Source organism: Lepisma saccharinum, chromosome 18, assembly GCF_977018435.1.
Source record: "Lepisma saccharinum chromosome 18, izLepSacc3.1, whole genome shotgun sequence".
Classification (NCBI taxonomy): Eukaryota; Metazoa; Arthropoda; class Insecta; order Zygentoma; family Lepismatidae; genus Lepisma; species Lepisma saccharinum.
The window spans coordinates 57,426,788-57,570,966 of NC_139246.1; the positions used below are offsets into that span (position 1 = coordinate 57,426,788).

General features: G+C 38.4%; 1 protein-coding gene across 1 annotated transcript; it reads right to left on the reverse strand.

Annotated features, from left to right (window-relative positions):
• Window positions 1-1,089: 1,089 nt before the first annotated feature.
• LOC146002120 (high-affinity choline transporter 1-like) lies at window positions 1,090-113,579 on the reverse strand. Its single transcript, XM_083139838.1, has 10 exons — window positions 113,310-113,579; window positions 71,265-71,463; window positions 70,295-70,402; window positions 66,840-66,995; window positions 63,947-64,095; window positions 58,097-58,252; window positions 51,261-51,390; window positions 13,594-13,805; window positions 3,435-3,538; window positions 1,090-2,299 (listed from the first exon to the last, which is right to left on the reverse strand). The coding sequence occupies exons 2-10, from the start codon at window positions 71,434-71,436 to the stop codon at window positions 1,819-1,821; spliced, it is 1,668 nt and encodes a 555-aa protein (XP_082995964.1). The 5' UTR covers window positions 71,437-71,463; window positions 113,310-113,579; the 3' UTR covers window positions 1,090-1,818.
• Between the last annotated feature and the right edge of the window lie 30,600 nt (window positions 113,580-144,179).

Genomic DNA, 144,179 nt, shown 5'->3' on the forward strand with positions numbered 1-144,179 from the left:
AGCGGTACCGCCTCCCCGGGTGTCTCGGTCGTTTCTAAAGAGATGGAAATTTGGAATGCTGTACAGAGGGTCAGGAATAGATGATTGCAGCCATGTTTCGCTCAATGCGATAACATCGAATTTTTTTATTTCGGATGCGGAGAATTCCGTGAATTTGTTGTCGAGGGACTGAACGTTCAGGTGGCAGACGTGAATGTGGCCTTCCCCCTCCGCGAGCTGGACGTCCGGCAGGGTAGGATACAACCTCAAAAGCACTTGCTTTAAATCTGTCGGCCCCTTGAAATGTGGGTCAGCGGTCGGGGAGGGGGTGTCTTCGAGGCTAGCTACTTGGGGTGGAAGATCAGCCATTTCTTGCGGACGCGAATGACCTCGGTGTGACTGCAAGTGTTGCAAACTCGGTATCAGCTATGGCGCAATTCGTAAACTGTCTTCGCGTTGTTTGTTCAGTGCTAGTATTGGGCTTATGTAGACCCTGTTAATATTGGGCAATTTTTACGTGTTGATTGTTGTTTTTGAAATACATGATATTTGTGCAATGCAATACGTTGTCGATGATTGAATGTACCAAATAGTAAATTTTATCTTACTAGAAAACTATCGTGCGCCAACAGATGTAAACGCGCATGGGATACGCATCACGAGGCAACCTTAGACTGGTACAAAAGGTACTATTGAGTAATATTGTATTTACGTGAGTGCAAGACCAAAAGATAAGATTGGATTATATATAGTAATTGAGATTGTGAATGAATTCAACGGAGAAGGCACAGAGTGCTATTCGTTGACGGACCCTCTAATTTTGTGTGTGCGTTATATACATATATATATATATATATATATATATATATATATATATATATATATATATATATATAGGGTGTACATTTATTACAGGGCTTTGTCTCGCGCTTCTCGTCGACGCTGCTTGTAGACTCCTGCTTTGTCGCGCGAGAAGGGCGACACAAAAAGGTATTTGTGATATATAGTGGGTTTTTGTTCTATTCTTGAAGTTACGATCATCGCACAGCCGCTTCCTCTTAAACATCTCGCGCGATCGTGGCTTAACCCCACTATACCATTACAATAGTCGAGAGTGGAAGAATTTAACACTTGAAGTATCATGTTACTTGCTAATTCGATGTGTGAGGTCCCGAATGCACAGCTCCAGGAAGGGTAGAATTTTAAAAGAATATATTTTTCTGATCTTGATTTTCAATTGTTGGAGAATAAAAGACAATGTATTGGTTCATATATCACGGCATATTACCCTGCAATTGCAGTTTGGAGACGCCAATCAACATAGAAGTTAGAATGTACAAATGAAACTGCTATCCTCTAAATGTGCACTAGTTCATAGATCTGAACAGAGGATCACGTTTTGAAACGAAAGGAGTCTTGATTTTATCCTTTACATCAGGGCAGATGACCGAAAATCAATGTTTTGTGCTCAGGCAGAATTTCCTGTTTACGCAAACCAGAGGTAGCTGGAAATGGCCAACAAATTGACGATTTGGATGGTTTTGTGTCATGCAGACATGGACTTCGTAGCCCTATGGGTTATCCATATCGAGTATTTGTGGTTCCCAAAGCATCTCCTACCGTTCATCAAAAGAAATAAGCAGAAAGGTCAAAGGCCACAAAAATGAAATGATGTTTCAAGTGTGGCAATTGCCTATATGCTCGGAACCTGCAGTGGTTATGTCTTATGCACAACAAAACACACAGATTTAGGTTAAATACAAGGTTCCATAGCAGAATACCATGGTCTTATATGATTATACGGCACATGTCTGGACATGGCTGTAGAATGAGTTGCACCTATTGCCTATTTTGTTCTTCAGGAACAGATGTCTCATCCACGACAGATAATTTTCGTCCTGATTTTAATTCTCCGTTCGACTTCACCTGACCAGTGTCCAAAGACCTAATGATATCAGTTCCTCCAGGATCCTTAATCTTCATAGACTTTAGGACCACCGGTTCCTTCAAGTTCCTCCGAAAGCAACTGCAGAAGTCTTGGTCGTCCTTGACAATCCCTGCAGCGAAGACGTACCTCGCCAGATTGGAAACGACGATGATGACGACGATCGTTATTGTAGCCGCAATGGTTCTCACCGGAAGGTTGGTTGTTGGTAAAACGGGAGGTATGTTCAGTGTCTTCTCGCCAAACATTCCTCTAAGCACGAGACCGCATATGTAGCCTACGCAGCTACCGTAGCTGTTGCAAAGTCCTGGACACCAAATGGACATGACGAAGTGAGGAAACAGAATAACGTACGACAGGTCTGATGCAATGAACCTAGAAATAAATTATAATTTTCAGCTTAGCTATGTATGTATGTATTATTTACAATACTGTCAAATTAAATCCGTGGCAGAAAGGTATAGGTATAACAATTCATACCAAGCTTACATTTCAAGTCCATATGCGGAATATTTGCATGAATCTAGAACTATCGTAAGTCTATTGTTTTGTGTGATTTTTCGTTATTTTAGATGTATAGGTTGTTTGCTGTAAGACTGGTAACATTTTATAAAATTTGAAACATATCTGTACAAAGTATTTGTTTAAAATATAGTCTGTTTGGAACCAAAACCTATATGAACAAAGTAGAAGCAGTACAAAACCTATTAGTTAAACTTTTCTGTCATCAATTTCATTTCCCTACATGGAACACGATTGTGATTTTTTAGATGCCTTATTTTCGACCCTATTCACAGTTTTTACATGCATAAACTATATAAAACACAAATAATTATAGTGTAGTATATGTTTCTTGTAAAAATAAGCTAAAATTAACAACCTAAAGGATGTTAGGGCAGTTAATAAATAGATTATTGGAAGTGTTTCTTAAGACCTTGCTGTGTATCACATACAAGAAAGCTTTGTTTAAATATGTATGATTAATTTGTTGTTTTGTATATATTTGTATCGGTTCTGCCTTGCATACGTAAGTTATAGAGGTTATAAAGGTTGTATTAGGCTCTGCCTAGCACTATAATCTAAACTCCTGTTATTATAATAGCACCAAAGCACCCAGTGGAAAGATTCCGCTGGGAACTTTCCTCCCAAACGTTTTCTTTCCCAACTGTTATATTTTCAAATACGGTGTCCAACTATTGCAAAAGAAAACGTTCCCTCTCTTTGAGAATATATGTTGCATCAGATCAAAATGGTATAACTCATCCTAGTGCTAGAAAGAAAGCTACTAGCTTGTATACTAGGTACTATATGAACAAACGTAGTTAAAGCCCTTCTTGATTAGGCTCTTCTATTGAAAAACAAGAAAATATGATAGCTTTCTTAGTAAATTGTTTAGGCTTTTGAATGGAATTTGTTACTTTTATTTCTAATTTGTAAGTTAATCACGTGTTGTAAAATACTGATGTGCAATGTTGCAAAGAATTTAAATATTTCAAATTAACTAACTTACCATATGCCATACACGCTCTTTACACTGAAGGCAATAGCTGCTCCTGCCGCACCAACCAGTAGTATTCCTAGCCTTGTTACCCAAATTATTTCTCGTTCCGACGCCTGAAAAAATAGAATGGATAGTAAGAATGTGTAACATTAATGATATTTTTCGTAGAAATGTTTTACATTATATTAAACAAATAATGTTGTCAATTATATTATTCGCCCATAGATTGAAAGTAGAATTAATTAACTTTTTGATTGGTATTCGTTTCAATTTCAAAAATATATCTGGTGAATATCGTAAAACTGTCATGTTTGTAGAGTTTATGTTCATAATGTGGATTGATTGATTTGTTATATTTACTTTGTATTTGACTTGGCTTTTCTGCTACTTTTGGCTAATCGCGGAGATGAGAATGAATGGAGATTATATTAAATGGATAAAAGGACAATGACAAACACATAAGGACACATCACGAGCCTCACGGAGGATTATGCCGGCCGTGAGTCAAGACGCCAGAGCCTCGTTAGTCTGCAAAATGCAGTCCAGGGTGTACTACGTGGAAGGGAGGTTTGACATTTAGGTGTCCAAAGAAAGGGTCACCCTTTACGCCTCGCTATCCGTTCATAATGAAGAGTATGTTATCACGCTTGACAAAATAGTCATACATGCGCTTGTTATCCTGGTGCCTGAAATTTATACCAAAACGTCATATTCGTTGACTTTCGATTTCCCCGTCTTACTTTTCCTCTTTATTTTTTTTTTTATTTTCAAATGAACATTACATGTGCATCGTTGTTCGGAGTTCCAGTTACAATTGATATAATTAATACAATTAGACTTTCAGAATTTTTCATGGAGAATGAAACATTCTGGAAGAGGTATAAAGATTTTTCATCTTTCTTTTTCCAAATATGTAAATTACTCGTTGTAGTGTGGAAACGAGTTAGAGTAAGAGAGTTAGTATAGTTAATGTTTAATAGTAGTCAGGGACGGCTTCAGCCCTCCCAAAACATGTCTCAGCCTCCCCCCCCCCTATAGCCCCCAGACTTTTGTAGTACGGTAGATCATTTTGATTGCCATTGTAAAACTTCCATTGGGGCAAGTACAATGCTCAAGTACATTTTCTAGTTCGGATAGGTTGCTTTATTACGATGCGTCCTACAATCAAGGAGTGGGACAGCTGCAAATATGTCTGGATAACAGTGGCCACTGAGCCACTGGTCATTTGATACTAAGCAATTTGTCAATCATGAGTCGCCAAACTTGCTACAAAATCTGTTGCCTGTGTGGTACGTGGACGTATCCAGTGGCTGTGAGACTGATCCTTAATTGGTGGCATATACAGCTAAATGTGTGCAATTAATAGTCTCTAAAAATTGTATCGCTATATTTTGGAATAGGTCAAACTTAAGTGGCAAAATTATTTTTTATAAGTAGGATGATGTTCAAGAAATAAAAGAAGCGTTATGTTTATTTTCTGTTTGTTAGTTCCTCATTCGAGTACCGACAATCGCGCGAGTGTTAGCAATGTTCTCTCATTGGTCTCATTGTACTCGTATCTATCCTTATCGTTGCAAATATTCGAGAGGGAGATAATAAGATGTTGAAGAATGAGAGAGTACACAAACTACGTAATTCTTAAATGCTAAGAATTGGACAGTTTAAAATTGTGATTCCAGCTCCAAAAATCTAGCGATAAAACAGCTGCCTTGATATCAATGGGTCCCAGGTTCGATACCCCAGTGAAGGTAACATTTCATTAAGTGGTTCGGATTACATTAAAAGCTGTAGCCTCGTCCATATTAGCCTCTGTGCATATAGTGGACCTTAATACAAATCCATCAACTAATCATTGCAATACGGTGAGAAAATTGCTTGGGCAATTTTATTGCTTGCAGTCCTAGTTCTAAACGTTAATTAATTATCATTTGTGAGGTTAGAAAATAATTTCTGCAGTACCGTCACAGTGGCCAAATTTGATTCCGTGCAGGAGAATCAATCTTTGAAGCACATCTAAAACTATTCATACAATTCTGATAAGTATTTATGCATAACTTATTCTGAAATAAAATTATAATTTTCAGCAGTTATTTTCTCTAATCAAAATGCCCTGTTTAAGAGTTGCAACTATATTCATTGATTTATGTCAGTGTATTTGTCTCCTAGTTCAGGTGAATTTGTAGTGAAAATATCTTTGTTCCTTGAGCGTGACACCTCATATCTCGCATCTTCACCACTTTTAGCCCTAAATTCAGAATTCCAGTCGTTGAACAAGAAAACCTAAGATATTTCATCATGGCAGAGACAATGGTAACATTAACACACTTTCTATTCAAAAATGGCATTGTTTATTTCAGGTTTACTTTATTAAGTTAGTGCCGGTTTTCTGAAGCATGAAAAAGTACAATCTCCGACGCTCCCTATGTTGTGATTGGACAGTTTAGAGTTATGGCAGACTATGAGGCAGAAGGGAACTCAAAATAAAGACGCTTCAGCAACTGCTTGCACTGGTTGAAACATTCAAAATTGAATTCTACAAACTTTATTACCTTTGTGCTATTGAAATGTGCATACCCTCTTCAACAGCTGCTTGCGGAAAATCAAGTGCTAATTTTGTAATCGAACTGGTTCAGTCCGTTGAAGAGCTTGCAAAATTTTTGGATTTAAACAAGGTTATACCTGCTCATAAAAACAGACGTATCTTATAGTAGTTTCTTGCTGTGGCTCATTTTCTAATTTTAGCAATTAAAGTACTGACACTCTTTACATAGAAATAGTATTACGTGTATATCCAGCGAGTTGATAATGAGTGTAGTTTTATGGTGTATTTTGTACTTTTCATCTGAATAGAAAGTCTGTGATATTATTCCACTCAATAATGGCTTAGGAACAGAAAGCAATACAATTATTCCATTGTATTGGACATAAAAGATTCGTGCCTAAAAGATATTTTGTATATTATGGGACAAAATGCAACATCTTGGTTCTGACTTGTTATGACTAAAATATGTCACTGGTAAAATTATACAGTAGTAAACTGTTAAGTACATACCTTTTAGCCGGTATAAGTTAATTTGACTTCGAATTCTTTAGCCCCCTTACTCATTTCAAGCTGGCGCCGTCACTGATAGTAGTTAGGGTAAAGTACTAAAAAATATGTTGTACATAAACATGGTTGTAGGTCAATAACCGTGAATACGGTAACACCATTCCATATTACTTCGTAGCACATATAAGATAAATTAATATCAAAATTAATTAATTTAAATGTATATGTATTCATTATTCAACGTGCTTGGAATAAATAAAGATTATGTTTCTATGTTAGTAAGTGAAGATATCTACAGAATATCATGCGGCTAACCAGCATGATAATTGGGTACTGATAATCCTTCAGTACTGAATAGCTTCAGGAGGTATGGTTCCCATGGGAACGTGACGAAATTTGCTATATTGAAAAGAAAAACACACACACACACAAAAATATACATACATACATACATACATACATACATACATACATACATACATATATATATATATATATATATATATATATATATATATATATATATATATTTATAGGGTGTGTCATAAGTAATAGCGCAAACTGACACAGGTGAAAGAACACGATAATAGAAGCAAAAAAGTGTCAGTAAACATGGATCTGCAAACGAGCCGTTTTCACGATAATCGCGAATGTGTGATTACAAGCCACCACTGACTTCATTGTTTGTAAACGTCGTCCTAGTTGGCAAAATGCTAATAATGTGTTCGGATGTGTCGGATGTGTGCTTACAAGCCGTCATTGATTGCATTTTGTAAACACCGAGTGCTTTACTCCTTGCGCTGTACGAGGTTTGCTCTTTGTTTACAAAACAACATTTATGTATATATATAAATTCATATATATATATTTTTAGTGTATAGATTAGAATATTAGTTTAATTTTAGTTAGTACAAAATCTAGAGTTAATTTTAGATATGTTTAAACTCTGGGCCGAATCCTCCAAATAAATGTCTCATGAAATTGATGGTAGGATACTAACAAAGAACACCAATGCTTAACGTGTTAATTATTTAAATTTTATTTACAGCTGGCAAACAACTTGGATTATGTTGTCCACCCGGTTCCAGGTTGAAGTGAGTGTAGTTAGTGGAACATGAATTTATCCCGAGGTGGAATTCCCCATGGTCCATGATATACAATTTTATATTATTGTAATAAACAGTACGAATGTCCCCGAACCTAACGTACTGAATTGATTGATTGATTTGGTGTTTTAAGTCCACTTTATGCATAGTAAGGCTAATCAGGACGGGATCTACAGTTTAAAGTGGGATAAGAACCGCTATGTGCCTCCCGGGACCCCTTGATTACAAGGCGATGACGCTACTACTGCGCCATCGGCTTACCTGCTGAAGTATAGATTTCCAAAGACAAACAAAGCAAAGGTTAAAATGAATTCGGTGAATATATAATAAATATTGATCTCGCATGGGGGGACTAGGGTATTTTTCCTTGGTCCAAAGCATAGCAAATGTTATTATTTAAATATTAGAAAAGTCAAATGAAAACCTTAATAGTCCAATAAAATGTGTAGGTCAGACTTTATACAGCTCAAATTTACATGAAGTATCAACTGTTATTTACAAAACGACCTCAAGGCTGCAACACGAATCAAGTGAGGGCCTCCCCGATGGCGCAGTGTAATCAAGGGGTCCGGGTTCGATACCCGGTGGAGGCACATAGTGGTTCGGATCCCACTTTAAACTGTAGGTCCAGTTCCGATTAGCCTTACTGTGCATAAAGTGGACTTAAAACACCAAATAAACCAACCAACCAACTAATCAAGTGAACTTCAAAACTCCATTTTTGATATTTTAAAGATGGCGCATACTATTGACACTTGCACCAGTGAAGACGAGTGGATTCTTGGCATCTGTCAGCCTAAAACTTACAGAAATTTCTCGGCAAATTAAAATTCAATATCTGTGTGCATGCTTAACACACCAGCAAGTTTACTAATGGAGAAGAAAGTTCGACAATGGCCTCAGTTCGCAGGCAGATGGGTGGAAAGGCCTTCGCAGTGGCTCATAAGTGATAGTAAAGGGTCAACGAAGTTAGTAAAATGTTGTGTTTTATACAGCGTATATTGATACACTTGTAGGTTGCATTGTACCTTCTGCAAATATGCTGTATAAAGAAACAAACTGCCGGAGTACTAAGTGAGGTGAGTATAGGTGGACATCAAAGACTTATTTTTCTTAAGATATAAAGGCACTAACTCAAAGTTGAAAATATATGTAGACTCGCGTACTTTCGACGTGGCCTTTGGCCACGTCTTGTACGCTCGCATGCGTGACCTTCGCCACGTTGTGGTCGCAATCATGTTATAGATGGGGTTCTTCATAGATCTTAATGACTTTGAAAATGTATACATGTTGTATTGGATGATGGGGAACATATGTATAAGTTTGAAAAGTTTAGAAAGTAACTTTATGTGTGTATGGGCTCTAATAAGGTACAAATATTCAAACTATTATTGTCTATTTTCTTAATAATGAACTGAGTAAGTAATAACCGTTTCAAGATAATTAGTTGGATATTTTTCATTTACGAATTAAGTTGCGACACTAAATTGAAAATGTTATATTTACTTCTTTTTGTCATTTTCACATTTTTTAACGTAATTGGATAATAACTGTTTTCCGTCATTCCCCTCTTTTGCCTACCTTTCCTCTGTAATAAATTCTGATGCTCGCATTTTGAAATTCGAAGAGTCTAGCATAATTCCCTTACAGTAGTTTTCGGGGTGAAAATAAACATTATTTAAGTTCCCTAGCAACGTCCGTTTCCATGGACAACAACAGGCACGGCAAGCGCTAAGGAATTGCATGTCATTATACCCCCTAAACATTTAGTTAAAACAAGCACGATGTAGATATTTACGCATTGAGTATAACAATATAGCCTATACGGAATTGTATCTGGGCTGAAACTCCTTAATATGTAGATGTCACCCTTGTTTCAGACACCTTTTCAAAGTCATGAGTTGATTCATCTGTGTGTTACTTATCTGTGAGAAATATAATGTAGCTGGACAATTAAGAATTGAAGGAAACAATGTGTGCAAAAGAAATGCCCGTGGCAACGGTTGCTAAGGACGTGAGAAAAGGGCATTTTCACCCTTAAGGAAGGGCCGATTGAGAGATTTTTGAATTTTCTCGGCCTTTTGGGACGATTTCATGGGGGGTCGTAATCGGGCGTTTTTCGCCTCCGGGGCTTCCTTCATGGAGAACATTTATGTCAGTGAGTGAGTGAGTGGTGGGATTGGGGCAATATATATATTGGACTCGCGTACTTTCGACGTGGCCAAGGCCACGTCTTGTACGCTCGCATGCGTGACCTTCGGCCACTTTGTGGGCGTAATCATATTATAGATGGGGTAAAATGTCTGCATGTTGTATTGGATGAAGGGAACAAGTGTATAAGTTCACTAATTTGAAAAGTTTAGAAAGTAACTTTATGTGTGTATGGGCTCTAATAAGGCACAAATATTCAAAGTATTATTGTTTATTTTCTTAATAATAAACTGAGTAAGTAATAACCGTTTCAAGATAGTTAGTTAGATTTCTTGTTTAAACGAATTCAAGAGCGACATTAAATTGAGAAAACAATATTTACGTCTTTTGACATTTTCACATTTGTAAACGTAATAGAAAAATAATTGTTTTCCGTCGTTCCCATCAAATTCCTACCTCTCCTCCGTAATACATTCTGACGCTCATGTTTTGAAATACGAAAAGTCTAGCATAATTCCCTTACAGTAGTTTTGGGGGTGAAAATAAACGTTCTTTAAGTTCCCTAGCAACGTCCGTTTCCATGGACAACAACAAGCATGGCAAAAACTCTAAATAATTGTTTGTTATTATACCTCTAAACATTTAGTTAAAAGAACCACGATGTAGATAACATTTTCGCATTGAGTTTTCCAATATATACGTAAGTAATTGATTTCGGGCTGAAACTCCTTATGTAGATGTCACCCTTGTTTAAGGCACCTTTTTGAACCAGGTGTTGATTCATCTGTGTGTAATCTGTGAGAAATATAATGTAGCTAGACAATTAAGAATTGAAGGAAACAATGTGTGCTGCACAAAATTTCCGTGGCAACGGTTGCTAAGGACGTGAGAAAAGGGCATTTTCACCCTTAAGGAAGGGCCGATTGAGCGATTTTTGAATTTTCTCGGCCTTTTGGGACAATTTCATGCGGGGTCGTAATCGGGCGTTTTTCGCCTCCGGGGCTTCCTTCATGGAGAACATTTATGTCAGTGAGTGAGTGAGTGAGTGGTGGGATTGGGGCTATATATATATTGGACTCGCGCACTTTCGACGTGGCCTGTGGCCACGTCTCGTGCGCTCGCCGACGTGGTTCGCTTATTTGGAAAGTTTTGAACGTAAATTTATGTGTGTATGCGCTGTAATATGTACAAATAATCAAAATATTATTGGTTTCTTTCTTAATAATAAGCTGGGTAAGTAATAACAGTTTCAGGATAGTTAGTTAGATGTTTTATGTAAACGAATTCAATAGCGACACTAAATTGGAAAAGTAACATTTTACTTCTGTAGTCAGTTTTACATTTTTAAACATAATTGAAATAAAGAAATGTTTTCCTTCATTCTTCGCAAATTTCTATCTCTCCTCTGCAATGAATTCTGATGCTCACATTTTAAAATTCGAAAACTCTAATACTGTGCACAAAGTGGACCTAAAACACCAAATCAATCAATCAATCAATCAATCGAAAACTCTAGCATAATTCCCTTACAGTAGCATTCGGGGTGAAAATAAACTTTCTTTAAGTTCCCTAGCAACGTCCGTTTCCATGGTGAACAACAAGCACGGCAAGCTCTAAGGAATTGCATGTCATTATACCCCCTAAACATTTAGTTGAAACAAGCACGATGCAGATATTTACGCATTGAGTATAACAATATATACGTAATTGTATCTGGGCTGAAACTCCTTATTATGTAGATGTCACCCTTGTTTCAGGCACCTTTTCAAAACCAGGAGTTGATTCATCTGTGTGTTACTTATCTGTGAGAAATATAATGTAGCTGGACAATTAAGAATTGAAGGAAACAATGTGTGCAAAAGAAATGCCCGTGGCAACGGTTGCTAAGGACGTGAGAAAAGGGCATTTTCACCCTTAAGGAAGGGCCGATTGAGAGATTTTTTAATTTTCTCGGCCTTTTGGGACGATTTCATGGGGGGTCGTAATCGGGCGTTTTTCGCCTCCGGGGCTTCCTTCATGGAGAACATTTATGTCAGTGAGTGAGTGAGTGAGTGGTGGGATTGGGGCTATATATATATTGGATGAGCAATAAGTCTGTGCTAAAATGGAGCTGTTTGCCTTGTTGTGTGTGTGATTCCTTATCTATACTTGCACAAGACATACAAAATACCTAGGTTCAAATTGTAAGAACATAACTTTAATGCCTGGAAGCCATTCACGTACATCTTACACATTGTTACTATGACATACAATCAATAACATGCTGCAAAATACAAATTCTTCTTCTTATTCTTATCATGCATCTATCAGCAGCAAACGTGTGGAACCCTACATACAGAAATCTACTAGAACAACTTTTATTGCATTTCCTAGATAGTATGGGTTAAAAAGATACTACAATATCAAATTAACCATTAGGAGAATCTCGACGTCTGTCATTGAAGAGAACAGATAAACACAAGCAACACACACACACGATGGTCAAAAGTAGAGAAACTTACATGAGCTGAAGGGCAAAGAATGCAAGAGAACAGCATAATAGAACTACACAAAGAACCAAATTGGAAACTGAGAAAAATCAACGAAGTATCCTTCATAGAAATAGACTAAACCGCTATTAACCAACCTAGTGTAGAATAAAGCAACCGAAGTCGTCGGGAAGTAGTTGGTTAGTGCACCGGATTTGTAGTTAAATCACAACATCATAGGTTCGATCCACACGCACAAAAAAAAATATATATATATTATACATGTTGACCTGAAGAGAAGAGGAGTGGTGCTGTCTCAAAATGTGGTGTTTAATTTAATTTAATTTATTTTAATATCTACCGTTGACCTTTGATTGAAAGGGCATGCAAAACATCAATATACAAAATTAAAATTAGTTCAGTGAATATAATCTGCCGTTGGAGGACTAGAGTAATTTTCCTTGGTCCAAAATATAGTCATAGAGATGCAAAAACTAAATTGGAAGACCTTGTTGTACAAGCTAAAAGAATTGGACTGATGTTAAATAAATCAAAGACCAAAACCACGCGATTAAATTCAAGGACCCAAGATCTACTTAATTAGAAAACGAAACCTTAGAAGATGTAGATAATTTTACCTATTTAGGATGTGTAGTTGCAACAAACTGAGGGGCAGAAGATGTTGTAAAACAACTCATCACAAAAGCTAATGGGGGTGTTTGTGCAACTTTACCCAATATAGAAAAGTACGATTGCAAGTAAAGGAACAAAGGTAAACATTTTTAAGAGCAACGTCAAATCAGTGTTGCTATATGGAGCAGAATCTTGTAAAGTCACAAACCAAATTACAAATAGATTACAAGTTTACATTAACAGATGTCTCAGGAGAATATTAAATGTGCATTGGCCAGAAGTAATAAAAAATCAAGAACTTTGAACACGAGCAGAATAACAGTGTTAGAATAGGCATACTTACAGCATGCTAAGAATCTTAGTGTCGATTTAATTAATGGTATAACCTTATTAAGAGAAATGATGTAATTACTTTAAAGCCAAAAAGATGGAATGTACATATACTGTACTATGACAATAAAACTGAGTGCTTCCCCGATGGCACAGGGAAGCGTCGTCGATTTGTAATCAAGGGGTCCTGGGTTCGATACCCGGTGGAGGCACATAGTGGTTCGGATCCCACTTTAAACTGTAGGTCCAGTCTCGATTAGCCATTCTGTGCATAAAAGTGGACTTAAAAGAACAATTCAATGGCAATAAAACTGAACACATTTACTTCAACGATCGTTATGGAGTATATCCATTTTTGAAATCTATAGATTAATACATAGCCTACATACGACTATATAAATTATATTAATATGTTAAAGGTAATTAATTACCTTCGGTTTTAGCAATTGCTGGTAGACGTTCCTTGCAATGCAGGAGGCTGCCCCCAACATGGCGCTGTCAATGCTGGACATGACAGCTGCACTAACCGCTCCCAGGCCAAAGAAGGCGATCAGCTGGGGAACCAGATACTGGAGGGAAAGAGGAAGAACCATTGGTGCTTGCTCCACGTACAGCGTCTGCCCGTAGCCAGTTTGATTCCAATCTAAAGGAAAGGTTGCCACATTGAAAGTCTTGAGAAAATACACAAAACCAATAACGTTAATGTTCAATCTAAAGCTTTAGTAAATGTGCACATTCCCCTATTTATGTGACAATATATATATACCTAGGTATATACAGGGTGTTTCTAAAGGTCGTTTACAACGCTTGGGAGGTGATTCCTCACACGAAAACAAGCAAAAAGTCTAAGTTCCATTTTTACGACTGAGGCTTCGTTTCCGAGATAGGAGCCTCGCAAAAGGTGACAAAGTGAACGTCACACCTGACTGGGACGAATACTATAACAGATAGAGAGGCGGTTCCAAGGGAATCATAAAGGAATCGTATGTGCTCAGTCCGGAAGTCACTATGAAAAGTTCACTGCACGCATGCGCAATGGAGTCCTCAAAGGAATTGGAGATTTCCAGCAAGAACAATACATGGAAAGGGTATGTAACGCAGCAAGAAGGACCGTGACAATGAGAAATACGTTCAAGACAACACATCCCGACCTCAAACATCAAAACATGAGCACCGAACACAAAATCCGAAAAGTTGAGCAAGGTTGCATACCCCAGTTACACGCAAGGAATGAACGAATCATGTCATGTGGCATACGAGTGACACATTACTCCACCAGGAGGAGGGAAAGAAAAACACAATATCAGATGATTGCGACAACGTGTATTTTTACACGCGACAACTACGTAATATCCCCCCCCACACACACACACAACAAACAACAAATGCTACAATATCTTATACACAGACAGTGCGTGTCACTCTACACCAACTGAAGATGTCACTTTCACCACACAAAGGGGGTGGGGAGCAATACCAAAAGTGTTCGCACGCGATCATTGTGACGTAAAAGAGACCAGTTTTGGAAGCGCTGCACAGGCAAGTCTGGCTCTCGTAGTCTACGTTTGACCTTCATGACTGCTGTTCCCGCGAGAGGAGCTCGAAGGGTTGGTTCTCTCCGGCAGTCGTTCCAGTCGTGTTGCAGGTGCTGGGATATGATCAGCAGTTCGCTCTAGGTTGTCATACGCTTTGAAGAGTACTAGTATGTTGTATTGAAAGAAGTTGACGTGGTGGAGTGGACAAGTCAAGTATCGCAACAATTGGTCTGTGGTGTTCGTACGGTGATACGGCCAATTTGTGAAGTGTGCCAGTGTTAAACAAAAACAATACTTTGCAGTTCCAGCTCCCTATTACACAGATGGCTGCGTATACGACCCAGCAGCTAGCACACATGCATCTCATGTATGGAGAGGCACGTGGTAATAGCCGTGAGGCAAGGCGTCCATATGGAGAACGCTTTCCACATAGACGTTTACCGTCTCACACCTTCTTTCAGGTAGTGGACAGTCGACTGCGTGAAACAGGGTCAGTTTTACCACCGCGGCAAGAAGTTGGAAGACCCCGAAGTGTACGCACACATCAGTTTGCAGAAGATGTGTTAACAGCGGTCGCAGAACATCCTGGCACCAGTACGCGAGTGCTCGCTCGGGCACGAAACACGTCTCATGTGAATGTTTGGCGTGTGTTGTCAGAGGAAGGAATGCACCCTTTTAAGCTGCAGAAAGTACAAGAACTGTTACCTCGTGACTTTCGCCCTCGTATGGAGTTTTGCCAATGGTTGTTGCATCAGCTGGAGACAAACCCTCACTTCGGGGCAAACGTATTGTGGACAGATGAAGCCATTTTCACCAGGATGGATGTCTTCAATAGTATAAACAGTCATGTATGCGACTTTGACAACCCAGATGCACTTTTTGTGGCCCATGACCAGCACAGGTTTTCAGTGAATGTGATGTGCGGGATAGTACATGATCATTTAATTGGACCATACATTCTCCCTGTTCGCCTGAATGGTCGCACGTATCATGCATTTCTTAGTGAGGTTTTGCCTGAACTGTTGGAGGCCGTACCTTTGGCACTGCGGCAAGAAATGTGGTACCAACACGATGGTGCACCAGCTCATTTCGATTGTAATGTACGACATTTCCTGCATGACGTGTTTCGCAATAGGTTCATTGGTAGGGATGAGCCTGTGCCTTGGCCACCGAGGTTGCCAGATCTCAACCCTCTTAATTTTTCTTCTGGGGAGAAATGAAAACCCTCGTATACGACACACCTGTCACATCAGCTGAAGACCTCGTTGCTCGCATCAACGTCGCCGCCGCGACGGTAGCAGATACACCTGGCTTGTTTGCTCGTACTCGACATCCTTGATTCGTTGCTGTCATCTCTGCGTAGAATTAAACGGCAGACATTTTGAAAACCGTCTGTGATTATTGCCCTCGGCAAATCTCAGTGAGAACACTCTTGGTATTGCTCCCCACCCCCTTTGTGTGGTGAAAGTGACATCTTCAGTTGGTGTACAGTGACACGCACTGTCTGTGCGTAAGATATTGTAGCATTTGTTGTTTGTTGTGTGTGTGGGGGGGGATATTACGTAGTTGTCGCGTGTAAAAATACACGTTGTCGCAATCATCTGATATTGTGTTTTTCTTTCCCTCCTCCTGGTGGAGTAATGTGTAACTCGTATGCCACATGACATGATTCGTTCATTCCTTGCGTGTAACTGGGAGTATGCAACCTTGCTCAACTTTTCGGATTTTGTGTTCGGTGCTCATGTTTTGATGTTTGAGGTCGGGATGTGTTGTCTTGAACGTATTTCTCATTGTCACGGTCCTTCTTGCTGCGTTACATACCCTTTCCATGTATTGTTCTTGCTGGAAATCTCCAATTCCTTTGAGGACTCCATTGCGCATGCGTGCAGTGAACTTTTCATAGTGACTTCCGGACTGAGCACATACGATTCCTTTATGATTCCCTTGGAAACGCCTCTCTATCTGTTATAGTATTCGTCCCAGTCAGGTGTGACGTTCACTTTGTCACCTTTTGCGAGGCTCCTATCTCAGAAACGAAGCCTCAGTCGTAAAAATGGAACTTAGACTTTTTGCTTGTTTTCGTGTGAGGAATCACCTCCCAAGCGTTGTAAACGACCTTTAGAAACACCCTGTATATTTATTTCAAGCAGTGTTTATAGTGTGATATACAGAAAATGCTAAAGTACAGCACTTTTATACAATGTTGTTGAAGGTCCATGAACCCATAAATTCTAATGGCTTCTATTGGGTTCCGAAACAGGACCGGAACCTTTTTCTCGCACAATTTAAACTCGGTCCAAGTTCCCTATTATTTCATTTCAATACGTAACTTGGACCGGATTTAAATTGATCCGGAAAAAAGGTTCATGGACCGTATTTAAAAGTATGCACCAGTGAAACAGAAAGTAAAATTCGTGTGGGTATTAATGTGTCTGACAAATTTACAATTCATGATGGGTTAAAACAAGGAGATGCATTATCTCCATTGTTCTTTAATTTTGCCTCAGAATATGCTCTTAGGAAGGTAAAAGAAACTAAAGAAGGACTAAAATTAAATGGTGTGACTCAGTTGTTAGCATATGCAGATGATGTAGACTAATTAGGGGATAATATAAATACATTAAGAATAATGCTAAAATATTTTTCAAAACTGGTAAAGAGATAGGTTTGGATGTTAACAAAGAGAAAACTAAATATATGCTTACAGGCCGAAACCAAGTGTTAGGTAATAATCAAAATCTAATTATTGATAACAACTCGTTTGAACCAGTTTCCAAATTCAAATACTTAGGAGTAATATTAACAAATGAAAATTATATTAAAGAGGAAATAAAAAGTAGGCTTAATTCAGGAAATGCATGTTACTTCTCTCTTCATAAACTTTTGTCTTCTCGTTTAATATCTAAGAAACTAAAAGTTAAAATATACAAAACAGTAATTTTGCCTGTAGTATTATATGGGTGTGAAACTTGGTCCCTTACATTGAAAGAGGAACATAAATTGACAGTATTTGAAAATAAGATCGTTAGGAAAATATTTGGACCTGAAAGGGATGAGGAGACAGGTGAGTGGAGAAGGTTACATAATTTAGAACTACATAATTTGTATTCATGTCCAGATATTATTAGAATAATTAAATCAAGAAGACTTAGGTGGGCAGACCATGTTGCACGAATGGGAGAGGAAAGAGGAGTTCACAGGATTCTTGTTGGGAAACCTGATGGTAAGAGACCTGTAGGAAGGCCAAGACGAAGATGGAGGGACAACGTTGAGATGGACCTAAAGGAAATCGGTAGGAATGGAAAAGAGTATATAGATCTTGCTCAAGATAGGGACAGATGGAAGGCCCGTATTGCTGCAGCCATGAACCTTCGGGTTTAAGAAGGCTAGAGAGTTAGTTAGTTAGTTGGACCGTATTTAAATTAATCCTGAAAAAATGTTCCTGGACCGTATTTAAATTTAACCGGAAAAAAGGTTCCTGGACCGAATTGAAATACTATAAACATAAAAAGGATCTTTACGGTCCAGAACTCATTTACTCTTGCTGATTTTCTCTCCTGGACTGGAATTGAATTTATTTTAAATTTCTGAACCTTTAACAACATTGCTTTTACACATGCACTCATAATCAAATATCACATAGTAAAGGAGAAAACATAAGATTAAAGTTCAAAATGTTTAACAAGGATAAGAAAGTTATAAAAGTCTAAACAGTAACGTATAAACAAGAGTTAGTTTATCTATCAGGATCCTAGATAGGCTATGTGAAAGCCTGATTGATATTCGAGGTTAATTGGCTGCGAGAGGTGTATCGTAAGAGGGGGTATAGTTCTGAAGAGCAATGTCAACACTTAACCACGCAAGGCGGCTAGCCCCGTGAAATAAGAACAACACTCACGATTAAATTTATACACTTCAATTGACTGGTGTGGCAGGGGTGTGAGAGAATGATTTAGGAACGTTCGTTACCTGTAGATCTCAAAGTGACGATCGACTCTCTGGTTTGTAGATGAAACTCTGATGAACTCTCCAGTAGTGCAATCAGGTATGTTCTGCGCCATACTTGGTACGAGGCCTATTATTTTTATTAATTTAAGCATAATAGAAAACCTATTTTTATGATGTTTTTGTCGATTTTATACTATTGCAACTCTGTGATTTTTCACCTCGTACTTGGTACGAGTGGTACGAGGCCTATTATTTTTATTAATTTAACCACAATAGAAAACCTATTTTGATGATGTTTTTGTTGATTTTATACTATTGTAAATCTGTGTTTTTTCATCTCGTACTTCGTACGAATGTCATAATTTCTTACGAGTTAAAGTACGTAACACCTACACCCATGCACACCTACACCTTCACCCACACCCACCCACGCACACCTACACCTACACCCACATTCACCCACGCACAACCATGCACACCCATGCACACCCATGCAAATTTATTTTCGGTCTACTTCGGGTCTACTTCTATTGCATCATGTTGCGCAACAAGTTATTACGCTACATTGCGATGGCTCGTAAGGGTAAACTATTGCGTCATGTTACGCAACAAGTTATTACGCAATCTTATGATGACCTTGTATCTGACGTGTTGTTTTCTCATTGGTTGGTTATGACGTAATGCGATGATTTGTTGTTTTCTGATTGGTTGGATTATGACGTAATGCGATGCCGTGTTGTTTTCTGATTGGCTCACTGTTTCTGATGTTTTCAACGCGGTCCGCGCTGAGGTTATTTAAATGCGAAAGCATTACAGGTCAGTCAGTATCGTGAGAGTGTTTGAAGAGTGCGGATGTGTTGTTGCAGTGCTGCTCATATTTTTTTTTGTTAAAAGTTAAGTATTCAATTTATTTTAAAAGCTATATAGCTCATAGTAATTTCGATCAGATTGAGATTTGATGTGATCAGATGTTACTTGTTGTCTCCGAAAATTCTGTATAAATAACATAACTGAAAATTTTATCGTAATAGCTACAATTATTTTATCTTGAAGGTAGTTCAATTTATTTTTCACACAGATTGAATTTTGACTTGATTGTGTGTTTTGTATTTTTCCCCTGAGAAAATTAGTAGTCAGAGAGGGGGTACGAGCAAACACCCCCCCCCCAAAACTAACAATTTCATAGTGAGCTCTCTTAGTGTAATTTAACTGAAAATCATGATTTAGCTGATTTTCCAAGTATAAAAACTGAAATTTTTTTTACGCAAGAGCTTAAATTCCAATTTTATTGTATAAAAATTATTTTATAGTTGCAGAAGTTCCAAGAACACAGTTCTACTGCACTTGACTGGCGCTGGGATGCACCTGCACTCCAACATATGTCTAAAAGTGTAGTGAACTAGACGGGGCTAATAATTTCTTAATTGCAATTATTTTTCCAAAGAAACTTCTGCAACACAGAAATGTTGGCAAGAATTCTCATGTAACCTAGTTGTTTTTACTCAGACAAAATCAATAGTTTTGCATTCCAAACATTCCCCGAGTGTGCGTGTGTGTGTGTGTGTGTGTGTGTGTAGATGTGACGTCGACCTGTTAAGAATGTCACGTCAATAATACTAGCTTGGGAATATCACGACCTTCTCTTTTCTCTATAAAAAAAAGAGAGGATCATGTAACTCGCATGGCTAAGGGGAATTTCCTGAGAATTCTTTCCATTCTAAACATTCCTGTGTGTATGTGTGTGTGTGTGTGAGTGTATGTGTGTAGAGATTGATGCGCTTATGTATGTGTGTTAACATTAAGGCATTGACCTGTTAAGAATGTTACATCGATAATACTGTCTTGGGAATGTTATACCCTTCTCTTTTCTTTATAAAAAAGAGAGAGGGTCATGTTATTTGAGCCGAATGGTTGTCTAAGGGGCAATTTCCCGATTACTTGTTTTGTCACGAGAATTCTTTGCATTCCAAACATTCCTAAGTGTCTGCGTAGAGATTGATGCACTTACAGCTATGTGTGGGCATTAACCTGTTAAGAATGTCACATCAATAATACTAGCTCAGGAATGTCATGCCCCAACCCCCTTTCTTTATAGGAGGTTATGTGAATGTGCCGATTGATTGACTAAGGGGAATTCCCCGATTAGTAAATTGAGGTAATAAATGTAAAGGTTTTGCTAATGTGGAATGCAAAAGCTCAGTACTTGGCTCCCTCAGGGATTCGAATCCTGTTAGGTTAAACAGCATAAAAATTTTACAGCAAGAATTCTCATATTTACTGACGATTTTTTTTAACAGACCTAATAATGAGTTATAACCTGTGTTGTGATGCCACTATAAACTGTATACAAAATATGCAGTCCATAGAATGAGATGGATGAGGCTTATGAACCTCGACCTATACAGGTGTTCAATCTGGCAAATAATGGATGTTTCTTTTTATTAAGCACAGCAGTGTGGTTTTGCTTATTTTAATATCAGGCAACAATGTTAGAAAGTGTGTGCATGACCCCAAGAATATAATTTAAAATCACTAATGTGATATGAACCCTCTTTACTTGTGTGTATTTGAATATGAAAGTGAGGTACTTTGAATAAATGAGGAGAACAATCACAAATAAGCTTGCAACGGTATTGGGAGGGGTCACGAGTTCAAACTTCAGACGATTTCTGTTAATCTGCTAAGGCCCAGGGTGTACGGATATCAGTACGCGAATTTGTAAAAAAAGGAAGAGTCAGTTTTGGCTAATGGCAACGATGGGGATGAATAATGATAATTATGATGAAATTGATGTGTGGCACTTAGAAAACAAAACTTCTAAGTGTATTGCACCAACAGCTAAAATTGTCCCCCCTCCCCCCACACAAGGTAGTTAACAGAGGTGTACTTTTGTTGGTTTATGACTCTGAGGGCTTAAGTTACTATGTTCACCTATAGCTATACATATTAAAAAAGAAATGACCTGAGCAATAAAATATAACAATACCGATCCTGGCCTTTGTCGGATGACGTGATGGTAACGTTGTTGCAATCCCACCCCCGATGGTGTATAAACTTAAATGTTTTGCATAACATGAAATACTGTTAATGGAAATGTGTTGTTTCTAATATTCTATATAGAAAGCAGATGACAAGAAAAACAAGAAAAGAAATGTTTCGGTCAGATACGAAGCTTCAACCCAAATACATATATGATCAGACAGGATGTCAACGGTGCGTTTATAACTAACATGTGATTATTCAAAATTCAAATAGTGCAGTGGAAAACAACTAACTAACTAACTCTCTAGACTTCTTAAACCCGAAGAGAGCTAATACAAGCACAAGTGTAAATAGTTAAATAAGTTACAAGGGGCTGAGACATGGTTCGAATCTTTTGATCTAGGTATGGATGCAGACAGACACTAAGTTTTTGTGTGTGGACACAATTGATAATGGAAAAACCCTCTTCAACACAATAACATAGTGGTAATGTTGATCTTGTTTTGTTCCCGTCGATAACATAGTGGTTACACGAAAGAAAGAAAAAACTAAAAAAATAAAACCACTGTCTCCTATTAAGAAATACTTCTCGAAATTATTCAACTACTTTTTTCTCTTCCTATCTTCGTAACTAAAAAAATGTTTTGTCAAACGTTTGGATGACTATGAAAATATTGAAACATATGATGTAATAATAAAACGTTGTTGCATTGTAATAAAATGAATTCGTTGAATAAAACAAAATTTCAGTTTTTATACTTGGAAAATCAGCTAAAATCATGATTTTCAGTTAAATTACACTAAGAGAGCTCACTATGAAATTGTTAGTTTGGGGGGGGGTGTTTGCTCGTACCCCCTCTCTGACTACTAATTTTCTCAGCGGAAAAATACAAAACACACAATCAAGTCAAAATTCAATCTGTGTGAAAAACAACTTGAACCACCTTCAAGATAAAATAATTGTAGCTCTTACGATAAAATTTTCAGCTATGTTATTTATACAGAATTTTCGGAGACAACAAGTAACATCTGATCACATCAAATCTCAAGCTGATCGAAATTACTATGAGCTATATAGCTATTTTTAGGGGTAAAAAGAGAGTTCTGGGTCAGAAAGTGATGCGTTTTTTGCAACCTTAACGGAAAACATCATAAGGCAAACGCGAAAGTGATGCGCTCGTGTACTTTTCTTAGTCTAACTTAACCTAAAGCAAAAAGCTGGCAACCTTGCTTTAGGTTTGCCTTATGTAGTTCCAGTGCCTACTGGGCTCTTGCGATAGCCTTTTACGATGGGGGTTTCTAGAAAAAAAATTGGGAGTTGGCCCACCCACTTAGGACCACCAAACTTGGTATAAATCGACAAAGGTAGCAATATCTTTTACTATTTTTTATTTATCTCTAACTTCTCGAGATATGGTCCACTGACGAAATTTCGGGGGTGGGCCATATTAATCGTAGCGCGCTCAACCTTGGTATGGGTATTCTCTACTATCATAAAATGCTTCCTTGAAGTCAAAATCGCCGGTCTGTTTTGCTCTATCTCTTACCGTTTTCGAGATATGGTCCATTAAGTGAAATTTTGGGGGTGGGCCAACATGGTTCCCAGACAACAACTATTGAAAACATAATACACAGGTACCTTATAGCGTGTGCTTTTGGTTAAGCTTTTGGATTTTTTAATCGTTTTTGCTTTATCTCTAACCGTTCTCGAGATATGGCCCACCCCCTGAAATTTCGGGGGTGGGCCATATTAATCGTAGCGCGCTCAAACTTGGTATGGGTATTCTCTACTATCGTGAAATGTTTCTCTGAAGTCAAAATCGCGGTCTGTTTTGCTCTATCTCTTACCGTTTTCGAGATATTTAAGTTTTTTTTTATTGAGGAAACCTAGAAGGGGTAAATTTGGTTCTATGACGACCTATACCAATTTTGGTACAGGAAGACAGAGGACACCGAGACGATGTTAACGCAAGAAACCCCACGTCCATCCGTTCGAAAGTTACGAAGTTTAGAAATTTTTGGAAGTTGGCCCACCCCTTGACTTAGGACCACCAAACTTGGCATACGTAATCTACATTACCTAAATCAACAAGGGGTACCTAGCAATATCCTATAGGGTATTGCCATTTTTGCTCTATCTCTTACCGTTTTCGAGATATTTAGCATTTTAAGTTTTTTTATTGAAAATTTTCGGAGGAGGACAGTGGGCGCCATCTGTTAGTAAACAAAGGAACTATCTCGAGCTGGGTGGCGCTGTCAGCACCATCTATGAGGAAACAAAAAAACTAGGTGTTTTGGTGGGTATAAAAGGACAAATAGGATCTTACCTGGTATGTTGATTGTGTGTTAGGAAATATTGTAAGTGGTATTGTCTAATTGCCGTAATTAACATAAAATATCCCGCCCCTTGTTTCTTCTAGCTTGTGCAATGAGAGTTTGGGTAGGATCATCATAGGGCGAAATGTGATTCTCCTATGATAATATCTGGCTGACTATAGCATATGCGATTACGGAGGACATGGCTGTGCAAGTGACTTCTAGGATCAAGCCTATGAAGTTGGGGTCCTAGTAAGTTGAAACAAATGGCAGGGATATTTTGCAAAAATTTTCCTTAACATTTTTTATTTCAGATTGATTTTTACAAATAAAAAAAAATAGGTTAGGAAAATTGTGGCTCCTACAGCTCGACAAGCAGGTGTGCTTTCGCATAAGCTCTTATTAGCTTGTAAGTTGTAATATATCAGCAACAAGCGACCTGTGCTAGAGGTAGATGCTCTTGACATTGTGTTCATGAAAATAAATATCATAGAAGAAATTGACCAAAGTCGGAGCCCAACCCTTTGTAGGACCCCACCTGTTCTGATAATATCCACACCTGCAACCTAACAGCGCCACGGGCGATGTTTTTTATATATAGCTGATGACCCTATGTCGGACCCCATCGTGTGTCCAATATAGGACCCCTCAAAATAATAACACAATCTATGTACTTGTATATATCGGTTATTACACACTAATCTGAGGGGTTGCAAGTTGTAAATATATAAGCAGTAATTTGCCTGCGCTAGAGGCGAATGCTTTTGATATTGTGTTTTCTGATTAGTTAAAAAATACGTAATGTGATGACTCATATCTTCTGATTGCGCAAGTTATTACGTAATGTGATGGCTCATATCTTCTGATTGCGCAACAAATTATGACGTAATATGATGACTCATATCTAACGTGGTCTCTTCTGATTGGTGGAAAAATACGTCATACTTAACGTGGCCTCTTCTGATTGGAGGAAAAATACGTCATAAATAAACCGAGGTTATATAAGGGGGCCAGAGCAGTCAGTCACAGTCTGCGAGAGCAGCTTGAAGAGTACGGACGTCCTGTCGCAGTGTTCCTCGTAGATTTGCCTTACATGGTGAGTAGCAATTATTTTCTGTTTGATTTTTAAAAATTGTATACACAGTGCAGTGTAGTTGAGTTTTTGTGAGACTGATTGAAGAGTAGTTATTTTTTCTTGTAGTGCTTTTTTTGGGGCATCTATTTGTGCAACACTCAGTACGTAATTGTACAATACTCTGTACCTAATTGTACTGCACTTTATACCTAATTGTACAACATTTTGTACCTAATTGTACAACAGTACGTGTGGATTCAACATCTAAAAAATCATACATCAGCATATCTACATATATAAATAAACACCCCCCAAAAAAATGCGTCCTACGAAGATTTGTATTACATGTAAAAAAAATATTTCCAGTGCTACTTATGCACGACATATTGCATATACCTGTGTGCCTAGCAAGCATTTAACAGCAACCGAATTGTGTCCTAAGTGTAACAAACACTTTACAATTGCATATGTCAAAAAGCATATGCCTAATTGCAAGTGTTCTGGAGACCCTGTGCTGCAACCATCGACCTCGGTCAAAAGGAAGGCTGAAGCAGATTTGTTTAACATATTACCATCTGCCAAACGCGTCAAGTCGGCAACAAAAGCAAGCCGGTTTGCTTTTGATCATATATTAGAGGATTTTGATTTTACCTCAGATAGCTTATGCGATGTACGTAGCTTCCTAGAGAGTGTGCGACCCAAGATAATTTCTATCTTAAGTGATGTACTGGCTTTAAACTCTACTAAATTTTATGCATCGCTGGGATGCCAATACAAAAAACCATCTGATGAGAAATACAGCTTTCACCATAAAAGCAAGGCAAAAATATTGCACTTGGCAGATGTTGCCAAACTCGAGAGTATCTACGACAAATTCTTGGAGGAGCTGGTTGCCAAACAGGAAGAACATCAGGCTGAAGGCTCGGGTGGTTCGTTGTGTGGTACTCCGCATAAACTTAAATTAAGTCTTAACAAGTTTGTTCCACTGTCTGGGTCTAGTTATGTTCCACTGCCGGCAATAATTGCAGTCAAGAAGGCTGTTCTAAACATCCAGAATAGCGATTCAAAATGTTTTCTTTGGTCAGTGCTGGCAGCGCTGCATCGTATCCACCGGAAAGATAATCCGCGTCGTGTTACCCACTAAATACCCTACGAATCAAAATTAGAAAATGCGATGGGTGGGATTACCTACCCAGTTCAGTTGTCGGACATAAACAAATTCGAGACCCGTGTACACAACTTACTAAACCTGCAACTAGCTATCAATGTTTACGGCCTTACTAAGAACACGAATATTGTATACCCTATTCGAGTGAGCAAAATGGAAGGTGAAGCTGTACAAGAAATCAATTTGCTACTTATCAAGAACGAGACTTGCCATCATTACACGCTTATTCGCTCTCTCTCACGGTTAGTCTCAGATAAAAAAAGCAAGCATAATGGTTGTATAGAAATCTGTCGCAGGTGCTTGTCCACGTTCGATAATCAAAAACCACAAGATTACCAACACATTCAAGGTCTCGATATTGCTGCCCAGAAGCTTGCGCACCACATGCGCTATTGTAACGACAACAGGCCTGGGGTTGCAGTCTTACCCGAGCCTGGTACTGTGGAGCAATTTCGGGCGCATAGTGCTATGGGAGAGCACCCTGCTATTATTATTGCAGATTTAGAGGCCTTCCTTGAACCACTGTCCACCTGTAAACCCAACCCAGAAGTTTCTTCTACCACGCCTTGTAAAATTCACAAGGTCTCCAGTTTTGCCTATGTTGTGGTGCTACGAAATCAAATAATTACCCCTGAGCCATATGTATATCGCGGTCCCAATCAGCCAAACATTTTCTGGAGAGGATGATTGTAGAAGTGAACGAGATACGAGAAGTATTGTTAGATCCTATAGCTATGCGAGACTTAACTCCCGAAGAAAAGCGTAAACACGAAGAGGCTACACACTGTCCAGTTTGTAACGAAAAATTTATTGATAGTAGGAAAAAAAAGAAAGTTCGACACCACGATCACTTCACCGGAAGCTATATTGATTCTTGGTGTAACGGGTGCAACCTGAAGGCTAAGGACCCGCGCTTCGTCCCCGTATTCTTCCATAACGTCACCGGGTACGATTCTCACCACCTTATCAGGCATCTCGGATACGACGATGCACGCATTAATATTATTGCACAAAATAAGGAGCACTATATTGCCATCTCTAAATGGGTGCAAGGCATAGAACTTCGGTTTCTCGATTCCCTGAGGTTTCTCCAGGCAGGCCTCGATGCTCTTGCTGGGATGCTCAACAACAATCAACTAATTATTACCTCAGCCAATTTCCCGAACTTGGATGCTAGTCTCTTCAGGTGTAAGGGGGTCTACCACTACGAGTATGTCAGCGACCCTTCCATATTCGAGGAGGAGTCGTTGCCTCCCCAGGCTAAGTTTCACAGCCGGCTGCGAGGTTCGGGCATCAGCGATGAAGAATATCAGCATGCTCAGTCCATGTGGCTCAAGCTGGGTTGTCGAAATTTTGGAGAATACCACGATGCCTACTTAAAACTGGATGTAACACTCCTCACAGACGTCTTTCAAGCGTTTCGTGCAAATGCAATGCAAATCTACAAGCTGGACCCTGCATACTTCTACGGTCTCCCCGGGCTGGCATGGTCGGCCATGCTTCTTCTAACAAAAGTCAAGCTCGAGCTCGAGAGTATCGCATCCAGAGTGTTAAACATATACTTACAACAAACACCGTCAGGAAAATTGTTCTGGATGCACGAGACGATAAGAGATGTGTTCTCGAATGTGGGATGCATAGCTTGCCGTGGGGTCACTATCGCCTGAAAACAGGTAAAACTTGCTCTGTGTGCCCAAAATAAAAAAAAAGAAATTTGATTTACTAGTGTTTTTTTGCCCTCGAATGCGAAACGAGGGGGTGGAGGTGGGATATTTTTTTCAAAATATTAATTTCACAGTTTTTTTTGTAATACATACTATATATTCAATCAACAGAATTTTTTGTTGACCTACACAAAAGAATACAAAAAATTAACAATGTCTGCAAATATATAGTATGTATATATTTTTTTAACGGAACTAACTCCCGCCGTGTCCTACGGGGCGAAAATTTGGGGCATGTGCAGGGCCAAAGGGGAAGTTCCTTTGCGCGCTCAAGCATGGCTTTTTTTATTTCTTGTTATTTCCCATGCATATTTAAAACTGCTCTGTCACTCGCTCGTTCCTGACATCATACACAAAAGTTTTCTCTGCAATAAGAATGACGCTGCACAGTGTGTCCGCAGGCAGAGCATCGTGGAACTGGCACACAATCTTGATGTTGGTGCGATCGTTAACAACTACCTGCTTTCTTTTAGATGTGTTGATGACGAACATGGGTCTGCGGGCTATAAACACATCCACGTTACCCGAAGTCACTCGTTTGTAAGCTGTGTACGCCTCGTACAGTTTCAGGTAGTCCTCTTCTGCGATGTTTAGGTTGTAGTTCTCACGTGGGAAAACTTCGTTCCTACCATTTTTGAGGTAAATATTCTTAATCTTACAGTTGTCGAACTGGCTGGAATCTTTTTCTTGGTTATTGTCCCTTCCTGTCTGGAAGAGTACGGCTGCAAACTCGGGCATGTCGTACCGAATGTTGTTGAATTGCGTGGTTACGTCAAATTCGAAATGATTGCCGGAAGCAGGTTTTTCACACACTGGTAGCCGTAAAACTGAATGGACACTTGAGGATTCTTCAGGATGTCGGCTTTGTACTTGAGAGCATAGTTTGATTCGTATTCTACCACTGGCACGCGCAGCTCCATGGACCTTACAAGACACTTGGCAGCGTCGGGTAGTGTGTTGGGAAGCGAGGTAGTCCCGTCCGGGCCCAAAGTGCTGTAGCGCATCAGTGCGTCGTTGTCGTTGGCAGCTCTGCGAAAAGTGACGCGCAAACCACCCTTCCACATGATCTCTGTGTAGTCGGAGAAGAAGCCAGGAAGCAGGCGCATGGGAAACAGTACTCTGTGACTGTGAGTTTTGATTTTTGTACCTGCTTTGAATCCCCCTGCCTGGTAGTATGCTCCATCGGTCTTGGAGAGTTTCAGTGTTCCCACAGCTGTAGAGGTAATCCCGGGGTAGTCAACCCTATCGATGACGGTGCCATGCTTTCTAACTTCCACCTGCGAGAATAGGTACGGCACAAAATTATCTACAAGTCTTAAATTTGCATTGGCAAGAAACGCTTCGCCGTTGTCTCTCTTCACTACATCAAACTTGACGTACAAATCAGCTCTGTGAGGGTGAATGAACCCATCCCCGACGTCCATATCAAACTCAATCTCTCGGTTCGGTTCGTTGAGGTTGGCAAACGTGCGACGATTGGGAGGGAAGGACTGTAATTCGTAACTGTCGATTTGTTACATGATGGTTATTTATATGTTAATCTCCACGACAGCAGTGGTCGTGGCTCCGGCAAAATTTACCACCTCACCCTTCTCGTTTGTCACTGCTAATTCTATGTTGTCTATGCGATTACGAGATACAGGAAAATATATCGGTGAGGAGGGTGTGTAGATGATTGGCTCCATGAACTCCGACCTTGGTTTGAACGTGGCAATGATCCCAGTCTGCTTGTGGCTACCCGGGATGCCGTCCGAAGATTTGGTGATCATGCCTTCCGCTACGTTGCAGTGGACGTTCAGAGTCTCGATGGCTAGAAATTTAGGAATGTTGGCACCGATGTGCCTGATGCCAGGTTCGAACTTGGCATCGTTTTCGAATCCCAGGAGCTCTCCGTCGGTACCCAGGTTCACGGTTTCCGTTGCAGACACAATTTCAACTCTGTGAGTGACTGTATTTTGAGAAAGTAGCACACCTCTCGGCAAGTGAGCCTGCAAGGTAGACAGGTTGTACTGACCAGGGGTGATGCTGATTTTGTCGTTGCCGACTTTGATTGCGTTGTTATGCACCGTCACATTGGGTATCAGATACATGCTGTAGAATGCACGAAGAGCAATTGATTTAGGATAGATAATGTCGTCGTGCAACACGAGTTTTAAGACCGAAGTCTCGCTCGTGAGATGGAATACTCCCATAGTGCTTCAGGTGCCACAATGCTTTTTGAAAATCCTCGATCGTAGGGTTATTTATTTGAGACAGAAACACAAGCATTGATATGCAGAGATGACCGCAGTTCACTTCGTCGAAACCTTGCATGCGTTCGTCGTTGTAGTAGAGACTCGAAGCACCGAGGTACTTTACCAACCCAACAGGTGGCACACCGCCGAATGAATCGAAAACAAATGCTTTGTTGCTGCTGGTTTTCAAGTAGCAAATCCAATGTGTACCTGGATTTTCGTAACTGTCCAGGTTAACCACACCACACTCTTTTTTCTTCACAACAGAGGGCAGAGAATCGGACATGAAAACACCCCTGAAGTGCTTGATTCCCAACGGCTCGATCAGAGCATCAATGTCGTGGTTGGACAGCGGCTCTTCTTTTTTTAAATTTGTTCAAAGCTTTGAGCTTCCTGCCCACGCCTTTCCCCTTCTTTTCCATTGCCAGGTTGTGCCGTTTTTGCTCTTCCAACTCGGCCTTGTTCTTCTTTGCATCGATGACGGTTTTGGCGATAGCGGCACTTCCGCCGGCCAAGCTACCCACAGCACCCAGAGCAGCCAGGATGGCCGGGATGGTGAATATGAAACCTCCGGTCTTTTTTTCTTGCTTTCGCGAATGTTGCAACCTCTTTAACTGAGGGATGCTGAGCAGCAATTTCATTCCGTGTCCTTTGACCAAGCAAGAATGTTTCTTCTCGCGCTGTTTCTTGGTGAGTAACCCATCGAGGGCACCCAGAGTTTTCAGATTCGAATAAGGTATTTGGTATACTACACCCTTGGGCTTCATTTTAACGATATGTTATTTATATATTTTGTGAGCTTGAATATTTTTACAGAGCAGTTCGGCTAGGTTGTTATTTATAGACCCCACCCCAATTTTTGTTTTGTGTTCATGGCGATGGTCGTACCTAATGCAGCGACCCGTTCACCCAGCGAGGCGTCTCTGCTGACGAATCTCCCGATAGCTGCGTGCTCTAACTTTCTGTCAGCATCATGACGTACATCGAGATCGGTATTAGTATTGTAGGCAAAATCGTGATCCTTGCATGCATCATCCAGGGGATTCACAACCTTGTCGCCTCTCTCCAGTCGCTGATTAAGTTTGGTTCCGGGGCCGCAGTACTGGTAACCTCGTAGATGCATTTCGAAGGGCAGCTTGTTGATGATGTCGTTCACGAGGCCTCGACCCTCGGGCACGTTCCAAAATTTCGGAGGTAAGGTGTTGATGATCTTGATGAGGTACCCTATGCCTTTGTTGTCGTTCACGATGAAGGTGGCAAGCTTGGAGCTAATCATGTCCACGATGCCCACCTTCTCGTAAAAATTACGGTTGCCGGCATTCTCTTCGCCTGCAATGACCAGCAAACGGTCCACGAGCTTTCTCACGTCGTCCACCCACACAAACTCCTTCGGCAGGGTGTTGTAGAGTATGACGCCGCTGCCTGTTTTGACCTGGTTCCATATCGGCTTGATGAGATTCCTGTATTTTTCACCGCTGCTGGAATTGACGCGATTCTGCGTAGCGTCGTTGTTTTGGTACAAGGCATCCGTCATGATCAAAATTTCCTTGTAACTTTGGTAATCCTCGTCTGTGTAATCTCTTAGCTGCTTTTTGGTGATGAGTTCCCACAGTCCAACCGTGCCAGGATACCTGTTCCAGCTGTCCTTCTCTCCCAAATTGACTTTCACGTCGTCACCCTCGAACGTGACTTTCGATTTTCCGATCTTCCAAACCACGCCCTCGTTGGGTTCCATGGTCGGGTACAATCCGAAAACCTCGTCTTTCTCGAATTTCCCGGTGCTTAGATAATCCCTCGCCAACGGTCCCAGCTCGACTACATTTTCCGAAGAGGTGCTGCCTAGAGCCTGATGTTTCGGTGGCGGCGCAAATTCGTACGGGGTAGTGTGAATGCTGGATATCGGTGTTGGTATGGTATAATTTCGAGCAGTGAGTGGCACGAGCTCGTTGATCAGCTCTTTGTTTTGCTGGGTGACATTTTTGATTTCCTTACCGAGTCCGCTGATTGCATCGATGATAGGTTGGTCCTGTTGCTTTTTCTGTTCGTAAATTCCACGATTCTCGGATTTCCACCCTTTGAAACGTTTCGTCAGGAAGTCGCGCAGCTTCAAGTTGTCGTCAGCAAGTTTACGTTTCATTTTTTATGTATGTAGTTATTTATAATCAAGACGTTTCTTGTAACGTTGCAACGTTTAGAAAATTATTAATTTTGTTTCTGTATTTTCCATCATTGGGTTTCCTCGTCATGTCAATTGTGACAAAACCAAAATCATCTTGATTCCAGCATGAAGAGCAAGATTTCGAAAAATCGTTGTAGCTCAAATCTCCACCCACATAGTCATCGTGAACGTGCTTGAGGTTGGTGGCATCCTGACGAAACAAACAAATAAAATTAGCATTGTCCCGAAAGAGCTGCTTGGGGATCTTGGAGAAAGTCTGTGCAAAGTAGAAGCAGTCCGTGCGATCCAGCGATATAACTTCAAAAGCAAAAGTAGCAATGCCCAGGCCGTCTTACAGTTTCGTCAGCTGACGGTATTTTGGTTGCTCCAAACTTTTGGAGAAAACATACAGATGAGTAGTATGATTTGTGATATAACCATTTCGAGAAAGTATGAACCCCCCTCAGGCAGATTTGGCTACACTTAAAACTAGCTCAACCTGGCCATATGAGTTTTTTGCTCAAGTGTGGCACCCTGTCTAATCCAAGATTTTTGTAAAAATGCCCTCGGGAATTTCCCGTGAAAGTATGACCCCCTCAGATTGATTTGCCTACACTTATAAAAGGCACTTCTGTGAGATTGTTGTCCATAAATTTGTTAAAAATATGCCCCTCTTGATATTTTTTTGGATACACTTAAAACTAAGCCAAGATGCTCATAAGAGCTACCCACATACACCCACACACACAAACACCCACACACACACATATTTACTTCCGGTTCACTTCCGGTCCACTTCCGGTTCACTTCCGGTCCACTTCCGGTTCACTTCCGGTCCATTTCCGGTTCACTTCCGGTCCACTTCCGGTCCACTTCCGGTTTGCCTACTTCCGGTCCACTTCCGGCCCACTTGTGACCTACTTCTGGTTTATTTCTATTGCATCATGTTGTGCAATAAATTATTAGACATGTGTTGTTTTCTGATTGGTTGGTTATGACATAATGTGATGATGTGTTATATTCTGATTGGCTTATTGTTTTAGATGCTTTCAATGCGGTCTGTGCTTAGGCTATATAAAGAGATTTTGCATTGCATATCAGCCAGTATTGTGAGAGTTGTTGAAGAGTAAGGGTGTGTTGTTGCAGTGCTGCTCATATTTTTTTAAACACAAAAATATTGCAAATTTATATAAATTGAATTACAAATCTATTTGATTTAATAGACAGAATTTTTGACAACCTGTCATAGGTTTATTAAGTATAGAGTTTTGATTTGAACCCCAAGAAATTTTATATAAATACCAAAGCCAAAAATATTAACACACATACACACATACACATACACACACACACACACACACACACACACACACACACACACACAAATCACACTGCTGAACCCAACTGATATTTTTTATTAAGCATTGAATTTTGATTTGGACCCCAGGAAATCTTATATAATAAACAACAACAAAAATGCCAAATCAAAAATATTGTAATCAATGCAATAAGAATATATCCAGCCCCAATTGGACTAAGCATCAACAGAATTGTAATCCAGACAAATGCAGAACTCCCACAAAAATATGCCCAAAATGCCATAGAAAATATAGTCTGGAATATTTCACATATAAACATAAAGGTACTTGTTCTGCACAGTCATCAACATTGCCCCCACAACCATCTACATCTTGTCTGAAAAGGAAGCATGAAGCACCTGTTAATGCTAGAGCAGCAAAGCAGCCACGCTATGCACCTATCCATAGCAGTTTTAATGGCCAACTTAGGGATCACCGGTTTGTATCAGAGCCAAAATGTGACATTAAGAATTTTTTGAACAGTATAAATTCTGATGTGCAGGCAATTCTAAATGCACAAAATGGCTCTTATAAGCTGTCCCTCAAATTGTTTACACAATATAAGAAGCCAAATGGCACAAAATTTACACAGCCCCACATAACAGAAACTGTACCGGTATATTCAAATGCAAATTCAGACAAAATAATAAGCAGTTTGATAGATCAATTGAATATTAAACACTCTGAATTTGCAGCAAAAGAGTCTGGATGGAGCCTATGCGGATCTCCACACAAGTTATATATTAATATTTCTGAATTCAACCCATTACCAGGATCTACATATCTGCCATTACCTGCCAATATCAAAAACAAAACAGCCGTGGTTAACATAAAAAATAATGATGAGAAATGCTTTTTGTGGTGTATTTTAGCTGCTTTGTATCCAGTTTCAAGGAATCCTGAGAGAATAACTTATTATAAACAACATGAACATGATTTTGAAGAGGCAATGGAGGGTTTAGAATATCCAATGTCTGTTCAGAATATTGATAAATTTGAAAAAAAAGGCCAGGGATATTAATGGTAAACAATTATCTATTAATGCATTTATTTGTTCTACTGGCCGTGGCAATTGCTTGATAGCACCTCTCAGAATCAGTACATTTGATGATGATTCTGCTATTCCGATTGATCTGCTCTTACTTGAAGGGGATGATACACACCATTATACTCTGATACATAATCTTGAAGCTTTAGTCAGAACACAACTAGACAAATCCAATACAATATTCAAGTTTTGTAGAAGATGTTTAATTGTATTTGATGGTAGAAAAATGGTGAATGCTGTTTGTGAACAGAATGCAGAAATTGCTTAAAACAAGTTAATTGAGCATCTGAAATACTGTGGCAACCATAAACCTGTTCATATGCTTATGCCTAACCCAAATGAAAATGCCAAATTCAAAAAATTTGAAGCCTTGTTGGAACACCCAGCATATATAGTCTGTGATTTTGAATCAAACCTCAAACCCCTTGCATTCTGTAGCCCAGATCCTGATGAACCTTCAATTACATCATACCAGTTACATGAACCTTCTAGTTTTTATTATGTGATTGTACAGGATGGGGTTGTTAGTAAAAAAGATTTATACATGGGAGCAGATGCCATCAAAGAATTTGCACAAAGAATAGAAAATGAGTGCCGTTGCATAGCATCTAATGTCTTATTAAAATCAAAACCCATGTTGCCTTTAACAGAGGAACAGATTGAAGATTTCAACAATGCAGAAAAATGCCCGGTATGTGATTCTGAATTTTCAGATACAAATATCAAGGTACATCACCATTCTCATACAGATGGTAAATTCTTAATGCCCCTGTGTAATAGCTGTAATATTAAGATCCAGAGACCAAAATTTGTCCCTATATTTTGCCATGGTGCATCCAATTATGATTTTCATCATTTGATCAGGTACGAGGGGCTTGACAAGCAGAATTTAAATATTTTAGCTGAAAATAATGAGAAATATATTGCCATTAGCAACATAATTAAAGTTAATGGTGTTCCTATTCACTTAAGATTTCTTGATTCATACAGAATTCTGTCTGCTAGCCTGGCTACACTGGCTACTCAATTATCTGATGATCAATTTAAAATCACATGTGCTTTGTTTCCAAATCAGGACCTGAAATTAATTAGGCGGTTGGGTGTATATCCATATGATTATGTTACAGATTTTTCTAAATTTGATGAGTGTTCTCTGCTACTACAACAAGAGTTTTACAGCAAATTTGAGCATCTGGAATCACTGATGATGATTATCACCATGCCCAGTTGATGTGGAACAATTTAAAATGCCAGACATTTGGTGATTATCACAAGGCTTATTTAAAACTTGATGTCACTCTCTTAGCTGATATACTTCAGGCATTTAGAAAATCTTCCATGCAAAATTATAAGCTGGATCCAATGTATTTTTACAGTGCTCCGGGCCTAGCATGGTCTGCAATGTTTTTAAACACTAAAATGCAATTGGATCTGATCCAGGATCAAGATATGTATCTGTTTATGGAACAATGTATAAGAGGAGGCATGGTGCAATGTTCTCAGAGATATGCCAGAGCAAATAACAAATATATTCCTGAATATGATCCAGCACTGCCATCAAATTATATACTGTATGTAGATGCCAACAGCCTCTATGGTTATGCTATGATGGATAAATTGCCATATGCAGGGCTTGAGTGGGTTGAAGATTTCAATATTGAAGATCTTAAGGATTTTGATGACAGTAACTATGGCCTGTTGATCTGACAATTCCTGATGATTTACACAACACATTTTCTGATCTGCCCCCAATTCCTGAGGTTAAGTGTTTACCTGGCTCTAAACAGAAGAAATTGATGATGACTCTAGAGCTGAAACAGGATTATGTCATATATTACAAAAACCTCCAGTTCCTGATGCATCATGGTGTTCAAGTAACCAAAATTGGAAAAGTCTTAAGGTTCAGGCACTCAAGATGTTTGAAACCATATATTGATACAAACACAGAGCTTCGAACATCTGAATTGAGCCAATTTGATAAAACTTTGTTTAAATTGATGGTCAATTCTGTGTATGGCAAAACAATAGAAAATGTCAGAAAACATATTGATGTTAAAATAATTACTGACCCCAGCCGGAGCAAAAAATTGATTGCAAAGCCCAACTTCAATTACAGAAGAATTTATGATGAGAATATGGCACTTTTCAACATTAAAAAAACAAAGATTAAGTTCGATAAGCCTATTTATGTAGGGGCTGTGATATTGGAATTGGCCAAATTACACATGTTAAAATTGTATTATGATGTGTTGAAGCCTTTTTATAAGGATCGTGTAAAACTGATGTACATGGACACAGATAGTTTTGTTCTTGATATTGAAACAGAAGATGTTTATCAAGATATAGCACAGCCTGAATTGTTTAAATATTTTGATACCACTGAACATTCAAAAATTAAACACCACAACAAAAAAGTGCCTGGCAAGTTAAAAGATGAGACACTTGGTGATGTTATTGTGGCATTTGCTGGGTTAAGGGCCAAGATGTACAGTTTTGAAACATGTAGTGGCGCTGTTGTCAAAAAGGCCAAGGGCATTGGCAGAGTAATTGTTGACAAAGAGCTCCAATTTGAAGATTACAAAAATTGCCTCAAATCATGTAGCACAATCAGAACATCAGAATCCAGAATTCAGAGTGTGGATCACTTGTTGACTACAAATGTTGTAAGAAAAGTGGCTCTGGACCCACATGATGATAAGAGATGTATTTTATCATGTGGCATACATACTTTACCATGGGGTCATTGTGATTTGAAAAGTGGCAAACAATGCCCAATTACAGAGCATGATTTGAAATAAATAAACATGCCTATGAACTTATTTGGGTTCAAAAAACAAGCTATTATGGACCTGCCAACACCACAACCCTCTTCTGATATAATATCTAAACTAAGTGCTTTGTTAATTATTCATCTGAACAGCATACTTACAGATGTCGATGCTGGCATTCAGGGTAGTTACGTTGGTTCGAACCTCGCTCTCCACATCCTCCAATCTACCGTTTACCGATTCCAGGTGTTCCTCGATAGCACCAACAACAGTGTCGTAGTCGGTCTTGATTTTCACGTCGACAACAAGTCTCTTGAATTTCTCGTTTAACTCGCGTAGCTGGGTACTGAAATTAGCTATGGCAGATTCCTGGCCTGCTTCTATGCTACCAATTTGCTCTTGTACGTTGGCGATAATTTGCCGCAGGCTCTCCACAAGTGTCAACTTGGAGTTTTGAACTGCAAGGTCGTGGACCTGGGTCCTAATTTCAGCAAACAAGGCATGTAGCTCGCCCAAGTTCTGGTTGGTAGGCAATGTGGCAACAGCATCCCGAAGCGTTGCAATTTCGGTTTGGATGTTTTTAATGTCGTCCGATTTGAGTATTCGGTTCAGGGTCCTCTTCGCGCTTTTCAGTTCCTGCGAAGTAGGCAGGGTGGCCACCGTGTTCTGAAGCAATTCCAGAGCTTTCTTCACAGCATCCAACTCCGATGCATTCGCAGCCGCGCTTATACCTTCCTGCAGTTGTGTTATGTCGTCCTGGGTGGGAGTGGATTTTTGAAGTATTTCCAGCTTAGTCTGTATGTCGTCAATCAAGTGATGAAAATGCGACAACTCTGATTCGGTGTTTAGATTTTCCAGCTTGTTAATTTGTTGTTGAACACTGGCCAAAGTGTCCCTGATACCTGGCAGTTTGGATTCAAGTACCTCGTGAACATTCGCCAGATCATTTTTGATGACGGCAAGTGCATCCTCGATGTGAGCTATGGTACCTTGCAGTTTCCAAAAGTCCTCGTAGGTCTCCAGCTGGAGCTTGATGTTGGCAACGCTGCGTGCAATAGCATTCAGTTCGCTGGACGAAGGTAGATTGTTGATGAAGTCTTCCAGCGTTTGTAGTTTGTCGGTGATGGCTGCGTGCAAAGCATCCGTTTGAAGCTCTGCCTTGATACTTTCCAACGTAGGGATTTTGAAAGATTGAAACTGTTCGCGCAATTTAGCAATTGACGCGATCGTAGTCATCTTGTGTTTTGATGCTCTGGATGATGGTTTGCAGCTCGGTTTGGATGTTGGAAGTTTGGTCCTGCAAGTGTTGCTTCAGCTGTTCCACGTCGCAGGTCTGCGTTTGCTGCAGCTTCAGAAGTTCGTTTTGGAGCTTGCCTACGCTCAGCCTTCAGGTTGCACCCGTTACACCAAGAATCAATATAGCTTCCGGTGAAGTGATCGTGGTGTCGAACTTTATTTTTTTCCTACTATCAATAAATTTTTCGTTACAAACTGGACAGTGTGTAGCCTCTTCGTGTTTACGCTTTTCTTCGGGAGTTAAGTCTCGCATAGCTATAGGATCTAACAATACTTCTCGTATCTCGTTCACTTCTACAATCATCCTCTCCAGAAAATGTTTGGCTGATTGGGACCGCGATATACGTATGGCTCAGGGGTAATTATTTGATTTCGTAGCACCACAACATAGGCAAAACTGGAGACCTTGTGAATTTTACAAGGCGTGGTAGAAGAAACTTCTGGGTTGGGTTTACAGGTGGACAGTGGTTCAAGGAAGGCCTCTAAATCTGCAATAATAATAGCAGGGTGCTCTCCCATAGCACTATGCGCCCGAAATTGCTCCACAGTACCAGGCTCGGGTAAGACTGCAACCCCAGGCCTGTTGTCGTTACAATAGCGCATGTGGTGCGCAAGCTTCTGGGCAGCAATATCGAGACCTTGAATGTGTTGGTAATCTTGTGGTTTTTGATTATCGAACGTGGACAAGCACCTGCGACAGACTTCTATACAACCATTATGCTTGCTTTTTTTATCTGAGACTAACCGTGAGAGAGAGCGAATAAGCGTGTAATGATGGCAAGTCTCGTTCTTGATAAGTAGCAAATTGATTTCTTGTACAGCTTCACCTTCCATTTTGCTCACTCGAATAGGGTATACAATATTCGTGTTCTTAGTAAGGCCGTAAACATTGATAGCTAGTTGCAGGTTTAGTAAGTTGTGTACACGGGTCTCGAATTTGTTTATGTCCGACAACTGAACTGGGTAGGTAATCCCACCCATCGCATTTTCTAATTTTGATTCGTAGGGTATTTAGTGGGTAACACGACGCGGATTATCTTTCCGGTGGATACGATGCAGCGCTGCCAGCACTGACCAAAGAAAACATTTTGAATCGCTATTCTGGATGTTTAGAACAGCCTTCTTGACTGCAATTATTGCCGGCAGTGGAACATAACTAGACCCAGACAGTGGAACAAACTTGTTAAGACTTAATTTAAGTTTATGCGGAGTACCACACAACGAACCACCCGAGCCTTCAGCCTGATGTTCTTCCTGTTTGGCAACCAGCTCCTCCAAGAATTTGTCGTAGATACTCTCGAGTTTGGCAACATCTGCCAAGTGCAATATTTTTGCCTTGCTTTTATGGTGAAAGCTGTATTTCTCATCAGATGGTTTTTTGTATTGGCATCCCAGCGATGCATAAAATTTAGTAGAGTTTAAAGCCAGTACATCACTTAAGATAGAAATTATCTTGGGTCGCACACTCTCTAGGAAGCTACGTACATCGCATAAGCTATCTGAGGTAAAATCAAAATCCTCTAATATATGATCAAAAGCAAACCGGCTTGCTTTTGTTGCCGACTTGACGCGTTTGGCAGATGGTAATATGTTAAACAAATCTGCTTCAGCCTTTCTTTTGACCGAGGTCGATGGTTGCAGCACAGGGTCTCCAGAACACTTGCAATTAGGCATATGCTTTTTGACATATGCAATTGTAAAGTGTTTGTTACACTTAGGACACAATTCGGTTGCTGTTAAATACTTGCTAGGCACACAGGTATATGCAATATGTCGTGCATAAGTAGCACTGGAAATATTTTTTTTACATGTAATACAAATCTTCGTAGGACGCATTTTTTTGGGGGGTGTTTATTTATATATGTAGATATGCTGATGTATGATTTTTTAGATGTTGAATCCACACGTACTGTTGTACAATTAGGTACAAAATGTTGTACAATTAGGTATAAAGTGCAGTACAATTAGGTACAGAGTATTGTACAATTACGTACTGAGTGTTGCACAAATAGATGCCCCAAAAAAAGCACTACAAGAAAAAATAACTACTCTTCAATCAGTCTCACAAAAACTCAACTACACTGCACTGTGTATACAATTTTTAAAAATCAAACAGAAAATAATTGCTACTCACCATGTAAGGCAAATCTACGAGGAACACTGCGACAGGACGTCCGTACTCTTCAAGCTGCTCTCGCAGACTGTGACTGACTGCTCTGGCCCCCTTATATAACCTCGGTTTATTTATGACGTATTTTTCCTCCAATCAGAAGAGGCCACGTTAAGTATGACGTATTTTTCCACCAATCAGAAGAGACCACGTTAGATATGAGTCATCATATTACGTCATAATTTGTTGCGCAATCAGAAGATATGAGCCATCACATTACGTAATAACTTGCGCAATCAGAAGATATGAGTCATCACATTACGTATTTTTTAACTAATCAGAAAACACAATATCAAAAGCATTCGCCTCTAGCGCAGGCTAATTACTGCTTATATATTTACAACTTGCAACCCCTCAGATTAGTGTGTAATAACCGATATATACAAGTACATAGATTGTGTTATTATTTTGAGGGGTCCTATATTGGACACACGATGGGGTCCGACATAGGGTCATCAGCTATATATAAAAAACATCGCCCGTGGCGCTGTTAGGTTGCAGGTGTGGATATTATCAGAACAGGTGGGGTCCTACAAAGGGTTGGGCTCCGACTTTGGTCAATTTCTTCTATGATATTTATTTTCATGAACACAATGTCAATTACAACTTACAGGCTAATAAGAGCTTATGCGAAAGCACACCTGCTTGTCGAGCTGTAGAAGCCACAATTTTCCTAACCTATTTCTTTTATTTGTAAAAATCAATCTGAAATAAAATATGTTAAGCAAAATTTTTGCAAAATATCCCTGCCATTTGTTTCAACTTACTAGGACCCCAATTTCATAGGCTTGATCCTAGAAGTCACTTGCACAGCCATGTCCTTCGTAATCGCATATGCTATAGTCAGTCAGATATTTTCATAGGAGAATCACATTTCGCCCTATGATGATCCTACCCAAACTAACATTGCACAAGCTAGAAGAAACAAGGGGCGGGATATTTTATGTTAATTACGGCAGCCTGTGTGCAGTTATAAGTTAATTATCAAAAGAGCGCTCTAATATAAGACAATACCACTTACAATATTCCCTAACACACAATCAACATACCAGGTAAGATCCTATTTGTCCATTTATACCCACCAAAACACCTACTTTTTTTGTTTCCTCATAGGTGGTGCTGACGGCGCCACCCAGCTCGAGATAGTTCCTTTGTGTACTAACAGATGGCGCCACTCTCCTCCTCCGAAAATTTAAAAAAAAAAACAACTTAAATATCTCGAAAACGGTAAGAGATAGAGCAAAAATGGCAATACCCTAAAGGGGTATTACTAGAGACCCCCTTGTCGATTTAGGTAATGTAGATTACGTATAACAAGTTTGGTGGTCCTAAATCAAGGGGTGTGCCAACTTCCAAAAATTTCCATTTTTTCTAGACTTCGTAACTTTCGAACGGATGGACGCAGAGACGTGGGGTTTCTTGCGTTAACATCGTCTCGGTGTCCTCTGTCTTCCTGTACCAAAATTGGTATAGGTCGTCATAGAACCAAATTTACCCCCTCTAGGTTTCCTCAATAAAAAACTTAGTATCTCGAAAACGGTAAGAGATAGAGCAAAAGAGACCGCGATTTTGACTTCAAAGAAGCATTTTATGATAGTAGAGAATACCCATACCAAGTTTGAGCGCGTTACGATTAATATGGCCCACCCCCGAAATTTCGTCAGTGGACCATATCTCGAGAACGGTTAGAGATAAATAAAAAATAGTAAAAGATATTGCTACCTTTGTCGATTTATACCAAGTTTGGTGGTCCTAAGTGGGTGGGGCAACTCCCAATTTTTTTTGTGTAGAAACCCCCTTCGTAAAAGGCTATGGCAAGAGCCCAGTAGGTTGACAACATTGCTCTATGTACTGGAACTACATAAGGCAAACCTAAAGCAAGGTTGCCAGCTTTTTGCTTTAGGTTAAGTTAGACTAAGAAAAGTACACGAGCGCATCACTTTCGCGTTTGCCTTATGATGTTTTCCGTTAAGGTTGCAAAAAACGCATCACTTTCTGACCCAGAACTCTCTTTTTACCCCTACTTGAATACTTAACTTTTAACAAAAAAAATTATGAGCAGCACTGCAACAACACATCCGCACTCTTCAAACACTCTCACGATACTGACTGACCTGTAATGCTTTCGCATTTAAATATCCTCCGCGCGGACCGCGTTGAAAACATCATAAACAGTGAGCCAATCAGAAAACAACACGGCATCGCATTACGTCATAATCCAACCAATCAGAAAACAACACATCATCGCATTACGTCATAACCAGCCAATGAGAAAACAACACGTCAGATACAAGGTCATCATAAGATTGCGTAATAACTTGTTGCGTAACATGATGCAATAGTTTACCCTTACGAGCCATCGCAATGTAGCGTAATAACGTGTTGCGCAACATGATGCAATAGAAGTAGACCCGAAGTAGACCGAAAATAAATTTGATGTGTGTGCATGGGTGTGCGTGGTTGTGCGTGGGTGAATGTGGGTGTAGGTGTAGGTGTGCATGGGTGTAGTTGTGCGTGGGTGGGTGTGGGTGTAGGTGTAGGTGTGCATGGGTGTAGGTGTTACGTACTTTAACTCGTAAGAAATTATGACATTCGTACGAAGTACGAGATGAAAAAACACAGATTTACAATAGTATAAAATGAACAAAAACATCATCAAAATAGGTTTTCTATTGTGGTTAAATTAATAAAAATAATAGGCCTCGTACCACTCGTACCAAGTACGAGGTGAAAAATCACAGAGTTGCAATAGTATAAAATCGACAAAAACATCATCAAAATAGGTTTTCTATTGTGCTTAAATTAATAAAAATAATAGGCCTCGTACCAAGTATGGCGCAGAACATACCCGATTACACTACTCTCTCCTGAAATAAAACTCCTTTCCGATAGCATTCTACTTCTCGCTGTAACTCCTTTGGTAACGTTCGGTAATCCGACTTTAAGTCGGAGGCAACAACTATTCAGGCCATAACTTTCGTAGTACAACTGTTTGTATAATTCCGAAGCTACGACTGTGCACGCGATAGATTTCAGATACCACCGACTGGGGGGAGGGATATTCTCGCGAGCTATTTAAATGAAATTCGAACTTTCGGCAGTTGAGAGGCCGCGTCTCTCAATAACGGTGCTTTCAGCGTAAAGCTTTGTTTGCAGTATCTTTCCTACGATTCCGGAAGAATTCTTATCAGTGGATTTTTACATCCGCTGAAGATCGCAGGTGGCATTTGCTTGAAAGAAGCTCCTTCCAACTTCTTTCATACTCGGGCCCTTTTTATGAAATGATTAGACTATCGGACTATGGCGCCCAAGGTGCCGGATTCGAGTCATGCCTTCGGCATGATACGGTAATATAAAATAACCCAATCCCAAAGAAAGATGCCAAACAACAGAAAATCAAAACAAAACATGTATGCATTCAGTTATTCTTGGTAACTTTATACTGAGTTATTATATCATGTGAACATGATTTCTTCTAATTATTCTTATGCATAGTAAGAATATCCATATGGCTAGATAAACGTTTATCTGTGATTATGGTAGGAATCACATGATAAGCTAATTAAATTGAATCCACAAATTCTACAATGGTTTTTACACTATTAAAACAGTGACTTCCCGTAACGAAAACGAATTAGATCTTTAGGAAATTTCAGCTCTCCCCAAATACTTTCGAATAACAATACTGGGTTTGCTGAATTTACAACTCAATATTTAAGTTTCAAGTTCTTACCCACAAATGCACTAGCGCAAAACTGACTTCCTTATTACTAGATCTAGGATTTTCATGACTTAGCATATTTTTTGGTAAGTGTGATGTGTTCCCTAAATATATAGAAATTCATATTATAAAGAAAATAATTAAATTAAGGTCCATTTTAGGGCATATTTAGGAATATTTGGCCATTTCTGTGTGATGGAGAATATTTTGATAGATTTTTGTCATATTCAGCATATTTTCGCTTCTTTCAAGGTATAGACAGTCATTTTCAAAGTGGATTTGTTCGTACTCCCATGTTCACTCAAGTTGTTGAATTCTTGTACTTTTATATCTCGATACTACAGAAGTTGAGCTGAATGACATTGTTAACTTTAAATATGCTCCTCTTGTTTCAGCCGAAATAGAAAGAAGCTTTTCTCAGGCTTTGTTGGCTGACAGTAGGCAATCATTTTTATTTGAAAATATACATAAAGTATTATTTGTACATTGCAACTCAGAGCTCATAATGTGAACCAAAAATACAGTAGTATGTGAAAATATCTTAGCCTATGTTAAATATTTATATTTGAAACAGTTCAGTTGTAAGGGCATATTTTTCAAATTATAGTGCATAGGTCATAAGAACATTTTTTATTTTGCATGTTTTGGTGATTTCTAGCTAATCCTACCTATTACATTTAAAGATCTTAATACTTGAGTGCGTTTATTAAAGTTGCAAGCCACTCAAATAATAAGAATATCGGAAATAATTTGATTTGTTCTTTCATGTAACGGAGAGTGTCTTTACATACTTCAGTTTTAACCAAGTCACTGCACTCCAATTGGATAATTTTCAAACTCTACTTTCATTAGTTCATTCATTGTTCTTTGCCCAATGGGCGTCATCTCGAAAACGCAGCGTGGGTTGACCACACAATCAGATAGTTCACGCCGGGGCCTCCCCCATGGCGCAGTGGTAGCGTCATTGCCTTGTAATCAAGGGGTCCCGGGTTCGATACCCGGTGGAGGCACAAGTGGTTCGAATCCCACTTTAAACTGTAGGTCCAGTCCCGTTTAGCCTTACTGTGCATAAAGTGGACTTAAAACTGCAACTCAAACCAAACCAGATAGTTCACGCGAAATGTAATGATACACTGGTCAACACCCAAAATGTTTCTGAAACCAAAGTACCTGAATTTAAATAATTGGAGTGCACTAAATACGATCTGACAATGAGAATCGTCAATTACCTCTAGTTTTCAAACTTTTGAAGGAAATTATTATAAATAGGTCGAATATTCTTCTATTTTAACATGATACAATGTCATCAAAAATGCTAAAACTTCCACTTATTTACTGAATCATAAGGCATGAGGTAACGTCCGGAAGGAGGGGCAAGGGTGCCTCGTGCCCCCCCCCTAGAAAATTAAAAACGTCTAAAAATTATATTTCACACATATAATGTAATTTCAGTCATAGTTATATATGCAAGAGTGTTGCAGTAACAAGGCGACTTCAAACTGAAGAAGTGTTTTTGAGGGGAACAATACTACGGGGGAAAGACAAAAATTATCCGCACTTTTCACCATCTTTAGGTTGGCCACACCACCTTCAGCGCTCGCGTGCTGAAAGGTGGTTACGTGGCGGAGGATTCATATTAGTCGCTCCATTTTTTTTATTTTGTATAATACAGTAGTAAACATGGCCGCGTGGCTGGCAGTTTGCATCAATATAGAACAGAGATAAATGATCCGTTTCTCTGCTCCAAAGGTGTATGAGGGGCTGAAATTCACAGGGCGACAGTCGGATGTGGCATGCTCTCTGCAAATCAGTCATCAGTATCGTGCTTCCTGGTTACGCTATTGTTAGTCATTGTTCTGTGTGCGAAATCATCCACGACAAACTTCAGATCACTGATCTCCGTTTTTCCTTGGTGCACACTGCCAGCCGCGAGGCCATGTTTACTCTGTTACAAAAGCAAGAAAAATGGAGCGATTAATGTGAAACCTCGGCCAAGTAACTACAATACAATAGTACCAGCTTTCAGCACGCGATCGCTGAAGGCAGTGTGGCCAACCTAAAGAATGTTATGATGAAAAGTGTGGATATTTTTTTTACTCTCTCTAGTATTATGGAGAAAAATGTGCCTTGTTTGCCCCCCTGAAAAAAATACCTTACTTGCCCCTCCCTGAAAAAAAGTTCTGCGGACGTCGATGTGAGGTATGCTTTCTTTCTGCTGAAATATGATGATAACAAAGTGCCCCGAAAAGCATCTTCTAATGCAAGCTGCGGCCGCTATCTGGTGCTGGTTAAAAAAAAGGTATTTTCAACTCTTACGGCGGCCAGTCCTAGTTCTAGCAAGGGAAGTGGGGAGCGGATATTACACCGCAGACCAACCAGACAACAGCAGTGGCGCCGAGAAACACGACGCGGGGGAAAAAGGACTTCGTGAACCTCGTTCTACTGGCTGCTGCGTTTCTCATCGCGCTGGATTAGTCGCTTCCCCGCTCCCCACTTCCCTTGCCAGCTTATAGGGCGCCCGCCGTAAGACTGGAAAAGAGCTATGAAACACACTTTAGTTGCTGCGTCAGTTCCTAAAGAGAAGTATCATTCCACTCATAAGAACGGCATAGCTACAGACTGTATTTGAAATTTATAAATATAGTACCTGGACTTCAGCTTGCTTATAGCAAATGACCATCGCTTCCTATGTTGAATGGGATAGCAGAGATCGGAGAGAATGGTCACAAAGGAAATCTATTGAATTTGGATTTAATAACGATGTACGTGCATCTCTCGCGCACCAAAATTTGATAATGTTACGACTGTTGCACATAAAATTATGACTAATTAAGAAGGTCATCAAAACCATGGACCATAAAGGAGCAGCATTTCATTACATCAGAAAAGTTTCCACATGTAAGTGACTCCAAAATTAAAGAGTCCGTATTTGGGGGACCACAGATTTGCAGATTTCATTTGATTAAAAAGAATAAGTAGACCGTTTATGTGTCCATATTATGTCAAAAAAACTTTCATTTCCCTTCATCCGTATTCACGTTGTTATTACGCATATGCAAACATAAAAATAAAGACTATAATTAGAACACCTTACCAACAAATTTGTTGGCCAAGAATGTCGTAGTCACCCATTGTTACAACAAAAGAACAGTTTCCTGGAAATGATAAGTAACATAATTTCCAATTTTATAAAAATGTTCGTAGATGTTCTCTGTTGGTTTTGAGTAATAACATACATAAGAAGTCATAGCCATGACAGGATGTCGAAATAAGTATTATAATGCAGAAAAAAGGTGAGAAGCAAGATGTGGGAGATTTATAATCGCTGAAGGTAAGTGAAAAACTCGAACAATAGCGACTCAGTAGCAGTAGACTTACCTACTGAGCTAAAAACACTAAATTCAGTAAAAAAAAAAAAAGCCTGGTAAACAGCATAGAAAGAAAAGAATACCTAGCTGCCTAACAATCAAAGTCATAGAATTATCTTCGAAGTAGTCTAGAGGGTTTAGGGCAGCAAGCAATCATAAGAGTTTTAAAGCATGATATGACAATGGACAACTCGCTGGCGCATCCGTGTAAACGCGGAGAAAAGCTCAATCGTTATCTTTACAAGAAGAAGACCACAATTCCAAACGGCATTAAGCCTTCATGGCAACAGAATTCCGCCTCCGCAAAGAGTCCGCTACCTGGGAGTCTTCTTCGACAGAAGCATAACCTTCGGAGATCACATCAAGGGCCTTGCTGGTAGAGGTAACAGACGCATCGGGCAACTTTATCCCATTTTGAAGACATCGCCTCTCACATGGAAGAATAGACGTAACATATACTGGGTGCTCACCTTTGCATGTGTAATCTGGATGCATAGTGCTCCGAGTCAATTGAAAAGACTTCAGGTAGCACAAAACAAGACTCTGAGGATTATTACTGCGGCAGACAGATATACTCCAAACGTTTAAATTGGAGATGCTACCGAAGAGGAAACACTCTTCGACTTCATGCGTCGAATCATACTAAAGTTCTGGGCAATTCAGCCACACCATCCCAATCCAACAATTAGTGAAATTGTATTGCAAAATCCACGGCTACACATTATATAAGCTGCCAAGGATGGACGACTAATATAAGAGAAACTAGAACTGCTACATCTTATCCTGTCGTGAGGGTGAAAATAAGGAAATCCAAACCGCGACAGTTGCGGAGAGGATTAAAATATCATAAAGAAAATCCTGCCATGTCATCAGTATAATGAAAATAATGAGCCAGAGCTCAACAAGGGCTGACACTCAAATGCAAACACAACCCGCCAGGACACTGACTTGACTTGATTTGAAAAACGAGTTGATGGCCAATAGTGGAATGGAAGGTTTCCACGCGAGCTCAAACAGTGCTTGTGTGCTACAAACACTCGTAAGCAGGCAAGAAAGTGAAAGTCACAGAAGTCGAGAAATACCGCATTATATATTCATGGTCGAAGTAGGAGAACGGCATCAACCTACCATAAGAATACGGCGACCATAGTGTAAGATTTCTAAGCGAGAAGACAAAAGGAGAAATAAATCAGTGTCCCAAAATAGGCAGACGTTCGTTGGAATTCAAAGATGAAGTGAATAAGACGAAATATGTCAGTGTGTGACATATTCCCTTGCTGCTATGTAGAAAACGTTGCTTGAGTTTCTTGTGCCACTTTCGTCTAATCGCGAAGATTTCAGACTGAAGAACTAAGATAACAGATTTCCCCATACCCACAGATCTCTAATTACAGACTGAAAATGATGCGCTTTTGTTTGAAGCCTTAGTCCTGGGGATCGATATATGGCGCACATACACATTAGAGCTTGTTAACTTTTCATTTCTATGAAGAAATTATTTTTACTCACTTGTGGACTGTAATATGTATATACTTCTTAGTAAACTTAAAACATACAATCTTGTGTGGTGCAATGACTCACAATCTTCAAAATAGTTGTTACAAGTGGAAATATGAAGGTATGCTCGCCGCCATGATAGTATCCCTCCTCTTCGAAATTTTTGGCTTCAAGTTGACCCACGTTAAAAGTCTCAACTTCCCGGTTGGTACCTGAGGGTCTGTGTCCAGACCTCATTAATTCATCTGAATCATTATATTGATTATAGGCCCCGTAACCACCTAGGATCGATTCCAGATAGTAATTTTTCGTGGCTTCTGCATGCTTGAAATTTAAAGCGAAACACTCCCTGAAACATAATATTTTAACATATCAACTTTCTAATAGTTTGTCTAATAGACAACGATAAACTCTCACAAATTGCATTGAGCAGCATTCACCTTTGAAGGTAGTTCATCACCAACTTTTCCTGCCAGAATTTCAAATCTATTTTCATCCTTGGTTCAATTAGAAACTCCGACTTTTCTGTGGCTTCTTCCTTTTGCATAGTGAAAAAATACAGTTTTCCGTTTTCAGACGATCATTTCTGAATCACTTTGTAGACCCAGTTTGTGAAAATAACTATCATAAATCGTTGCGTCCATTCTGCGTATGTTGGTGTGAATTACAAAAGCTAGAGCAGCAAGCACCATGGCATGGAAGAGGTGAATTTATGTATGCTCTTAACTGTAATAACAATGACACGGTTACTGGTTTGTCTTAATATTGTCTTAACAATTGACAGTTGCTTGCAGGTCAAAATTTATATATGTGGAGGCAGTGGGCTAACAACATGACGTCCCCCATATGCAATTTCAGTTATAACTTTGAGGACAAAAATTATGTTAAATGATTAGTAGATATATTTTTTTTATTTTGACCAAATTTCAAGTCTCATTTTTTTATGATCCTTTCCAAAGGATTATTTCCCAGTGAAGTCTACTTGGCAGATTGAGGTTCGGCACTGTGGCCCTCAAGCCCCCTAAATCCAGGCCTGGTTGTTTGTTATAATTATTTTCATAACTAAACTAGCTTTCTCTGTAGCCTTCCATCTGTCCCTATCCTGGGCAAGATCAATGCAATCTTTTCCATCCTTACCGATTCCCTTTAGGTCCATCTCAATGTTATCCCTCCATCTTCGTCTTGGCCTTCCTACAGGTCTCTTACCATCAGGTTTCCCAATAAGAATCTCGTAAAGTCTTCTTTCCTATTCGTGCCACATGGCCTGCCCACGAAAGTCTTCTTCATTTAATTAATCTAATGATATTTGGACATGAATACAAATTATGCAGTTCTAAATTATGTAACCTTCTCCACTCATATGTGTCCTCATCCCTCGTAGGTCCAAATATTTCTCTAAGGATTATTATCATGCACTTGAATTAGTAATATCAAACCAAGACAGGGACCCATAATATAAAACATAAATTATTTATTTATTAAATATGTGTATATGGCAGTCGTATTTAAGCCTCACTAAGTTACAGCTCATTAATATATCTGGACATTTTTATTCTAGGGCTTGCACTCATTATTGGTCCGCAGGCCCCGCTCATGCCTAGGGCCAGCCCTGGATTCAGTCAAATCATACTGCAGCGTAGGAGGTACTACAATTTCATGGTAGGTGGTGAACACCAATATACAAATAATACATGTAGTATAAATACATTGTGTTGTGTAGGCAACTACTCACCCACCCTCCTTGCCACTGCGCCGATGAGGACAGGTGGGATGACCAAAACAATGCAGAGCACCGTTGCACAGACAGACAGCACCTGCACCTGCCTCGTTGACTTCATGGACAACACACGCTGGAAGTACGGCTGGAAGACAAAATTCATGTTTCAGATTTCTTTGCCAAGAATAGTGGTAAACACTCAATAAAGAGATATTATTATTAATATTATAACATGATTTATGGAGTAGTTAAATTTAAATCGTAAGCTAATAAGTAATTGAAGAGTTATTTTTAAAAGTATTCCTTTTATTTATATAAAATGAAAGTGGCAACTGAGTAAATAATAATGCAGTAGTACAATCAACAGCAAATTAATTAAGAGAAAAAAGATTTTCTCGACGAAAAATGAGTTGGCAATGCTGCGAACACCGAGGCATTTGTGATAAGACGCTTAAGGAGCTTCAAGCAAAGTTTTCTCAACGCACAACTTCAGTACCGAAGGTAATTTCGATCGGAAACTTTCGGGAGCATGTTGTCTGTCTACCTCTACACAGTTCTCCCCAAATGCCTGTTTGAAATGATCTGGTGTTCACTTTTTTTATTTTTTGCCAACGAAGTTCTGACATTGCAGTAATGTTACAATATTTTTTTATTATTTTGCTTTGTTTTTACCATGACACATTTATAATTTGTCGCAACTATGAGGATGGATGATAATTACATTAAATGGATAAGGAAACACTGCAGAGATAGAACTCCATGCTGAGACCAGGCCTCGAACTCGGAAGCAAGAGCGGGGAAGTTTAGTCACATCGTTCCAACTCTCGGCCACGAGTTAGCTTATAATTATTTGCAATTGCTAAGGAGTATTTAATCGTATATTCATACCTAATATCTGTTTCTGGTCACTTAATTTATGAGTAGTATTAGATCCAAAATGTGTTCGTCGGGGAGAATCCGCTTTTTGTTTGACGGGGCGTTTTAAGAGGCACATCTCGTTCATATCCGAGAAACAATTAGAGTAAAAATTGACATGTGTGAAAGTTTAAGAAATGTGTGAATGACGGGGGATACTACCGAATAGGTGTATTCCTTTTTTTAAAAAAATACCGGCCTGGGCATTGTTTTTTGTGTGCTTTTATCATATCATGACTCATCCTCATCGTCCTGATTCTTTCAACCAGAGGTGTTCACCCTCGTGAGGGCAGACCTCACCCTCCGGAAGACTTGTGAGGGTGAGGGCGGTGGAGGGTGAGGGCGGTGGAGGGTGAGGGCTACTGCGATCTCGGAGGGTGAGGGAGTTTGATTCGAAATGAACACCTCTGCTTTCAACACGTCTAGTATCCGCATATGCTACTGAATTTCTACTTACGAAATTTCATCGCCGATTCTTGTCATACGAAGTGAAATGGGTATTTGTTTCGGAAAACTTACAGGTGTAAATTATCTTCCCAGTAGAGTAATCAAAGTGCTAGGCACGCTAATTGTCATTATTATTGTTTATACTGTATAACCAATAGCATAGTTACATAAGTTTCAATGAATGATGTAACCCCTTATCACCTTACCAATAATCATAACCAATATTAACACTCGAATCTAAGTCAATTGAATATACAGCTTGGCGAGGAGGAGGGGCGGAAATGACAATTTTTCCATCCCATGAATAAGCCTATAGCGTCCCTGGGCTAGTGTGCTGCATAATTTCTACATTTAATTTGAGAAATCATTTTAAAAGATCTATATTTTTGTTCCTCAGGTCCCAGGAGCTTAACAAAACTATCCTTAACTAGTAGCCTAAATGTTAACAACCCTGAAACTTTTGGGGCCAAGTGTCCCTCTTTCAGATGCCAGAATTTGAACCCTAAAATAATAATTCTGAATTTACGAATAGTAGCGTGTTGAATGGCAGTGGGTAATTAGAGGTGCTGTGCGTATTATTGCTTTACGAATTCATTTTCGTTCTGAAGAAAGTTGCCACTCCGATACAGACAGAATATTTCGAAAAGTCCTTAATCATTCGGAGTCTGAGTTTTATGCACAAATTGGCAAACCGGGACGAGATCTACAGTTTAAACTAGAATCCGAATCACTATGTGCCTCCACCGGGCATCGAACCGAGAACTTCTTGATTACAATGCGGCGACGATTTCCTTGCGCCATCGTGGAGGCTCTCTTAATCAGTTGCATATGAATAAATTAGTATAAATTAATTTAAAGTATATTTCTCATACTACATAGAATTAATTATCACCACAGTCGGGGAAAATAGTTTTAGAGAAAATTGAAAATAGAGGAATATCTATCGCTCTTCTCGTTTTACTATTTCTTATAAAATCAGAAGCATTTCACATCACTGTCACAATCTAGAGCAGCTATTGAATGCAGAAACAGCAATACTTCAAACTTTGAAATCGACACCGAGGGTGATATTTTTGTTATTTCACGTCACTGTTCTACCACTCTCGGATAATCGCAATGATGAAGGTTGAAGATGTGATAGATGGAAGTGGGATGCAGACAATGACACATCCTCACATTACTTCGAAGCGCGTGCGCTAACCAATTAGCCACGGGGTTTGCTTTTTTGTGTTTATCAGTTCACCAAATTAATTTATTCGTCATTCAAGATCCAGAGGTAGAAAAGCAACGTAAAATAACGAAAACAGAAAAAATACCATTCACTTATCACCCAACAATTTCATGCTGACCAAATCCACACACGAACCTCTTTTGGCATTCATTTTGCAGAATGGCCTTGGGGATTAAACATCGCCCATTTACTGGTTCAGCTCGAGACAATCAAGGTGACCATGTTATCGAAGCTTATCTTCAATCCTTCACACAACTTCGCTATTTGCTTCTTACAGGTTTGACATCTTAACAGAACTTCTATCGAACATAGCTCATAGAGTATATTTTACCTATCAGCTCTTAATTAACCTTCTAATTTTCACATATATTTTTTATTTTTATTTAGCGTCGCTTTTCTTCCACTTTTGGGCAATCTCGACGACGAAGATGAGTGAAGATAAAATAAATAGAACATTCAGAAACAATACCAATGCCCAGACCGGTATTCGAACCTAGGATCCCTGACGTAAAATCGTCTAGTGCTACCACTCAGTCAATTGTCACATTGAAACTTACACTTACACACCTCTTCCTTACATATGTGGTTTGTTTTACCTGCCGCACTTCTTATGGTGAATTCTAACCCCTCATTTCAGGTTTATCTCTTGTTTATAGCTATTGCTTTGTAGTGAATGATAATCCTATTACGCCATGTGAATCTTACTCCAACAAAAACCCTGTTAGAGGATGGAAACGTTACGTGTGTAATGTTGTTAAAAGTCTGCTTTGGTTAGCTTTTTTAGTGTATTGAATGAATATTGCATTTTCATTTCGTGTTGAGGCATATTTTCGTCACCTAGATTTTGCATTTAAAATATGTAGGTCCAGTATATATTAGTCATTGTGAATTCGAGTCAATTAAAACATTTTGCGTTGTTACGAGATTATCTATGAGGCATAATGAATAAGTAGAGAAATGCAACTTGTATATCAAAATTGCTATGTCCAACTGATCTCCGAAAGTATTGTTTAGCACGTCACATTTCAAGTATAGTCCATGATTGTATCTAGTATATGAACGAGATGTGTCCCTCCTCTCATCTAGTATATGAACGAGATGTGTCCCTCCTCTCATCTAGTATATGAACGAGATGTGTCCCTCCTCTCAAACAATACGTGGCTTGTCCCCACTGAACGAAGTGTGTCACTTATAAATTAAGTGTCCAAACGCAGGTATTAGTCATGAACAGAACGAAAAATACTCCTGAGCAATTACAAATTTTATACTCCAGTTCATGGCCGGGAGTTATTGACGGTCTCCCCACCTTATCCTCTTTAGGTTCCGGGTTCGAGTCCTGGTCTGGCAATCTCTTTTTTAATTGTCTCTTCATAAATTTAATCTCATTATCATCCATCTTCATAGTTTCGATTAATTGTAAAGGTGACATAAACAACGCAAAATAAGAACAAATACAAATAATTGTAAAATGACTACAACGTCAGAACTACATTTGAAAAATAAAATGCGAGCAGAAGGTTCATCTTCAAACAGGCATTTGGGGAGAATTGTGTAGACAGACAGCATGCTCCTGAAAGTTGCCAATCCACGTGTAGCATGACCTTCGATACTGGAGTTGAGTTGTGCTTTTCAGGAAAGTTTGCTCGACGCTCCTCAAGCGTCTTAACAAGATTGCCTCGGTGTTCGCAGCATTGCCAACTCATTTCTCGTCGAGAAAATCTTTTCTCTCCTAATTCATTTCCTGTTGATTGTACTACAGGGTGTGCATATTATATCAACCAATATCATTTGGCAACCCTGTCGGAACGCAGGTGCACATGCGCAAAAGTCTCTGTCTGCCATGGTATGTTCATTTGTTCATCGTGGCAGTGGAGGCGTTCATCCGAACGGGTTCTTTTCGGGAGACGCAACAGGTAATACTGAGATACATATGGGCCCCAGAGAATACAACTCATCCGACCTAGAGACTTCTGTTTCTGCACGTTGCCATTGGCTTCCTATTGTCTGACTCATCATATCATGCTGTGACGCTCTGGCACGGGTTGATAGCAACCCTCATTGGACCGTCGTCGCACTGTCCGCTGTGTCTCCTGAAAGGAACCCGTTCGGATGAACGTCTCCACTGCCACGATTCGTGTCTGAACAAGGGAACATTCCATGGCAGATGATTGCAGGACTTCCATCAGCCTATGCTTCTGCTGATGCGCACCTACGTTCTGACAGGGTTGCCAAATTATATTGTTAGATACAATATACGCACCCTTTATTGTTCCCCTATTATACGGAATTCCCTCCACTAAATTACATGTACGTTGTTACCGATGCACTCAGGTCGTTTGCTTCACTGCAGAAACAAGCAGCCAAGGTGTAAAGCCATTACATGCAGAGGTGAGCGACCTTACCAACAGGGGTTGTGGCCGGTTGGCCGAGATGGTTAGATGTCGTTGGCCCAGCTCCGCACTGTCTTTTGCTCTTTTGGTGGGAAGGCAACAGATTAAGCCTCTTATCATATAACAATTTCCACCATCGCATACATGTGTGTGTAAAACATAGCACGAACTACCAAAATTACCATACCTCTCCATTACCAAATTCCTGGGCAATGCAATAGCTATAAAGGCGGACAGTTGAATTAGGGTCATTTAATTAACGTATTTCTCCTCTTATTTTTAATTATTGCCTCTCCAGATATATATAGGAAAGCGATTAATTCTAACATATTCTCATTTTCTGGTGTATAATTAATTTTTAATGTTTGTAAGCCAAATAAGAGACATATCCATTCTACAGCTGAGTTTTGACGATGTTTCACGAAAAATGTCTGCTCACCATCACATAGGTGGTGAAAAATAAGCTGCCGCTACAAATTTGTTGTCGCCTTGGTTACAAGAATCGAAAGAAGTTAAAAAGAGTAATTTAAAGGTGCGCAGAATTTTTTGTATAAATACATAAAGTCATCAATTCACTTACGGAACGTTGTTCCCGATCTCTGGTAAGGGCATTCAATTGGATTTCATGTTAGGAAATGTCATGTCTCCGCCACCGATTATGCTCAATTTTGGAGTGTCTTCATGATAGCTACAGCTCTGCATCTTATTATAGAAGGCTTTGAAGAAAAAAAAGCCATGTCTATTTGTTCCCACTCCTCCTTACAGACTTTCAATGAGCCATCTCTTGTGTACATAGGTGCCTATTTCCCAATGCTCTTTTCAGCAGTCCAAAGGCATAAGAATCCATAGGAGACGCATCAGGTACCTCCACTGGAATGTTCTTGAAAGGAACATCATGTGTTCATTTTCCTACTCCCTTCTCTCTACACCCATACAAAGCTAGGATATCAGTACGGAAAATTGGTGTTAGAACTTCTGTTTGATAATTATCAAATTATAATTTGCGAAGTTGACTTTGGCAAATCACTTTGCTGTATCCAGCAATGATCGATTCACCCAACCCCTTTGGACGATAGTAAATCGTGTCGGGGTTTGTTGCAGTCACTCAGAGGCATATTCTTCATCCAAAGTCACCACAAATTCATTCCTATCTCTCTCCTGCCAGGTAATTATTGTACAGCTTCCTATTTTTTTTGCAACGTTCTGAAAAGTGACGAGACAACAATTTGTGAACTCTGCTCTTGTGACGTTTTTACAGCTTGAAGTAACCAAAAACTTAATTTGCTGACCAAGGCAGAATTTATTTTATTTTAAAACATAAACTCAACGTTACGTTTTAACCTTCTAGCAAGGTCTTCTTCAGACTCTGTACCAAATACAAATAATCCTCCTGCTTTGTACCTTATTCCATTTGTATTTGGTACAGAGTCTGAAGAAGACGTTGCTAGAAGGTTAAAACGTAACGTTTAGTTTATGTTTTAAAATAAAATACATTCTGGAAAGAAGTCTTAATGGTGTTAGCTTGAAGTAAACCTCACAGGAACAACAAAGCATTCAACATCAAACTCTAAATGAAGACAGAAATACTTTGCGCTAAATTTGTTGATAATTTTTTCATAAGAGATATCAAATTATAGGTTACCTACGTAGTCACTTGAGTGTTTTGTCAATTCGTAGAGAAAAATAAGTAACAGCGATGAAAATATATGTTTTACATACACTTTGTACGAGTGTACATGAATACGTACTGTACACTAATTTTAAAACGAGGAAATCTGTGAAAATTTAAGTGTTCCGTATTACAGCTTGAATATGGTACTAGTTCTAACCTCATAATGAAAAATGCAAACTCAGGTAGCAATACTAACTTGCCAGGGTAATCCGCCGAGAAGAGGAACAGCTAGAGCATCCAGGTAGGCAACAATTTGGTCCTTTCGGATTTCCCCCAACCAGTCCATGTTCCATTCGTCCTCGGGCTTCAGTCTTATGGCGTTGTGAGACAAGACGAAAGGCAGGCTTATGAACTGAAAGTGAACTATGAGAGCATCAAGAAGACAACATGCAGTAATGAAGAAAGAGTGTAGTGAAATAGACGCAATGGTTTTCACTTAGATAGTAATGCAGTTGTTACTGAAACCTTCGAAGAAGACTCATTCTGAGATTACTTAAACTTCCTCCTCTATCCCACAAAATAGGTAAACACGGGATGTAGCTCGGTTGATCTTTATCTTCTCGTATAATATCTAAGAAACCAAAAGTTCAAATAAAAAACAGTAAATTTGCCTGTAGTATTATATGGATGTGAAACTTTGTCCCTAACATTAAGAGGTGAACATAAATTAAGAGTATTTAATAAAATCCTTAGGAAAATATTCAGACCTAAAGAGGATTAGGAGACAGGTGAGTGAAGAAGGTTAGAACTGCATAATATGTATTCATGCCTAGATATTATTAGAATAATTAAATCAAGAAGACTTAGGTGGGCAGGCCATGTGGACGAATGGGAGAGGAGAGAAGAGCTTACAGGATTCTTGTTGGGAAACCTGATGGTAAGAGACCAGTAGGAAGACCAAGACGAAGATGGAGGGATAACGTTGAGATGGACCTAAAGGAAATTGGTAAGGATGGAAAAGATTGGATTGATCTTGCCCAGGATAGAGACAGATAGAAGGCTTATGTTGCTTCAGGTTCAAGAAGGCTCTCTCTCTCTCTCTCTCTCTCTCTCTCTCTCTCTCTCTCTCTATATATATATATATATATATATATATATATATATATAAAGAGAGAGAGAGAGATCGATTTATCAGTTTTGGAGTCCAAATGTAACACTTTTCATCTATGAAAACATAAAGACTAACGCTCACACGCATATCTTGATACCCGATAGGGAACATAGGGATTCGGATCCCACATTAACTTTAGGTCTAGTCCCGATTAGTCCACTCGTGCCCCCATAAAGTGCACTTAACACATACACACACATGCGTGCATGCATTCGCACATAAGCCCCCTCAGTGTGTTGATTGATTGATTGATTTGGTGCTTTAAGTTCACTTTATGCACAGTAAGGCTAATCGAGACTGGACCTACAGTTTAAAGTGGGATCCGAACCACTATGTGCCTCAACTGAATATCGAACCCGGGACCGAAGGGATATGGTAATAGTAACGAAGGCAATTGATGATACTAATGGGAAGAAGCGTACATCACAACATTGGCTTCAAGATGGAACAGCACGAAAATATGTGTCAAGGTGACCAGCTCCGGAGCCAAACATGAGGGAAAATGATACATTGTGCATGCACATGAAAACAATTTCAAAATAACTAACAAATGTATACATGGAAACTTCCACATATTAATGGTGTTTCAATCATAGAAAAATATTATCGGTAACAGTGCTCGAAGTGAGGGGAGGGATGCGAGTGGACTTCATCCCCCCCCCTAAAGAAAATGTACGAAAAGCTTCTCCTCGGCTGTTCCACTGCCACAATATTAAACCATAGGGTCCATCCCAGTTAGTCCCAAGGATTGAGCAAACACCCCTCACCTAACAATTTCCACCTCGACTGCTGATCTGTAAGATAATGCCCTTGTGGACTTAGAGAGGAGTGTTATAAAACTACAATGGAATGTCACAATTGAAATATACATTTTTCTATTCGAAACCTTGCAAACAAGTTACTTTTAATTTCCTTTGTATTGTTCATAAACATTTTTTTCTCTCACTGCATGTCCATTTATTTCAAGCAAGAGCTACAAGGAAATTTTCGTGGACTGTGGGACATAACAAATAATAAATAAATGCAACATATAGTAGGGTAGACCAGGGCATTACGGATCACAGGGCATTATGGATCAATGTAAGGTTCACGTGACCTGCAAAGAAAACTGTTGCAGGCACAAACTTGAAAAATATAGCCGATCATGCTGCCGTCTGTCCGCTTACTCGCTGCCTGTCTTTGTTCGCTGTGGCAGTTGGCGCGCGTCTGTGACAAGTGATTGTTGTAAGCAAGTTGGTGGAGACGGTGCAGGAAAAGTACCAATTGTAAGTTTTGTTCGACGTTTGGTAAGGGTTTAAGTGCTCTACAATTTAACATGTGATAACGTAGGGTGTGTTTTTGCGATGTGCCAGTATTTGATATGACTAACCCTATTTGTTATTATTTAAATGGACATATGTCGAGAATATGCAAATCAGGGCATTGCGGATCGGCCAAAACGGGGCAAAACGGATCTCCCACGTTCAGTACGTTTTACGTACTTTTACTGAACAGTATCTCTTCTAACACGACGCTTTCAATTTCCAGATGGTTCGCGATTATCAAAAGAAGTCCACCAGAAATTCGTGGTCTGTGTGAAGCTGTGCGTTTGGTGACATCCGGACAAAAGACTATTCGGCAAGCTGCGGAACTTTGTGGTGTGCCATATACTTCATTGCAACGAAGAACATCTGGTGGATCAGATGACGTTGGTCGTCCTGGTGTAAAGCAAGTGTTTAGTGATGAGTTTGAGCAGGCTCTTTCTTCGAGATTGTGTGATTTAGCTCGAAGAGGATTCGGGCTAACACCCAAAGCTGTGCGAAGATACGTTTTCGAGTTTGCAGAGAAAGAGAACATACCGCATCCCTTTAATAAAGAAAAAGGACTAGCAGGTGAAGACTGGTTCCATGGATTTAAGCAACGCCACCCAGAACTCAGCATACGCAAACCGCAAGGTCTCTCGCAGGCAAGAGGTATGGCTATGACAGATGCTAATGTTCAACAATTCTACGAGACATTGCAGCAGATAATGGCAGACTGTAACCTACAAAATCGTCCTGAATGCATCTACAACCAAGATGAAACAGGATTTCCTTTGAACAATCGCCCCCGCTAGTAGTAGCGCAGAAAGGCGCCCGTAATGTAGTGTCGATAACAAGTGCCGAAAGAGGAGAAAATGTAACTGTTCTGGTTTGTGCAAGTGCAACAGGAGTGTTTATTCCGCCATTTGTTATATTTAAAGGCATACGACGGCATGATGAATTTCTTGATGATATGCCTCCGGGTACAGATTTTTGTATGACAGATTCCGGATGGGTGACAGACAGAAGATGCTTCTCGAGTGTGGCTTCAACATTTCCAGAAACACCGAGCTTCTGGAAAAGTTATTCTAGTTCTTGATGGACACCGTGCACACGTAGCACTTGACATTGCAGATACATGCCAAGAAAATAACATTGAATTGTTATTGCTTCCTCCTCACACTACACACATATTGCAACCTCTTGATGTTGTTGTTTTCAAACCCCTGAAATCGTATTATCACCAGTATGCAACTCAGTGGCAACACCAACACCATAATCGTACTATTAATAAATTTGTGTTTGGACATATTTTCGACAGAGCTTGGAGTGAGGCCGCGACAGTTGGGAATGGTGTCAAAGCATTTGAAACCACTGGAATCTTTCCACTAAACCGGCGTGCAATTCCAGCACACAAGTTAAATTTAATTGCTAATAGGGACAATTCAGATACAGCATCCAAGGATCAGTTTGATCTCTCATCCAGCAAGACAGCAAATTGCAGTAGAGAAAGCGGCGATGGGACACAAGAACAAGTTCGACAATTATTGCCATCCCAACAGAAAGTGATGTCTACGCGAGTACAAAGACAGCGCCGAACAACATTGCACATTACATCTCCACAACACATTTCAACAATGAAGGCAAAACAAAACACAAGCACGGCATCCACTTCCAAAGGCAAGCAGAAAGCAGGGCGTTTCAAAAGTCAGGGCGTACGAAGAAATCTCACGTCTAGTGTAGACATGATTGCTAGCAATTCTTGTAGTTTTTGTAACATTTCATATGATGACCCAAGATGTGCACAGATGGGAGATTGGATTCAATGTCAGTCCTGTCGTAAATGGTATCATGAGCGTTGCGTAAATGCTGTCTGAAGAAAACAATTTGTGTGCGGTATATGTCAGATCCCAAAACTGTAATACAGTATACGGTACTTTTTTATGTTTTTAATCTTATGTTATATACATAAAATTAAACTGATCCATATTGCTCCGTTAGTGATCCGTTTTACCCCTGCTATCAGGGCAATACGGATCAATTGCAGTGTCTCACAAAATATTTTTTTCTGAATTGTATTTTCAACTTCTGGTTCTTTCAATGCTATGCACATGTAGTAGAAACTATAATTAATTTTTTGGTAGAGTTTTGTGTTACTAGCATAATTCCTTGGCCAATAAAAACTGTTGTAAAGAAAAATTGATCCGTAATGCCCTGGTCTACCTTATATTGTTTTTCTTGCCGTGAGATAGAAAAAAAGATCAGAAACACAATTTAAATAAAAGTATATATTTTCATGTTCTCCAAGAAATGTCCAGGTCTAACCTCAAAACCTCAGAAAGTTTACCTTGGTGCCGCTTCTGCCAGTCGGTGGTCTATCGTCTTCTGGAAGACCTTCGCAGTCATCACGTGATTGCTTCTACCCACTAAGAGGGGAACTGAAGACAGTACATGCGTTGTTCTCTGCAGCTAGAGCTATCCGTTTCCTTCATGAGTGAAATTTGAACACTTTGGCTCTGTCCGAAAGGTACAAAGTACAGACTTGAAGTATGGTCTTGACGGAAATGACGTCGACTAGTACAGTTCGAAAGCGCCAAGAACAGAAGCATGCAAGTGCACAACTCGCAGTACAGATGGTTGCTGACTAGGTCACGTGCTTTTCGCACTCGTTGATCATTTGTTTAAAATCACGGAGGTAGAAAGAGATCAACACAGGTTAAATATACGTTATGGGCCAGCAAGTTGTTGGTTAAAGTTATTCTAATGTGTGGAAATGTATGTGTACGAACATTTGAAAATGCTATGTGATTTCTATGGTGAAAAACAAGTGTTTAAAACGTGGGGAAAACAACGAGTACTCAGTTTTATCTACTGATCGTATTTGGCGCTGCAGTCGAAGTGCAATTTGAAAGACTTTCACTTCCGGTCCACGACTTGAAGTCCGCACTCCCAGACGGTCTTGCACCATTCGGACACCGCCTTTTTTTGTCACATTCACAGCAAAGGGCAGGGGAAGGCGACCGAGACACGGGGGGGGGGAAGTAATGCAATAACAGGAATTCTATACTTCATGCAGATTTACGCACAAGGAAAATTTATAAGTATTTCGGGACTCAAAATGATTCCTTAACAACACGCCAGAAAGGTGTCGTAACGATCGAGCAGAATGCGCCTGCGCAGTAGCTCTTACAACATGGCCGTTCCACTGTTGACTTGCACAGTAGAAGAGCAACGAAGTGTTATTCGTCTTTTGTGGTTAGAGATGATGAAACCTTCTGAAATCTACAACATCGTAGGGAATTTGTTTATGTAATTATTTATTTTTAATCAAATTTCCCTAGCGTACTGAGGAAGAGTGAATAGGAACAAGGCTTTTCATGTGCTGTAGAACAGCGTTTCTCTTCAGATCATTTTCAGAGGTCCCAGGTTGAACCCTGGTCAGTTGGGAAAGAATAGTCTCGTGTTGTAACATTACGGCAAAATTTGTGTGAGTAGACCTGTAATATGTTTTAATTTGTAGAGGATGGCCTTATTAATTGTTGAAAGAGAAGTAGCAGGCAACTGTCAAGAAAGTCAGGGGTGGCGACAGCGGGATGTTGTGCCACATAAGTGCTCCGTAACGAACTATACGAAGGCTCATTGAATGTCCACTTACCATTCCAAACCCAATAAATCCAAGCTGAAGAACATCTGTGTAGGCGACAGAAAACATCCCTCCTGTGAGGGTGTACAAAATGGCCACCCCTGCGCTTACTAAAATGGAGGCCGTTCTTTGAAGCTGAACAACTGCGGCTAGGGTAGTCCCTTCGAGAGAAGACAACGAAAATTAATATTCTATAAATATTATATTTCACTTCCTAAGACACCTATTAAATACTATTTTCCTACACCACACTCGTTGTTATGCTATGGAACTACTGCATTATGTACAGCGTCCCTCAAATGTCTTAGGACAGCGACATTTTATACTAGGCAACCTAACTTACACAAAGCGTTGATGGGTTGCGTGTAGAGTTAGGCTCAATTTCAGGGTTGCCACATGCACAACATATATGTGTGAAATATGCGAAAGGAATAAAACGAAGTATTATATTATGTATTTTATAAAAATCAGTATTATATCGCAAATGAGAAAATACTTTATAGAGGTATAGAAATAGAGTTCCTCTAAAAGGTAATCGATTCGCTACTAATTCATAGCTGATGAATCTACAGAAAGGAAAATCAGAGAGGATAGGAGAGGAAAGGAAAGGGGAGAAAATGAGAGGAGAGGACTCTAAAGGAGACGATGTAGATTTTGTAGATTTGGTGCTTTCTGTCCACTTTATGCACAGTAAGACTAATCGGGACTGGACCTACAGTTTAAAGTGGGATCCGAACCACTTGAACCTCCACCGGGTTTCGAATCCTGGACCCTTTGATTACAAGGCTCGAAAGGAGAAGAGGACGAAAGAAAAGATAGGATAGAAAAGGAAAGAAGATAAAATGAGAGGTAAGGAAAGAAGATGCGAGGAAGAGATAAGAAGATGGAGAAAGACGAGATGAGATGAGAGGATAGGAGGAGGTGAGAAGAGGGGAGTGAAGAGTAAAGCTAAACAGAGGAACAAAAGCGGAAGAGAAGCGTGCAGTGGAATTGGGAATCGAAGACAGGAGAGGAGATAAGATAGGCGGAGAAGAGCGGGGTGGAGAAAAAAGGCGAGAACAGGAGCCTATATGAGATAGGAGCAGAGAGGAATGAGGTGAGAAGAAGATAACAGAGTGGAAAGGAGAGAAGAGATAGTTCCAGAATATATCGTCTGAGCGTCAAGAATTGATCAAATTATCAACATTTTTAAAAGGCGATCTACTATATTCTCGGAACGAAATGCCTTTTGACTGAGTTCAAAGAAAGAAAAAAAACTTCCGCACGGGATTTTAGATTTTACCTGCGATCACACCACTAAAACATGAATATAATTATCATCTTTAAAACAAGTATCCAATTGTCCCACTTCTCAGTTTGTTGAAATTGAGATTTTTATTATTTAATATTTCATCGTTATTGACAAACAGAATCATTCCATTTCATACGGCGTGGACAATGAACGAAATGTTTCTGCCACCGGAAGGGTTTGAAGCTACGACCGTTAGGTTTGCAATCATGAACGGTAACCACTACCCTACAAGCTATCGTTTCTTCCAATTTCTGCTTAAAATAGAAAGAAGGAGTTGACCAACGTGATGCAACTCGCCTCCTACATGTATTAATAAAGAATACTTGACTGTAACAAAACAAACGAAGGTAGTATGAATCGACGTAAACATTTAATGGGAATTTGCACTTGGTGAAATTTATTCATTCGATATTTGAACGTAGCCCTTTGAACGTGTATAAATTTATTTGTTTGTTTATTTTCTTTAAGAAAATCCATGTACAGAGAGCATTGTGACCATATAATATATAATATTAAAATGCTCTTATTTAATAAAGTTAGGTAGATTTTTAAAAAACAGCGAGTGTGTGTGTGTACACATACATACATACACATATATATACATACACAGTGGCGGCGATTGGGTTCCATTACTAAGGGGGCAAATACAGTTTACTTAACTTTGGTACATAAGGTTTAGCATGGTGTGAGGGCAAAAGTGGCAAAGAAGTGGGGTCAACTGCTCCCCTTCCCCTAATCGCCGCCACTGTACACACATAAAAATATGAATATGATACACATATGAACAAAAGTTCCCGTTGACCTCCATAGCCTAACGCATATGCTCCGGGAGCGGGTTGACGCATGTCACTGCACTTCTACCCTGAAGATGAGAAAGACGTTAGCTCTCGAAAGCTTGGAATCATTTCCACAACTCACCTGAGAATCTCTTCATCATTCGTCGCCAGGAAAGCTTTAAGACTTACTTCATGATTATATATATATATATATTAATTGTAATTAATTTCTACATTGAATAAGAAAATGTCAATTGTGATCGAAGTTTTATTATATTCAGATCCCATCGTTGTCTCGCCATCAAAGTGGCAGAGTTCAGATTCTGGTCTGTATAAGAATAGTTCGTTCCTTGCCGTCGCATCTATTTAATTTAATCATGAATCATCTTCATCGTAGTGATTAACCTAATGAGCAGGAGCGTATATTCTAGAGTAGCTAGAATACCTGCGAAGCCTGAAGTCTAGATAATAAAATACAGGAGAAAAATCTATCAGAAATTGCAAATAAAATTATTCATATCAGTGAGATGATGATGATCGTGTTTCTGGAGTTGGTAACCTAATTTCCTATGAGTTGGCAACCTCATTTCCTATGAGTTGGCAACCTGATTTCTTATGAGTTGGCAACCTGATTTCTTATGAGTTGGTAAACTAATTTCTATTCATAGCCTAAGACCACGTGACGTAGTGAGATAGCCCATATCTTGGACTCAGTATACGCCACTGCTAATGAGGTAGACAAGCAACGATAAAAAACTCTGTACAATTATTGCTTTCAAAGAACATACATTTCATCCACTCTCTGAGGAAAATATACATTTAAAGAAAAATAGTTTACCCAGAACGGCAAGTACAGCGCCTGTCCAGCAGATGTCTCCAACGAAGTGGATGATGAAGCAGAAAGCGCCCATGGTCTCTCCAAACGTCTCTTGAATTGGGTCGAAGATGGTGACGTAACCACGCTCTCTCATGGTTTTTGCGAAAAGCAGACCGTCTACAGGCAGATTGGAAAAAGGAAAATAGTGTTTTTTTTACAAACAAATCATTTCTATTAATTTCATTATCTTATGCTTCTAACGGGTGTAAAAAACAAAGAAGAGGCTCAGGTTGTTCTCATCCTGTTGAGCAACGGATTTTTTGAAACGCTTGTCAATTCGAGCGTATTCTAAATTACACACACACACACTCCATGCATGTGTTCGTGCGTGCGTGCGTGTGTGTGTGTGTGTAGTTTTTCTTCCTCTCTGAAGCATTCGAAAGAATATTCACACCGTATTGACCCCTAGATAAGTAGGGTTACGGAGTCACGAAAGAAAGGTAAATTTCTAGACAAGACAAGTCTTGAGAAAAAAAATGTCCGGATGACTATGAGGAGAGAAGGGGGAAAGGTTATTTTATGGATGAACAGTCCAAATCGTTATATCTCAAAATGACTCATGAGTAGAGCCAGGATTTGTATGTAATTACATATTCTATTCCTTTCTAGATACATGCCTTGTACACGAAAATGTCAACGAATTATGTAACTGACATCATTTTGCATACGTTTTATGTTCCATATTATTACATATTTGCCCGGATATTACATATTTTACATATTTGGAAATTTACTTTACATAAGACAACATATTTCGGTATTCTTTTCCTATCTTCATCCTCTTTCCTATATTTTCGATCTCTGAAACATGATGAAGAAAATTTGTATCTCACGTGATGTCATATTTTCTAATCAATGAGATGCATAGTGCTCACAGTCACCTAAAATTGACTGCCAAGTCAAAAGACACGCTGAAGACCAAATTAAAGAAAGGAAAAAAATACTGGAACTGTTATTTATCGAAAGAGGTTGGAGTTTCTCTCTCCTCCCCTTTCTGGTTACATATTTTAGTTTCGCTTTTAGGTTTATGCAAAGGACCTAGAAATTTGGCATCGGTGGACAAGAAAGCTACTTTCCTGTACATAGCGAGTTACACAATATGTTCCCTTCTACAAAATAGTACAAAAGTATGTATTTTCATTCCATTGTTCTTTCTGTAGACGTTTTGTTTTCTTTTACAATTTGTTTCGAAAGTCACGAAGAGCTCTCTTACACATTTACATATTCTACAATAATTTGCGATGTGAAAGGTAATTAATACATGTAGTTGACAAAATTGGTTTCGTAAATATGTGCACGTTGCTGTGCTTTTTTGAGTTTATAAATTTGATACAAATTTTAATTTGAACAACTTGTCTTGAAAATTACGTTGAATATATATGTTCAAGTAAAATAAATTTCTAGCAGAATTCTTGAAATTGCTTGGCTAGTCGATTATTAATAATATTACATATTCTATGATACTACATATTTAGCTACATATCCTCTTGATAATACATATTTAGGTATAAAATTTATTAATTATTGTTACATATTTATGTACATATTTTGTACTTTGATATTACATAAAAATCCGGGCTGTACTCATGAAATATGCATATTTGGAGTAAATGTTAATTTAGATTATAGAGTTGTTTTAGGGAGTTAGACTGCTCGACTGAGGATTGTAGGCCTTCTGTTTCTAATTTCTTCTACTGAAGTTTGTCATTCTTACATTAACCAAAACAAAGTTTCAAAATTTGGAAACATAATTTGATTTATAAGTAAAACATGTTCCGCGGTTAATTATTAATTAATTTCCAGTCCTTGTTTATTTCTTGGTTACGATAATATGATATACAGTGTGTCCGGATTGTAACTGACAGTTTTTAAATAGTTATTACATTTCAACCAAGCTTTTATAAAAAAAAAGTTAATTATAGTAGTGGGTTAAGAAAATTATTTATTGGATTTTTATTTTTATGGTTAATAAGTATAAATAAAAAACATTGTAAAAGCAATAGTATGTTTGTGAGTTTGGTTCAGCAAAATTTCATACATGTACAACTATCGTTGGCGGCCTTGGTGTCGCTCAAACATAAATGGCATCAGTACAAGACAAATTGACGTTGGGCCAACGTTGGTTGTCAGCGTTTGCCCAACCATCGAAACGTGAGTCAAAATCAGTTTTGTAAAGAACTTTTTAATGTTAAGACAACTTTCAGGAGAATGCTGAAAATTCTAGAGTGTAAAGCCGGACCCTGTGGCCGAGCGGTTACTACATCGCGCTGCGACGCCAAGGGTCCCGGGTTCGAATCCCGCTCGGGCTTGGTTGTTTGTGAATGTCCATTCATCATTTCATCACTTATCCCCATTTTCGCAAATTAGCCAAGAGGCTCAAAACGCGAAGTAAAATAAAATAAATCAATCAAGTGACATGTAACGGTGTTACTTTTCGAATATTTCAGTCACAGCTGAAATATAATATATTTTTAATGAAATTAGAAGCTATCCTTAACTTTCAGTATCTCACCAGTCCTTTGTCAGCCGCCATGGATGAATGATGTGTTGGTAATTGCTTATTATTTGTATCTTTAGCTGTAGTAGAACAAGAACATTCTTACTGGTATAATTGTGAAGGTGGTTAAGCAATGTTAGGTGCAGACTGAATTCCATCAAAAGGTGGAAAATTAAGTAAACTCTAGAAGGTTTTTGTGCTACCACTTGAAGGTATGGTACCTTGAAAACAATGATACCATGTGAATGAGAAAGTGCTTTGACTTTTTTTTATTTTCATAAATAACTTGAACTATTGTTTACATTTGGCCTCACAGTAAATTATGTATAGCTATATCAGAAAACAAACCTATCCATTCTTTAGTTTTCAGTACGTTGGCCCAACTTAGTAAAACCATACATTGGCCCAACGTAAAAACCACACGTGGGCCCAACGTTGGACCACGCCTAAAATTACCGTTGCCCAACCATTTTCAGTACGGATGGCCCAACTTTGGGCCAACCACTTTTGGTTACTTGGGTTCGGGAGGCGAGTAGGTAGCTAGGAATTCCAAGGTTCACTGTTCACGAAGTTGTGCACAAGAGGTTACGTTTGTACGCGTGCAAGGTGCAGTTGTTACACGAAAGTAAGCCAGATGACAAGCCGAAATGACATTCATTTGCCATTGACACTCTGCACCCCTCAGATGTTACAGAACACGTGGAGGGAGATTGAATACAGGTTGGACATTCTCTGTGCAACAAACGGAGCTGATGTGAGCGGTAACTGCTTCCAAAAAAAAAACTTGGTAAGTTTGCCTTCAAAATGTGCTTTTGTTTGTAGCTACTCCTTACCACATTAAAGTAACACATTTTTAAAAACTGTCAGTTCCACTCAGAACACCCTGTATAACAATGGGTCTCTTAGAGAAAGTACTTACTGATGGTGAGTGATAGCGAGTACCCGAAAGGAACAATGCACCAGAGCAATCCTCGTCTGAAGACTTCTTCAGCTGTACCGTTTAGGAAAGCTCCCCCGACTTCTGTGGCTGAAATAAAACACATTGATATATTATAAAAGTATACATCAAGTGCAGAGAAAAACTACACTTACTTAACAGTTTTCTGTAGAATGCAGTACATATTAAACAAGACATTTTTGTTTCTAAGATTAAATGCAATACATAGGCCTACAAGGAAAGACAAAACATTGTAACTTCTATTTCAAATATTTGGCAAGGAGAAACTATGTTGAAATCCACATTCTTTTAGCACATTCAGAAGATGCTTTATCGTAGTAATTCAGCTACAAACGTAATGTCGAATCAGGGTTTAAATCATGTTCAAGCCTGAATTTTTAGCTAATGGGTACATTGTTTGGAAACAAAGTTAATTGATTCTTCAAAAGTGAAGTAGAAATAGCTTCTACGGCGGAGCTGCCATCATTCAGTTTGAAAAGAAATGTGCATTAGTTTGATATGTTTTTTTAAGAGATACCTGTATGTCGCCTCACTAGCATACCTAGATACTATTCCTGGGATTTCTTTCAAATAAATTTTCTCTTTGATTCATAACATATGTATATATATCACCGAAAAACACTCCAGAAATCCGTAAGGGAGAGAAAACGTAGTTTTCAAACACATACTTTGCCATGTTTCTTGCGTTTCATGAGGACACACACACGCATACACAGATTTAACGCAATGCTCTCTGTTCTGATAGAAACTGACGAAAGTGCGCTATGAGCTATAATTCCATCTAAGAATCCATCGTTCACATCTTACAGGCACTTCGTCACCCAGCTCTAGTCTATATCCGGCATTGTCGAAAACCTCCTCCTGATGACAGTTTCCCGTCCTGTTGCCATGTACAGTCGCCTCTAATAGGCAGCACTCGCCACTTTCTTACCTGTAAGTGTGAAGATCCCAACCAGTACTCCGATCTTCCTGCCGGCCAGCAGGAGGTCCTCGCTGGTCTTAGGGTTGAGCACGCCCTTCGTCTTGGAGATCCAGAGGCCCATCAACAGGATGATGATGTAGAAGAACACAATCGCACTAAGGCCCACCGCGTTCACAACCATCTTTGGCAGGATGTTTTCTTCGGTTACCTGATATAAGGAAATTAGGAATAACATATAATAACATACCTTTAACTGCGTACTAAAATGATTATATTATATCAGTTTGCTTCCATCATCAAGATTGAGGAATTTCGTATACGGTAACTACAAGTGCCTCCGACTAATAGTACTATCACGACTAGAAATTTCCTCTTACTACTTTAATACTATTATACCGGCTGTTTCAGAAATAATTGAATTGATAATAATTTATTGCAAATAAACTATTGAACTTACGTTAATGAAATCAGTCCAGAACGACCGAGGAATGCAAACATATTTTTTTTACACCTACAAATGTTCAATGTGTGCACCAAGGATGACACGGCACGCATCGACACGATAGTCTACTTATTGGCATATTCACATCAACATGAGCATGTCGATAGAGTCTTTCGCTGTTATGATACCCTCCCTTAGTTTTGCTTCGGTGGGACGAATACCGTCTTTTGATGAAACCCCGCAAAAAGAAGTCATACGATGTAAGACCCGGTGATCTTGGGGACCAAAACACTGTGAGTGATGTGGATGATTTGAGTGTCGCCTAGCGGCAGAGATATGAACTATCAGCTTAACAAAACACACACGCACAAACTGCTTTCGTTCCTCGATCGTTCTGGACTGATTTCATTAACGTAAGTTCAATAGTTTTCTTGCAATACATTTTTGTAACCCTTAAATTATTTCTGAAACACCAGGTATATCAGATGAGTACAGGAAAGTAGACAAATATGGAATAGGGTGATAAATATGGAATACCAACGGCGTTGGTATCGTGCGGTGACGTCGACACTTGGGGTAGCACTCAGTGGCGTGCTCAATGGGGTTGGGTTGGTGTGGGTCACACCCCTCCCCCTTTAGGGCCAAGTATTCCTAAAAAAAAGAATGTCAATAACAGGAAAAGATTGCAAAATGATGAATGAGTACTAAAAAAAAAGAAAACGTAAACCCCACCCGCATTCAAAAATAAAAAACGATTTGATTTGACTACTAAGCCAGAGATCCTGGGTTCGAATCTCAGCTTGGCCATGGGTATTCTTTGTGTGTGTCCCTTCATCGATGTTGTCGTATCATCTTCGCGATTAGCCAAAAGTGGCGGAAAAAGGAAGTAAAATAAACCAAATCAAGCAATCAATCAATGATTTGATTTCATTTTTGTTACTTAGCGTCGCCTTTTTGTCACATTTGTTTAATTGCGAAGATGATACGATAAAATTAATTAAGGGACAAACACAAAGAACACCCATGCCCAGGTCGGGGTTCGAACCCGGAACTCCTGGTGTCGTAGCGCGCTGTGATAACCATTCCCCCACGGTTGGTTGATTTGGTGTTTTGAGCACACTTTATGCACAGGTAACAAAACACACATTTTTGTAGTTTCTTCAATAATATTCATTTGGCTTTTGAGTTCTGAGATACATTTCTCATTCCAAATTATTTCATTATTCACTGCGGAGTACAACACATAGGCAAGAATGCGCACTCATCACGGGTTCGAATCCTGGCCTGGATTGTTCATATGAGGTCCCTTCATCAATTTCATCATATCATCACTCATCCTCATTTTCGCGATAACCAAATGTGGCAGAAAAGCGAAGTAAAATAAACCAAACCAACAACAATATGAACACGGGTTCTCTGGAACAATACATCCGTATTTATGACTGTTAGAGGCCAAGAGTAGTAAAAAACAAACTCTAAAACGAGAGTGAGAGAGAGCCCGAGCACATATTTGTAATTTAATTATTATATATTCCATACTTGAAAAGCATAACATTATTGTCTGCACATAACACGTTCCCATTTCATAAATAATAAAACTGCATCCCATATTTAACATACAACGTGTAAAAGGTTGTGTAGATACAGAGAACATAAGTACTGCAGAAAATTTTACCCTGAGCGGAGTTCTTTAGAGGATTTACAAAAAAATCTTTGAGAAACCAATCCCCTATCTGTCCTATAGGAGATAGACTGGGGGACCTGAAAACCTGGGCTTTCAACCATTGCAGCGGGGCGCGAGTGGGCAAGGGAGGTAGAGGTAGAAATCTTCCTTTTTTCTTCGGGGGCCGTTTCTACCAGCCAGCTTTGCCCGCGGATCACACCGATGGACGAGAAGCACGTGAAAAAGAAAGTGTTTCATATTAGCTGTGGTGGCTTTAACAAGACAATAAATTTTGTGATTTGAATATAATTCGAAATGTGAGATTGATTGATCTATCTCTGCTAGACTAGCTACTCCTCAGTGCACGTCACTGACCAACGTGTCTAGTTTAATATGTGACGACATCTGGCGGAAGGCTGATAAACCACATATTAGTTACCGGCCGTTATTTCTGAGACTACTTTGCTTGGACCTAGATGTGTTTGCTGGTTGATGCACAAGAAAAACTAGTTTTAGCTGTGGAAAAAGTTTTGCACGTATATATGTAGTCGCAAATATTTTAGTTTATGTGTGTACCGTGAATGTGGTACGTTGGTGTCGAAATGTGTACATTTGGAGCTATCAATAAGTGAGGTATTGAAGTATGTTTCGAAGAATGATGGCTGCTGCGGGGAAGACAAAGTCAACATGGCGGAGCGACAATTAGGGAATACCAAAGGGGCGATATACCGTGCGTCCATTTCGATCTTCAGCCCAGAGATCGGGAGAAGCGTGGCGGGCGGCGCTGACGGAGATGCCGACATTTGCGGCCTGTAATGCCCGCTTATTTTTATGGACGTATGCAGACATTTATATAAATATTGCAAAACGAGCACTAACCTGTGTTATAAGATTACGGTTTTAATTTTAGTAGCTTAGTGGCTGTATGTGCCGATGATTTTGACACGCCCAACTCTTGTGAAACACGGCGTAGAGGTTTGGTTGGAGAACGTTCTAACGCTGCACCAATATCATCGAGTTTTGCTTCGGTTAGAATCCGTCGTTTTTGCTTAGTTGTTTTAAAATTTAACGATCCAGTTTCTCGTAATTCAAGGACAAGATGTCTAACCGTATCTCTATGTGGAGTTGAAACGCCTGGGAATTTCTGTACAAATTGCCTACACACGTCTCGACACGAGCCTGTTTTCATGTACGTGTCATACATAATAAATCTTTGTTCTAACGTGAACCTTGCACTTGGCATTCCAATCGTCAAACTGACACAACACACATACACACTGCAATAACACAAACAAGTAACTGCAAGTAACCAAGAATAACACTCTTGCGCACAGTACGAAATTAACACGCCCTTGGTTTACATTGCTCGCCACTATATTCACAGCTCTGTCTTCATCTAGTCGCGAAGGAACAAAAAAACTCGAGCTCGGAGATATCGGATTGCAAGGAAGCTTACGAAAACCATTCACTTTTAACGGTTTCGTCTGCAGCGTAATCTTGATACAGTGTTGCACATTCGAAACCTCCAAACGATTCCCATCGCCACAAAACTCTTTCAAGGATATAAACTTAAGCAGGACGTTACTGGTCAAAATTATGATTAAAATGTTCTATTATCTGCGGCTCTTAACATTGTTTCTAAAGCGTATTTTTTTGTATATAAGGGCAGAACTTGGATGAATTACAGATGATAAATTATAACACAGGTTAGTGCTCGTTTTGCAATATTTATATAAATGTCTGCATATGTCTGCATATACAGGCCACAAATGTCGGTATCTCCGCCAGCGCCGCCCGCCACGCTTCTCCCGATCTCTCGGCTGAAGATCGAAATGGACGCACGGTATATGGAATGACATCATCAACGTGAGCAGTCGGTTCAGTGTGCCCTGTGTCAAGAATGGGGACACTACGAATCTACAGGATATTCAGCGGACTGTATGTTTGTGTTTTCTGCAAATAGTTTCATGTCTCATTGTAATTAGACATACATCTTGGCTGCTGGAACAGTTTCTGCTGTTATGTCCCTCTATCTAACACGGTATATTTGACCAGGCTGTCATCTTCCACAACTGTATTAGTCTGTTAGTATATTGCTCCGTACTTAAGTGTGCCAAAATAACATTTAGAATCTCATATTTTATTTTTTATTTAATATTACTTATTCGGTGCATATGGAAGCAGGCACTTATAATTTAACTTTATACGTAGTTATCAAGATTGTCCTTTTTATGTAATGTGAACACTGCAATAGGACATGAGAAATGTCAATTTTGCATCAATGGTTTAACATTGTATTGACTATAAATCTATACAGCGTGAGCACAAAAACACTCCCTGGTTTCAAGATGTCATAAAATTAATAGTTACTTGAATATTTTGATAAAATTGATATCCAAAGCTCAGTTAATATCTTTCTTTTCAGAAACGCTAGTTGTGAATTCGGTAGCTAGAGGGCAGTAACATCGAAAATGGCGTTCACTCCGCAGCAAAGAAGCGGGTGCGTGTTAGAATTTGCCAAAACAAGCAGTGTTGTGAGAGTGCAGCGTGCATTTAAACGGAAGTTTAATGTTGATCCACCAACACACAAATCCATTCTGCAGTGGCATAAAACATTTGTTGAGAGAGGATGCATTTGTGATCAAAGAAAAGAACATTCTGGCCGACCGTCCATCTCTGAGGAAATTGTGCAGCGTGTGCGAGAAGCCTTTGTACGCAGTCCCAGAAAATCCATACGTCAAGCCAGCAGGCAGTTGCAGGTGCCACAAACTACCGTAAGCAAGATTTTACGGAAGCGTTTGCGTTTTCACCCGTACCGGCTGCAATTGGTTCAAAAATTATATCCACAAGACAAGGTAAAGCGACGTGAGTTTTGCGAGACTATCCACACTTTAATGGACGATGAAACCTTTCTGACAAAGATCATTTTTAGTGATGAGGCGACCTTCCACTTGAGTGGAAAAGTGAACAGGCATAATGTTAGGATCTGGGGAAGCGAACATCCGCATGCTACTCTTGATGTGGACCGTGACTCACCTAAGGTGAATGTTTTTTTGTGCAGTGTCAGAGCGTCGAGTGTACGGTCCGTTCTTCTTTGAGGAGCCAACAATCACAGGTGAAAGCTTCTTAACAATGCTACGTGACTGGTTAATTCCTCAACTTGCTGCAGAGAGAGGTGACTACATTCTACAACAAGATGGAGCGCCCCCACACTGGCATCAATCTGTACGCAGCTTTCTGAATGACAACCTCCCACACCGTTGGATAGGACGAGCTGGACCCAATGATCAAAATCTATGCAAGTGGCCCCCACGGTCACCGGACATGACAGTTTGTGACTTTTTCCTTTGGGGGTTCGTGAAGGATCGGGTCTATGTACCTCCACTACCCACAACCTTGAATCATCTTCAGGAACGCTCAGTACAGCTGTCAACTTCATCACACAGGATACGCTTGAGAAGATGTGGTTCTAGCTGGATTATCGTCTCGATGTTTCCCGCGTAACAAGTGGCGCGCACATTGAGCATTTGTAATTCCAATGAACACCACGAAAACTTTATGAGTTTTTACAACTACTGTAAACATTTCTGTAGAATACTACTTTTGGTATTAAAGTTATACCCTTTCAAAAGCAGGGAATGTTTTTGTGCTCACGCTGTATATATATAAAAATGTATGTATGTGTGTATGTATGTTTGTTCCGGCATAACTCTCGAAAGCCTGTAGCGATTTCAACTAAACTTGGTACACGTTTCACTTGCAATCTGGAAAGAAATACTCTGGGGATAATACACCCCTGGCACCCCTAGGGGTGGGAGTGGGAGGGGGTGACATGTAAAAATAATAAAAAACATCCGATATTAGTGTGAAATCCATAATTTTCGGTGTCGCTAAGATAAATAGTGACACTCCCAATGCCGTTCAAATCCATTACACCTCTGGTACCCCTAGGGGTGGGAAGGGGGTGAGATGTAAAAATAATCGAAAACGACCGATGTTAGTGTGTTGAATAGTTGAATAAGTTGAATAATTGCACTCCCAATGCCGTTCAATTCCAATTTCATCACCTATCGGCCGTGGGGAGCGGCTGAGAGGGAGTGAAAAATAAAATGTCAAAAATGACCTAGATTAGTGTCGAATCCATAGTTTCCAGAGTCGCTAAGCTAATTGGTGACATTCACGATCACCAAACTCGGTACACATATGACTTACAATCTTGAAAGAAATACTGTAGGTGTAAGACACCCCTGACCCCTAACGGTGGGGGTGGGAAGGGGGTAACGTAAAAATAATAGAAAACGACAGATATTAGTGTGGAATCCATAGTTTTCGAGGTCACTAAGATGAATAGTGACACTTTTAATGCCGTTCAACTCCAATACACCTCTGGTACCCCTAGGGGTGGGAAGGGGTGACATGTAAAAATAGTCGAAAACGACCGATATTAGTGTCGAATCCATAGTTTACGGGGTTGCTAAGGCGAATAGTGACACTCCCAATGCCGTTCCTTCATTTTACACTATAGTTAGAATTGATTGTTTTCATGTCTAATAGAAGATTGGTATAAAAAATCCCCGGGCAACTAGTAATGAAAAAAACGCGACGATGAATTCACAATTAGATAAGATAGAGGTGACTATGTTCCATTCTGCTTTCAGATAAAATAAACATTTTTTTTTTTTACTTTGATGATAAGCTAGTCTTCAAATACTGTAAGTGGTAAGACCAAATTCTAACAAGTTCAGAGTTATATAAGGTTTTGTTTTTCATTGTTCATGACAGTTGACATCAGTGTCTATTCTGGTTAAAATTCTGCATACAGAAACAGGTTGAGCCAAATCAAAGAGTTTTGATATCAAGATCTAGAAAGTTTTCATGCTATCAGATTGTGATATAATTTTATGATCATTTGCAATCCATTAAAGTAAAAGAAATCTTCGAGTAATTCTCTATCTCATAATTCTGTATTTGTTCTTTACGAGTTTCTTGCTACACTCACAAAATTGTGTTTATGTCAAATAAATACTTTGAAATCGTGAAAAACTTGGTAGTTCACTATTGCAGAATCCTTTCCTGAAATATGGCTATAGGTTTGTGTAACGTTACAGCTGAGACACAAATATCAACTGCCTTAGTTATAATTGAATAGTTCAGACAAGTGAAAATAGGTTTAATTTCAGTTAGGGTATTTCGTTAGTGATGCTTTACAAACTTTAAATTCTAAGTTGAGGATTAGATCATTGGTACCTACTTGAAAGGTTTGTATAGAACACTGTAGGAGCACTCCAGAAAAGCATGCGTGCGTAAAAGAGGACAAATTTGGCCAATCATTAACAGGCCGCATAACTCTCACCCCCTGAATCCCCGAGCCCTCTCATTCCCAATCCAAATGATGAGACGGAGGAGAGCTGTTCGAGTGGCCTACTCTTCCTGTTTGCACGAGGTCCCGAAGCTCCACTGCCCTCCCCTCCATGGTGTGATAGTAGGTGAAAGGCTGAGAGAATCAGTGAGCTCTCTAATTCCCAGTCCAAGTGGTGATCCCGTTCCAACTTCCTTCAAATGTATATATGTAGGGTAAAACGAGGAGAGACGCCGCACCTTTTCATAACTGAATAAAAAAAAACATCTCTGCTTTTGTGAAAATTTATGGACATGAAAACATAACTACAGTCCTTGCACTCTAAGGAAAAAAATAATTGGCATCAATTAAGAAGAATTTAAATGGATATTTTTTCAAATTACAAAAGCATTGAATTTTGAGTGTCAAGAAAAACACGAGGAGAGATGCCGCACTGACTCACTTCTGCCTCTTTAAGTTCTTCTCACGAACATTCTTTCTTCCACAGTCCACACACAGTGCAGGTTTTGTGTAACCATTTCAAACACGTAACACACTGGATCCAGTCAGATTTGGAAGCCGTGAGGAAGTAATTCTCCAAACATTCCACACAATTGTTGATGTCTTGCTCAGATCCACTCACTGAAGCATCTGGCGCAGGTTGCTTTGTGCCGTTTTTTTTTTCTTTCTGTCCTGTCTTGATCCTGGAAGTTGATTGTGAGTTTTTTGGTTTCATATTTGCAAGTCTGGAAGCGAAATTGAGCACTTCGGCTGACTGTTTGAACCTTTTACCTTGGCGAGGAACTTCTGGAATGGGACTCAGCTGGCGGAGGTACTTACTGGGACTTTCCTTGGGTGTGGAACTACAGGTAGATGTTGAAGGGTTTGAATTTTTTCCTGCTAATTGATTCTGGGTCACAAAAGGAGGTTGTTGACTTACTTTTGGTGTCAGTTGTGTTTCTTGCGAGGTTGTTGGTTTAACTGTGACAGGTGAGAGACTTCCTGAGGTACTCGATGGAGGTGACTCTAGATCCTGCGAATCATTATGGTCAGATATGTTGGTGTGGGTGGATGAAAGTGGACTAGGACCTGACTGACAAGCATCAGAAATGGAAAAGAAGTAGTCGGGAATAACATTTGAATTCAAAGGGTAAATGCCACAGGCTCGGAAACCTGAAATGGCATTTCCAACAGAAGCAGCTTTATTCCACGCCGCACCAATGAGAGAGCCTGCTTGGTATCTTGTGATATTTCTGTCTTTATGGGTTCTCATCCATGATGTTGCTTCCTTGTTGTAATATGATTTTACTGGACCAAATACAGATCGGTCCAAGGGTTGAAGGGCTTGTGTAGTGTGACTTGGCAAACACAAAACGATAACACCAACTTCAGCCGCATACTCCAGAAGCTCTAATGCATGGACATGTGATGAATGGCCATCTAAGAGTAGAAGCGTTTTGCCTGGATGTTTCCTGGGAATGAAGTGTTCTTTGAACCATTTCATGAACAGATCAGAACTGATGTACGACGATTTAGGGTTCATGTATACATCGGATCCTGCAGGAAGTCCATCAACGAATTCAGGTTTTTTATTCACACCTTTCATAATAAGAACGGGAGGAAGAAATGTTCCTTCGGCACTGCAACACCCTATCAGCGTTACATTTTCTCCCCTTTCTTTTGGAGTCAATGTGTGCACAGTCTTTGAACCTTTGGAGGTCACAACCTTTCCAGGTCTGTTAATGAGTGGGAATCCTGTTTCATCGACGTTAAAAATGTTACCTGGTTTATTCATTAGATCATGTTCTTCCATAACCTTTTCTAGCAACGTAAAATAGTTTTTCACATCTTCACGATTCATTCCTTGAGCTCTGTTGATAGAGAGGCCTTGAGCTTGTCGCAAAGAAAGTTCAGGATTTCTCCTCAGGAAGGAATTTAACCATACGTTTCCTGCCATCTACGATTCGTCGGAGAACGTGTGTTTAATATTTAATTTTTCAGCAAATTTGTAGGCCAACACCCTAACTGCTTGTCTGTCTGGAGCGAAACCTGCTGCACCTAGACGTTGAATATGAGAAACTAATTTATATTCATTATGTGCACCGAAAACCCCTTCAGGTCCAAGTCTCTTCTTGGAGAAATCGCCTTTTTCAATCCTTCGACATATGGTTCTCGCTGGAATGCCGTAATATCGTTCAGCTTCTCTTTTTCCTATGTCCCCGGCTTGCACTCTGGCACATGCCTCTTTCAGGGTCTCATCAGACCACGAAGCTCTAGCAGATCTTCTTCTGTATGTGTTGGGCATCTTGAATTCTGAAAAGAATAAGAAACGAGTGCTTAGAAACTTTTAGACAATTTAATATTTAAGTACACTCTATTTTACATAACTTATATACAAGCATAAATAACATGTGTATATTGTTGTGTTTGTATTGCATTGTTTGTTAAAATACATAGCCTAAAGTACACGTAACACTGTGTTCAAAATATTCAATGTATCAAAAGGTGAAATAAATGACGCTGTACACCTTATAATATGAATGTGAGAAAAGTGCGGCATCTCTCCTAACAGAAAAATGTGCGGCGTCTCTCCTTTGTGTAACTGCGGCAACAATCCTATTTCTCGAGGAGAGATGCCGCACCAGTTGCTTTTTACTGGTTTTGTAGTTTCGGTGCAAAATCGTGCGAAAGGTAATCGCAATACTCTAACAAGTATTCTATAAAATATTTGTCACGTAGAAACTAGCGTGCTCTCTATTACGATCTATCACACTTACCTTTCATAAAATTTCGACGGTCAAATCACCAGGAAATTTTCATATGAAGGCGCCTCACTCCTTTCCACTTCACTTGACCGGTCTCTACTGTACTGTCGTGGTGGAATGAACTACAGTTACACATCCTTGCAGAATGTTGCTGCCATCTGATGTGCACTAGGCAAACTACAGCATGTGCGGCATCTCTCCGCCTGCGGCGTCTCTCCTCGTTTTACCTATATATATACACAACACACACACATACACAGCACACGCTCTTGTGGCCCTTTCAGGAAAAAATTCTGGATCCCCCTATGGATATGCGGGCTGTAAATAAAGCGCGGGAGGAGTGTTATGGAGACATGATAAGACCATACAACCTCGTGGACTTGTAGATTTTTTTTAAGAATAGCGAGATATAATTATTACTTTTTTTCTTCTTGAAATAAACCAGATAGCTGCAAAAGGAGTAGATCTGACGCCGTCCTTCCATTGTTCTGACGTTGTACTGTAATTTTAACGGCGGGAAAACTTACTGCGTCGACACCTACACGCTGCATTTCCGATAGAAATATAACACCTAAACACAACACACCGTTTCATGTCCCGATAAGAATCTCGTGAACTTCAAGGCTTGACAGATAGCAGCATAACTGAAAATCTGTTGTTCCACAAGATGCCTTGTAACTGTTCTCCTGGCGGTGAGAACCGGAACTATTCTCTCAGATTGTCTTTCTGTCACTGTGAAAGTGTGAACATTCCGAAGCACGGACTGAAGAGGACTTCCACATAAAAATCAACAGAATACCTTAGGCCCGTTTTAGACGGAAGCATTCCCGTTAACATTTTTGCTAGCATAAATCCATTGTAAATGCTTCTAAAAATCTTGTAGCAGACAGTTCTTTACATGGAAGTATTGCATGTAACATTTCAGTTAGCTTTTGCGCTTGCAATGTATAATATAAGGCACGTCGAGTTACACCATCTATGATGAATGGCCGATGTTTACAATGAAACAACCAAAAATATTATTCCATACGTGTACTGTAAACGTTATAAAATATGCATTTGAGCAGCGCCGTTGCTTTGTACCTTAAAACTATTTACAGGAAATATTATTCCTCTCGGTTGAGGAATACATATAATTCTTGCATTTTCCTTCCATACAGCAGGGAAGGGGGCAGAGGGGCAATTGCCATCCCCCGTCCATTTAAAATTTTATGCAAATAAAAATGCATTCCTAAAATTTTCTTGCTCGCTTTTCCTTAAAGTCTCATCAAGGTCAGAGCCGTGGCTAGTGGGCAGCAGTAGCAGCAGGACTCGGGCCTGAGCACCGAACGATCTAAATAAAGAAAAGTTGTGAAACAGAAAATGCCATGGCGACCCGTGAAATTATTTGCGCCCAATTAAATCAATATTGTTTTCAGTTTGCAAACATTGGATCAATTTTTTTTTCTTCGCTTCGCTCGCAATATCATTGTTTTCTTCAATGCATTGTAAATTACTAGAGAAGTAGTACCAATATGTACTTCAGACTGTTGCTGCTAAATAGTTTTCTTTTAAATGTATGAACAATTGTTTTGAGGAAAAGGAGCGTACACACATGTGAGAGACAATTTATAGCATTCTTGCTGTTGGTTTGTTATGAGGTGGATGAATTGATTATGTAATGTATTTAAATAATATGTATGTATGTATGTATGTATTAAAGAAACATTGAATACGTGCACAATTTAGTGTTAAAATGTTGCATATGTATTTTCTTATTTTAGGTCGCTCCATATTGCATATGTGTAAAACAAACGTTGTTACGTTTAGGCCTTTAGTTGGCTTAAACTGCTTGGCTGCGAGAGGATGTATGTATGAGGAATGGAATAAATTACGTTTATCGCCCTTTATCAATATTTAATATAAACCATGCAAGCGAGTGGGGAGATGACCTCGCACAAGCCAGTAAGGTATCTAAACACTAATAATGATAAACTCAAAGTGTCGCCACTGTACCTGCTTAGTCTCGCAGTTCCTCGGCTGAGTCACGGCGTGGCGCTGCGTTGGTCCATTGAAGGTGTCCTCGGTGGGTTTACCCAACCTCTATATGTGGACCGACTTAACACTATCACTCGCAACTCACCTCACGCTTTGCCCGCTCGATCAAGACTCCTCCCGGCGACCTTTCGTCACCCGGGGACTGCTGGCGTTTTTTATTATGCAGCATTTTATTCCGGCTCGTGACAATGTTCTACGTGAAATTTACTCATGTACAAAAATTATTATATTCGTCATTTTTGTCATAAAGAATATAGTTTGTGCTTGTTTTCCATTATTAGCTTATGTGCAATTGAACGTGTTGAAAACATACCAGGAAATATGCCAATAATAATAATATATATAACTCTATTATTATTATTATTCTGGCACGTTTATCCTCCTGGTATTTGGCCCCGCCCAGACAAAAATTCGTGATTACGCCTCTGTCTGCACCTGTGACCTAGGGTGACACAGGTAAGTGTACTCATTTTTGAATGAACATTACACAGTTAATTGTACACCAAATCTGTATTTTTTGTTGTAAAATGTGTGTGATCTATTGCCATCTATTTTACATTTATTTATTTATTGCAGTTACCATGCAGTCGTAGTCGGTGGTTGCCTATGCGAGATAGTCATTTCATTTCCAGGTTCGGAGATGTACCTTGGCCTCCCCGATCTCCCGACCTGAGTATGTGCGACTTCGTTCTGTGGGGGTATTTAAAGGAGGAAGTTTACGTCGACAAACCCTGTTCATTAGACGAACTGAAGACAGCTATTCGCAGGGAGGTGCAGCAGATCACCCAGGAAACATTGGAACGCGTGAGGGGCAGCTTCACCTCTCGACTGGAAAACTGCATTATGGAAGATGGACATCACCTTCTAGATGTGATTTTTTCTACGTAACACAAATGGCATTTACTTCCCACACCTATTCAAACCCCAGGAATGAAGTTTGGTGTCACATTAACTGTATACCGTTAATTCAAAAATGAGTACACTTCCCTGTGTCACCCTGTAGATGTCGCTTCTGATTTGTTGCGCTACAAGAAATGCATTGGAAATAGGACCGATTCTATCCTTGAGAAATGCCATCAAATGTGCCATGGAATCTGAAATTCCATCAGATTTTTCACTTTGCACTGTAACATTTTGGTCATGGCATATATGTTAAGGAAAATGCTAATGAAGATGCTATAGTCTAAAGCGGGCCTTAAAATGGTTTTAAGGATCTTTAGCAACTGTCATAGTTTGAGTTAATCATTGCCATTTGAAATATGTAGAATGAAATACATAATAAAAGGCAATATTATTTAATAATTAAACTCTATTATTCAAAAATTAATAACATTTATAAATGTATTTATGCTCTTGTGTAATTCCTGTAAAAGGACAACATTTAACCGCATCAAAGAGGTCAATGTGTGCATATCCAAAACTGAGTATTTATTATGTCCCAATGCAGTCGTTACGTCGTATATGGTGTGATAAGGAAATATTGTTTCATTTGATTAAACCTCCACAAGTCCTAATAATTATAATATTACTAGTGTTGAAATGGGGTGATATTATCCTATAACTTCCAATCTCCAATGCAACTTCCATTGTCGAACTTTGTCATACATTAGTAAACTTTCTGATGCGGTAAGCATACACAGAAATACTTCATTCGCCGAGAATTTGCACCGGTGAAAAGGAGTGGTTTTTGGTGCAAGAACAATATAAAGAAGTAAAAAAAAAAGAAAAATAGTGGATACTCTTCCAGTTAGTAGAGCTGAAATAGGTAGGCCGTCTACTTCTAGAGACATTTACAGAACATTTGTGAAAGCAATTCTAATCAGCTGAAAGTTGATTGGAACAGAAATACTTTGTAATCTACCAACTTCTCTCCAATGATATACCAAGATAAGGGATCCAATATAATATTTTTATATTATTATTATCCTTTCTTGCATATAAGTAATGAACTTTTTTCTGTAATAAGTCCTACTCGAAAAAAAGTTGAAGCAATTTTGCATTCTCGGATTATTAGCTCTTACTGCTCGATAAAGAAATATTTGATGATTATAGAAAGTAGCATCTTGACATAATTCATAAGGAAAAGACAATGAACTGGCTCCAGAAACTGAAATTACACAAATTCTCTCAATAAGTCTTGTGTAGCTGCAAAGTAGTAACAAGTTCATTCATTTTCAACCTGCTGTTGTTTCTCATTGTCAATAACGTTCTAGTGTTAATTGTATCGATAATGAACTTGAAGATGCAAAATAGGTGTGTATTGCGTCAATAAAGTATTAAGAGTCCATTCACAAGCGACCTACAGAGTGCAAAACATAAACTTTAGAAAGAAGTACTGCGAGAAGATAAGTAAAATTCACTTGCACAAGTTTGGGCCCGAAAGACAATGGGGCTATTGTGCGACAGAATCAGCAACCGTTAAAATGCTTACATTAAATTGGAGGTCTGGATTCCAAACAGGTGACGGAATCCACTATATAGTCTCATGAAATGTTACGTAAGAATTTAACACATTGCTAATAAACATTATCAGAATACTAATTAGCTTCATAGACAGACCATATTTATTTTCCTGTCTGCTTTTCTATGACAACTATGCATGAGTCAGTTATTGTAATATCATGAAAGACAAAACTTCTACCTTCTCACACTCATACATACCATCCGTCATGGGACATGCATATTACTAATTTAACTCAAAAGTTAAACAGGCTCTGGTACATGATGAGTATCTTAACCTGTATACACATATGGTATCTCTTTCTGGGGCGGTCCCGGGTTCGATATCCGGTGGAGGCACATGCATAGTGGTTCGGATCCCACTTTAGCCTTCATGTCCATAAAGTGGACTTAAAACAAGAAATCAATCAATCTTTCTGGGGCAGTTCATCCAAAATGTGGAAAGTTTATATTTGGCAAAAACAGATATTAAAAACAATCAAGAATGTACCCCTCTCAAGCCCAAGCCAAAACAAAAAGTGGTCTAAAATTTCAAAGTGTGAAACTATGCAACAAGTTCAACAACAACCAGAGGATTTCAAGAATCACAATCCAACTATAGCCTGTCCTAGCTAACTGTGGGGCAAGGCCGTGCATAGCGCCAGAGAAGCGAGGGAAATCTATTATCAGGGCGAAGCATTAGACGCTCATTTGCAGGCTGGTAACTTCAGTCGCTTTCCCCCACTCCACGCAATTCCCTTCCTCTCGCGTGTTCATTGGTGGAGCCGCCTCGCGTCACTACTTGCGCAGAGACTTGCTTTCGTTTGCCTGCTCCACAGTTAGCTGGGACGGAGTATAACTTTAAAATGACAGGACAGCGCTTGTTAATGAAATACTTGCTTTATGGTTGTCACGTACCCGTATCGGGCTCCTTTGGACACCACAGGTATCGTTACCTTTTTATGTCGGACTGATTTCTAAGGCAGAAGAATACCTAGTCCGTTGCCAGAAGATACAGGTCGGAATCTATCTATTCTTTCCTCGAACAAATTTGTATTAAATTTCAAATTATTCTTTACAATAATTTTGTATCAAGTTGCTGCTTTCGGATTAATTTAGGTCTCTTGACGTCACGTTACGTGGTACGCTATTCCAAGAACGTAGCTCCTCAACGTAAAACTTGCGTATTTTCTCGACGCTGCTGATTCCTGTGAATACAGGGTGGCTCAATAAGTCACTTAACACCATCAGTACAAGGCCACTGCGGCATGGAATTTGAAATTGGCGATTACCAATCGTTATCTGGCCAAGGGGGAACCACATTGACGCCACCCACACGGTCGGCGGTCATCTTGATGTCCGCCATCTTGAATTCAACTTCAGAATTTTAAATGGGAAGGGGGTCGTGCGACATATCAGAATGGGCTAGAATTTCACGAGAAATGCAATGGTGAAGGTTTTTTTGACGTATCTTTAACCAGTAAAAAGTTATAACTGAATTCTTGTACCAATTTGCTCCTTTTTGAGGTGTTAGAAAAATGCCTTAAAATTTGTTTAGCGCTTCGGTAATGCATCGAGATCAAAGTGACGTCTATGGAGAGACGTTCGCATGCCATTGCACATTATTTTAATCGGATACATCCATGAAGAGCTGTGCATTATGAATGGTTGTCGCGAACAATTTTCAGTGTGACGCTTCCATTGAATTAAAAGTCCTTCACAGTGACAAGGCTAATGTTTATGTTCATAAGGAAGTTCATAAACAGAATACCTGGGTTAAGACCCTGGGTCGCCTTAACTGCTGACGACGCTGGTCATGACCAAACGAGAGGTCATAGTTAGGTTTAAGTAAAAACCTCTGTCCCTTCCAAGTTTCCGTAAAGATCCTCAAACAGCGATGTCTTCGTCCAACGGATAAAGACCCAATTGACGGGACAGATGGGGTGGAGAACACACGAGCAAAGACCCTGTATGTCACGGTTATTAGAAGTATAGAGGTTGGGTCAATCCGTTGTTTACTCATATGACGAAACGACTGTGAGAGGTGAATTTATCCATGAAACGAATTCCAAATCTATGCGCTAGTGTTGCGCTATGTAGATAGGAAACCATGCCAGAAACTGAACACGCGAAATGGAGTACAGAATGAGCATTTCCTGACATAAGATGCTTCATTCTTCTTTATAAGCAATAAACGGGCCTTCGAAATACTACAGACCTGAATCTGCAATGCTAAAAAGACTGGTGAGGTCAAAAGAGTGACCTTATGTTTTGGGGAAATACATATATTTGAATGAGCAAGTAATTCGAAAAACAGGTCGTGCAAATTTATTGATCATAGTAAGATTAATAATTATAATCTCAAATTAAAAATTATTATATCCTGATCAATTACAAGTAAATTTGTGCGTTGTATGTAATACAAATCTCAGTTACATGTTAGTGCAAAAATGTTTGAGTTCAACCAGTGTGAAGTACGAACCTAGCTGAGTGAACATGTTGATTACGTGGATGTCGACACCATATTACTATTAATATTCCTTTATTTAACACGAAAGAAAATTATTGGGATTTTTATGTCCATGTTTTTGTGCACACGTTGTCGGAAATCGTGTAGTTATATGTATATGGACACGTATTTGTTTTGCCATAAAGGATATTCAGTTCCTTCTGCAATAACATAGGCCTATTATGTTCCAGCTGTATGGCATTTTGGTAAATAAATATAATGTCCAACAATGAAGTTTTACAACTTCATTAAATTTGAATAGCCTATTTCACAAATATATTGTGGATAATTTTGATCCTTTTTACTCAATATAAACAATGGATATTATTTTATACCTTTGTGGAATATCTCTATCAAATACAGCAAAATATTTTTAAATATTGTGATGATGTTAATAAACTATTTAAAATGTTTTACCTCAAAGTAGCATTTAAGGTGTATGGAAATTTAAGAAGGAAAATCTGTAGACACTGTATTAAAGTGAAAATTTACTGTATAAAGAATAATGATTCATACCTCTCCACAATCAGTCATTGCATTTCGTGTAAGCTATTTGCTTTTTTTTCATTAATGCTCTCTCAATGGATTAATTACTACTCTCGAATTCAAAATTTTGTTCAAGTTTAGATTACAGTGTGATTATATTTTCATTATACATACATCTATTTTACCTGACATAATTTCGGCACACGTCTATGTCAGTTGGAAGTAAATTATCGTTGTTAGGAATTAATAAAACACGGCTGATATTCATAAACCTTATGTCTTGTACTGAAAAACAACTTGCATCAAGAATTGTCTATTGATTCTTACCATTACGTGGCTTGCCTACCGATAAGGAATATTAAAGGGATTTTAGAACAACAAATGCCTTAACAATCACAATCTTCTCCTGGTTGTACAGTACATACATGAGGCCTCCTGTGTTTTTTTTGCTTTTTGCTTTGGATTTATTGAAATGAGTTGCTTTAATTAATATTCTCAACCATTTACATTTTTCGTGTGATCGTAAATCCCTTTCCATGGGCTTGAATTAGTGGGTTAGGTCATTTAAGTTTGGTATTCTTAGCATCCAGGCGTTTCAAGTAGGTTAGAGTAGACTAGTTCGTTGCATAATTGTACACTCTCACTCTTTGCCTGAACGTGAGTGTGCGCGCAAAATCTTTAAAGAGAAAAATGCTTTTAAGAAACTCCAACCTAGGACCACGGTAACTTGCGCAGCCAAATATTTACCATATTTATCGAAAATTAAAAATTTCTGCACATTACAAATGAGAATTGAGTTTTCAAAGTTTGCAAGCTTATTTAAAACGAATTTAATCTTTCTCTTTCCCAATCCTCCTGTACGTTAAATTTTCAAAAATTATCTTAAATACGGAACTCGGACACGTAAATTCTTATTACATAGCAATTAACTACATATGTAGTTTGTTTGAGCGCGATAATTTAGATTTTTGCTCTTCTGGCTTTTCATAATTTATTAGTAATATTCCAAAATTACCCTTTACTTCTTAGTAATCCTTTGAGATTATAATCTTCTTTAATTTCTGCAGCGTTAATATTTCAGCAAAATATAATGAATATTCGTTCTTCTAATTATGTCCAAAATGTCCTGTTGGAAAAGACACCGTCGTATAGGAGCATCCTAAATACTTGAATGTGATAAGGTGGTGTTCCTATAGAAGAGTCCTAACTTGCTGATGACAGGATAAAGTGATGCTCCTAGAGAGGTACCTGTCATGGTACAGAAGAACATTAACTTTAAAACTTTGTTTTTAGTATTACATTACTTTGTAACATTCCATAAGTTTTATTGGTTTTACATTTCTCTATATTACTGTTTTACTATTTTAATAGATATAAGTATATATTAATTCATTTGCATTCAAAATTAGATATTAGCGCAATTTGTACTTGTTATGATCAAGTGGATGGAAATCAATCAATCAATAAACCAATTCCTACGTTACTGAGACTATTTTTTATTGAAGAAACTATCGATGCGAAAATGTCATAAACTGTGGTATGTAGATGGGACGCCTACATAGAGGTACTTTTCAAGAATTCAGATTTGAGTTACAATAATTCAGCGATGTAAATTCATAAGCTTTGTTTAAATTTCTGATGACATTTTAAGTCACTCTATTAACTTGCAATCTCAGATTACATCAATATGGGTACTACTAAAACTATTGAAAACAACTTTATGTTTGAAGAATATGACATTGTACTTATTGTTCAAAACTGGTTTTTATAATTATATAAATTATTTTACTGATATAACCCCATTTTCCAATGTTGGAAGATGCTATTGCAAAACAATGCCAAAACATTGGGTAACTGAGTGCGTGGGCACGAGTTTATGTTAATGATCATTTCTAAAAATTATATCGAAATGATCATAACCTAGGTATGTGTTGTAGTGTTAAGTTGCTGTTCAACTCAATTCTTTGAGTGAATGTAACGATTTTCCCACACAGGAACTTTTTGAACGTATCCTGTTTGGTAATATATCGCTTTACTTCTGGAGGGTTATGTTTCCAGTGGTCCATGTCATTGTTCAATGCCTTGATATTATTGCTGGTTCACATGTAGGACCTAGGATGCTCACAATTTACTCACAGGTATTTCACAGCTCATTATGTCGAAAAAAAATCCTGACGTTGAAAATTTCGACATTACGGCAAAAGTAATAGTATATTCGTCATTAATACCACAAAATGAAATAAGAAACACCAAAATATCATGCAGACAAAAAGTCACACACTTTTTTTTTTTGCATCTTATACGTGATTTTTACCCTCAATTCTACTAAATGTGAATCCTATTATGATGGAAGTATTTGTTCTGCTTTTTAGTGTACTCATCAGCAAAATTGCAAATGTACCTTCATGCGCCGATCGTGTCCGTCCGTCCGAACTTCCATCTGTTTCAATTGCCGTATCTGAGAAGCTACCAGAAATATAAAGATAAATTTTAGTGTACTGATTCACCTACCAAATACCAATTCAACGTTATAGAAATTAACCCTATCCATCGTTCCATGTGTCCGTGAGTGATAACAATCAATCAAAGGAGGCCTGTTGATATCTCGGAATAAATAATCTCGATCGATATGTCCGTATATCTATGGGTGAAAGACAATCGATATATTATGAACCTTGGACTTCTCAGAATCATCCAAAGACACAAACATTTGACGTGCTGAGAGATATATCAAATAACTCCAATCGACAAAATATTCACTATTAAACAGCAATTGGTCAATTCAAGTCATCAATTGATACATTCGCTATCTCTTGAGTGTTCATAAAATATGCAACAGATAGCTTATATATTTGAATTTTGTGGATAGAAGGAAGTATTAAGTTTCTGTTTAATAGAATATTTAGTACCTTAATCAAAGTTTCTGTACGCCGTCCAGTGGCGATTAAGCATTTAAATAAACAATCAAAATTTAGTGATATATCGCTAACATTGTGTGGAGTAAAATATCGACAAAATAATCCTTTCACAAGTTTTCTCGATTTAGCTATTTAGAAGACTATGAGAGATATAAGTATAAAATTTTTTATAATGAAATCTGATATAATACTAAATTATTACCGTATGTAACGTCTTGTTTCAAATCGGTTAAAATACTAAATTAACAAAATTCAGAAAAATACATCTGTTTATAATTTAGAGCATTCTATGATTTTCTTCGATGGCTATCAAAAAATGCAATACCTTCATTGCTTGTACTAATGCTGTCTATTGGTGCTATCCGTCTATGGCCAGTTTAATAAACAAGTGCAATATAATGGCAAAAAGCTGCTTGGTTGTATCCAGTCGCCTTAAATTGTTAAATGCATTTCTATTTAATTGACGTCCCCACATAAAACGTTTGCTTGAGAGATTCGCAATAGGACATTGGAAGTCTCTACCGGACATCCGGTAGCAGTTGGGTAACCCATGCGCAAAATATTTCACCAGCCAATGATTTATCCACAACCCTAACACCTCCCAAAATTTCCAAAATACGCCTCTAAAATTTTGCGCAAAGCGCAATGTATGGTTACTTTGGCTCTAAATTTACACTTGCAACCTCCTAAATACCCCTTACCCCAAATGGAACATTCCTAATAAATCCCTGTTACCAGAGCAGCCATTCAGTGTGAGATCTCCTTCCAGTTTTTCGGCCCAACCTGGCTTAGGCTCCGCACAGAACCTTTGTCCTGTCTCAGTAAACATTGATATATATATATATATATATATATATATATATATATATATATATATATATATAAAATAAATCAGTGTGAAATGGCTATGATATACAAAATTCTGAAAAATTACATCTGTTTAGTATTCCTTCGAGAGCATTCTAGGTGAATTAATGATTCATCTGCACGTGGGGGTGCATTCTTCCTAATTATGATCCTAAAATTTTCGCTTTTTTCTCTCTCAAAATCAAGTCTACTGTATTCTCAGAAAAGCTAATTGCGACTGGACATAGCTACAGTTCAAATTGGAATTTTTACTACTATATGGCAACATTAATCAGGTTCTTCTTGATTACAAGGTGACACACTCTTTTTTGTCTCTCATATGACTATTTCAGCCAAAGAATTAAGAGGTTCTCAAACCTTAAGCATACTATTGTGATGCGAATGCACAAGGGAAATCACATTGCCTTGAGTTAAATCCTTGGCAGATGAAGGTAAATTTCGTGTGAAGATTTCTTATTGGCACTGAAACTGTGTTTTCTCACTAGAAACCGATACATTGGAAGAAACCCAGAAACCGTATATGTATATGGAGAAGACTCAGGTTGATGACCGACACTTGAAGGAATTCTTCTTAATGATCGTTCGTAGAGACGACTTAATCAGGCGAGTTTGTAAACAAACAGAAACATGTCTCCACCACTTCATTAAGGATGCCAAAATTGAAATTCTTCCTTATCTCAATGTCTATTTGCCATGTCTTTTAGCTTTAAGCACAGAATTATATTCTATTTGACATACATGATGCACAGTGAAGTTTTCTTGGCTGTATTTGTTATATTTACATTCCTAAGTGTTTTAAGTTTTCCTCATATTATTTTGTTTTCAAATATAATTTTGTTAAATTCTGCAACTTTAGTTTAGTTTGCTTTGTATTTTCTAAATAAAGGTATCATTAATATAATAATAATAATAATCCGTGGGTCGACAGCCCTGGAAGGGTCTTGGCCTATCTCCCGACTGCCAGTCTCCCTCCCACAATCCTACCTAGAGGTGTGGAGATCTTTAACCAGTAATGGGATGATGAGGTGTCAGCACGTCGAGCTTTCAGCCGCCGTTATAGGAGATATTCGTGATCGGATCACTCATAGCTCCCCAATTTCCTCACGATGGTGGGGTTATCATTTTTAATGATAATTTAACATCATTAGGAGATCCGACTTTGGAGCACTTTTCCCAAATTTCTGTCTTTGCCACGTTTAGCTAATTTGGAAATGCTTCTCGCAGTATTTCCATAAAATGATTCTGACAGAGTAAGTCCTTGCTGTAGTTGGTTTATGAAAAAGCCTTTTTTCCATTAAAAAGTCCATCTAAAGTTAAATAAAAAGGAAGTAAGATAAGAATGACACTTGGGTCAACTTCCCTCCTACTTCTAAAGATGCAGGACGCCCGCAGATGAGCAGGGGTCATTTGCCCCCGCCCCCTGATATATCTATGAAAAGTTCATGTAATTCGAATGATGAAACTGTAGGGATATTTTATTACAAATAATAGTGTTTTCTGCTATTTACAAACTCTCCGTTGCAGCAATTAACTGCCATGTCCAGCAAAATAATGAGAAAACGTTTTCACAACAGGCATTAAAATCATGTTGACGCTGTGACGGTATTGGGAAGGAAATATTACTAATCCTGGCGTTGGGGAGTGGAAATTTTCTGAACGGTAAATTTTCAAAATTTCCCGTAGCGGTGAAAAGTCTCGAATTGTAAACACCATTTTCGCTTCAATTATTGTTTTTGCACTTCCGGAATAAAAACGGTTAATTTAAAGAAATTTCAGACATTTATCCTCTTTTAAACAAGGTCCTTTTGCTATTCGAGATTACGAAATGTCGAGAAATCATTCCGGAAGTTGGGATCTGACCTTGCAAATTCACACCCTGTCATTTTGAATGATTACTGAATCCTCGACAACAATGTTTTTCTGTTGTGTGGGAGAAAGTGCCCATTCTTAACTGAAATAGATCCCTTGAACAGTAAAAACCACTAACAGAAAAGCACTTAGAAGAAAAAGTAATTAAGTAATATTATGAATGTTAAATTCACACCCACTCTTCTCATAAGACGTCAGAAGATTCTACACGAGCTGTTCATAGTTCCTTGCTCTCCTGTTCGCCAGAAAACTATGACACACTTGTCGAAATGCATTCCATGCAGTTCATTCACCAGCACCGAAGAATTTATTTCATGTTTCCTTTCATAAGTTTACTTAATGTCAACTACATGGACGACAGGAATTGAAGTTAGAACATTACCATCGTGCAGGAAAACTATTCTAAGAGAGAACTTTGAGGAATCAATAAAAAATATCCAGGCCTTGGTCTTATGTGATGTATTTATCAATGCTAAGGAGCCTTTGCCATGGCACACAGTCAAGTCTCCTTTCGTTTCAAAAAATGGAAGAATTATTTGTCTGTAGGGAGTAGTACCTTCACATCATCTAACAGGTGATTACATTCTTGCAGCCGTAAGGCCAACAATTCGGCTTTATTTTTCGGAAGTTCTAAGTTCCTGATTAGATTATTTAATTCGGCATGTGTTACCTTGTGGTTTACTGGATTCTTGGTGGCAAACCTGATGGTAAGAGACCTGTAGGAAGACCAAGACAAAGATGGAGGGATAACGTTGAGATGGACCTAAAGGAAATATGTAAAGGATGGAAAAGATTAGATTGACCTTGCCCAGGATAGGAACAGGTGGAAGGATTGTGTTGCTGCCGCCATAAACCTTCGGGTTTAAGAAAGCTAGAGAGTTAGTTAGTTATCTTTTGGGGTGGTGAAATACTTCCCTGCTACCCTGAATACATGGCATGTCGAAATGAAGTGTTGTTGTTGGGAAGCTACGTTGCCAAACAGCCACCAGTGTTGCCATGTCGCTGTATATACTGCATATACGAAATCTAACAATACTCTGGAAACACTGTACAACTGAATGCAAACTGGCCAATGTTAAGGGGATCTGAAACAGCAAAGGATGGCGTGATATACTGGAATACGACGAGCCAGACCGTCAGCAGTGTTGCCATTTATACTCGAGTTGAGCTGAGTCCCTTGGGTGTGTCCCCTCTCCCTCAACCCACTTCTGTTACGCCAAAACGATAGTCAATCAAACTTTTTTAATGTCATTTCCGTGTTCAGCATCCTCAGATTAGTAAAGATTGGGTACTTTCATTTCTGTAACAAGGTGTGTGTAGAACAGTGTAATCACAGGGACAGCGATAAATCTAACTTTTTCCTGAGTTTGATGTTTGGTGTTAATTAATTGTCTACTTCTTTTTCCTGAATGCATAAACACCCATAACGCAAAATATGTATATGTGAATAATTCTGATGATTTGCATGTTATTTATGTTATTATACGTTGTAATTTCAGTATTTAGAATAACGGCCATGATGGTAATGGCTAATGATAGAATAAAATAAGTGAGAGAAATGAAAAAAGTTCCCAGAACAACTAATTCCGTACAAAGCTTCTGTCGTTCACTTTTGTGCTGAGTCCTTTATGGTTGCTTTGTGTTTCCTGATAGTTTTTGACGTGTGTGATGCGACATAAAATATGCATACTAATTCCTCAATGCCCTGCTAATCGCACGCTAATTCACATGTGGAAGAACATTGAACGATAGGGAAGGCCATTCATAACCTTACACAAGTCATTAGCAATCGTAAAATTATTCTGAAATCTCTGAACTACTCAACATATTTCTCCTGAAGAGCTGTAGGCTGCAGTTATAACTAGTTTTTGCTGAAATTGTAGACATTTACAATGTTCATTTTTCAGGAAAGCCGATTTTGAAAATCGAAACCGAAAAACGGTTTTGAGAACCAAAAGAAGAAAATCAAAGCAATGTTTATAACTTTGTAGTGTTTATAGTTGGAAAATCGTTGGATAGTAATGCATTGACATGGACCTCTAGCAGTTGTCTTGTAGTTTCCAGAAGTGACAATAATAATCATTTTGTGCATACTATAACATGAAATATTGTATAAAGTCAATTGCCAGTCATTCATTCTTTTCTTCATCGACTTCATTGCATTATAAATGTAATTCTTGTTTTAAGTCCAATTTATGCACAGATAGGATTATCTAGATTGGACCTACAATTTAAAGTGGGATGCGAACCGCTATGTGTCCCATGTATCGAAACAGTGACCCCTTAATAAGAGAATTAGTTTACTTAACTAGCCAGTGTATCTATATGCCTATTTTTATAAGAGTAGGAAGCTCTAAGTAAACTGCATTGTCTCATTTTCACTCATGTGGTTGCAAGGTACCTGGGTTACCTCAACGTTGAAGTAAATAAAGCTCACTTGTTTTACTTAGTTCTTTCTCAGTCTAAAGAAAATTGTCTCGTTTTTTTATTTGAAAACTCACGAATTAAAAGTAACTATGCCCCGCGACAAGTTAAGTTTGCAGCAACTTTTTGCATATGAAGACCCAAACGGGAGCGCAGAATGTAGTTCCACTGCAATACTGCTGATTTTCTCGCTGTCTGTGATATGAGCAGCTCGGCGGTTAAAGCAAGACTCGCACGGGAAATGCTGAGTGCCGTTCTCAAGTGGATTACTACATTAAACTTGCTACGAACTTAACCTGTCGCGGGGCTTAGTTCTCTAAATTTAGTTGACTTCAGTGACGTACTTAAGAGGCTATTGAACCCCTACGAGTGTCCTGAACTCAAAAAATATTATACTTCATGTCATTAAGTATAATATACATATTAATGATTTTTATGCGTAAAAAAGTGAAAAAAGTATGTAGAAAATTGCCAAAATATACTCTGAAATGTGCCTAAAATTTGGAATTTTTTCACAGAAGTCTGTTATTAATTTCAGCCAATTAAAGAACGTGTTTTTAATTGCCTAAAAAAAATATTCATTATATAACTCTTCTTTTAAAATATTCTGAAGGTCAAGTCTAAACATGTAATCAGGAATATAAGGAGACAACTTTGTACAGTGGCGGCGATTGGGTTCCAAAACTGGTGGAGGGGGGCAAGAAAAGTTTACTTTCCCTTGGTGGATAGTGCGGAGGCAAAAGTGGCAAAAAGTGCAAGGCAACTGCCACACCCTCACAGGCGCAACCACGAATTTTTGTTTGAGGGGGGAGGCAAGTACCAGGATAAACGTACCCATAACAATAATAATTTTAATAATAATAATAATAATAATGCTAATATTAATAATGTTAATAATAATATTTTACTTCGCTTTGTGCCACTTTTGGCTAATTTGTGAAGATGGGGGTGAGTGATGATATGATGAAATTGATGAATGGACACTCACAAACATCCATGCCCATGCCGGGATTCGAACTCGGAACCAACATTATTATTATTAGTAGTAGTAGTAGTAGTAGTAGTATCAAAAACGTTATTACCCTTATAAATTATGCAAAAAGGGGGTAGAAGTTGGTGCTAAAGCATTTGTGTTCGAACAAACGATTTGAATTATTTTTTCAACAATTTCAATTTCACATTAATAACACTGCTCTGCAGCAAAAATGAGGTTTTCAAATGAATGAGTGTTCCTAAATGGAATTTTCACGCTGAGTTCAAGGGTGCAATCCATTTTTTCCTATCACGTCAGGTTTTCGAGAAAATCAGGAATTTGTGTTTCATAAAAGTCTCGTTTATATACCATAGGAGGGCATGGAGAGTATTTAGAGTTAAATTGTGATTACACCCTTGTATTTGGTCTGACAACACTAATTCAACTGTTTTTTGTTTCACAGGTGGTTGAGTGTGTTGTATTCCTAGTGCTGAACGGTTGCATGAAGTGACAAATTGTGTATATTCGGACAAAAAGAAGCCTACCTTGCGTATTTTGGACTTGTGCTTGGCGATGAAAATAAACCATGGGCACCCCAGAAAGTATGCAAGACTTGTGTTGAAGGTTTGAGGTTCTGGATGAACAGACAAAGAGAGAAATTCTATTTTGCTCTGTCAATGGTATGGAGGGAACAATTAAACCATACGGATGACTGTTATTTTTGTCAAGTTCAAGTGCAAGGTTTTAGTGCCAAGAACAAAAGTGACATAGTGTATCCACATTTGCGATCTGCAATGAGACCAATCAAACATGACGAAAGTCTACCTATTCCTTTTCGTTCGTCCATCTTCAAGCTGTACATCGCCTCGAAAGGAAGCTGTAAGCGATACAACGGACATCAGTGGATCAGTACAAGTGATAATACCCCACACTTATTTAGTCAGACCGCACTGAATGACTTGATATGTGATCTTGCGTTACCAAAGGAAAGTTCTGGACTGTTAGCTTCTGTACTGAAAAACAGACATTTATTGTTACCTGGCACTAAAATTTCATGTTACAGATCGCGGGAACAAGAAATAGTTTCTTTATTTTCAGAAGAAAGGTCTATGATCTTCTGCAATTACATACCGAAACTTGTAACGTGGCTTGGTGTAAAGGATGTAACTTCTGAATGAAGGCTTTTCATAGATTCTTCTGTAACCAGGCTGCAAGGTGCGTTACTCCACAATGACAATGTTCGCGGATCTGTACCAGTTGCTTATTCTATTACTTTAAAATAATCATATGAAAGTTTGCAGTTTCTATTGCAGTGTGTGAAGTACTCCGAGTATGGGTGGGTTGTATGTGGTGACTTCAAAGTTATCAACCTTTTACTGGGACTACAAATGGGATACACAAAAATGCCCTGTTTCCTGTGCGAGTGGGATAGTCGAGACAGACAAAATCACTGGCAAAGGCGGCAGTGGCCAACCAGAGGACCCTTGATACCCGGAACAAAGAATGTTGTGCATGTGCCCATTGTGGAACCCACAAAAGTTCTTCTCCCTCCTCTACACATTAAATTGGGTATCATGAGCCAATTTGTACGTGCCCTAGGTAAGGGCAGTGAGTGTTTTAGGTACATATGTTGTGTTTATCAGAGAATGACCCTAGATAAGCAGGTGCTTTTTACTGGACCTCAGATCAGGAAATTAATGTGACCCCAATTTTGAGGATACAATGAGCCAAACGGAAAAGCAAGCCTGGGAGAGCTACAAAGATGTAAAAAACTTCCTAGGAAACAGAAAGAGTCCAGCTTACAAAACCATTGTGAAACCATGTTGGAAAATTTGAGAAAACTAGGTTGTAACATGAGTTTGAAGTTACACTTCCTACATCATGCTCACATTGACTATTTTCCAGATACCTGTTTTGGATTTTACAGCGAGGAACAGGGTGAACGTTTCCATCAGGATTTGAAAGACATGAAAAGAAGATACCATGGTGGTTGGATTGTGAACATGATGGCAGACTACTGTTGGTCCCTGAAAAGAGAAAATACTTCTCATGTATATGGAAGGAGTTCAAAAAGACGAAAATTCCTGCCTGTAAAATAAGTGAGGTCACTGTAAATAATATCACTTGTTGGTAGTTCTTGTGAACTGTACATACACTGTGTTTGCAATTACATAATTATAATATACACCACGTTTTTAAGCATGGCAATGATCTTGTAGAAAGGTATAAATATATGTCGGTAATGGTTCAATATGAAAATTTTGTTTTCATTTTTTTCAACAATCTGGACGTGATAGAAGAAAACTGCTTACATATTTGGAATCAGCGCCCCAAAATTAGGGGGAAACGACATTCGAAACCAAAACATCAAAAAAAATATTTCAAATTGCAGAGCGGTGTAATGGAAAACAAGCACACAAACTATTTTTGAAAGGCAGAAAATGCTCGATAAATGCATTCCAAATATAATTATTTTTTACATTAACATGTATAACTTTCATGCACGATATATGTCTCGCACATATGCAACATGGAGCGACGTGGACACTAAATTGTGTGCGTATTCAAAGTTTCTTTAATACTTATTATATACAACATATATTATTTAAATACATTACACAACCAATGCATCCATCTCACAATAAACCAAACAGCAAGAATTACATAAATTGTCTCTCAAATGTGCACGCTCCCTTTCCTCAAAACAATTGCTCATGCATTTAAGACAAAAATCAATTAAGACAAGTCTTATTTCCCTGCCTAGGAATTTACAATGAATTACAGAGGACAATGGTATAGTGTGAGCGAAGCGAGCAAGACAATTTTTGGATCCAATTTTTTCCCAGGTTGAAATCAATATTGATTTAATAGGGCGCAAATAATTTCACGTGACTTTACAACTTTTGTGCCTCCCCGATGGTGTAGTGGCAAAGTGGTAAAATCGTCGCTTTGTGATCAAGGGGTCATAGTTTCGATACACGGTGGAGGCACATGGCACAGTGATTCGGATCCCACTTTAAACTGTAGGTCCAGTCCCGATTAGCCTTTCTGTGTGTGAAGTGGACTTAAAACCACAAATCAATCAATCAATTTTACAACTTATTTTCATTTACATCGTTCGGCGCCCAGGGCCGACTCCCACCGCCTCCTAACTACGGTTCTAAACTTGATAGGACCAAGAAAAGAAGGCATTGCAAGCGATGCGAGGAACAAAATTTTACGAATAGTGTTTTTATTTGCATAAGATTTGAAGTTGTGGGCGGTAATTGCCCCCTGCATGTACACTTGCCCGTCAATGTTTGCCCTCCCTAGAACTCATTTTCGTCCAAGGTTGGGGTAGCAATGGCCCCCTTGCCCCCCTCCCCCTGTGGTTGCGCCAACACCCCCGTGATCGCCGACACTGACTTTATGTGGTTTTATGGTGCTAAAGGACATCGCTAGAAAAGGATAAGAAAACTTGCTTCTTTAACCCTCCAGAATGAATTTATGGACACGACCCTGTCTCAAATCAATAGCCCCATCTAGTTGGCTGCACTCTTTGACTCTGCACTCGCGCGTCTTGTTGGTTACAATGTGCAATACCGACTCGTCTACTTCGTTGATTTGGTGTCAGGTAACGTATTTGGTGTCTGCACCGTTTCCGCTACGTTCTGGAGCGGTGTAATGCGTGGTGTATGATCATGTGGTGTGTGCTAAGTAATCGAATGAACATTTATAGCAGCACACAGGCATTTGTTGAATCTTCTGAACTTGAACACTGCTACTCGTCTACTTTCTTGAAAGTCATTTCCTGACACCGAGATACACCTGCACTACACCTGGTGTCAAAAAGTGCAGCGAACTAGACGGGGCTAATATTATACTCAGAGTCTTCTAAAACCGGAGTTCCTCCCAGGGAAAATATCAGGTGCGACTGGCTTTGATCACAAACAGGTCACGAACATTTCATTATGACTGTATGTGTTCAAGATATTAGTACTGTTACTGCTTGAGGCTATTACAAATACTGTAGCTTGTCCTGAATGTGAAAATGACATAACTGAAACTATCAATAAGGAGATAACATTATGCAAATGATGGAGAACTTACTAACTTGAAGAACTTCATCCATATAGCGATGAAATGGCATAGTATTGCCATATATTGCTGAATACAGTACAAGACCTTAATATGAAACGATAAATATTGGTGAGTATTTTACAAAATAAATAAATTGTTGATCGCTTTTTTAATAGGAACATTGAAGTCAGCAATGAGGCGTAAGGAGCCTGGAATAGTGTGTAGTGAACTAATAGGTATATCACAGTGTGTGTGTGCTAAACTTAGTTAATAGTGAACTACAATGTAAGTACTTGCTACCAAACATACTTCCACTCGTTAACACATGTATAGGGTGAGTCAAAAATCAAGTTACGTAGCCATTTATAGTTTATCTTCAATGTGTGCACCTTGAACATCAATGCATTTGTGCAAGAGACTTTACCAGTTCTGCAGAACCTTTTGCAGAACTTCCGGCGTAATTATGTCTGTACATTGCACAATGCGTTCCTTCAGATGCTGGATGCTCTGAATCTTAACTGAGTAGACGAGCGCCTTTAAATGACCCCAAAGGAAGAAATCCATTGGTCTGGACACCGCGGTGGCCACTCAACGCCAACCGATCCATGCACCAGGAAACTGGAGATTCAACCTTTCACGGACAATTATTAACGAGACAAGGAAAACTTCCTATGTAACCTGACTTGACTCACCCTGCATATGCAGTAGGCCTGAGAATTTTCCTAAGTTTCAGAACTTCCGACTGGAATGTACTTGTTGTATGGCCAAACTTTTTATTTATTTATTTAACAAGGAATTCGAAACACAGCATCAGCAACTTTAGATTGGAATGCACTAACACCAGAAAATAATTACAACGAAATAACAGCATAAACTATAATTACATGCGATAATGTGACTTGCACATTTTTACACAACCTTCTACATAGCACCGTGCAATGAATTTGATTTGATTTGATTTGATTTAGTTTATTTTACTTCGCGTTTTGTGCCTCTTGGCTAATTTGCGAAGATGGGGATGAGTGATGAAATGATGAAATTGATGAATGGACATTCACAAACAACCAAGCCCGACCGGGATTCGAACCCGGGACCCTTGGCGTCGCAGCGCGATATGCTAACCACTCGGCCACAGGGTCGGGCCACCGTGCAATGAAGTCACATTTAGGGTATGTGGGGGTAGTGCCCCACACACATTCTCGATCTCTGCTACTTTGGATGTGATGTGGTCAGCACCACGCTCCGGTAACCTTTACCACCACCAGGTGACCTATTGATTGAGGCTGGGTGAACCTTCTACAACGTGCCTGATTTTCCAAAAAGTCAATTTGTTTTGCTAAATTATCGTACTAACTGGGTACTCTGTGGAACAGGGAACGCTTGGCTTCTGAGAAGCGAAAAGTTGAATGCTTCTTGTTGCGCGACACGGAACTCGAAAGTGAATTTCCTGGAGAAGGCAGTCACTTCTGATGTTCCTGTTGGCTATTTTATGCAAAAATATATGCTCTCATGCCAATTTATGTCTCTCGTGAGGAGTATGGATATTTTACATTTTGAGAAGGATGGGCTTTTGAACAATGGCCAGGAAGAAATTTAAAACGAAATTTAGTCTATCTAAATCTGAATGGCATGTCGTAGACCAGATCGGAAACAGTATTCAATTTTAGTTGAAACGAAAGATTTGTAAAAAGCGCTGAGAGCAGACAGATTGTTTTTCTCAGTAAAATGACAGAGTAGAGACCCAGTATAAGCATGGAATCATTACTGACTGCAGAGATGTGCTAACAAAAGAACAGATTCACATCATTGATGACGCCCAGGTCCTTTCGTTCCGCAACTCTTTGAACACAATTATTTTCTATTAAATATTTTATGTGTAATGTGTATTTCTTAAAGTAAGTCATCGTTGAGGGTTCACTTTCAAGGTTACATAATTCATACCACTATATTAGGGAGTCTAAATTATTTTCTCCCACTTTTGGCTAATCACGGAGATGATAACGATTGAGGATAAGATAATGAAAAGATAATCACAAACACACATAAATAGGACACAAGCCCCTCAGGGGATTGATTATACTGGTTGTAAGTCCAAACGCCAGAGCTCCGTTAGAGTGCAAAATTCAGTAGAAGTTGTTCTACCTGGAAGAGAGATTGACATTAGTGTGCCTTCCGATAAGCCACCTCTTACACGGCTGCATCGAATAAAGTTGGATGGAATTCTGGTTTCTTTGAAACGGTGGTGTTCAATGATGAACTTTCAATGCATCAAACGAGCTTTCCGCTTTTCACATGGAACAGCGGTTGATAAAAGTTTGCTTTGATGCATTTTTCTGTGTATTTTGATGCACCAAAGTGCATCATCAGCAGTTTATGCACTGTAATGTGTTAATGGAGTCAACGAATTAAGTATAATTTTGTTGTTTGGTACATTTTGGGTTCTGTTTATAAGAAGATAAAATGCTTATCCTCCTGAAACCCCATGTCCATTTTGTTGGACATTTGTGTTTTGCATGCTAAAATGTTATTCGTAAGTCTAAGTTATTGGATTATCTTGTCCATTACACTGGACCGTCTTGTGCTGCCATCTATGGACCTGTGTGGCAACTACGTGCTCCTGAAGCTTGTCCTTTGTTGTTTGGAAATGGCTGCCGATAAGAAGAGGTCCGTTCAAGGTAATTATGAAGTTTCAGTTAAATTTTTACTTATTTTGCCAAAGTATGTTTTTGTTTGCTCACCTTATGCGTTATTTTAAAGCATTAAATAGCAGAAATAATTCACTGATTTAACATTTTCGTGTGTACTTTTGAAGCCTTAGGCACGTTTTTGCTCGTGTCTATTGTAATGGACGGTGGGTCTCCGTCAGCTACTTTTACTACAACTGTGTTTTTGCTGTTCTATTGATACAGTAGTACTTTATTTTTTAATACCGGCACAATTATGTTTCAAAATTTTAAAAAATTAAGAAATATAATACAAATCAAATAAATGCTGTTATGTATTAATATTAATAAATAAAATTATAACATTTTTGCAGACATTTTTGGTCACCGGCGACATTTAGATGCAGAGAAAGATGCCGATATTATTCTGGAGGCTCTCTTGAATGGCGATGTGTCAGAAGTTGACATGAGTGATTAAGAGGAGGAAGAAAGTGATAAGGAACCTGAAATTAGACAACAAAATGCCATACCAGATGACTGCAGTTCAAGTGAAAATGACGACAATCCTAATAACCAATCAGCGGATCACTGGGTTGTACTGGGCAAAGACAACACGCGTTCCTGCTATTGCAAATGCAATAACAAGGAACAGGTTTTTTCAAATAAGAAACAATTTGACGATGCTCAAGTACAAATGAGCAAAGACAAAAGGATAAACTTTGGAAAGAGTAAGAAATGGTTGCCTTACTCTACCACGCAGCAAAACTCTTGCGGTGGATGAACAGATGATACCGTTTACAGGTGTGTGTACAGTAAAACAATTTGTAAGGGGTAAACCTAATCCAGAAGGATTGAATCATTTTGTGTTAGCTGCACCAAGTGGTTTGGTATTACATTTTGAGGTTTATCAGGGTAAAAATACATTCCTCACAGCTGAAAGTGCTAAAGGTCTTGGTGTTGGTGGTGCAGCAGTGCTAAGGTTAGCAGAGACTTTGGGCCAAGGAACATATTTTTTTTGACAGGTAATTTACGTCAGTTACATTGTTGGATGAGCTAAGGAACAGAGGAATTGCTGGTACAGGGACAATCATGAAATCCAAAGTTCCAGCAGCTGTTCATCTGACAGATGACAAAATAATGGGAAAGATGGAAAGGGGTTCATCTGACATGTCAGTACGCCAGGATGATCATACATGTATTGTAAAATGGTACGATAAAAAACCTGTTCTGATGTGTTCTTCAAAGCTTGGGGTGGAACCACAAGATAAATGTAAACGTTGGTCAAAGAAAGATGGAAAATATATTGAAGTTCAAAGACCAGCAGTTGTCAGAGAATACAACATAAACATGGGGGGCATTGATTTGATAGACAGAATGATCAGCTATTACAGAATTAAGACACACACTTCCAGAAATGATGGATATAAAGAACTCTGTCAGATGCAAGAACAAAGGTTGCTCAAAGAAAACTAAAGTCCGGTGTAAGAAATGTGATGTGTATCTTTGTTTAACTGTACAAAGTAATTGTTTTGCAGAAACTCATTCATAGAGTTTGCACTGGTTTGTAAGTAATAAGATCTGGTTGAGCATATTTCATATTTATTGGTTTCAGCATTTATTGTAATCAAATAACAATTAAAAATCACAGGCCATGTAAAGACAATATACTCAGTTTGTTATACTTTTGATCAGGTATTATTAATATTTTTCTCTTCATATTTGTTCGTACAAATTTTTAACGTTTAGCAAGAGGACTCATGTATTAATAATTAATGTAAAAATGAAAAATATAACATAAATATTCAACTTCCATTATTTAAAAGCTTATTATTGACAAACCCACCAATGTTTCAACCGGACTCTTTTTTATACGACCAAGACCCAATGTCGATCGTAATGGACATGAAAAAAAATAATGTTATGAAAATTATTTTCGAAAAATGACTGTAAGTACTTAATTGTAGTTCTATTATGAATATTATTCTCAAATTTGGTTAACATCGACTGAAAAATATGAGCTTTGGTAAAATCGCAATAGCATTGATTGATTTGGTTCATTTTCTTCCATTTCAGCCACTTTTGGTTAAGATGAGGATGACTGTGAATGGAGGGGAGGAGGATGTGGAGAATTATACTGATCGCAAGTCCAACTGGTGACTGACACCTACTTTTTCTACATAGCTGTCCACCAATCTTCGGGGGATTGTGCCTCGTTAAGTGTCAACAACCTCAGTTGCGAAGTAAAAGCTGTAGTAAAAGCTGATCCCTGATTCGTTGCTTCCCAGCCGCCAGTTGGAATTCCAAACGGTATAACTAACTAACTCTGTAGCCTTCTTAAAACCAAAGGTTCATGGCTGCAACAATACAGGCCTTCCATTTGTCCCTATCTTGAGCAAGTTCTATATACTCTTTTCCATCCCTACCGATTTCCCTTAGGTCCATCTCAACGTTGTCCCTCCATCTTCGTCTTGGCCTTCCTACAGGTCTCTTACCATCAGGTTTCCCTACAAGAATCCTGTAAACTCCTCTTTCCTCTCCCATTCGTGCCACATGGCCTGCCCACCTAAGTCTTCTTGATTTAATCATTCTAATAATATCTGGACATGAATACAAATTATGTAGTTCTAAATTATGTAACCTTCTCCACTCACCTGTCTCCTCATCACTTTTAGGTCCAAATATTTTCCTAAGCATCTTATTTTCAAATACTCTCAATTTGTGTTCCTCTCTCAATGTAAGGGACCAAGTTTCACACCCATATAATACTACAGGCAAAATACTGTTTTGTGTATTTTAACTTTTAGTTTCTTAGATATTAAACGAGAAGACAAAAGTTTATGAAGAGAGAAGTAACATGCATTTCCTGAATTAAGCCTACTTTTTATTTCCTCTTTAATATACTTTTCATTTGTTAATATTACTCCTAAGTATTTGAATTTGGAAACTGGTTCAAACGAGTTGTTATCAATAATTAGATTTTGATTATTACCTAACACTTGATTTCGGCCTGTAAGCATATATTTAGTTTTCTCTTTGTTAACTTCCAACCTATCTCTTATTCCAAACGGTATAATAAAATTAATTCACCGGGATTAGAACCCGTGACACCAGGTGTCGTAGTGCACTGTGCTAACGACTCCGGCACGGAGGTTGGCTAAAATCTCAATATGTTTAGTGTTATGACCATTGAATCATAGCTTCTCCCCAAACTTGTCCTTACCTGACCAGTATTCCCTGACAGCTGTAGCTAGTGATACAAGGCCCAAAGTTCTAGGGAAACACTTACCTGTTCCATTAATTATCCCAAACATTATATTCGGCCAAGTAATTACGATTGGATGCATTCTGGGTAAAACAACTCAGAGGAGGAGGCGTCGAAACAAGATGTAGTACATATTACAAGAAGCAAGTTGTCACAATAGAGTGTCAGTATTACGACACATAATATTTACGTACCTATGGCAAGTTTTGATAATAAAGAGAGAAGTTGAATGGGTAAATGAACGCGTGGAGTTGAATGGTAGAATGGGTGATAGGGTATCAGGAAGCCATATAAAGCCCTATAGTAACACGTTCGGCAAGTCTTTACAATAACCTACAGACTCGCAGCGGGCGTCACGACCAAAGATTGGTGGAGTATGAAGGAAAGGGTTCCTTCTACTTAGGTCTGTAGTCGAGGGTAGTCTATACGGCGGTCTACGCCGTAAATCCTTTGGTTAAACTTACTCAATAGCGTATAGCTTCTACTTTCGATTACAGTAGCTTTGGAAAATGTCCAATAGTAATATAATTAAACCTTGTTTCCATATAAAAGAAAAGTTTAGGTCTTCGTCTGAGGAAGACCTTGATACAGGATTGAAACGTTACTTGTTAAGTGTTTATATTTCTTAATAAATCGGCCTTGGTCAGCAACTTAGTGTTTTTACAGTAGCTTGTATGTTTAAATGCGGTCATATACGTGTTTCATTTTTTTAAGAATACCTTCCCTTAACTTATTTTATGTCAAGTATGAGTATATAATCAGCATTATCATCAAGGGCACCCGCAGTTGGGGGGCCTTAAGATATCTGGGAATTGTTCACTTAATTCCAATGATGAAATTGTAGCCATATTTTACTACTAATAATATTGTTTTCTGTGATTTACAGGCTGTCAGTTACATCAATTAACTGCCATGTTCAACAATATAAGGAGAGAATGTTTTAACAAGAGTCCTTAGAATCATTATTTTCAAAATTTCCCGATACGGTGAAAATCTCGAATTGTATTGATTATTTCCCTTTGAAGTGATTGTTTTTGCTCTTCTGGAATAAAAACTGTACATTTGAAGAATTTTTTGGCATTCAAAGTGCAGAAAATATCAAGAATTAAACTCTTTTAATTAAGATCCCTTGTAATTTCTCGGCTGTTCGGGATGAAGAAAAGTCGGGAATTAATTTCCCAAAGTCGGGATACTTTCAATTCAATTGGAATTTTATGATTTGCAAAGTTTAGTAAAAATAATAATAACAACAATAATAATAAAAGTTTCTATGACTGAAGGGTAAGATATGAAATCTTGCTCTGCCCCCCCCCCCCCTGAGAAAACATCCTCCGGGTGCCCTTTACCATCATGGTCACTATTCTACTACCAATGACATGTTTTCTAGAATTTAAATGATTTCGGGCATATACGTATTTTATGGAAACATAATCCCAAATTAATGGAAACAAGGTCCCTATCTAAAGTTTCACGAAATTTAGCGTAGGCCTATACACTGTAAAATTTCGGGACTACAGCACTGCTTTCACTCAGTATTCCAGTATTCTAGTATTAAAAGAGCTGTTTATCAAGGCAAAACTTGGTAAGAATTATATTCCTGCCTTAAATTCAGGAAATTTTGAGTGAAGGGCATGTTCAAGAATTTCGTTAGGAGGTTAACAATCAGTCCTATGTTTTCACATTGTTTACTGAAATCGATATTCTTTTTTTTAGGAAAGCAGAGACAAATAGAGGTTATGTATCCCACGAAGACCCTCGGCACAGCAAACATGTTATAAAAACATAAAAATCTTGTTGGGCAACCTGATGGTAGGAAGGCCAAGACGAAGATGGAGGGATAACGTTGAGATGGACCTAAAGAAAATCGGTAAGGATGGGAAGGATTGGATTGATATTGCCCAGGATACGAACAGATGGTAGGCTTGTGTTGCTGCAACCATAAACCTTCGAGTTTAAGATGGGTAGGGAGTTAGTTAGTTATAAAAATTAGTATAATTCATCTGTTTCTCAAGAAGAGAAATGTATCAAATGATACCAAAGAATTCAAGATATATGAACCTCAAGACCAAGGAGAATGCTGACACATACACACGTGTTTTGAAATCAGTAAGCGTGTGTGAATTTGGCGCTGATAGAAACAAAGGTTCCGATTTTTGCTCTCAATAAAATTATGAGGAAAGTATTGGGTTTTTAAGAATGCTCACTTTATGCAATGAGGCTAATCGGAAACTCCATGAGTAAAGCCGCCTAGAGGCTTTTTTTTCCAAGAAGTGCTTTTAAGTGGGGGGAAACGTGGTGTGAAGCTTTCCCCGAGTTAAGAGAATTCTCATAAAATATCCTCAGCAGTAGGATAATATGCATAGGTTCTTACTTGATCTGCTGTCTTTCGCGGCACCTCTTTTCACGCTACAATTTCAAAATTTGAATTGTATGAAGTATTTTCAGATATCTCAGGGGGCAGGTGCCCCCCTCTCCTGGCATACTCTGCAGGCGCCCTTCTTCCCGAGATTAAACTAATCAGAGTTACGCGATTCTCATATAAATGAAGTAGCCGGCACGTTATGTGACGTTGGCACAATACCGCTGCGGATTCGAGTCCAGACAAAACATGGGTTAGTTCATTCACCTGTTCCGCCTTAATTCTTATTCATTCCCTCCTGTGCGATTAACCTACTGAGACAGAAAAGCGATTTTAATTAACAACAATACATGCAAGTATTAGGCTATTGCGAAGCTCGTGGCATCTGCCTACAGTAACATTCCAGCATTTTTCTGTTCTCGTCACATATTTCCGCAAATGGATAAACAGCGACTAAGGAGAAATATACTCACTTCGTCAGGATTCAGAACCAAGACCCCCATTTTGGAAAGAGAGAGGAGAGTAAATACATTTGATTATAATTTAATTGATAATTATATTTAATGTCGTTTTTCTTCCTCTTTGGGTTAATGGTGGCAAGATCAGCATAACAAGCGAAATAAATATTTACAAATGATTCGAAGCTTACACTCCTGCTTTAGCTACACTATGCACTATCTACACCACGAACGCAGCTACGAATAGGTCATATTTATTTCTCAGATTTTTTGTAGAATGATTCACTCCTCATAAAACTGAAGAAAGCATAAGCACTGCCTTGAATGACTAATTAGGTGTCTTCAACTTTAAATCATCATCCATGTCATCATGGGTTTGCTTCCAAATAGGCCACCAAGACAAAGTTTATTTTAAGTTCACTTTATGCTCAGATAGGCTAATTGGGACTTGATGTACAATAGTGTATACATAGGCGTCCCAGACCCTCTGATTAAGGAGCGCAAAAGCCTTGATGAAAGTTCAGTCGGAGGAAAAAACTCATTCCATCTCACTGTTTCATTGTATTGATGGGTACTAAACAGGGCTTATATAGTGTGTGCCCGGATCCACCGAAAATTACTCTATTAGAAGAATTGCTTCTCCGTGGAACGAAGTGAGAGTCCAATTACATAGAAAATAAACCCGCCATAGTTGCTTGGAACTTCGTCGGCTTGAAAATACTTTATTTTTTAAAGAGAACTATATTGTTTAATAACAACAATAAGATTATTCTACACTAAATTTCTAAGTGAGAGTATTAGGAGGGGCAACTGCACCGTGCGCACCCCTATGAGTGTATATAGTTTATCGTGTATTCTGAAAATGTTGGGAACTACAACCACCTCATCCTTGGACCCATATTTCCTTTTTCTTTAAAAAAAAGTGAAAACAAAGAAAAGTCAGGTGTGTGAAAAAGTGTTACAAACAATATACCGGTTACTACTGAAATCCTCGTCTCACGCTGTCTGTGTTGATTGGTTGACTTAGTATTTTAAGTCCACTTTATGCACAATGAGGCTAATCGGGGTTGGACCTGCAGTTTAAAGTGGGATCCGAACCACCGGGTATCGAACCCGGGACCCCTTGATTACAAGGCCAGAAATCTTCGTCTCCTTAAGGGAGAATTCACACCGAAGATACACGCGACACGAGAGTCACGCCAAAGAGACACGCTGCACGCGACCTGCGACAAGCTACACTTGTTACTTTGCTCAGTTCGCGTGACGGTAGCGATATAATTACATTAATCAGTTTATTAGTCACCCGAAAGAAAACATTACAAGATACATTGTTACATGTAAATGGCGTTGTAAAATTTGAGCAAGTTATTGAAAATCGGGAGAGGTATGCTGTGCATGAGAAAACTGAGAAATAATATACACTGACCTCAAACTGTATAGTCTAGACTTGCCAGCTTCGATAAAGCGAATACCTAAACACTAGAGAAATGGTTCTCAACCTTCGTGAAACCATGTTCCGGTATTTTTTTAAGTCAATGCCCTTAGCCCAAGAATTTTCCTCGTAAATACCTTTCCAGTATTTAAGATTTTATGCATCAATTAACATGTACCTATGAAATTAAATATTGATAAATAAATTCTGGCATAATCATAAAGAGTAATAATAGTTTTATTACGTGTAGGATTGTTGACAAATATAAGAATGTGGATGACGAAGTGGTAACGTCGTCTCCATGTGATTAAGTAATCCCGGGTTCGATAACCGGTGGAGGCACATAGTGGCGCGGTTCGCACTTTAAACTGTTGGTCGAATCCTGATAAGAATAATGTGCATAAAATGGACTAAAGAAAAGAAAACTCATGACTCAAATATGATATTGGGATTATGATAGTTGCCAACCACTTTCAGCAGAACCATTCGCAGTTCAGTATATTTGATACGAGGGCACGGTATCGGGTCGCGGACCGGTGGTTGAGAAACATTGCACGACTGATCTATTTTGAACTAAAGTGCCTCCATATGCTGGCTTTTTCAAATAGAAGTGGTCACGTAGTATATGGCCAAAATACGACCTCTTTACACGACGTTGAAGGCAAATTACAGCAGATACTGCATCAAAAAACTTGATAAAGCGAATAGAACGTTGCGTTTAAATCTTAAAACATTGTTAAAACGACTTTATCAACAAATTAGAGGTTGAAACATGATGCCGGTTGGGCTCTCTTCTAGAGTCCAAAATAGCTTGTTGGATCGAAGAATTCGCTGCGCATACGCGAACAACAAACTAAGGTGACACGCTGCACGGTATTGAGAAAATGGCCCAGTCCGAGAGACACGTAAGCGACATGCTTGCCGTGTCTCTTCGGTACGAAAGGTTGCACTGATTACAGAGGGTTCGCTTCCAAGCGACACGTGTCGCATGTCGCGTGTCTCTTCGGTGTAAATTCTCCCCGAGTGTCACACCTTACGCAATTCCTAGGCTTGACACTGTTGGTAATATCTTTAAACATGTTATCACTTACCTCTAAGTACGTCCGAAAGCTCTTCACTACTTTCACTGGCAGCGGTGATCACGCTAAACTTTCACGGAATCTTCTTCACTTTCACCATCGCTAGGCACACTACACTCTTTCAGCATATGCTATTCATCACCAACCATGATTTGGAGTACTGGTCCTGCAGACGACACACGCTGGCTAGCAAGCACGTCGCGCCGAAGTGGAAAATTTCCTCCGTCCCTCCCTGCTGCAGTCGACAGGTGCCGAGCGAACTTCCTCGCTCAGACTCGGGGACCTGCCTTCATTCTCCACGCCTCGGCAATGCTAACAGGACCTCTGAATGCCTCAAGGAGCTTGGAGACATCTAATTGTCGTGTGTACTCCGTGTCGTCTGGGAAACATCGGATATTCAGTTTCGTTCTGGGAACGTAAGAACGATTCGATTCGCACGTTACTAATGTCGCACCATCTTTCAATTCGTCGACAGCCCAATTGTTACGGTTCTCGTAGTTAAAAAGAACTACTGTCGGATTAAAAATTATAGATACTCGAATTCGGACACCTATGTAAAAACGAGTTACGTCAAAATTTAGCTTCTGTGTTAATCTATGCTAACCAAATCTTTTTTCGAGTATGCCTCCTATGTTTTACCATCGTGAGAACTAAAAAAAGTGTTGCTTTTTTTAGTTGTGCAAACGATCGCTCTCTTTGAAATTCTACAAATCAAAAATGGGGTCTTCCCCGATGGCTCAGTGGTAGCGACGTCGCCTTATAATCAAAGGGTCCCGCGTTCGATTCCCGGTGGAGGCACATAGTGGTTCGGATACCACTTTAAACTGTAGGTCCAGTTTCGATTAGCCTTACTGTGCATAAAGTGGACTTAAAACACCAACTCAATCAATCAATCAATCGAAAATGGGTGATTCGATTGTGATGAAATTTTAGTATGGTGCAGGCAGAAAGCTGGTTTTAAACACAACTTAATTTTCAGATTTCTAAAATTTTAGTATGGTGCAGGCAGAAAGGTGGTTTTAAACACAACTTAATTTTCAGATTTCTAAAATTTGTCAAAAAGCCGTTATCATCAATTTTGCGAACCAACTTTCTATCAGTATTGGTTAGTCCTACAAATGCAATATTGGTCCTGTTTAGAATCTCTTCAAAATCCATTATCATTGTCAATTCACATTGCGAAACTGATATTATATAGATTTTTATTCAACGGAGTGAAGATGAAAGTGCAACGTCTAACATAGAAATTTGCATACCCAAAATACCTGTCTCCCGAAATGAAGTTACAAATACGCCACTGATTGGTCATCCACCCCCAAAGCAAAATGCTTAATTCGCACAGTGCCAACTGGTGTAACAAGATACCAAGGACGGTGCTAAATAACACCAATTCCGTATTAACAGAAAAAGAAGTGTCCTGTCACCACCATATTTGGTGGCAACTCAGTTGCAGGTTGTTTCAGAGTGTATGACTAGACTACCGCAGCTGCAGTTCAGTTGTAATTTCTCATCTTTCAATATTGTAGGAGAAAGTTCCATCGCTTTCAAAGTAATGGAAAGAGTTACTTTAAATGTAAGTAACGACAGATGACACGTTACTTTGAGAGGAAAAGAAAATAACCTGTAACGTTTTTACTTATTTCCTTCGAGTAACCAATCGACTTTGTTTGCAGATGTAAGTGCCAAGGTAAGTAATAGGGAAACGAATTTTTCGTGATTTCCCTACGGATTTTGAGTTTCCCTTCATCAATTTCATCTAATCATCACTATTCCTCATCGTCGCGATTAGCTGAAAACAAATAGAATTACGAATTCATAGTTAAAGAGAATAAGCGAGAAACCGATATTTGACCTTCTAGAACGAGATGAGGTGGGTGTGTCTATAAAAAGAGACGAGGACGAACTAGCCATTTCCAGATGGAGACAACAGTGAGAACGATACTTATCGCTTCACACACGAGATGAGAAGAGACACTGTCAAATTTCGTCCCAATACCATCTCTATGTAAATTTTCAACGGTCTTGACACTGATAATCTTCAATCCTCTCACCCCCCTCTCTCTCACACACTCACTCTCTCTATCTCCCTCTCTTTCTCCCGCACTCTCTCTCTCTTTCTCTCTTCCTCACACACTCAATCTCTATGTTTCTCGCACACGCTCATCCTAAACCGCTCACTACCTTCCAAAATTGTTATCATCAAATTGTAGCTCACGTGTCGTCATAAAACGGCCGAGAATTTACGCGTAATTTATGTACACAGAGTTCTGAAAATATCAATAGAATTGGGAGTGAGTGTCAAATAGGTTTTCTGTAGCTTTTGAAATGTGTTGACCAATTTTGCTCGTTGCAATACATTCCCCTCGGATAGCAGATATAAACTTTTATCATTACATATCTAAATTTGCATCAGTTATGATGATCTCATAACTGTCCCGTTCTAAACTACCCACCTTTTTTATCATTTTTAGTGCCAAATTGCAGACCAAATCATAGCCCACAAGTTCTGCGTTTTTTGACTATATTCGGAAAATGTATGCAGCGTGTCCCGAAAAGATTATGGGGGTTTTAAGTAGTTAGTATATTGCAGCAGAATGGTGAGTGTTTATATAAGGTACTTTACAATAAGAACGGCTATGGAAGTTTTCTACCCTTAGCGCTTGTCATTTGTTTCACATCAATCACAGCGGCGTATTTGTATTACAAGATGGTGTCTCACGTGCAGATGTCCTACTGTGTCATTGAGTTTGCAAGGTCTGGTTCTGCTGTTTTAGCTCAGCCAGCTTTTCGACAGCCTCTGATAACAACATTTGACGATGGTTTAATAACTTTCAAACTGGATGTGTCTGCAAAGGTAATAGTTCTGGACGTCCAAGTGTGTCGAGAAGAATTAGACTACCGGATGGATATGTGCCGTGTGACGAAAAGGTGCTGACCTAGAACATTTATAAGGTACACTATATGTAAACTTATAGAGTTGTTGTTTACTCCCACATAAGCTTTGTCCTTGTACCCCGCAAATGAGGTGAATTAAACGACTATGAAACCCCGATAATCATTTTGGAACAAGCTGTGAGTAGTTGGTATCTGAGATAGCGTCGGTCGCTATTTAATATTCGCAATTTATTTGCACGTATTTAGAACTTATTTGCACGGGTGTTAATTAATTTGCACGTACTTAGAACTAATTAGCCTGTACTTAGAGTACTTTACATTTATGTATTTGCTTATTTATAACTTTTATGAATATATAATTATTTATTTTATGAAAAATATGTATATAAAAGGTAATTAGAGGTACTAAACGCTATGCATATGATTTTATATTCATTACTGCAAAATATGTAATGTATGAATCGATAATATTAATGTTTATAATATTGAAAATAAGAGTTTATGGTTTATGAACCGCTATGAAAGGTGGTAATGAGTGTAGGTACAGGTCCAATTGCGATTTGGGACGGTCCCGGTATTCGAACCCGCGATATGCAATGGTAATAAATGATTAGGCCTATAGTGTATACTACGTATGTAATAATTTCATTATGTTATGAAAGACGGTGTCTTGAAACAGGAGACGGTGAAATCCGCTCTGAGGGTTGACGAGAAAGAATGTCTGGGGAAGTTGACAACAAATGTCGCCAGAACGCCAGAACAAAGAAAGAACCCGATTGACCAATCAGAGAACGCGTCGGTAGATTTTCAGAACTAGTTTTTCCAAGGTCAACTATAACGCAAGAACAGGGGAAAGGTATGCAATACTGTAGGGCAGGGGAGGGATTGAACCAGACAACAAAGGATGTCTGGGAATGCGCAGCAAGGGTCAAATTTTTTGAAACTGTGCGTCGCTTGCATGCTAGAACATGTTTCTGTCAAAGTAAGCCAAGGTTACCGAGAACACAAGAAAAAAGGATTTTTGGATACCCAATTAGATTGGAGCGAGAACTTTAATTTGAACAAGGAGAACGAAGCGTAAGGGTTTATTATTTGTACTATGAAGAAGGGAGAGCTTTCAGGGACTGGGCCTACAGTTTTCACTATTTGCTTTTATCACGGGGTATCGAACCTAGGACCCTTTGATTATTGATTTAGGTAGTAAATTTATGTTACTGAGTGCTATTTAATATATTATTGAGGTTATTTTTTTTACCAAACTTTGACTTTATGTCAAACATTTTCCCAGCTTATCCTTATTTTTATCAAAATAACACAATTCAATCTGTTCAGGAAAGACTTTTAGTTATATTTTCGACACACAAAGTGTGTGTTCTCAACTTTTATTTGTTTATTTACACAAGTTTAGCCTAATATTTACTCAAATAACACGATTTGAACGTGTTTTTTTATTACATTTTGGACACACACGCACTCACACACACACACACACACAAACACACACACACACACACAGAGAGAGAGAGAGAGAGAGAGAGAGAGAGAGAGAGAGAGAGATATTTTTTCCAAGTTTACAGGATTATTCTCTAGTTTACTCAAATAACACAATTTAGATGTGTTTTGAATTAAATTTTGTACACATGAAGTGTGTTTCGTCAAGTTTTACCCTTGTATTTTACAAATTTAGGCTTAATATTACTCAAATAACACAATTCAATCCAGTCAGGAAGGATTTGTTATTATATTTGGATGCACAAAGAGATGTTTTCAACTTTTTTACTGATTTTTTGCAGGATATGTATTAATTTTTATTTATTTAGTTTTGTATTATATATACATTTACAAATTTTTAACTTAGAGTTTAGTATTTATTTAAATCTTTTCAAAAACACTAAAGAAAAGTACTTTTAGCTAAAATGTAAGCCACAGAATACATTATTATTATTATTAGGGTTTACTGATTTCCACTATGCTATTTTTGGTTCTGTATTTCTATATGTATTTATTTAGGTCAGGTTACGCCTGCTACGTAGGAAAGTTTGTTTATTTTAGAGTTTGCTGAGTATTTTGTTACTTTTATACTAGGTAAAGTTTTCTAAATATATCAGGTAGGGCTCCATCCATATACTTTTGTTTTTGCTGTTTGGAGATGATGCGATCAGCATCACTCTTCATCTGCTTTTTATTTTATGTACCCAATATTATTTTGAGGCTTAGTGAATTCTAGATCCTATTTATACAGGAGAGAGGGCTTGAAAATTTTGATCTCAGATAACCCACAACTATTTGTCAGAGTATTTTAAAGGATATTTTATATTTATTATGTGCCACTAGAATATCAAAGCTTGCTTAATTTTTATGTCTGTAACGTTGTTATTGCATTTCTAGCTAAGGCTTACTGGATAAAGTACACGAAATGTTTATCATTTCGACTATTTACCTTTATACGAGGCCAAATTTTTAGTGTAACGAAAATTATTGTGTGTCTATAAAGACTGAAATTCCTTTACCGATGGGTCCATAACTGGACGCTTACCAACATTGTTCCTTTTTTAAAAAAAAAAATGTAACCATTTATCAATATATTGACAATTCACAGGACAAGACGAAGTTCACAGACGACTGACTATATGGACCATAGGTCCACTTGCTAAACTTTTTTCTATGCTAGAAGGATAACTTAGCCTTATAGCCTTTTTCAAGGTATTTTTGAAGTATTACTGGTTTTTTGGGTGCATCAACACTTGGGTTATTTCCATTTGGTTTATTATATGAGGCTACAATCACTATCTGAACACTGAAATTCTCTGATTGAAACTAAAAGCTTAGGCTGTAACTAGGGACTTAGTATGTATATGGACAATTTATAGGACAACACGAACCTTACAAAGGATTATAGGTGACGTAGGACCACACGCCAGAGCTTTGTTAATCTGCAAGAAGCATTTACAGTTAATATTACGAGGAAATGAGGTTGATTTTTACTGTTTCACAAGAATGCTATTTTTTATACACCCAATATTTGCTTTTTCAAGTACCTATTTGTACCAGAAGCATTTACAGGCCAACTCTAACTAGACTTCGACTTATTCTATATCAGGTGCTAAATTTATAAAGAACTATGATTGTGTATATTTCTGAGGAAGTACGCAAAAGCAGATTACCCGATTAAAGTATCTGAAAAACAGATTTTTCTATGCAAGTATATTTTTATTGACTGGATTATTTAACAGATCAAACAGGAAGACTGCAAAATTCATTAAATGTAGTTCTATAGTATAGGTGGTTTCAGAGATATAAAAAGAACAAATATAAGATTTCGCTTTTTTGCTTCTGAGGCTAATCGCGACGCTAAGGGTAAATGGCGAGGAAATGTAACGGAGGAGAAACAGTCCCAAAAGTTATGGGCTGCATGTAAGTTAATACCACAGAGATATTACAGTAGGTGTAGGTTCTACCACCAGAACTTTTCTATCATAATAATACTGGTTATGCTGTACTGTTAGCTAAAGATGCTGATATTTGAGAAACTTAAAAGCTTATTTGCAAAATTTTAAGATAAATAATAATCTGTTAGACTGTAAACATATTTTATATCCATTCTGCACAAGATCCGATGACAAAATTTAAAAATTGTAATCGCCCAGACAGGGACTCGAACCCTGGACAGATAGGTTAAAAGCCTAACGCTATACCAACTAAGCTATCTGGGCACAAGGTATTCTTTTCTTGAAAAGTTAGTTATGTTAAGAAATATATTGAAACACTTGAGAACACTCTTGGTCTGGTTCGACAGAGAAGGAGACAACATTTCCAAATTTTTACAGACTGGGTGTATTTTTCCACTATAGAGGCCTTCACTATATGTAATACGAAACGCTAAAGTTCAGCTAGCTTCCAAAATTGAGGCAAAGATTGTGTTTGGCGAGATTAACAAGTTACAATTATATCCAGTTACGGACAAATAAAGCTAAAACTCTCAGATTTACTGTACTAGCCAAGTTTTAGTAACATTTTCTTCACTTTAGTACAAATACCAAAGAAATAGGTATATTTTATTTATAATTTGACAAAATGTACTAGTATTTAATTCACAAAGTTAGGTAAAAAACAGTATTTTTTAAAAATATTGTTACTGCCTTCAAATTTTATGTTATTTAGCCACTAACAACTGGTTTACACTGTTTGGCATCCTTTAAATAGGAAAATAAGGAATTATTTGTTTAGTATTTTTACTACTTTATATTTATTTAAGAAAACAATTCTACAGTTTAACTTAATTTTTAACAAATTGTTACTAATTTATATATCAAAGTTATGTTATTTAGAGTGTATGAAGGCGTATAAAGTTAATATTTGTACTTATCAGCGCAACTAACAATTATATTTTACACACAAAAGATAATGTTTACAGTTAAATTACTTGAATCAGAGAATAATATTTACAGTAATTGATTCATTCAGCACTAGTCAGTACTTTTATGCATCAGAAAGTTTTCTTAATTTTCTATTACGCATGCTATTTTGGGCTATTCTTAAAATGTATTTCTAAGGCAAACTGGTTTAATTTTCTGCTTATAATGCAAAGTTGACAGTTTTCGCACAATGCATTGTACATTTGTTATATTCTCTACTTACAATCCAAATATTATGCTTATTTAATGTATAACTAACTAACTCTCCAGCCTTCTTAAACCCGAATGTTCATGGCTGCAGCAACACATGCCTTTCATCTGTCCCTGTCCTGAGCAAGATCTATATACTCCTTTCCTTCCTTACCAATTTCCTTTAGGTCCACCTCTACATTATCCCTCCATCTTTGTTTTGGTCTTCCTATTGGTCTTTTATCATCAGTTTTCCCAACAAGAATCCTGTATACTCTTCTTTCCTCTCCCATTCGTACCACATGATCTACACACCTAAGTCTTCTTGATTTAATCATTCTAATAATATCTGGACATGAATACAAATTATGTACTTCTATGTAATTTTCTCCACTCATCTGTCTCTTTATCTGTTTAAGGCCCAAATATTTTTCTAAGGATCTTATTTTCAAATACTCTCAATTTATGTTCCTTTTTCAATGTAAGGGACCAAGTTTATTTACTGTATTTAAATTTTATTTTTTGTAATTAACAAAAATTAAAAGCGTATACTGTAGTTATTATATCTCTTTTCTACTCAGCTTATTTTGAAATTAATATTATTAGGTATAGTCTTTGATTTATAACTATATTGCTTTTTTTATCAATTTATCTAAGAGTACACGTAGACAAACACATGTGTACACATTTTATGTACATAGATATGCCCTTTTTTTCAATATTTTAGTAATGAAGATTGCATTTTAGCTATTGAAGCAGAGGTAGGAAAGGTAGGATTTCTGAGAATTTGTTGCAGGATTTTGTTGTCCAAGTATAGATGAGAACTGAGCTGGGAGACTGTTTTGAACCTTTTCATGAGAGTTTGCATGTGAACTGTATGCAAATTGAGCACTATTGACTGTGCATGCATCTAAGTTTTGCTGTTATTTCACATCAACTTTGTGAGACTGTAGACAGTTTTTCCCATTTCAAGTAGTTTTTATTGATTGTATTTGTATATGTTTTGGGGACTTAGCAGTTTTATGTTATGAGGCAGTTTGTTGTAGAATATTTTTACCTGATTGTTTTTAGATATTGAGTATCTGACTGTTTTACTTGTAATTATTTTCCTTCTTGTGTTGTGTATTTGACTATATTTTGTCCAAGTTCGTAGTATTTAGAATAATTGTTATTGACTTGTAGATGTAGGGAGTAATAATCCTTTGCAAGATGCCCTATACTTTAGTCTGAACATTATTCTTAGTGTTCACTTTTGAAGCCTTAGTATTCTGGTAGTATTATTAATGTAGAGGTAAATTAGGCTGAAATGAAGGCATTTTTCTGACAAATTAACATAATCAGCAGTAAACCATCATGCAACTTCTGCCTGCTGAAACAACTAAGTGAGTATAATTTGTCAGAAAAATGCCTACATTTCAGCCTAATTTACCTCTACATTAATAATACTACCAGAATACTAAGGCTTCAAAAGTGAACACTAAGAATAATGTTCAGACTAAAGTATAGGGCATCTTGCAAAGGATTATTACTCCCTACATCTACAAGTCAATAACAATTATTCTAAATACTACGAACTTGGACAAAATATAGTCAAATACACAACACAAGAAGGAAAATAATTACAAGTAAAACAGCAGACACTCAATATCTAAAAACAATCAGGTAAAAATATTCTACAACAAACTGCCTCATAACATAAAACTGCTAAGTCCCCAAAACATATACAAATACAATCAATAAAAACTACTTGAAATGGGAAAACTGTCTACAGTCTCACAAAGTTGATGTGAAATAACAGCAAAACTTAGATGCATGCACAGTCAATAGTGCTCAATTTGCATACAGTTCACATGCAAACTCTCATGAAAAGGTTCAAAACAGTCTCCCAGCTCAGTTCTCATCTATACTTGGACAACAAAATCCTGCAACAAATTCTCAGAAATCCTACCTTTCCTACCTCTGCTTCAATAGCTAAAATGCAATCTTCATACTAAAATATTGAAAAAAAGGCATATCTATGTACATAAAAATGTGTACACATGTGTTTGTCTACGTGTACTCTTAGATAAATTGATAAAAAAAGCAATATAGTTATAAATCAAAGACTATACCTAATAATATTAATTTCAAAATAAGCTGATAGAAAAAGATATAATAACTACAGTATACGCTTTTAATTTTTGTTAATTACAAAAAATAAAATTTAAATACAGTAAATAAACTTGGTCCCTTACATTGAAAAAGGAACATAAATTGAGAGTATTTGAAAATAAGATCCTTAGAAAAATATTTGGGCCTTAAACAGATAAAGAGACAGATGAGTGGAGAAAATTACATAATTTAGAAGTACATAATTTGTATTCATGTCCAGATATTATTAGAATGATTAAATCAAGAAGACTTAGGTGTGTAGATCATGTGGTACGAATGGGAGAGGAAAGAAGAGTATACAGGATTCTTGTTGGGAAAACTGATGATAAAAGACCAATAGGAAGACCAAAACAAAGATGGAGGGATAATGTAGAGGTGGACCTAAAGGAAATTGGTAAGGAAGGAAAGGAGTATATAGATCTTGCTCAGGACAGGGACAGATGAAAGGCATGTGTTGCTGCAGCCATGAACATTCGGGTTTAAGAAGGCTGGAGAGTTAGTTAGTTATACATTAAATAAGCATAATATTTGGATTGTAAGTAGAGAATATAACAAATGTACAATGCATTGTGCGAAAACGGTCAACTTTGCATTATAAGCAGAAAATTAAACCAGTTTGCCTTAGAAATACATTTTAAGAATAGCCCAAAATAGCATGCGTAATAGAAAATTAAGAAAACTTTCTGATGCATAAAAGTACTGACTAGTGCTGAATGAATCAATTACTGTAAATATTATTCTCTGATTCAAGTAATTTAACTGTAAACATTATCTTTTGTGTGTAAAATATAATTGTTAGTTGCGCTGATAAGTACAAATATTAACTTTATACGCCTTCATACACTCTAAATAACATAACTTTGATATATAAATTAGTAACAATTTGTTAAAAATTAAGTTAAACTGTAGAATTGTTTTCTTAAATAAATATAAAGTAGTAAAAATACTAAACAAATAATTCCTTATTTTCCTATTTAAAGGATGCCAAACAGTGTAAACCAGTTGTTAGTGGCTAAATAACATAAAATTTGAAGGCAGTAACAATATTTTTAAAAAATACTGTTTTTTACCTAACTTTGTGAATTAAATACTAGTACATTTTGTCAAATTATAAATAAAATATACCTATTTCTTTGGTATTTGTACTAAAGTGAAGAAAATGTTACTAAAACTTGGCTAGTACAGTAAATCTGAGAGTTTTAGCTTTATTTGTCCGTAACTGGATATAATTGTAACTTGTTAATCTCGCCAAACACAATCTTTGCCTCAATTTTGGAAGCTAGCTGAACTTTAGCGTTTCGTATTACATATAGTGAAGGCCTCTATAGTGGAAAAATACACCCAGTCTGTAAAAATTTGGAAATGTTGTCTCCTTCTCTGTCGAACCAGACCAAGAGTGTTCTCAAGTGTTTCAATATATTTCTTAACATAACTAACTTTTCAAGAAAAGAATACCTTGTGCCCAGATAGCTTAGTTGGTATAGCGTTAGGCTTTTAACCTATCTGTCCAGGGTTCGAGTCCCTGTCTGGGCGATTACAATTTTTAAATTTTGTCATCGGATCTTGTGCAGAATGGATATAAAATATGTTTACAGTCTAACAGATTATTATTTATCTTAAAATTTTGCAAATAAGCTTTTAAGTTTCTCAAATATCAGCATCTTTAGCTAACAGTACAGCATAACCAGTATTATTATGATAGAAAAGTTCTGGTGGTAGAACCTACACCTACTGTAATATCTCTGTGGTGTTAACTTACATGCAGCCCATAACTTTTGGGACTGTTTCTCCTCCGTTACATTTCCTCGCCATTTACCCTTAGCGTCGCGATTAGCCTCAGAAGCAAAAAAGCGAAATCTTATATTTGTTCTTTTTATATCTCTGAAACCACCTATACTATAGAACTACATTTAATGAATTTTGCAGTCTTCTTGTTTGATCTGTTAAATAATCCAGTCAATAAAAATATACTTGCATAGAAAAATCTGTTTTTCAGATACTTTAATCGGGTAATCTGCTTTTGCGTACTTCCTCAGAAATATACACAATCATAGTTCTTTATAAATTTAGCACCTGATATAGAATAAGTCGAAGTCTAGTTAGAGTTGGCCTGTAAATGCTTCTGGTACAAATAGGTACTTGAAAAAGCAAATATTGGGTGTATAAAAAATAGCATTCTTGTGAAACAGTAAAAATCAACCTCATTTCCTCGTAATATTAACTGTAAATGCTTCTTGCAGATTAACAAAGCTCTGGCGTGTGGTCCTACGTCACCTATAATCCTTTGTAAGGTTCGTGTTGTCCTATAAATTGTCCATATACATACTAAGTCCCTAGTTACAGCCTAAGCTTTTAGTTTCAATCAGAGAATTTCAGTGTTCAGATAGTGATTGTAGCCTCATATAATAAACCAAATGGAAATAACCCAAGTGTTGATGCACCCAAAAAACCAGTAATACTTCAAAAATACCTTGAAAAAGGCTATAAGGCTAAGTTATCTTTCTAGCATAGAAAAAAGTTTAGCAAGTGGACCTATGGTCCATATAGTCAGTCGTCTGTGAACTTCGTCTTGTCCTGTGAATTGTCAATATATTGATAAATTGTTACATTTTTTTTAAAAAAAAAAAGGAACAATGTTGGTAAGCGTCCAGTTATGGACCCATCGGTAAAGGAATTTCAGTCTTTATAGACACACAATAATTTTCGTTACACTAAAAATTTGGCCTCGTATAAAGGTAAATAGTCGAAATGATAAACATTTCGTGTACTTTATCCAGTAAGCCTTAGCTAGAAATGCAATAACAACGTTACAGACATAAAAATTAAGCAAGCTTTGATATTCTAGTGGCACATAATAAATATAAAATATCCTTTAAAATACTCTGACAAATAGTTGTGGGTTATCTGAGATCAAAATTTTCAAGCCCTCTCTCCTGTATAAATAGGCTCTAGAATTCACTAAGCCTCAAAATAATATTGGGTACATAAAATAAAAAGCAGATGAAGAGTGATGCTGATCGCATCATCTCCAAACAGCAAAAACAAAAGTATATGGATGGAGCCCTACCTGATATATTTAGAAAACTTTACCTAGTATAAAAGTAACAAAATACTCAGCAAACTCTAAAATAAACAAACTTTCCTACGTAGCAGGCGTAACCTGACCTAAATAAATACATATAGAAATACAGAACCAAAAATAGCATAGTGGAAATCAGTAAACCCTAATAATAATAATAATGTATTCTGTGGCTTACATTTTAGCTAAAAGTACTTTTCTTTAGTGTTTTTGAAAAGATTTAAATAAATACTAAACTCTAAGTTAAAAATTTGTAAATGTATATATAATACAAAACTAAATAAATAAAAATTAATACATATCCTGCAAAAAATCAGTAAAAAAGTTGAAAACATCTCTTTGTGCATCCAAATATAATAACAAATCCTTCCTGACTGGATTGAATTGTGTTATTTGAGTAATATTAAGCCTAAATTTGTAAAATACAAGGGTAAAACTTGACGAAACACACTTCATGTGTACAAAATTTAATTCAAAACACATCTAAATTGTGTTATTTGAGTAAACTAGAGAATAATCCTGTAAACTTGGAAAAAATATCTCTCTCTCTCTCTCTCTCTCTCTCTCTCTTCTCTCTCTCTCTCTCTCTCTGTGTGTGTGTGTGTGTGTGTTTGTGTGTGTGTGTGTGTGTGAGTGCGTGTGTGTCCAAAATGTAATAAAAAAACACGTTCAAATCGTGTTATTTGAGTAAATATTAGGCTAAACTTGTGTAAATAAACAAATAAAAGTTGAGAACACACACTTTGTGTGTCGAAAATATAACTAAAAGTCTTTCCTGAATAGTATAAATAGTGTTATTTTGGTAAAAATAGGTATAAATTTGTGAAATAAACAAATAAAAGTTGAGAACACCCACTTTGTGTGTGGAAAATGTAACTAAAAATCTTTCCTGAACAGATTAAATTGTGTTATTTGAGTAATAATAAGCCTAAACTTTTGAAATAAACAGATAGAAGTTGAGAACACACACTTTGTGTGTCGAAAATGTAACTAAAAGTCTTTCCTGAACAGATTCAATTGTGTTATTTTGATAAAAATAAGCCTAAACTTGTGAAATAAACAGATAGAAGTTGAGAACACACACTTTGTGTGTCGAAAATATAACTAAAAGTCTTTCCTGAATAGTATAAATAGTGTTGTTTTGGTAAAAATAGATATAAATTTGTGAAATAAACAGATAGAAGTTGAGAACACACACTTTGTGTGTCGAAAATGTAACTAAAAGTCTTTCCTGAACAGATTGAATTGTGTTATTTTGATAAAAATAAGGATAAGCTGGGAAAATGTTTGACATAAAGTCAAAGTTTGGTAAAAAAAATAACCTCAATAATATATTAAATAGCACTCAGTAACATAAATTTACTACCTAAATCAATAATCAAAGGGTCCTAGGTTCGATACCCCGTGATAAAAGCAAATAGTGAAAACTGTAGGCCCAGTCCCTGAAAGCTCTCCCTTCTTCATAGTACAAATAATAAACCCTTACGCTTCGTTCTCCTTGTTCAAATTAAAGTTCTCGCTCCAATCTAATTGGGTATCCAAAAATCCTTTTTTCTTGTGTTCTCGGTAACCTTGGCTTACTTTGACAGAAACATGTTCTAGCATGCAAGCGACGCACAGTTTCAAAAAATTTGACCCTTGCTGCGCATTCCCAGACATCCTTTGTTGTCTGGTTCAATCCCTCCCCTGCCCTACAGTATTGCATACCTTTCCCCTGTTCTTGCGTTATAGTTGACCTTGGAAAAACTAGTTCTGAAAATCTACCGACGCGTTCTCTGATTGGTCAATCGGGTTCTTTCTTTGTTCTGGCGTTCTGGCGACATTTGACCTTGACCGCAACTTCCCCAGACATTCTTTCTCGTCAACCCTCAGAGCGGATTTCACCGTCTCCTGTTTCAAGACACCGTCTTTCATAACATAATGAAATTATTACATACGTAGTATACACTATAGGCCATACCATTTATTACCATTGCATATCGCGGGTTCGAATACCGGGACCGTCCCAAATCGCAATTGGACCTGTACCTATACTCATTACCACCTTTCATAGCGGTTCATAAACCATAAACTCTTATTTTCAATATTATAAACATTAATATTATCGATTCATACATTACATACTTTGCAGTAATGAATATAAAATCATATGCATAGCGTTTAGTACCTCTAATTACCTTTTATATACATATTTTTCATAAAATAAATAATTATATATTCATAAAGTTATAAATAAGCAAATACATAATGTAAAGTACTCTAAGTACAGGCTAATTAGTTCTAAGTACGTGCAAATTAATTAACACCCGTGCAAATAAGTTCTAAATACGTGCAAATAAATTGCGAATATTAAATAGCGACCGACGGTATCTCAGATACCAACTACTGCTGTGTATACATAGAGGGGAGGCTCTAAAGCAGCGAAAATATAATTGCTCAGATCATTTCGAACTCCACATATAGAGTGCCGTCGTACAACTCCAACAAACCTTTACAGTGTATATAAAGCGCAGGAAGGAAAAACTTTTCTTAGTAAGGTTGTTGTTTCTTTTTCAAAATGATTTGAACGATTTCAACTCCTTATATATTTTTTTATTAATTGTGCAATTTACTTAAAATGTTACACATAAGTACTATAACTGTTCAAGAATTAGTGGTAAATATTGTAATACAGTAACTCACAAATGCTCAATGTGAGCCTCCTTTGTTACCCTGCATACATCAGTTCGGTAGTCCAAATATTCTCAGACCCGTTTCAGCATGTATTCATCACATTTAAAGTTCTCGACCAGCTCTCGCTGTAGACTTTTGAGGGCTGCGTTGAAAACAAGCTCAAACTCTCTCGACATCTGCCTCACACGTGGAAGGTCTACCAGACGATTATCCCTTGCAAATGCATCCTGTTGTCTTGAATTGTTGATACCAATCAGGGGGTGCAATTCCGGCTTCCCGCGCTACGGCGGCACGTGAAGGTCTTCTGCTAGAGTGACGTCAAAAAGGGGATCCCTCAGCTGCGGGCCGCTTAATAACATGTAAAATCATACAAGTTTATCGCCTAATAGAGGCGATTATAACTCTTGGGAAGCAATGTTTATAACATGTAGTTCTTCTTCACTGATTTCCCGTACCTTCTCAAGTTAACTGAGGATGGCAAACGAACAAATTCATGCTGAATTTAGCAAAAAGGGAATCAATGTCTTTGGTTCTTTAACACTATTTGTCTACACTTCTACACGCAGCAATAAAGTTGGTTGGTTGGTTGATTGGTTGATTTGGTGTTTTAAGTCCACTTTATGCACAGTAAGGCTAATCGGGACTGGACCTACATGTTAAAGTAGAATCCGAACCACCATGTGCCTTCACCGGGTATCGACCCCGGGACTCCTTGATTACGAGAGACAGCAATGAAGTTAAATGATTATTAGATGAGAGTCTCATCTTGAGACGAGCACAATAGAGAACACCCGAAAAATCGTAAAGTGAAACAATTTGAAATGCCTCTGTGTGCTGGAGGGGGGTGGGAGTAGAGTCTCGTGCGCATATTTTCATGCAAATAGTTTACTAACTTAATTAATTATAGCGTGGACATAACTGCAACAGGATCGAGAGAGTAAGATTGAACGGAAAGGATTAAGCAAGTCCCTCTACATGTATATAACCGGTCTCCATGACAGCATAACGCTTTAGGAAGCCAGAGGCCCCAGTTTGAACCATAGTAAGGCATATAGCAATGTTTGTCTCATTCTCCACTCATTAGTTCATCATTCATCCTCATAGTAGCGATCAACCCAGTAGAAATTCGTATTTAAATGAACGACACATACATACATATTGATTTATTATTATTTCGTTTTTCTGCTACTTCTGGCTAATCGCGAAGATGAGGATGAATCGTGATAAGATGAGGCGGATGAAGGGACAATCATAAACATGTAAGGACAACACAATACGAGCCCCACCAAGGATTATGATGGCCACGAGTCCAGACGCCAGAGCCTCGCTAGTGTGAAATGCAGTGGTATGAGTCCTGTCGAATTGCATCCACGGGAAGCTCCAAAATTTCGGTGTTGTGTGCATGTGAATAAAACTATTATTATTATGAAGTTACAGTTACGCAATAATAAACGTCTAAGCCGTATGAATGAAAATATTGCCATCAGTTTCAATAATACGAATGTCTATAACAGTATCCTTCTTATTTAATTTTTATTTAACACGTAGTTTTTTTTTTTGATACGAAAGAAACATGCATCAAATTATGTCAATATATTGTACATATATTCAGGTAGTGTTGTATTTTAAAAATTTCCAGCAGTAGAATTTCAGCAACTTCTTTGCAGGGGCGACTTATTGTTGACAAGAATTAATTGAAGTTACTGCTGCATAACATAATAAGTACGAGTATATTGCAAAATAATAGACAAAATGCAGTGGGTGGAGGATGTCTATGCAATTTATCCTATTGGGGGAATTTTCTTTAAGAGGATTTTCTTAACTAGAGAGATAGCATTCCAAATAGTGTTGCCCACGAGATGAGACTTTGGCCTGTCTCGTCTCGTGGAGTCTCGTGGAAATGCTGTCTCGTCTCGAAAATATTCGTTTGTCTTATGACACATGGTCAATCTCGTCTCGTCTCGAATTTTTAAAAGCCTGTCCCGTCTCGTCCCGTGGGCAACACTAATTCCAAAACCTTTCCCTCTTTGAGCACTGCTGTCTCTCCTGTGAAAAAATCTTGCGGTCGTCCTTGTCAAATTGCGTCATTATGAGGCAAATATTTTTTTTCTTATTTTTGGGTTGCTTTCCTGTAACGTTTACCTAATTGGAAGGCGAGGATGAGTAACGAATAGATGAAATTGATGGACACCCGCAAAGGGACACAATGTCCAGGCGGGACTCGAGCCTTAAACCTTCGCTGGGTAGCGAGATCGTTACTGAACCAATTAACGTTCTCATCTATTTCTATTTTGAGGGCCTCCCGGATGGCGTAGTGGTGGTGTCATCGCCTTATAATCGAGGGATCCCAGGTTCGGTACCCGGTGGAGGCACGTAGTGGTTCGGATCCCACTTTAAACTGTAGGTACATTTAGCCTCAATGTACATAAACTGGACTTAAAACGCCAATTCAATCAATATGTTTTATTATTTCACGTCGCTTTTTGACATAGAGCAAACTAGGGCAATGAAATGAAAATGAAAGATGAAATAGATAAGACACACAATGATACACACCCATACCTCAACCAAGGTTCGCTTCTGAGTTCATAGAGCGTTACGCTAGCGATTCCTCCAGGTAAGGGATATACGATAGACGATTTGACGTACACCGAGGGGGTTCATACCTGCAGTTGGGAACATTCAAATGGAAAGTAATTTCTTCCAGTTTCCGAAAGCGACATGGCTTTCATTGTTCGGTATAAGCCAACTTCGAGGCACAGATTTCTCCCAGATGTCAGAAAAATCTGCAGGTCCAGTAGTAGCGATCAGGTATTCGTTTACAGAAGTGCTTGTGCTGTTTGTCTTGAATATTAAAGCGAGTAATTTTAGGTCGTATTACGTTTATTCGGTGTCTGTACCATGAATAAGCGTGCCAAAGGTAAACATTCTTGTGCTGTTGCAGAGTGTACCAATTGGGGCTTTAAGGAATCTGGCACCACATCTATTTCTATTTTGAGGGCCTCCCCGATGGCGTAGTGGTGGCGTCATCGCCTTATAATCGAGGGATTCCGGTTCGGTACCCGGTGGAGGCACGTAGTGGTTCGGATATGGAAAAAGTTATTCAATTTGAGATTGTGTTTGCATCCTTCCATGGGTCAACTGTTTCCAAGCAACATAAAGTTATGGACACTCTAAAGACAGTACTTCAGTCAAAATTTCCTGAAGTTAACGAAAAGATTATTTCCCTGTATGTCAGAACAAGAACTTTTATTAGAATTCGACATTTGAATAAACTAATGAAACTCAAGTCCATGGAAGCAAGTGCAGCGAGAAAAAGACGACAGTGGGTAGCATCGTCTTCAAAATCATAAGTCTCCAGGAAGGGTAAGTTGTAATGAATTTTTATTCTTACTGATATTTATTTCCGCCTCGGCCTCCACCGTATAGTGATTAACAAATCACATTGCTAAACCAAGACAGAGGCCAGGCCTATTGTTCATGTATTTGTTATTTGACGTAGCTTTTTTACCACTTTTGGTTAATCGCGGCGACGAGTGTTGATCACATAAAATTGATGAAAGGGCAGGCACAAAGAACATCAATGCCCAAGACGTGACTCCAAGTCGGGAACTTCAGTGATGGGATTAAAAGTCGAACACGCGGTTGACCAGATTCGCCATCGAGCTGGCACGAGTTTTCTTGAATGTATTAAGGGATTACGCTTTCCCACGACATTGCATTTTATCCATTTATTATGTATTTATTAAGTTCTAAAAAACATATTTTGGTGTTACGGTTTTTTAAACACAAATCAGTTTAGGTAGAATATTTCTGCAATTTTACCATAATGTAAACTTTAATGTAAGCGAAAACATGTGTGCATCATCACTAGTCAAAGATTTTCACATCTACAAAAAAAAATATCCAAAACCCATTTCCACCTCACTCAAGGATTATGTTAATTCAATTCAAATTGTACGCGGGTTCAGTGCCATGAATCTAACCTTTACTGAACAGAATGAGATTGGTTCATAGAATGTATCGCCGAAAATCAATTTCGCCGATATCCCGTTGTCGCTGTTCTATTTTCATTAGATACGAGCTCCAATTACCATTTTAATCCTTCGTTTTAAAAGTTATTCCAACACAAAAATAGTTATTGGGGGTCATTTTAAAGTTGTTTTTTTACTTCATTACTGGTGTTATAATTCATTATTGTCTTCATTTGATTTTTTGATTTTCTAAGAATTTCGGCGGGCAGCAGCCCCTTAAGCTCCCCTGCGTACGCCAGTGCTTGCCACACTCATCTAGCCTACGCTCCCATCAAATTTATCATTTTTCATCATTCATTTTTATTGTTGCGGTTACCCTAGAAACGTAGAAAAGCGACGTCATATAACAACAGCGACAGCGACATCCTATGTATACTAGATATATAAATTATAATGAACAAATTATTAATAACAAACATCTGTGAAAATTTGAAGGTATGAAGGATAATAAGTATTGGTGTAGTAGCGAAATATTTAATACGTAAAATTGTATTTATTTACCCATACGCAACTTCAGATTTCAATGTAGGGGCGATATAAGAGGATAGTCATGATTACTTTTTGTTTGATTTGTATAACGCCATTTATTGTAATTGCGTGCTGTAAACTTCTTCATATTATTGCCTAGGTCTTATTCCTTGCGTTTTGCTTATTATTCTGCCTCAAATGGTTAATAGAACCAAGATATGGACAATTAAAAATGAAAATATTTCCCGTAAGCTTCCATTGCTAGGCGAGCCCCGCCCCTTGACAGATCCCCTTGGTCACGTCAGAGCTCGTTGCGGCTTCTGGCCAATGGGAGAGCTCCGTGTCTCGGAATGCTCTTCCTAAAATACTTCTATATTCCTTGGATACCAATTGCGAATGGAGTTCTTTGATGGTGGTTCTTTACGAAATTTGGTACGTAACTCACGTTGAACACACACAACAGACTGACTAACGTGAAATTGTAGGACGCAAGATGCTTTCTCTGCACCACAGGCATTAATCTTGCAACTTGTCACTGCCACCTGGCGGAAGAACTTCTAACTACTACGTACGATTTTAGTTAAAACTGTGCCAAACAAAACTCGAGCATGTGGTCGAAAGTATTTCAATACAATTTTAACCCTTGATAGTGTCTTAACGCTCATGGAACGATTTCTTACGATTTTGAAACACACTGTATGTATTGTGTGTAGGATATGCAAAATATAAGACAAAGACAAAGTCAATGTAACTTTAATATTATTATTAACCGAATACATTCAAATAACATTGAAAATACTTTATCGTTTTTCAACATTGCTCTCATCACCTTTACTGATGATGTGACAACGCTAGTAATATCTGGATTTACCACAAGGAAAAACTATTCTGACTGAGTGCGTAGTCACCAATGCAGCATCCATTTTTTCTCATCCCACGGAGTGCTTCCTTTAAGAGTCCAAACATCATATTTACTAGGTAAGAAATAGGGTGAAGACACTCTAAAGGCATATTTATGGTTTTATTACTTCTATTAGCTATATGTGGCCGAGTATTGTCATCCTGTAGCCACAATCAAGAAGTAAACAAACATTTAAGCTCTGAAGCACACCACGGAATAATATTCGCTGCTGATTGCAAATTTTACTGGACATATGTAAGGTCTTTACATGCTAGAAGTATGTAAACACGAATTTCTAGGTCCACCGAACCGTGCAATAAATTATTCGATTTCGAAGGGTAAGAAATTCGCCACACTTTGCTCCCTCATAAAAAGCCATCTCTTTAGTTTCATAGCTTCGTAGGGGTGTTTCACACACTTCCACACGCCGTTCTTTGGGCTCCAGAGTGAGTTATTTTGCTAATCACCAACGGTAACTTTGTGGTACTGCAGTATGTCGTGATTGAAATGGTGTGTTGAGATGTGTCTTGTACAATTGTCCAGCAACCTCGTCCGTTGTTACCCGTCAGTGTCAATGTCTGGTTCTTTAAGCTGCGGCGATCAGGCGCATCGTAGTGTAAGGCTGGCCGAAGGGGAGGTTTAAATAACATTTTAAACTTATAAAACTCCCTGTGCAACTCATGAATCTGATGAAGCGACGACACCCATGCATGTCATTGTGCTTTTTCATCAAGTAGAAGAAACAGATTCCTGAAGTTGCTTCTCTCTCGAGCATGCTTCCAAGCGAACTGTGTATCCTGTGTACTCGCGCACGGAGGGAAGGGGCTGAGTTGAGCACGCTTCCTTGATTGATTGATTGAGTGTTTTAAGTCCACTTTATGCAGAAGAAGGCTAATCGGGACTGAGCTACAGTTTAAAGTGGGATCCGAGCTACTTGTGCCTCCACCGGGTATCGAACACGGGACACCTTGATTACAAGGAGACGACATTTGGGAGGCGAAAGGTTATTTTATTTGTGGTCGCTCTATTGCAAGCTGTGTATTCGGGCAGGGTCATCGTTGCAAATACGATCACATAGGATAGAAGAATAGAAGAAAGAAAACAAATGAAATGTACATAAGCGATACAGATCCGATTGTAATCAGCTTGTGCACAATAGAAAAAGGAAACAGAATTTTCAAACGTGGACTGCAAGCCTACTGTGAAAAGAAAATTTCCGAACCGAACACAGTTGAATTTGTTATTTGTGTTGAAGCTGAGACCCTAAATTTGAGGGTGCATATGCTTAGCTTCCCGTGCTTGAATTTACGATGTAGCTAAATTGAGAAAAGATTAAATGAAGTGAATATACCATTGCAGGTACTCTTGTCCTGGGTCAATATGTTCCCTTTTCCGTGAAAGATACCTGTAGGTGAAATCGAAATAAACATCTCAAACCTCCTCTCGGAGAAGGGACGTTTACAGATTTTGCCAGGTTTTACCACTATGCCAGTAGTGTGCAGGTTTCATCCAAGTAGAGTAAAACCTCGTTAATCCGGAATAATGGAGGGGATAAGTTGTCCGGTTTAACTGAAATAACCTAAAAGAACAGTAAAAGTACATTAAAGCTCCGTTTATAGTTACAAAACACGTTTTTATGGTGTATTTAAAGGGCAAAGCCCTTTGAGGTCTCATTTCGACGCTGTAGCCCTCAAGAAACAGCATTTCCATTTGTATGTTTTCGGCTAAGCATCACATCATAGTTACTACCATCAACATCTTTAGTAGGCTACGGACAGACAGGAAATGATCGCCCTCAGGATATTGAACGGGTCTTTAATGCAGCGATAAGCTATGCATAAGATATACAATGCATGAATTAAACGAAAGGGTTAATGTAAGGGGTTTCATCCTGTCGGCTTCTCTACTAGCATGATCCGGTTTCCATAAAGTGACGTCTACAGGAAATTGGCTACTTATTCACAAGCAGTGGCGTAGCATGGGCATTTCGAGTGGGAACGCCAAGTCCGAAGGAAGGGTCGGCCCTTTCTTGCTTAATAATTTACTTATGGTATTAGTCGCCACAGGTATTCTTTATTTGCCTGAAGTCAGCTGGGTTTTCAGACCTACTATAACGGCTGGGGATACGTCGGGCTGACCCCCCGACTATTCCAATACTTGTTGAAGATCTCTACGCTTAGAGGTGACGAAGGAAAGCGTGGGAGGGAGACCGGCAGTCGGTAGGTAAGCCAAGGCCCTTCATGGGCTGTTGCGCGACGGAATTTTTAATGCATGTTTTAGCATAGAAAACCTAACTTTTCTATGGTTTTAGCTAGAAAATTAGATGCCTCACTATGCCACAAATGTTTTGAACTCTGGTGTTTTATACTTTTTTTAATACCTATCTGCATGACGCAAGTCATTAAAAACCTACCTGAATCATAAGTGCCTCTGCACAACAGTAGACGTCATTGTTGTGGATGATCCAACTACTGATTGATTTGGTTTATTTTATTTCGCTTTTCTACCACTTTTGGTTAATTGCGAATATGAATATGAGTGATGATATTGATGAAGGGACACTGACAAAGAACACCCGTGCTCACGCCGGGATTCGAACAAGGGACCTCTGTCGTCTTGGCGCACTGTGCAAAGCAGAGTGGATGATCCAAATATCGTACACTCTACTGACGTAACAGTGCCGATTAGTAATTCAGACCACTGTTTATTACATCTTGAGAATGCTGATAAACATTTTAAAATAATTTTGTCCAGAGACCATTCGATGTTAAGAGTTTTCAAATGAATGCTAAACATTTCCATTGACACAATATTAAGTAGTTAGATAATAACGAAAAAATACAATAAAAAAATTAATAGTTTTGCGGGTTAAGTGGTAGAGCAGCCACAGGCTGAATTTCTACCACGAGGACTTCACCAACTTACTTGACAAAAACTGTGTTGATCTTTTAGTTTCTAATGCACATCGCTGTTCGTGCGATAAATTATACAATGCAGTGGCCATTCAGAAACAGTATATTTGAGATTGGTAAAGTTACGTCAGTCAATATTGCGTATTATAGCATCACATAGCACGAGTTGCATGAGCGTGAAGAGCAAAGAACCGGGTAGGAATTCTACCGCTGTCGTTTGCTTCAGAAGGCAGGAAGGGTCACATGAATCAATCACGGTAGACCTCTCTGCTCCGTACCGTACGCTGGCGTACGAGAGAGCATTTACGCCCGTGCTGTAGAAATCGAAGCTTTCCCTCCAGAAAGGCAGCAAGGAATATAGAATCCTGTACGCCGAACCTGCTCGGCGTCCGGCCTGGAAAGGCATTGAAAAGAGATGCTAGAACGAGTGTTGAGAGTGGAGCGTTGCAAGCGGTTCGCGAAAAATAGCTATTATAATGGCATGAAGGTCAAACATATTTGAAATTAGTCACGTTTTACTTTATAATCACAGCATTTAAGCATTTTTGAAATTTTAAATCTGGGAACGCCGGGCGTATGGGCGTACTATAACGCTACGCCACTGTTCACAAGATCAGTGCTTGAAATGGGTGGGGGGTGGAATGCTGGGTATAACCCCCAGTATAAAGAACAAATACAAAAAAATAATAAACTATAAAACATCCCGCAACTGCGATAATCTGCATAAGCACCTACTACTGTATTGTATCCATGTTAATCGATATAAGCATCCCTAATCCTATGTCAAAATTCGCTCAAGCATCCTCTCACCTAAATATTTATACTTGCTTCGAGGACGAGTAGCATTGAAACAAGGCCTAACTACGAAAAATACATTAAGAAAATGTCTTGACCTCTACACGCTGCCGAAGGTCGTCGGTGGTTCAAGGAAAATCCAGTGTTTGCGGAAAAAAGGGGAGAGAGGAGGTTAGAATGTAGAATTGTATATTTCCACTTTTCAAAATACGTGTACAAAGGCCTCGCGTTTCCTGACGGTGCCCCTGCATCCGGCTGCCTGCAACTCCCCACCCTAATATGCGTAGTACAACATACTACTACGCTAATTTATATTTTTATTACAAAATTAAGGTTGCTTTTTGTCTCTCCAATATGTATAACATATGTTTGAGGGAAGGAGTTAAGTCTAATAACTTCAAAGTAGCACACTTGCGCTTTTAGTAAATTTCCTGACAAGAAAAAAAATAGTGGCAACCTTAAATTTGTGTAGATCAGTTGAATACACTAAGATTGCGAAATGTTAAATGTTACTTTCGCAGTTCTTCGACGGCACTCAAAGTACCTTCTCCGAAACAAATACAAAGAATACATAAACAGTATCAATGCAACAATCCAGGAAAATCCAAAGAACTTCTTCAGTCTAATAAACTCGAGAAGAAACAACAGCAGAATTCCTCTTGAAATTACACACAATAGTGAAAGTGCGAAAGGTGACCGAAGGGCTGAACTCTTAAATGCTTATTTCCACGGCAACTTCTGTCCGCCTGCCCCCCTTGCAACGTTGCCAAACGTAAGATCAGTCTGTTCTTCCTCTCTAACAAAGCTTGCCACTACAACCAATGAAGTGAAAAGTTTATTGTCGTCTCTCCCAGCTCACCGTGCCCTAGCGCCGGACAATATCACCACCATGTTCCTGAAGAAAACTGGGGAATCCCTTTCTTATCCCCTCTGCATTCTTCTGAATAGATGTTTCTCGGAGGGCGTCTTTCCTCACGCTTGGAAGCAAGCTAACATCACTCCCATTCACAAAAATGGCAACAAAAACCGTGCTTCTTCCTATAGGCCAATCTCGTTACTCTCTCCTCTGTCCATCATTTGTGAAAAAATCATCAAAGACAGGCTATATAAATTTGTTTCTCCGTACCTTAGCTCAAATCAACATGGTTTTCTTTCTGGTAGTTCCTGTCTTACTAACCTGTCTGTTTTTCTCTCACATGCTATGAAATGTATTTCAAACAATTCACAACTGGACGTTATATATTTTGATCTAGCCAAAGCTTTCGATACTGTCAGTCATCGTCTTTTGATTCATAAATTATGCAATAGATTCAACATTCATGGTAACTTTCTTAACTTGCTCACAGATTACCTTAGCGATCGCCAACAACGTGTAGTCCTTCCAGGAACTCTGTCTAACTTTCTTCCCGTCCTTTCTGGAGTACCACAGGGTAGTGTTCTAGGACCCCTATTGTTCATATTATTCGTCGATGACCTTACCGACCATCTCACAGCCGCCTCTAGTAATTACCTTCTCTTCGCAGATGACTGTAAGATCTTCAGAGAAATCTCCACTTCCAACGATGCTCATCTTCTCCAGAATGACATAACAACGTTTTTTTCATGGTGCCTGACATGGAAACTTACTTTAAATCCTGAAAAATGTACTACTCTCACCATCTCTCTCAAAAAGAACCTGTTAAAGTCATCTTACTCCATCTTTGGCAATAACATCAAAGCAGTATCCTCTCATAAAGACCTAGGCATTGTTTTCGACCAAAAGCTCACATTTGAAGAACATATTACAGGCACGACAAAAAAGGGTATGCGTCTCTTAGGTTTACTCTACCGTTTCACCGAAATTAGTGACATCTCAGCTCTCACCTTGTACTATAAATCATTCATCTCCCCAATAATAGAATACTGCTCTCCCGTCTGGTCCATGGCATGTCCCACTCAGCTCTCCAGAATTGATTCTGTTCTTAACTTTCTCCTGGCTATCGTTCGTTATAGGGTTCCCTCATTACGCAACTTTCCAACACCACATCTCCTGGCCTTTCTAAACCTACAGACTCCCTATCAGCGCTGTTTACTGAACGATTTTAGGTATCTTTACAAAATTGTCAATGGCAAAATCCGTTGCAACACACTCCTCCAGGAATTCCACTTTCGAGTGCCTATGCGCTCAACACGCAAAACAAATCTATTTTACACAAAAAAGCCAAGACTGGAAATTCAAAAAAGATCGCTCTTCCACAGACTTCCCACTCAATATAACGACCTCCCATCAAGTGCTGATGTATTTTCCACAGAATATGCCTTTCGGTCAACCATCAGAAGATATGTTGCTAAATAATATTTAATTGTGCTATCTTGACTTATTTATATTAATATTTTGTCTTATTTTGCTATTTTTATTTTTGTTCTTTTTCGTTATTTTCATTGTTACTGATTTCAGTGTAAAATGGCTACGTGCTGTATCTGAAATTTTCTCAATAAATAAACATTTGTTTGTCTTCAAGTTCTCTCCAGCACTTCCCAAAAGTTTGTAAGGCAGCACTGCACCTAAAGTTCGATGCATAGCAAAAAGTCAAGGATATAGTCTGCAATATCCGAATTTGCAACGTACGCTTAAAAATACATGTTTATTGTTAAGAACTCATTAACATATAATATAGAGAATTGGATCTAGGGCCGTAAATAGCACTCCCGCAACCCCCGCGGTGCTAGGGGGCGCACGAGAGTCGCGGGCGCAGTAAGAACGTCCAATTAAGAAAGACCGATAGTTCACAAAAGTTTTCCATTCGGCGTTAAAATATATCTTCAACCAAACATATTATATTTTTATGCCCCTACAACTGCAAACAGAAAATATTAATCACTAGAAAAATAGGAAGTGAATTACCAGATGAGAAGAAAACCTTCTTAGCTGAATAGTTCAAGTCATTGATTACGTCCCCGAAGACAGACTGTGCCCTCCTAGATGGTCGTCTAGATTTGATTACTTGTTGTCAATTGATGTCAGTTTCCATTTAATCTTAAACTGCTTGTCAAAAATCATTGTAACGTCCAGAAAGATGCAGAAGTAGCCGATGCATCTGCATTACGAAAGAAAATGTGTTCATTTCATTTCGTCTTAATGCTTGTATTCCAAAGCAAATCTTGTACGATAACATGTAAATATTGTTTCCAAAACTTTGCAAAATCCCAGAATATTCCTTGATCAGGCATGCAGCCTTCTAGAAAAGTCCGTACGTGGTCTTAATGAGCTTCGGAATAATTTTGGCCTGTTAGAAAATGAAGGTAAAGAAATGGCCAGAAGGTGGCAAATAGAAACTTCAATTTCTACCAAACAGATAAGAAAAGGTAAAAACTTCTTGGACGAACTGACAGAATATGTAGGCTTTCTCGACCCATTGAACTGTTTTAAAGTAAGGATTTTCTACCCTGCATTAAATATTCTAGTAAATCAAGTAAAAAATAGATTTCATGGTATGAAACAAATCAAAGAAAGCTTCAACTTTTTAGTTCTTAAGCTCCATCGCCCTAACGGAACACGGGCAGGCAGTTTAGTGCAATTCGCTGATAACTTCTGGGTACATATATACAAGGTACAACTTCTACAAATAGGTAGAAGTTGTATCTTGCACTATAGCTACAGAAATGGTTTGTTTTCGAATGTAGTGTTAACTGGAACCAAAAGAAGAAACATGTCGAACATCAGAAAAGTTGCAGAATTCCTCTTGATAGAAAACAAAATTCTGGCTAGTAACATTGCTCAGGTATGAACTGCTTATATGCCGCATTTGACCCTACCTGAGACGTCTTCATCAGCTGAGAGGTCATTTTCCAAGCTAAAGCTGATCAAAAATTACTTGAGAAGCACAATGACAAGAGTGAGATTGAGTGGAATGGAACTGTTAACCATCGAAAGCCACCGGTCTCGAAAACTAGACTTCACCAAACTATCACAAGAATTTGCTTCCATCAAAACACACAGAGAACTGGTAATGTGCATTTAACAATACCGTATTTTTTATAGTAACAGTGTATTTTCATATATCATTGTAATTTATAATTTTCTATTTTGTCTGTATGTTGTTTCGTACCAGTTTGTTTACTGATTCAAATTACATGTATGTATTTTCATATTAAATGTAAATGTAGGTAAATAAAAGAAAGCTATTTTTTAAACGAGTAAGGTCACACAACTGGAAGTTACACTACTGATTGGATTTAAAAAAATAGTATCAGGACCTACAGTTTTACTTGGTCGCCTTGACTACCAGGCCCAATACAGGACAGCATAACCATTTCTTCTGACCACAGTGATTAACATAACGACACAAACTTTGATTTTGGGGAACGTAAAATAAACAAACAATATAAGAAACAGAATCAGCAATCTAGAAGAAATGAAGCACGACGAGAAAGCTCGTTGAGTAATTTCAAGTGCGTGTGACGTACTTGGATTCCATGCTAACTTCTTGTTTGCCTGTCAATTTGCAACTCTCTGAACCTGCCGGGCAGCTGAGCGATAAGGGGACTGGTAATCATTCCCCCTGCCCTTTACGCACCTCCCAAGGCCAGCACTGTTTTGTTTGTTCAGTTGCATAACGTGGCAAATGGTTTATCAATATTTGAGGCAGTAAGGAACGTCCTAACTGCTGATTTCTTCCCCGCACCTAACCAGGACACTACAGTCGTGTTCTGCACTCATATACTTTATTTTTCTTGAAATTTGCGTGCTCGAATTTTTGTAGCCATATCATAGGAAGTAAAACCTTAATATGATGGACAATCAGTGGCGGAAATACTGGCTTCGGAACCCCTATCACCTGCAGAACTAAACATATACGTAAATCAAATTGTAAGAATTTTGTCTGTACATTTTTTTCCAGTACGTGAATTCAATGATCAGAAGTGCACCGCTAATACCCAGGAAAAAGTAGAAACAATGAAATAATAATAGTAATATACATTCTATCGTTGCCGCTTACATCTACTGCGATGAATATTACAGTAACATTAAGGTTTTCTTACTTTAAATTCAAGGTTGCTCACAGGACAAAACATTCTCCCTCTCGGGACATACCTTTTGAAATACACAACGAGACACGAGACGGCTCGTAAAAAGTTCTGTCTCTTCTCGAAAAAAAATACCATTCTTTTTAAGACTATAGCAAGCTGTGCTTCTTGAATGAAAAAGCACCACTTCAATTGTCCTTTTCATCTATTTTCTACTTTTTATACATTGCTTTCATCTCTTTGGCATCTTCTTTTATATAATATTGTTACTTCCATTAAACCATTGCTCAACGTACAACTTTTTTAAGGTTCTTTTATCTTGTGCTGCCATCTATGTTTCTTTTCCGAAACTCCAGTTATTTATTTCCATCTCGTGTCTTTCCTTCCAATATAAAATATGTGGTTTGGAACAGTCTCGTCTTGAAGGAACTGCTCTCGTTCTCAACTCGGCTTTTACAGCGACGTCACCTACCCTCCAGTAGTTGACACTTTATGAAGAAATGACATGCGCTTAAATATTGCAGCGAATTACGGATACATTTTACCACACTGTGATGAATTGTAACTAGAAATCATAAAGTAGAATACACATATACACACACACCCTACACACACCTACCCCATATATATATATATATATATATATATATATATATATATATATATATATATATATATACAGTATATGTGTGGTGGGTGTATGTGAATGTGTGTAATTATTTATCTCATGTTGACAAAGTCACATACAAGGGCCTACAGGGTGATTCAAAAGTCCCTTAACACCCCCTATAAAAAGTAAAGGAGTTTGGCTGGGTACAATTGGTTATGATAGAAACAGGTTAGGTTTAGGGGGAATCACATTGGTGTGTTCCAAGCGGACGTCCGCCATATTGGTAGTCGTTACATTGAATTCAACGCAAACTTTTTAAATGGGAAAGGGGGTGATGTGATATATATATACTATATGGCACTGTTTTCTCACACCTGGAAAATGATACATTTGTTACAATGATGAAGTCATAACTTTTACCTGAATAAAGATAGGTTGAAGAAACCTTCACCATTGCATGTCTCGTGAGATTCTAGTCTGATGTGATTATAGTTTGACTGCCACGTGGGAGACCCGGCTTTGTCCCGCATAAAGCGTCTCCAGGCCCCACCCAGCCTCAAATCAAATGGTACCCACTTAGGGAGTAAAGGCGGCCGCAGCGTGGTACTGATCACATCACCTCCAAGATGGCCGCCATCAAAAATATGTGGGGTCCTACCCCCACATACCCTAAGGCATGGTGCTATATGGACAGGGAACTTTAACTTTAAATTCACCTGTAAATATTATATTCGTTTCTGTACCCCTGAGTAA

Coding starts and splice junctions, on each gene's coding strand:
- LOC146002120 (XM_083139838.1), bottom strand. CDS start 71,436: ATGGTTGTGAACGCGGTGGGCCTTAGTGCGATTGTGTTCTTCTACATC. Junction 51,391..58,096: donor TCGGCGGATTACCCTGGCAA/GTTAGTATTGCT, acceptor TTTGTCTTCCAG/CCGTACTTCCAGCGTGTGTT. Junction 13,806..51,260: donor CGCAGTGGCAAGGAGGGTGG/GTGAGTAGTTGC, acceptor CCTTTCCTTTAG/ATTGGAATCAAACTGGCTAC.